The 144,179-nt window shown below is 45.0% G+C and overlaps 3 protein-coding genes across 9 annotated transcripts in view; 1 reads left to right on the forward strand and 2 right to left on the reverse strand.

Annotated features, from left to right (window-relative positions):
- The window catches only part of SENP8 (SUMO peptidase family member, NEDD8 specific), an 11,282-nt gene extending 2,215 nt beyond the window's left edge, over positions 1-9,067 (forward strand). The window contains exon 2 of the mRNA XM_079953506.1: positions 6,701-9,067. Within this exon, the coding sequence (XP_079809632.1) occupies positions 6,743-7,378 (636 nt within the window). The 5' untranslated portion in view covers positions 6,701-6,742 and the 3' untranslated portion in view covers positions 7,379-9,067. The remainder of the gene's footprint in view (positions 1-6,700) is intronic.
- Positions 9,068-18,278: 9,211 nt separating this feature from the next.
- Positions 18,279-86,870, reverse strand: GRAMD2A (GRAM domain containing 2A; the record flags this gene model as incomplete). Of its 6 annotated transcripts, XM_079953419.1 has the most annotated exons (13): positions 86,789-86,870; positions 86,386-86,500; positions 45,579-45,674; positions 43,067-43,127; positions 42,218-42,290; positions 40,842-40,945; positions 36,241-36,339; positions 32,120-32,191; positions 28,440-28,502; positions 26,880-27,036; positions 23,341-23,440; positions 23,124-23,231; positions 18,279-21,779 (listed from the first exon to the last, which is right to left on the reverse strand). In XM_079953419.1, the coding sequence occupies exons 3-13, from the start codon at positions 45,662-45,664 to the stop codon at positions 21,776-21,778; spliced, it is 927 nt and encodes a 308-aa protein (XP_079809545.1). In that variant the 5' UTR covers positions 45,665-45,674; positions 86,386-86,500; positions 86,789-86,870. The 6 variants fall into 6 exon arrangements, with proteins under 6 accessions (XP_079809545.1, XP_079809542.1, XP_079809546.1 ...); XM_079953416.1 differs by lacking the exon at positions 86,386-86,500 and having other exon boundaries at positions 86,789-86,853; XM_079953420.1 differs by lacking the exons at positions 86,386-86,500; positions 86,789-86,870 and adding an exon at positions 83,920-84,167.
- A 10,300-nt stretch (positions 86,871-97,170) lies between these two features.
- PKM (pyruvate kinase M1/2) lies at positions 97,171-118,380 on the reverse strand. 2 transcript variants are annotated; one of them, XM_079953344.1, is made up of 11 exons: positions 118,229-118,380; positions 112,856-113,016; positions 111,641-111,732; positions 108,099-108,230; positions 107,310-107,496; positions 106,764-107,034; positions 106,201-106,351; positions 105,275-105,427; positions 101,024-101,190; positions 98,917-99,098; positions 97,171-98,257 (listed from the first exon to the last, which is right to left on the reverse strand). In XM_079953344.1, the coding sequence occupies exons 2-11, from the start codon at positions 112,995-112,997 to the stop codon at positions 98,151-98,153; spliced, it is 1,584 nt and encodes a 527-aa protein (XP_079809470.1). In that variant the 5' UTR covers positions 112,998-113,016; positions 118,229-118,380; the 3' UTR covers positions 97,171-98,150. The 2 variants fall into 2 exon arrangements, with proteins under 2 accessions (XP_079809470.1, XP_079809469.1); XM_079953343.1 differs by lacking the exon at positions 101,024-101,190 and adding an exon at positions 101,715-101,881.
- Positions 118,381-144,179: the final 25,799 nt, after the last annotated feature.

A 144,179-nucleotide genomic window follows, 5' to 3' on the forward strand; every position in this document is an offset into this window, starting at 1 on the left:
AGCCATCACATTTTCAACCATCTGCAGTCTCTGAGCAGTCTTCAAGGGCAGCTCATTATGGTAGTCCAAATGAGATGCTACCAAAGTATGGCTAACTGTGGCCAGGCTGTCTCTTGTCCCCGTGGGCCATGACTGGTGTTTTCAACCCAACTTATGAAGGTACTTCATGCCACAGAATATACTTTAGTCTCCAAAGACAAAGGTAGACCTACTAACACCCTCAGACTATCAACTTGTGTTTTTTGAGGGAGTGTGGCCTGAGCATCTTTCAGAAGTATTGTAAGAGCTACCTGTTAGGAAAGAGGCCACAGCTCAATGTTTGAGACTAAGATTTGTTTGGAGAAGGTTCCAGGCTCAATTTTGGGTATCAACAATTACATTTCTACCTTGCCATCATGTGGGAAACTTGCTGGGCCTAAAAAAAGCCCCTGGCATGCTTTCCCCCTTGCTAATTGTAGGCTCCATTTCCTCTCCGTTCTATAGCATATACCATATGCTTTGTCACATCTCCCAGGAAACTGAGTTGGTGTTTAACAAGGATTTTCTTTAGATGTGGGATTTATATGGTGAGTCACTGTCAAGAGGTTTCAAGTAACAGCTAATAGAACGAGCAGTGCTTCTTTGCTTTTGGGAACAAATGTATGCAAAAGACTGCCAGTTATGTGCTCTGGGAGAAAACTGAAAAGCTACTGCATTGCTGTAAACCTGAGTTTGCAGGTGTTTAAGCAAAGAACAGAATGCAGATTAATTCTGTAGCTGTGCAAGGCCTGGTGGTTAAATTTTGAAGTTTGTGGCCATTGGCCATCAGCATATATTGTGACAGCAAATTCTATAGGTTAACTATGTACCGTGTGAAGTAGTACTTGTTTTTTCTTTAACAAAAGGTACATAACACTTGATTGTAAGAAAACCTCTAAATGGTTTCCTTCCTTCCATCTGACCTGAATCTCCTACCATGAGACAGAGAAGAACTCTCTATCTACATTTTCCATACCATGCAAAATTTCACATCTCTAACATCTTTCCTCCTTTCTCACCTTTCTTCTGACCTAAAACCCCAAAAATATTCATTTCCTCATATGGGAATTGCTCCATCTCCCATTTTATCTTGGTTGCCTTTTTCTGCATCTTTCCCAGATCTACAATACCCTTTTTTGAGACGTACGGTAGTTGTATTGCATTACAATATTGGCAGTTTTGTTTTTTATTCATTTCATAATAATCCCTAGCCTGGAATTAACCTTTTTCATATCTGCTGCACACTGGTGCATTTTTTTCTTTGGACTCTCCACATGACCAAGATCCCTTTCCTGGCCAGTCATCACCAGCTCAGGCTCCATCAGCATGTATGTGAAATTGGAGCTTTTTGACCCAGTGTGTATCATTTTACACTTAACTTTATATTGAAACATATTTGCCATGTTATTGCCTATTCATCCAAATTGGAAAGATCCTTTAGGGGCAATCTGCAATCTGCAATCTCTTTTTATTTTTAAAATTCTGTTGTCAGCAAACTTGGCTACATTACTGATCATCCCTAATTCTAAGTCATTTATAAGCAAGTGTTAAAAGACAAAATCCCAGGAGTGATTCTTGTTAATTTTTAATTTGTCAATAAGGTTTAGAAGTTCATTTATTTTGTCGTCACTATTTGCCTCAGTTCTTCAGCCTCGCGTCCTGCAAAAAGTCAGTTCAGGTACAGGTATCTGCCCTTCATCCTCCACAAGATGTAGGGCAGAGGCAAATAATTCAATAATTCATTCAGGTTTTCTTCAATGTCTTTATTCTCCTTCAGCACAACTTTTAAATTCCTTTTTGTCCAGCAGTCTAACCACCTCACCAGATACAGATAGGTAGCCGTGTTGGTCTGCCATAGTCAAAACAAAATAAAAAAAATCCTTCCAGTAGCACCTTAAAGACCAACTAAGTTAGTTCTTGGTATGAGCTTTCGTGTGCATGCACACTTCTTCAGATACACTTCTTCTGAAGAAGTGGGCATGCACACGAAAGCTCATACCAAGAACTAACTTAGTTGGTCTTTAAGGTGCTACTGGAAGGAATTCAGATACACTTCTTCTGAAGAAGTGTGCATGCACACGAAAGCTCATACCAAGAACTAACTTAGTTGGTCTTTAAGGTGCTACTGGAAGGAATTTTTTTATTTTGTTTTCACCTCACCAGAGTGTTTCCTGCTTCTGTTGTATTTAACTAATTTTTATTGTTGGTCTTAATGATCTTAGCAATATATTCATCAAATTCTATTTTTGTATCCTTAATTACCTGCTTACCTTTTTGTGGGTGCATGTTTGTAGTTCAATTATTCTTCTAATTTGGGGAAGATTTCCATTTTCTGAAGGAAATCTTCTTGCCTCTAATAACTTCCTTGACTTGACTTCTTCACCACACTTGACACAGGAATAGATTATAATGGCATTTCAAGGTTACCCATACATTAGAAGAGATTGTAATCATAATCTTCTAAGATTCAATGCTGGACATTCCCTTTCAAATCGTCTTGGAAAATGGTAGATTATTTAATTGTGAAGACTGGTAAGGTTGATAATTATTTCTTGGGGACTGGCCCGAGACAACATATTTGCATCCATGGAAGACTTAATTGCTTTCATATTTCTATTTCTGGATCATCACACATTGCTCAGTGTCCCAGACACACATAGCATTGATAATGCTTTTAAAAATGTGTGTAGTTTATCTTTCATTGGTATGTAGTGGCAAGCAGGCATCTCACATCTTATTTATAATGATAGTAATAATAACAATGTCACATCTTAGATAAATGATAAGGTTTTGTATTCTATCACTTTTTAGACATTAAGTACTCTACCATTGCCATTAGATATTCCCAAAGTATTTTGTTCAAAAATCAGGCTGTGGTAGAATTAAGGGATCCTCTCCTAGTGCAGAATGCCTGGTCTCGGGGAGAATAAGAACTAAGGATTTTGAAAACTGAAAGCTTGTCTTGACAGTTGCACTTATGGCTGCAATTAGGAAACAACCTCTTTTGTGAAATGGGTTGTTTGTTCAGCTTTCTTTAGAACAGGGGTTCTCAAGCTGTAGTTTGTAAACCACCAGTGGTCCACGAGCTCCACGCAGGTGGTCTGCAGGAGTGGAGGGGGCGGGGACGACAGCTAGATGTCAATAAGTTAGCCAGCATCTGAACACATTAGCTATTTCTTGCCTTGGCCCTGTCTTTCCATCGGTCAGTACTAAACCCCAGCGTTAAGTGAAGTCATGTGATTTGAACCACCTGTGGAATCCCTGGTGGCTAAGGGTGCAACAGGGTTTCTGCTGATGATTTTGAGTAGCTGTGCACAGCTACAGTGCGATCAAGTTGGTGTAAGAGCTCCTGTGGAGAGGCACAAGAAGAATTTTGCAGGATTAACTCTCAGCCATCTGCCTGAGACCTTTAACCCACGTGGTACTTGGACTTTCAGTGGAACCCATATCCCCACCTGCAAAGAGAGTTAAAGAACAGTGAGGTCAGCACCCTTTCTCTGAGATTGCTTTGGGTTGTTTTTCACCTGTGAATATATGCACTCAGCATTAAGAAAGATGATTGAGTAATCCACCAAGATCCTCCACAATTTTCAAGTGGTTGGGAGGGGGGAATTGAGAATAGATAGCCTTGTGAATTGAGAATAGATAGCCTTCCATAAGGCACAGCAGTTCAGGACTCCAGCAGTAGTTTCCAGTATTATCTGCTAGCAAACTCTGAGGATTACTCATGTATTAAAAGATGTTTTGCAGCCAAAGGATGATTCCATAAACATCAGAACCAGCCCTGCCTTTTTTCTTATTTTGAATCTCAAGGATGATTAAGAATAGAGCTGGCTGAGTGACAAGTTGTGTTAGGTAACTGTAACTGCTCCCCTTATATTTTATTATTATATGTTTGATAACGCTCAACTGGAATGATCAGTGCCTTGTGCATTGGTTGGTAAGACATTTCATTTTGACAAACGTGGAAAATTCTAGACACTTAAAAGAGTAAAAAAAAAAATCTGGTTCCCTGGAGATCTTCCCTCCCACTGGTATATGCATCCAGTATGTTTCATGTACGGTATATCACTTTAGTTTCCTTGTTCAGATCTTAAAAGGATATTGCTTAATTTTTGACCTAACAAAGCTTGACAAGGTTCACTGGTTCATCTGAAGAATTAGTGCGTAAATTTGACTTTTCTTTGTCCCATAATCATTTATACTGCAGTTAGAAGCGTCCCACTTCCTTTCTGATGAGTAAATAAACCAGCACATTTGATTTCATTCCTGCAGAATTGGGTGGGTGCTCCCTGGTTTGCACTGAGTCATGCCAGAGGGACAATGTTTGCAGTGCACAGGCTGTGCTTTCAGAAGGCTGGACCAGATCCTGGGTGATAAAGAATTGATATTTACAGAACATGAAGTCTCAAATAATTTCACGGCTACATTAATTTCACCAGTAAGCCCTGCTGAACTCTACAAGTCTCTGATTTCAGGGCTAATTTGGGGCTGATTAGTACTGGTAATTAAAAATATGCTCTCAAGTCCAGTTGATGTTAGACCACCTGTCATGGAGCACCCTGCATATCAGATTATTGTTTCCTACCTGGCTTCTCCTTACACTTCCTATTGCACTCTTGCCAACCTTCCTCATAACGAGAGCACTCCAGAATCCCTTCCAGTTTATCTGGAAAGACAGTTCACTTTAGAGAAGCAGCATGGGCATGTTGGATGCCGAAGTTAATACGGAACTAGAAGTTATACTGGATACAGGACAGTTGCTAAAAACTGCAGCCACGTGTCCTGCACTCCTTCGGTACATTCACACATGGCAGCATGCCACCATTTCCTCATTCCTGCACCACACAACTGGCAGCTTTGGCAGGAACTGAAGAAATGGAGGAAAGGTATCTGTAAGCGTGCATAAATGTTCTTGAGAGAAGACTCTGCATGGGGCTGTCATTTTCAGCAGCAGCCCCATGCCTGGCATAATGTCTAGTTGCAGCCTGAAGGCAAATCTTGAAAAAGTCTATTGAATAGAAGAGAAGGCGGTTGTGGAATTTTTCTCTCCTGCTGCCTAGTGGGTTTGTTAGAAGAAAGGCGGAAAGTTCTCTGGAATTGTTTTTAAATAAACCATGCATCATAAGTCCATCACTTGCTAGGGTGTATTCTATAGTGCCATGAGCTGTCCTCTTGTGTTTTAAAAATAATTTTGGATATTTAAAGGAGCCATCTTAATGATCAACTAAGTAGATCATTTAAGCAAGCTTTGGTATTTGAATCAGTGTGTCATCAACTATATCATATCTTACTTCAGATCTAGCTGGTAAATTATGCCATAAAACTACTTACTTTAAAGTGGTTTGATACCTGTGACTTTTCCCCTGCTTTTGCCTTTTTGTCCATCTAGAGGAAGTGTACAGGTAGTGTCTCTGGTACTAGGCACAAAACATATACAGCCTTGCAGATTCTAGTATTGGCTTAAAAATAGAAGCTGCACCTCATCCCCTCCCGTGGACTGTAATGGGTTGTTACTGTTTATAGTGGTGTATTGTGGTACCTTACATAGTTCAGTAAAGATAAAGGAACCCTGACAGTTAAGTCCAGTTGCAAACGACTCTGGGGTTATGGCGCTCATCTCGCTTTAAAGGCCGAGAGAACCGGCGTTTGTCTGCTTCTGCAGACACTTTTTCTGGGTCATGTGGCTAGCATGACTAAGCCGCTTCTTGTGAAACCAGAGCAGCACACAGAAACGCCGTTTACCTTCCTGCCGGAGCAGTACCTATTTATCTACTTGCACTTTGACGTGCTTTTGAACTGCTAGGTTGGCAGGAGCTGGGACTGAGCAACGGGAGCTCACCCCGTCACGGGGATTCGAACCGTCGACCTTCCGATCGGCAAGCCCAAGGCTCAGTGGTTTAGACCACATCACCACCCATGCCCCTACATAGTTTTACATGGCCTTATTTGCAATACTTAGACTTGTTTCTTTGGTCTGTTATTCTGGTATGTATTTTATTTAAGTTTATATTCCTCCTTTCCTCCAAAGAGTCTTAAGTGATATACATGTCCTTTTCTATCCTCACTACAACCCTGCAAGTTAGATTAGGCTGAAATATGGCAACTGTAGGTGAACCTGTCCCTTTTATTTTGGTTGTAGCTGAACAAATTGGTTCTCCTGTTTATGTTTATCAGTTACAAGCATCCACAAAAATGATGGTTGGGGAAAGAATCCCTGGTCTTTTAATAAGAAGAATGCCTAACTGCACATATCCAGTCCCACTTAAGCAGAAGTTTAGAGAAGGCAAGAAACAGCAGAGTCTTGTGCTGTTTGTTCCTTCTCTGTACTCCAGTACAATACCCTCAAGCTCTCTAGCAAGCTCCCAGAATTTGAGAGAGGGACAGGATCTTCCCTCACCTATGCTCAGGTTTGAGTATGAAAAGGATTCTTCTCCCACTGTTTCTTACCTTTTCCCTAATTCAGGGAGACTAAATGCTGTTTCTTCCTCTTCTGCATGTGCCAGAAAACTTGGGGGGGGGGGGAGGAGTTTGGTGGCGATCATAATCACGTAGGGAGGCTAAGACAACCCTCAGCAGGTTAACTGGCACAATTCCACGACTGAGTTGGTCATCTTCAGCAATGAGAAAAGCCCAACCTATTTTAATAGTAATCTGTTCTTTTCACCCTTGATTATTTTAGGCGTTGGTATTTCTCTGGCCGCCGTGAGTCTGCCTGGATAGAATGGACCCTGTTGTCCTAAGTTACATGGACAGTTTGCTGAGACAATCAGATGTCTTGTTGCTGGATCCTCCCTGCTGGCTCAACGACCACATCATCGGGTTTGCCTTTGAGTACTTTGCCAGCGACCAGTTCCAAGACTTCTCCGATCAAGTGTGCTTCGTTGGCCCCGAGGTGGCTCAGTTCATCAAGTGCACAAGCAGCCAAGAGGAGCTGGCCCTATTTCTTGAGCCTTTGAACCTCCTCCACAAGAAAATAGTGTTCCTGGCCATCAACGACAACTCCAGCCAGGCTGCTGGCGGCACACACTGGAGCCTACTAGTTTACTTCCAAGACAAAAACCGCTTTGCTCACTATGATTCCCACACCAGGAGCAACTCTGCCCATGCCAGACGGGTAGCAGGGAATTTGGAGGTCTTTCTCGGCAAGAAAGGCAAAGTTGCCTTTGTAGAGGAGAAGGCCCCTGCCCAACAGAATAGCTATGACTGTGGGATGTACGTAATCTGTAACACAGAAGCTCTGTGTCAGGAATTTTTCCGGGGACAGCAGGAGCCAGTGCTTCAGCTCCTTACTCCCTCCTACATAACAGGCAAGAGAGAAGAATGGAAGGAACTCATTGCTAAGCTGTCCCAGAAGTGACCTGCCAATCTCCAATTATTGTTGTTCTTGTCTTGCTCTCAGTGCCTGAGGGGAGGGAAGCTTGTACATAGGGTTTTCCCAACAGAAAGAATGTATTTACCTCTGTGTTTCTGCACTGCCTTATTCTGCTGCTGATCAGAATAGAGCTGAGTCGTAGGAAAGTTACATGTCTTCCCTGAAGTGTTGGGCAGTTCTGGCTTTGGCCATTTATCCCACCCCCTTCCAATATCCCAAAAAATTCTCACAACACCCAAATTCTTTGTGTGTGATCAATTTTCAGTGATGTCAGTGACATTGTATATTTCTGCCTTTATTCAATTGTTTCAGCCATCTTTCAAAACTCATGCAGAAACCATCAGAAGTCAGATAAGATGTTATAATGGTACCAGCCATCTTGTTTCAGAACTCCCCAAAATATTGTTCCTGCTTTTCTGAATAAGGATTGTTGCATCAAATGTTTTGGCTACCTTGAGAAAACTGTACACATCAGTATGATGACAAAAAAATTCTATATTGTAAACCTTGCTGGCAAGAAATACGGTAGTTTCTGCTGTTCAGTTTCTAGCAGTTTTTCCTGCATCACTTTGATGTGTTTTAGCTGGACTTAGTTCCTAGAACTAAGGATTTCTGGATACACTTATGAAAACAGGAGGGCATGAGAGCAATTTTGTATTTATTAGGGGCATGGATTGGCTTTGATTTCCACTACAACAGCAAGTGCACAGCAACTTGCTTCATTCTGCTCTATGCCTTGTGGGGAGTAAGTTGGGAATCTGCAACTTAGAAAAGCAGCATACTGGTAACAAAAGGAAGCAATGGATTCATTAGTCCTCTTGATGTGTCTCCTGCTTGCAGCTACTCTTCACCAGTAACAATAAGTGGGGTGGTAGGGGAACTATCCTCAGCTGCATATGAAACTCTTCTCTTGCTGGGTAACACTGGATTGCTTCCTTCTGTGAAACATGCAGCTTTGCTTAAAAAAAGTAAGTGGGCCCTATCCTGTTGGATAGCATACCCTGGTGGGTGGTGGAGCCCAAATGGCTGTATCCTTTGTTTTTCCTGCTAGCTTTTAATTTATTTTGCTATTTACCAAGGAATGATGCCTTAGCCGCACGTCCTATTTCCTAATGCTGCACAAGGAAACACAGCAAACAGGTTCTTCAATTATTCAAGTGTGTGATGGCACTGTTGGGGCAGAAAAGCTTTAATCATTTTTTCATTGCACATGTGTAGAGAGGAGGCCTGATGACTTTTACTCTGTTTGGGAAAATCTGCAGCCAAAAATAAAGAGAACTGTCACTTCAAAGAGTTGTGTTCGGGTTTATCATGGGGGCGTTTGTTCTCGTAGCTCCCTTAAATAAGCAAGGGATGTGTAGGATACATACATAACAGGAGGGAGGAGGAAGGTCTTGGAGCAAGCATCCCTAGAACAACTGCTCTGTGCATACCTGCTGTCAACCTGCTGTTGTGCCTGGCTAGAACAAAGTCATTAGACTCGAGCCCCTTCCATTTGTTTCTTGTTACCCCAAAAGAAAAGGAGCCTATCTAGATGCCTGTCAAAATATTTGTGAAATGGTAGTGTAACATAAAAAACTGAATCACAGTGAAAGCAAAGAGTATGATTCATTTTTGCAGTAGGGAGGATGTTCAGAACAAATTAAGACTTAATAAAAGTTTAATAAATAGCTATATGTTCCTCCACATGTCTGCTTTCTGCTTTGATTCCAGTTGCTGCTAATGGAATTATTTGGGATTGAAGAAGGGGCAGCAGGAGTTTAGCATCTAGGAAGGTAAGTACAGGTGATGGTGGTGGGATAAAACTTTCACAAGAAATAGCCAAGAAAGGTTTAGGTGACTTTGAGCTGTTTGTTTAGAAATGCTTGACGCTGCAGGACATGATCCTGAGCATTGGGGAAGGTTCTTTTTCTCCCATCTCTCCCTTCATACTACAGAACACTAGGAAACTTGCAGTGTGGTCCTATGCACATTCGCTCAGAAGTAGTTCTCACCATATTTGATGGAACTCTCTCCAAGGTAAATATGCCTAGAGAGGTTTAGTACAGTAGCCTTCAGGTGAAACTACTTCTCTTTATATATGGAGAAAAGCAAACAATTTCAAAATAGCAAGGGCGTCAACCAGTAGAAAGAGAAAGACAAACACTTTTTGTAAGATGGGAGCTGCTTATATACTGTTTGTCAGATAAGCCACAAAGGTTGGTGTGATGTGTGGGTGGGGAGAGAGGGAAGCAGCGGTGTATCCAGTTAAGATTGCTCACTGCTTGCCATATGATGCCTTGCCAGTGGGAGCCTTCAGTGTTCAGAACTTAACCGTTTAAACAGATCAACAATGGAAAAAGTTGCTCAGGGAGGTTGTGGAAACGCTCAAAGAGGCTGCTAGAAAGGGAAGGTGTGAAAGCACCTCTCACATGTTTTAGACATGCAGCTGGCTTAAGGACTGTATATAGATATGGAAGGTATGAGCAATAATCTCCAAATTGAAACAGGAAGCCTGTATTCTGCTGCTCAAGGTACCCATCTAATCTGGCTGTGTGCTACAGCCAGCCCTGTTTTGATAAAGGATAAACTTAGCTGACTAGTTCGTTGGGTTGCACCCAATTTGGTAGGTGTTCAAAAAACTTACATGCCTCCTCTCTAAAGAGTGACATAATGGGAAAAAACATCTTTTCAAAGAACCTTTAATTTGAAAATCCCAAATTGTCTGTAGTTGGTATCTCATAGCAACCGTTATATGTGGCATGTGTCCTAAATACAGAAGAGGCAGTTTCAGTGTGCATGAAGTGTGGAATGAGTTGTTTTCCCACGTTTTTTAAAAAAATCTTGCAGAGCAGCTTTTCAGGAAACTGGAGAAAGACTTCTTGCACAGGGGAATAGAGGAAAAGCTAAGGCTTTCTACCAACGTAAGTGAAACAACTTTGCTGTTTGGGAGTGTCAAAATCCCACTTGGCTTTCCAGCCGATATCTTGGCAAAACCTCTGGAGGCTTTCTGCTGACCTCTGATCTACACACCTTTCTTCCTCTGGAGTGGGACAGGGGGTTAGGCATACCAGCAGGCTTATCTTTCAAAGTGTCATGTTGATCGTGGAAAAATTTCACCCAGGAAACTGCTCAACCACTTTTCTTAACCCTTAGCCTATTCCACTTTTCATGAATGGATTGTTAAAGCCCAGTCTGTAAACACTGTAATCCATGCATTGTGTTTTTGATAGCCTTAAAAATCTATAGCATACTCGCAGTGCCAGAAAAACCTGCTGGACAGCTACTGGAGCTAAGGCCAAAGGCCTGCTCTTTTCTGGGTGCAGCCAGGGCCATCTCTAATGGAATATTGATGTAACAGCTGGGGAGAGGGAAAAGGATGGGCAGGAGCCTAACCATTGTGTTTCCTCCATTGAGAGGAAGGGCTGTGTTTTAATTAGATACTTATGTGGATTTTTATGTTGCTCTTAGTGCAAAAAAATTCAAGGCTGTACGCCTGGTCCCCCCTGCCCCCGCCCTCCACTTTTTCTTACAATAACCCTGTGAAGTAGATCAGGCCGAGATCAGGTAGGGACAGACCCAGGTTCAGCCAGTGAGCTGCACGAGTGAGCAGGGAGTGCACCCACACAACACCAGCTCTTAATCTGGTTTACTGATTAAGCCAGAGGTCTGCTCCACTAACCTCTTGCCCTGACTTGGTCACAGCAACTTTTTGAAATGGTAAAAGTGGATAGTTGTGCCCTCTAACCAAACGGTACGGAAGATCATAGAGGAGTTGGCTACAGCTGTTGTTATCTGTGCACCTATCATACATGCTGACAATCTCAGGCGAAGTTCATAGATGTACAAAAACATTATTGCTTGCCTTTTGAGAACGTCTGTCAAGTCTCATTTAGATATCTTCACAATTCCTTATTTACATATGGATGTTTTGTGCATGTGCTGGTTCAAATACATCAAGGACCTTTCGTGCTTTGCAGGATATGGAGAAGGACCACAATTCAGTGGTCAAGGACACACACTGCATGCAGAAAGTGAGTCTCCAGGTTGACAGGAGATGGGACAGGTTCTGGAAAGCCAGATCTCATCACAGTGGGCAATACCTGGAGAAACAATCGTGACTTGGTATAACTCAGCAGCTGCCTCTGATCTGTGTATAACCCCGTTTTGGTAGGACAGGGTAGCTAAAGCAGCTAGAGCTGGAAAAGCCACAAAGAGGCTAAAGCACTTTTGCAGGCTGCGTGAAAAAGATACAAACCAAACTTATATTTCCCTGTGCTATTTGGACAATTTCTCACCACTACAGAAGACTTAACTATATGGAGAAGCTGGGGTGGTGGCAGGCTTGGGATAGGATGACACAGCCTCCATGCCAAAGAAGGCATTCATAATGAAGTGGGAAGTTATCACTTGCAGGAGACGGAGGGCAGGATCCAGAGAGAGAGTTGGGGGGGGAGAGGGTAGAATCAGTGGGTAGCATTTTATAGATCTTGCTTATTTCATTGAAGCCCACCCAATTCCCACCCCCTCCACATGTGTTTTTATTGTTTGTAGTTACTGCAAAGATAGTCGCTGCTGAATAAGCTGGGTGAGGTTGCAAAGTGTGTCTCATTGGCACTGCAGAAGCACAGCTCCTTCAGGAGAAAACCAGGGGCAGCTCAAATGGGACATGTTCTCCAGTTGTCACACTAGCAAGCTACCTTTCTCTACTTTCCACAACTGCTAATTCTTTAGGTAAACTGGACAGCAGAATGGAAACAACAAAGAAACAGCGTCTAGGCTGGGGAAGATAGCCAGCTGTGATGTTCCCCCTTCAGGGTATCTCCCCCCCCCCTTTTGCATGCACATGGAGGATTTTACTGCCCTCTTGTGTACATAAGAATGATAAAACACTTCCATTTAAGCATTTACTGCTGAACACCTCTAAGGAAAATAAACGGCTTGCAGTGGTCCCAATGCTTTCCTTTGGAAGTATCCTGATGTAGTCATTGACAGCAGCAAAAAGAACCAGCACATAGTGTGCTGTGGAAAAGGTAGAGAAGTCTCTGGATAGACGGACAGGCAGGCTCATACTGGTGCTGGAGCGGCAAACATTCATGCTTAATGATGAGCCTTTTTATTAGCCCAGACCTTTCAGAATGAATACTTAAACAATTTTGTTCACTGATGCTGGAGATTTTCTGCTGCACTAGTTTTCTTCCACTTTATTATTGTTCAGGTGGAGCTTTAATGGTTTATTTTAATTAATGCTGATGTCCCCACATTTGTTACTTTGAAATGTTGTAGCACAGCTTTTGAACTGTAGGGCCAGAGATTCCCCACGTTGCAAGGGCTGCAGCAGATTTAGTGTTAGATTTGTAATCATGAGAAAGCTCGTAATTATAATTGGCAGGCATACATTTTCACCCTGAAATCTACCCTCTCTGCAGTTCATTCTAACCGTGCTAAATCTAAATTTGCTTGCACACGGCAGCATAGTTGGTGTGTGGTGAAATGAGGCATAAGACATAAAGAGAGGGGGAAATGGGGCAGGGAAAGAGATGAGTCTTAGCAGTACCTAAAGCATTATATGATAGAGCACACTTGTTTCTTAAAATCCTTCCTGGTCTGTCTGCTGTTCTCGCCTTTAAATGTCACATAAGCTGAAGAATACGCAATGGATGGAGCCAGTACATCAAGCTTTTGCGCCAAGGCATCAGTGGCAGCTGGGCAGGGTATTTAAATCAGAAAAACAGCACAGTAGAGGAAGCATTAAACACCTTCTCTCCCTCTACCCCAACTTTTCAGCGGAGATGCTAAGGGGCTGAAGCTGGGAGTGGGACATTCTGCAAGCAAAATAGCTGCCCTTGCACTGAGCTAGAGCCTCTTGCCATTATCTACCCCAGAAAAGCAGCTGTCTTTATGACATACATACACCAAATATCCCCATGCCCAGATCAGTTCTGTTTTCCTTTTTATCTGCATTAGGCACATAGGAGCCAGCCTTATAGTAGGCCAAGAAAATTATCTGTCTAGCTCAGTAGTACAGTACTCTGACTGGCTTCAGCTGCCTAGAGTTTCAGGGCCCGGTCTTTCCCTGCATCTGCTACCTGATACATTTACTCTCGTTTCCACTTTCCTTCATTTAGGTTACTTTTCTGGTTTTAAAAAGGGTGCACACAGCTTTTGTGCTGTTTTTTTTGCTGTAGCATTTGGTAGTGGGGGAGGCAAGTCTCCCAATGCTTCTGAGATTTTAGCACCTCAGAATGCAGATGCAGTAAAGGGGGGTGGGTCTTAAGGGTAAGCGGTAAGAGGCATTTTAAGCTGACTGCCTTTCCAGGGAGTGTTTTGTGCATGGGAGCTTTCGAACTGAGATTTAAAAGGTGTTGTACAGACCCTGGGAAGAGAGCTGAAGCCTGAAAAATAGCAATTGGTTGTATCCAGCTAAGTTCTACTCAGACACATGGAACTGGATGGACCCAAATTAGTCGTGCCCATTAATTGTAATTGGTCTTCTCTGAGTATGAAAAACCTTGGATACAACTCAGTGTTAGCATTGTGCGCTATCAACATTTTAACATGGCACTCCTCAAAACCAAAAACACGGACAGTGGTTTGTCAGGGAAGGAAAATGAGAAATCAACAATGGTCCCTGATATTTAGTAACAATCAGAGAGGTTTCCCCCCCCCCTACCTCATGCTTTAAGCACCAAAGCCCTTGCTTTGCAGAATCCTGTTGAATTGCCGCAAAGTCTTCGAGGCAAGAAGGGACTGCAGGAGATTAGGATGTGTATCATTCACACATGAGATGGTAGCATCCAGCATTATTAACCTTAGTTTGTACAGCATAAGTGTTGCAGCACAGTGAAAAAACAGCTGCTTGTTTGGCTCTAGCATTTTAAGAAAAATGTTGAGTTTTTATTTGAAACAGTATTACACCCTACAGGAAGCAAGTGCAATCTATTCCCAGTGGCGTAGCGTGGGGGGTGCAGGGGGGGCCGGCCGCACCGGGCGCAACATCTGGGGGTTAGGGGGCGCAAATCCACGGGTTAGGGGGTGCAAATTACTTGCCTTGCCCCGGGTGCTGACAGCCCACTCTACACCACTGTCTATTACCCCTGGAAATGCCCCGTAGCCAACACACAAAGTGGCACAGGTCAGGAACTTTGGAGGGACACGGCTGGTTCATAAGCATCCTGAGAAAACAAGCAGCAGGTCTTCTTCTTCTTCTTCTGAAGCCCAGGGGTGACTCCTTCTCTTAACTGCCAGGCTCTGCTATATTAGACAGTAAATGGTTGTGGGAAGCAAGAGACACAGGGGAGCTTCTAGACCCTTTAAGCATGACAAATGCTGGGCAACATCTGGAGTTGTAACCGTGCTGAAAGGCAACAGAAGATTTAACTGAAGAGTAGCCAGAATGTTGATGGACCATTGGCCACCCTAGCTGGGGCTGATGGGAGCTCATGTCCAACAAACACCAGGACAGGCACAGGTTCCCCGCTCACCCCTATGTAAGTGATACACAGCCAAGTCCTTACATTTGGCTGGATCCTCTCACAAATGCAGTCTTCCTTTGAAAGAACGAGTAAACAGCAGAGTGACAGTTCTAATCTCTGCAATTGCTGCCACAGACTATGTAGTGATTAAACTAGAATAAGAGGATTATGGAAGTATTTCTGTGAACAAACATGGAAATACTTGGGGGAGAGGGGGGAGAGATTCCCATGCTGCCCTTTATAGTGGAGGACATTCATCTCCCTGGCACTGAATAATCTGGAGGAAACCTTCTCCACTTCAAACATAAGCCTGGAAGGGGACTCTACAATTCTATGAAATATTGCTAAGTGCCCTGAGGCCTTTCTCAGCTCCACCATCCAGGCAAGCCCCTCCCCACCCACCGCCCCAGCAAGGCAGATGTTACCAGGTTGTAATTTCACAAACAGGGGAGCTTTTCAGTCAGAATGGGGTCAGAAAGCTCAGCAGCTGCTTGGCACTGAACTAGCAGGAGGAGAGGATGCTGTTAATCTGTCCTCGTTGCAATTGCGGAATCTCAGAAGTCGTAACCTACAGTTCTCCCCCAGCAAAAACCAAGCTGATTAAGCCACAAGGCCAAGGCCTGGGGGTTTGGTGCAGACAAATCAGGAAATGCCCAGATGGCAGCTTTCCTGTTTGGCGGGGGAGCACCAGACCGGCCCCCCCAAACGTCCTCAGGAGAATCAGTCAGCTTAGGAATCAGTCAGCTCTGTCGTAGTCCTCACTAGAAGTTGGTCACATGGGCTAGCTTCTCCTAGGCTTGTAGCTTGGCAAAGGACCCATCTCAGATTCTTGCAGAAGGTTGTCATATGTCAAGCCAGTGTACGTCTACTCTTAAGACAGAGACAGGGAACCTGCAGCCTTCTAGGTGTTGGACTCCCAACTCTCATCACACCTGGCTACTGGCCATGCTGTCTGGGGTTGATGGAGTCCAGTAACCTCTGGAGGGCCACGGTTTCTCAACTGTTCCCGTTGTTCACATTTTTCTTCTGCAGAACATAATTGCTGCATCCTAAGCATGCAAAGGGACGCGGGTGGCGCTGGGGGTTAAACCACAGAGCCTAGGACTTGCCAATCAAAAGGTCACGGTTCGAATCCCTGCGACGGGGTGAGCTCCTGTTGCTCGGTCCCTGCTCCTGCCAACCTAGCAGTTCGAAAGCACGTCAAAGTGCAAGTAGATAAATAGGTACCGCTCCAGCGGGAAGGTAAACGGCGTTTCCATGTGCTGCTCTGGTTTGCCAGAAGCGGCTTAGTCATGCTGGCTACATGACCTGGAAGCTGTATGCCAGCTCCCTCAGCCAATAAAGCGAGATGAGTGCCACAACCCCAGAGTCGGCCACGACTGGACCTAATGGTCAGGGTCCCTTTACCTTTTAAGCATGCAAAGAAATGGAGGGGCAAAGGGACCTGTGGATCACCAGGCTGGAAGGCAAAGCAATTTCAGCTATCAGATTCAGTTTAAAAAACAAAAAACACTGCCTGCATTTTAATATTTGGCAACCCAAAACTTTGCTGAAGCACTGCAGACATTTGAGGACATCAATACTTTTAAAGATATTGGTGAGGTGGTTTACCCTACACTGCCAAGTTGCAGCATGGCATCTGGGAGTCAAGGTTGGACGAGACAACACCTTTATCCTTCAGGAGAATCACACTGGAGAGTCAGCCTCTGTTGCAAAAATGCCTCAGCAGCACACTGTGCAAGAGGCAGAGGTAGGAGTATTCAGTGTCAAACTTGCATTGCTGCGAAAGCCAGCGCTGCCACAATTCCCAGCAGCATTCATTCTGCCCTACATCCGAAATACTTTGCCCAAATATGCATAGCTTGTAGTGGCAGACTGCTAGGCATGTGTCCCATTCAAGCATAGCTGATCCGTGATGCCTCTGCCTCGATGGGAACGTGGCACATGCGAAAAAGGATTTACAAAACACCAAAGGACTGTTTCTCCTGGCCTTGGGTGGCAGAGGTTCCTGGCTCGTCCCCACAAGAGAATCTCAACACTTCAGCTCTCAACAGCTGAAATGTGAACTCCTGAACTCCTGACAGCTGTGTGTTCAAGCCGTTAAAATGGAATTAGCTGCATGCACACAGGCTTGGGAAACCAACACAGACCTTTGACTGTACATTTCCCTCCTGCCTTAGCAAAAGCAGTGCCATGATCACAGCTCTGCAAATGGCAGCTGAAATCAGGAAAGCCTAACTCCTGTGCTCTTCCAGGATGTGGAACCTGTGGCCCTCCAGATGGGACTGGACGTCAGCTTCCAGCCACCAATATCCACTGGTGAGGGAGAACGGGACTTGTAGGTGCAACATGTCTGCTCTGTGACAACCAAGCAGATGTCTGTTCCTTGCCTAGAGCAATTCCGTGCCTCTGGGATCAATTCAGATAATTCAACCTTTTGAGCATTTCTCAGCAGCCTTGCTTTTTCCATTAACAGGTGGATTCAGGTTATGGCTGGTGCCATGACGGACATCTGGGCCTGCAACTCTGTGAATAAGCTAGTCAACAGTAGAAGCTGGCCCAGAGTAAGATCACATTATCTTTTGTGATCAACTCAGAAATCGGGGCTGTGGATGTATGGGCAAATCAGAGTCACATTGTGCTGCCAGGTGAATTTTGCCAGACACCTTCAAGCTTTGTTCTATGTGCCCGGATACTGCCGAAAAACTCCCTATTTTCTTGCAGGGCCAAATCAGACAGCGTAGGCAGGCTTGCAGGTGCTTCCAGATCTTGCTCTTTTGCAGGTGGGATTAAATCACATGCCAGGAAATTCTGGTTATGTGATTCAAGTGGGTTTGGCAATCTTGTGCAACACACCTACTAACAAAACAAAACAACACTTTTTTCTTTTTTTGCTGTAAAGGAAAGTGACTCAAAAAGGCACAAAGTGTGTGGAATGGCAATTGCTTGATGCGACTCGTGGCATCACCTTCTCCACACGCGAATCAGAATGAATGCTCAATAAATGGCCGGGGTGTACCCTGCCGACTTTGTGCAAACAAATAAGGATTGATGATAAATAAACGAGTTGTCTGCAACTGAAGTAACTTGTGTAACATGGGGTACTTTTTTAAAGCAGGAAAAGCTGCTGTGTCGAAGGGTAAAAGAAACAGGAGGAGGTGTGCGTGTGTATGTGCTTAACACTTTCATTGCTGACCAAGGATCTGTTCTTCAGATGTTCAACTCCCATCATCCCTTGCTGGCAGAGGCTTATGGGAGCTGCAGTTCCAACAATACCTAGAGAGCCACATATTCCCTCCCACTGCCTTAATGAGAATTCCCAGGGGATTAAAGAGGCTCCAAGCTCTCCTGTGCCTCTGCTGGTGTTTATGTCCTCCCACAACTATGAACACATGTCACTTACAGGACAACAAAGCCAGAAAACAACAAGCTTGTAGGATATTTGTGCAATTGTTCTGAACTTTAGAAAAGGAAAGGACAAGGAAAAATAGAATCGTTGCTTACACTGAATAACACTAATGATAATACTTAGTATTTATAGAGCGCTTTTTCAAAGCGCTTTACATTACCTTGAAACCCTTACAACATCCCTGTAAGGTAGGCCAGTACTGTTATTCCCAAAATTAGAGAAAAGAAAGAGGGCTCCCAAGAACTGAGAGACAGCAGCTCACCAAAGGCCAACCAGCAATTTCATAGCTCAGCTGAGATTTGAACTGGGGCCTTCTGGCTCATAGCTCATGCTCTGAACCATTATGCTCGAGCACAGACTTGCAGGAAGTGATAGAAAATGCAGCGCACAACCGCCTTGCTAGAAATCGGGTTTTCTTGGCACTTCCTGGGCTTGCTCCACCTGCCCCTCAGACCCTGGACACACAAACACACCTTGTGGTGCCCACTGCCGAGAGCACTAGGACCCCACAGCCAAGACAACTCTCCAGTAATCAGCACAAATATTACATTTACCTCCCACAAGATGGGAGATCTGATTAAAAAGAAGAGGAACACCTGAGACGTTATTGCTAAGAAAGAAGCCAACTGGCTGTCCAGCAGCCCAGTAAACTTCTGGCACTGGGAGCAGGGAAAGAAGAGGAGAACACAGACGGGGTGTGCTTCTTCGGAACGACATGCCACAGCCAGACCTGCTGGGCCTCCTGAACCCTCCATTCTTGCTCATTCAAGCAGTCCTGGAGCTGCAGAAATTACAATACCTGCCCTGGCCCCCCACCAAAAAAATCCCTAGCCATCAGGTCAGCACTGTATGAAAGCTTCCATTTCCCACAGACACACTCACGAGAATACATACAACAGTGTCACCCCAGGGCATTCTGGGAAATTTCGACAGCATCTTCCAGAGGCTCTGTCACTGATCCAAGCACTGCCACAGCCAGATAAACCCACTCAGGCCCTTTACATCCGCACCACGCATGTAAAGCACTTTAATACTACTTTATAGGATTCCTCCCCAAAGGAACATGGGAACTGGGGTTGGTTAAGGGTGCTGAGAGTTGTCGGGAGACCCCTGTTCCCCTCACAGAGTTCCAATTACCCAGAATTCCTAGGGGAAAGGGATTGTTAAACAGCTCTTAAGAACAGTAACTCTATAAGAAGAAGGAGGGGCCTTAGTCCTATTCTAGTGCTCGAACTACAGTTCCCAGGATTCTTTGGGGGAAGCCACAACTGCTATCATAGTTCTGAAAAGATTTTGGTGCGGATGTGGCCTAAGACTGCCAGTAGTCCCCCTCTCAGATGTGGGGGGCTCCCATCAGAATGCAGCCCCTTCAAACCTGGAACAGTCCCTAGGTATAAGAACATGTTCCTTTAATGCAGTGCTTTTCAAACTGTGTGCTGAGGGACCCAGGCGTTCCCTCAATAAGAAGATCAAGCGTGGCTAGAGGACGGCCTTCCTTTCCCTGCAGGTTGCTGGCACGTGGGTGCAATTTCCTGGTGCAATTCCAAGATGTTGCTATCTGAAGCGAAGCACCAAACACAAAGGGCTAACACGCCCCCCTGCCTCCATCTACCCCACCCCCATCTAAATTCTGCCCCCTCCCCAAGCAGCTCCTCTGGCTTGCTGCACAGTTGCCACACACAGCCCTGAGACCAGGACATGTCACCCGAGATGACTTTATACCCAGGAACATGCGCTGAAATCTTTACACGACACTCAAAGTGGTCCTCTGGAAGCTGAGAAGGAACGTTCCCAGCAGGCCAGACCACAAGGAAAGGGTTCCCAGAAAGCAGGAAGTTTGAAAAGCAACGCCCTTAAACCCCAAGAGGGTCCCAGATCCCTTAACGTCCCACAGGCAGGGCCCACATCCTCCTGAAAGGGGCCATTCCCAAAGTGGTCTGCTTGCTCTGTATTCAAAGGCCACACACTAGCTCACACACTTGTTCATTCATTCAGTCAGTCTGTGCTGGAGAGGCGTTTTTCATGTGGCCTCAAGTCCACCTTGGAGAACTTTGCTTGCGAAGACAACCAGCTTCTTCAGCATAGTCCTCACTCCCACAGGCCAGGATCCTGGCTTCTCGGTGATCCAGTGGGGCTTCTCACAGTTACCCTCTCCCCCTGCCTCCAATCACAGCCCAAGTCATCTATACAAGCCATTCAAGGCTTCCATGGCTAGGGATGCAGATGGCTGACTCCAAGCCTGCATATGAATTGGCCTCTCAAGGGCTTGGGGTTCAGAGAGCTGCCTTGTGTTGTTGTGCTGCAGAAAGATGGAAGGCGGCACGGCCTTGGCTCCACCTGCTTCAGAGGAGAGAAATGGCGCATCTGCAAAGGGCCAAAAACCTCCCCAATGACAAAGAAATGGAGCGATCAGCTTGCTTTACCCGAGCCAAGCCCCCGGTCTCTGCTTCCTCATGTCAGTGCCAAGCTGCAAAGCCCTTGGGTTAAGTGGGGCAGACCCACGTAAAGTGCTTCGAGGGCCACACACACCACTAAATCATGTCTGTCCCCAGAAAGTGCACTCTTTCCATGAGTGTTCAGGGCCTGCCTGGCAGTTCACAGGGTCCCTTAGCTGAACATTGCTGCAGCGGTTATTTTGCAGGGCCACAAGAATTGCTCCAGCAGCATTCCCTGTACAACAGGAATCCTGTTAGTGCAAGAAGATGGATTCTAATGGAGATGATTTCACTGCCCTGGGCAAAGGATACTTCCGTCTTCCTTCCAAGGCAGAGCTTTTCGCTGCAGCAAAAAAAATCCATCACCAACTTTCTCCTGCTGCCTCTTTCCTCCAGGGGAAAGAAAGCAGTGAGAACTAGCAGCAGTCCAGAGTCCTCCTAGAAGAGAACCCAGCTACTTCTTCAGACCTTGCTAGGATGCATCAGGATGCGAAAGAGGACCAGCCACAACAGTTAGCTGGTGGTAACAGTCAGCCCTTCTGGAGCAAAGCCCCGGGAAGACATTGCAGTTTTGAAATATAAAGGGGAGCCTCAGAGGAAGCCCTGCAGTTCCAAATTTTCTTGCCGCTCTAGAGAGCAAGCTACCCAATGTCTTCAGTGGCTGAAGAGCCTTTGGAAGGTATGGCCAGAGACACCATCAATGGAGACACTATTGCACTGGCAACCCTTGGCAACTCTCACAAGCACCACTGCTGCCCATGTACAGCCAGTTTGGCAGCTGCACGGTCCCCTCTAGATGTTGCTGGACTCCTGCCAACAGCCAGGGACGATGGACGTCATCGCCCAACAACATTTGGAAGCTGCTGCATTGGCTACTGTTGGCCAAGCATCCCAATGGGTTGCTGACGGCAAGAAAGCACTTCTAAATTTCGCCACTGGAAGAGGAGCTTTGGTCCAGGAGGAGCACAGAGCATGGGGCTCATTTGCTCTGGCTTCACAGCAGTTGTGTTATCTCCTTGGACGCAGCGCAGATCTATGTTTGCGGGCGCTGTTTTCTCCATTGTTGTCTTTATTGAGCCCACAGTCACCTGTCAGAAACAGACAAAGAGGCTATTGTTAGCAGGCTCTGAACCAATCCCATGGGAAACCTGACTTCCCCACAAATGGCAAGAGAACTTCTCCTGATTTAATGCAGCTCCTTGTTTGTGTGTGTTCAGGGCCGGCCCTAATATTAGGCAGAGTGAAGTGTCTGCTTAATGAAGCTGATGCGAGCCACCATGAAAAGGCATCAAGCTGTTAGTTACTTAATTTTTTACTATTGCATTTTTACTGCTACGAAGAAGGAAGAGGTGCCTTCAGTTATTTGTACACCGTCCTTCATTTCAAAGCAAAATCAAGGTGGTTTGCAAGACCACAAGACAACAGCAATATCTAAAAGGTACCAACTTGGCTGGCCTTGAGTTCTCTGCACCTTAACTCGGGAGTGGGAACAGGGGAGATATGTCACAATTTGCTGCTCCACCTCTGCAGCAAAAATATTTTGGACCAGTCCGGCATGGACGCACGTGCATTAAAAGAAAGTTCCAGGGTTAATGACTCAAGTCAAAGGACCTTTTAAAGGCAATTAATGATATACATTTAAGGGAACTAAAGCTCACTTGGGGGGAGAGAGGGAAATTCCAGTAATCATCTCAACTCAGTACAATTCAAGTCTTTGTCCATGCCGAACATCTGTGCTCCCACCTCGAGGAATAGGATACCACCCACATCCCAGTCCATAAAAGGAAACAAGTCCAGATGCAGAATTGCCTTTTGGCAGTGGCAGGAGCAGGAATCAAGTAAACATTCATTGAAATGTGCACAATTTATTCCAGCCAGGAACTGGGATATTCTAACTGGAGAACTGGGATTTTGAGAAGCAGTCTAAGCAGAAGAACAGAATCATAGAATTGTAGAGTTGGAAGGGACTGCGAGGGCCATATAGTCCAACGCACTACAATGCAGGGATCGTTTGCCCAACATGGGGCTTCCACAAGTCACCAACTATTAGTAGTAGTAGTAGTAGTAACACTGGCCACAGGCCATGCTTTGCTACCACTAAAGCTGGTGTCAATTGGCCCTTTAAAAAGAGAGACGTTCACAAGCTACATTAAGCAATGCTTATAGCAGAAATAGAAAGCCTGTGGGGCCCTCGAGACCTGTCGCTGGACTTCATCTCCCCTCATCCCTGACCACTGGCCATGCATGATGGCAGCTGAAGTCCAAAAGCATCCAGACCACCCCTGCAGGGTCCCCATCCCTTCCTCATGTGGCGACCAAGAGCATCTTTCAGTATTGGCATAATGAGAACAGAAAGTTATCCATCCCATCTTCCAGACCCCGAGAAAGGGCTCCTCTGCAGACACTCGCTGGGCTTCGGAAGGCTTTCCTACCTCCGGGGCACACGTGAGAGATAGTCCCGGTTCAAAGAGCAGAGCTGCTGCTCCAGGCGGAAGATGCGAAAAGCCAGGTAGGAGGAAGAGACCACCAGGAGGCAGATCCTGAGGAAGCAGAGACAAAACGGAGAGGCACCATTGAGCTCAGAGTCAGAAAACCAACCCGAAGATAGGATAGGAATTGGGGGGGTGGGGGGAATGCCGGCAGGCTTACAAGACAATGAAGATTTTCAGCAGCTGATAATCAGATGGCCTCAACTCTGCTTGGTAGCTCTGCTCCACCTCCAACTCCTCTTCAGTGTTTATTGCACTTTCTGGAATAATAATAAAAAGGCATCAGGCACTCGAATATTAAAACTATATATAATGCAAACACACACACACACACACAGGGTGAGATCCACTGCAACGTGAGTGGGCATCTGCTAGCACAGTGCTGGGGAAAATTTTAGCTCTCCAGGTTGTTGGACTACAATTCCCATCAGCCCCAGCAAGCATGGCCTATGGCCCGGTATGATGTGAGTTGTAGTTCAGCAACATCTGATGCAGGGACAGGGCAAAAACTCACCATCTCTGCCCTAGCCCAACAGAGCTATTCTCTCCAAACTTTATGCCTTCTATGCCCCTGCAACATCTGGTTTGGAAGGTTAGGAGACACTTGAGATCTGGGGAAATATTTTTGTTGAAGAGTAAGGTAAAAGGTAAAGGACCCCTAGACGGTTACGTCCAGTCAAAAGCGATTATGGGGTTGTGGCACTCATCTCCAAAAGCGATTATGGGGTTGTGGCGCTCATCTCCAAAAGCGATTATGGGGTTGTGGCGCTCATCTCACTTTCAGACCGAGGGAGTCGGCGTTTGTCCATAGACAGCTTTCTGGGTCATGTGGCCAGCAAGACTAAGCCGCTTCTGGTGCAATAGGACACCATGACAGAAACCAGAGTGCATGGAAATGCCATTTACTTTCCCACCACAGCAGTACCTATTTATCTACTTGCACTGGTGTGCTTTCGAAGAGAGGTTTCTTTTCAGAATTTTTTTTTTTTAACTGTAGCCAAATGAAATCGCAAGTAGTCCACCAGTGGGCTAGTTTCACACACGCATGGAAGTGTGTGGAGGTTCACCAAATTAAAGATTGGGTAAAACAGCGGTTAGAATACCCATCGCATGGTTTTGGTTACACATTGAGCAATACAGAAGGTAGAGATGAATTAGATTAAATCCTATCTTTCAGACAGGAATTTGTTTATATATGCAGGACCAGAATATTTAAAAGCCAATCAAAATGTGCTAGCAAATATTTGAATTTTCGTTGCCGCAGCACACCTCCTTCAACAAGCAGTTAATACTGCCTTGCTGCTTGCCTTTGAACGACACGGACACAGGACAAAAATATTTTAGAGATGAAATTTAAAAAGCTACCTATAACAATGAAAGGGGGTTGCATAAAATTGGGCCCACAATACTAAGTGGCACAGCTCCTGGTGGATCCAAGTGGTGCATTTGCAGCTCAGCTGCACACAATTGAGAACACAGCACAGAGACGTAAAGCCGACTATTGCATTTGCACCTGGGTAGAAACTCCTATTTGCGACTGGTGCTTCTGCCCTGGTGGAAAAGGCTGCTTTGTGGGCTACCCAACAACTAATAACAACAACAACAACAACAACAACAACAATATTTATACCCTTCCGCCCCTGCCAGAGCCATAGCTGTCAACTTACAGATTTGAAAATAAGGGACCAGCAGCCTTGAAAATAAGGGATCAGCAGCCAAAATAAGGGATCAACCATTACTTTGATAAAATACATATTTTGTTGCGTGCAAATGGCTTTAGATACCTATTAGGTCCATAAATTACCATATAGCATATATTCAACACAAAAAAACAGCAACAATTTGTTGTTGACAAAGCACAGCTGGACATAGAAAGGGCCCCATCACCTTCAGTAGCTTATTTAAGGGACATCATCAATAAGGGACAGCAGCGGGACATGGCCCTGGGATAAGGGACTGTCCCACCAAATAAGGGACGCTTGACAGCTATGGCCAGAGCCGGGCTCAGGGTGACTAACACCAGTAAAATTACAATAGAAACATAATGGGGGGGGGAGAGATGGTAGCCACCCCTACTACTGGGCAAAGGTCACTGGGACTTCAGAAAGCGCAAGTAAGGCCCACATGAAGGCTTTATGTTTTTGGATAGCAACAACCCGCCATCTAAAACAAAGTTTTGTACAAGAATTCTGAGAAGGAAATGGTGTTTGTTTGCATCCATGTGGCCGCTGACGGGATGAACTGCCCCAGGCGTCTGAAGCGAAATGGAAAAGAAGAGCATGAACAAAGAGCATGGCCATCTGTGCACAGCCGACACATGGATGCACTCATGAGGGACGTGATGGGGCGGCTGGCATGACAGAGATTACATGGGGCAATTGAGACGCAGCTTATGTCCTTGGGACAGCTGAACAGTTGGTGCTGCTGCCAAGACAGCTGTTAGATCAGGCAGGGCAGAGGAAGCTCTGCCTGAGAGTCCACAGATTGTTCCCTATTGAAGGAGAATTACATGAAGATGATGTACAGATGGTACACAACACCAGTGCAGTTAGGGGAAATGTACAAAACTAGTTCAAATATATGTTGGAAGTGTAAGGAAAAGGAGGGGACATTTTATCTTATGTGGTGGGATTTTAAGGTAATTAAAAAATTTTGGGAAATGATATACAACAAATTGAAGAAAATGTTCCATTTAACATTTGTTAATAAACCCAAGGCATTTTTGTTGGGGATTGTAGGGAAAGGCCTGCCAAAAAAGTTGAAGAACATTTTCATGTATGCGACAATGGCCGCAAGAGTTCTGGTAGCACAAGGATGGAAGACTGAAGAAACCCCAGCTAAAGAATCATGGCAAGAAAAATTGATGGACTATGCAGAATTGGCAAAACTGACATATAAGCTACGGGACAAGGATAACTGTGACTTTAAGGATGAATGGGAACCTTTTACAAAGTATTTGAAGACGCAACAAAGTGAACTGGACTCCTTGGCAGGTTTTGAATAAACATTCACCAACCTTTTATTGATAATAATCAGCTAAATAGTTTGAGGATCTATACAACTGTGTAACATGCAGAAAAGGGGACGCAGGTGGCGCTGTGGGTTAAAGCCTCAGCGCCTAGGGCTTGCCGATCGAAAGGTCGGCGGTTCGAATCCCCGCGGTGGGGTGCGCTCCCGCTGCTCGGTCCCAGCGCCTGCCAACCTAGCAGTTCGAAAGCACCTCCGGGTGCAAGTAGATAAATAGGGACCGCTTACCAGCGGGAAGGTAAACGGCGTTTCCGTGTGCGGCTCTGGCTCGCCAGAGCAGCGATGTCACGCTGGCCACGTGACCCGGAAGTGTCTCCGGACAGCGCTGGCCCCTGGCCTCTTAAGTGAGATGGGCGCACAACCCCAGAGTCTGTCAAGACTGGCCCGTACGGGCAGGGGTACCTTTACCTTTACCTTTAACATGCAGAAAACAGCATTCTTAGAGAAAGCAAAGACTGGAACTGAGGGAAGTCGGGGGGGCGGTGGGTTTTGTGTGGGAGGGTGGGGGGAGGGAGGAAAAATGGGGGGGGGGAAACAAGGATGGTATGTTTTTGGATAATATGTCTTGTTATAATTTTGAATAAAAAAAATAAAAAAGAGAGTCCACAGGTGCCAGACAAAAAACATGCAGCGGCACCAAGGGCCTTTTCCCAGCCTCCTGCTGCCCCGTACCTGAGACTAGGGGCTCCTCCGAGTTACAAGAGCTCTCCTTTGTGCTGAGGCTGCTGATAGAAGCCCGGTGGATGCACTGGAAGCCTGCATCTGGGAGCGCCAGGGACAACGAAGCCGACGAGCCCTTCCTCCACTTCACTTCTGGGACAATCACCTCCTGTAGAAGGCATGGAAAGCAGGTTAGGTGGCTGCAGGAAGGAGCCACGATCTTTCACTTCAGTGTCAACCTACAGGCAGAGCTAACACAGCAAGAGGTTTGTCAACAAAGGCTGCTAGGCTAGTTCTTCCCAGTGCAACACTGCCCCCTCCTGGACATTGCGAGCCTTCTCCTTGGGGAGAAGTCATCGCTCAGTGGCAGAGCACCAGTTTTGCATGCAGATAGTCCCAAATTCAATCCCTTAAAGAAGGTGCCCTTCAGTACTTTGAGGCAATGCAGTTAGCCAACCATTGTCCTGGCTTTAGTAGTTATCATTTATGCCAATAAACGTGGTTCAGAGATAGCAGCAGTCGGCAGGCTCACCTGTGCACAACAAGCATGCTGCATGTTGGGTTGCAGCCAACTAAAATTCTACTCAAAGGAGACCCAATGAAATCAATAGGTTTATGTTAATTATGCCCGTTTATTTCAATGATTCTACGCCGAGTAATACTAATGCTGGATACAACTCAGTATATTTAACTTAGCATTGCATTGGATACAACTCATAACATATATATACAGCATACCCAGACAGTATGGGTCATAATCCCATGCTGGTCCTACTTAAGAGTAGACCCATTGAAATTAATGGATCTAAGATAGGCTTGTTCACTAACTTTAGCGGGTCTATTCTGAATAGGACTAGCACTGAATACCATCCTAAGTATTCTTAGTATATATCGTGGTATGGTATGGTCTGGACCTAGGTAAAGGTAGAGCAGGGGTAGGCAACCTAAGGCCCGTGGGCCGGATGCGGCCCAATCGCCTTTTCAATCCAGCCCACGGACGGTCCGGGAATCAGTGTGATTTTACATGAGTAGAATGTGTCCTTATATCTGAAATGCATCTCTGGGTTATTTGTGGGGCCTGCCTGGTGTTTTTACATGAGTAAAATGAGTGCTTTTATTTAAAATGCATCTCTGGGTTACTTATGGGGCATAGGAATTCGTTCATTCCCCTCCCAAAAAAATAGTCTGGCCCCCCACATGGCCTGAGGGACTGTGGACCAGCCCACAGCGGAAAAAGGTTGCTGGCCCCTGAGGTAGAGGATCCCTGGACAGTTAAGTCCAATCAAAGGCGACTATGGGGTGCAGAGCTCATCTCGCTTTCAGACTGAGGGAGCCGGCGTTTGTCCACAGACAGCTTTCCAGGTCATGTGGCCAGCAGGACTAAACCGTTTGTGGTGCAACGGATCACTGTGACGGAAGCCAGAGCGCATGGAAAAGCCGTTTACCTTCCCACTGTAGTGGTACCTATTTATCTACTTGCACTGGCATGCTTTCGAACTGGTTGGTTGGCAGGAGCTGGGACAGAGCAACGGGAGCTCATCACCGTAGTGGGGAGTCAAGAGAACATCTTACCAGTGAAACCGTGTCAGGCTCTTCAGTCAGTTCCTTCAAGCTCAGGCTCTTTTTGCTTGAGACCTGCAGAGAGATTGAGGCATTAACAGATGAGTTTCTCTACGGAGGCACCACTCACTTTAAGGGTCTCCGGAAGGATGTGCAAACGAACCGAAGGGCAGTTTCTCGTGGGTTGGATCCTGAAGCTTCAACCACTCCCTCTGCCCCCAAGAGCTGACTGAGCAGCCTGTATTGCATCACCAGTTCTCAGGGACTGTAAGACTCTTGTCATGACCTAACCCCACATACCGTATTTTTTGCTCTATAAGACTCACTTTTTCCCTCCTAAAAAGTAAGGGGAAATGTGTGTGTGCGTCTTATGGAGCGAATGCAGGCTGCGCAGCTATCCCAGAAGCCAGAACAGAAGAGGGATTGCTGCTTTCGCTGCACAGCGATCCCTCTTGCTGTTCTGGCTTCTGGGATTCAGAATATTTTTTTTCTTGTTTTCCTCCTCCAAAAACTAGATGCGCCTTATGGTCTGGTGCGTCTTATAGAGCGAAAAATACGGTATCTCTCTTAAGACTCGTAGCATTTTAACTATTAGCCACATTGGGAAAATACCAGCATCGTTCCCCTTCTGCACCCAAGGCTGTGCTGCACCTACAGACTATATAGTGTATGTAATAAATCTGGCCCAGAAAGCAGTGCAAGTAACACTGCTAGTTCTCTAGCTGCAATGATAAACCTTGACATCACCTTTCTCATTATTGCCCTTCTTTTCAAAATTAGTAGCCAGGGACAACTGATCCAGATCAGGACCAGAGAGAGGGAGGGAGGGTTGACTTTTCCCTCTGTCCTATTTCCCTGCCCAAAATCACCCCCCTCTCAAAGCTGCCATTCCACACATGCACCAGATGAAACCACCTCAAATACTGATTTAATTCCCAGGCGTATCACTGAGTAGGACCGGTAACTTCAGAACGGGTCTGTCTAGCTTAAACGAGGGGCACAAACTATTTCATGGCACAGTATCTAGCAGGCTTAACAAAAGTCCTCGTTGTTTCTTAAGAGAAAGTCATGGAAAGTTGCCTTTGTTTTGAGTTATACTTTTTTTGTATTTTAACTGGTCTTTGTATTATTGCACCAAAAATCCAATAAAAAATAATTGAAAGAAAGCCATGCTGAGCTCCTGAACTGAGAGGTCCATAGCTCAGTGGCAGAGCACATGCAGCTCCAGGAGTGGGGGAAACCTCAGCAAGGTGACTTAATGTGGCCCTCCAGGCCTCTCCAGGTGGCCCTCAGGGCTCTCCTCGGATCACAAACACCCTTCGCCGGCCACACCTCTCCGCAGCACCCTTAGCAAACTATAGCTCCCAAGATTCTGGGGGGGGGGGGAGTCATGTGCTTTAAATGGGTGGTGTGGTCCGGTGGTTTGACTGTTGTAAACAAAATAATAAATTTAAGGTCTTATATATATATAATAAATGTTCGTAAATGTACCAACCAAGCACAAACATAGATATGTGGACCACATGTCTGGAGCAGCACAGGAAGACCGTCCTGAAACCATTTTGACTCCCAAACTGACCAAATGTTTTCTCTGCAAGGAGGGAGGGCAGGAATTGGGTAATCACCATTTCAAAGGAATGGGCAGGCTACCAGGAACGGCAATCAGATAAGGCATTATCAGATAACTTGGCAGACAGGAAAAATAACAACATTCAAATTTCTGTTGTAGACCACCTTTTCCGTGATGAAGGTATGATGTTTGTGGGGGGTGGTCTTGGGTTACACCCCTTCTGTGATGTATGTATGATGTATGGAGGGGTGGTCTTGAGCTCCAGGGCAGGGAATTAAAAATGTCTATATAAGGGCAGACACACCTTGGTTCTGGGTCCTCCTCCGTCCTCCTGCATGTGAGGGGAGCACCCTGTTGCAACACCTTTAATAAAGATCAGGCTTACTAGCTGCTTTGCTTCTCAATATTCTCTGGTTGGCCTCTGTTATTTTCTCCTACCAATAAGGAACCCACGTAAGGATTCTATACGGGCTCTTGGATACCCCATAAGGGAAAAGGGGCAGATTTTGTTTACAACTTGACAATTCCATGCACTCACATGGCCATCAAGGGCAAAGTTGGAAAAGTAATATTTGTCCTTCAGAAGGCATTTTAAAGTGTCTCCCGTGCATTCTGTCACCCAGCTAGCATGCTTTTGTAGTCATGAAAGGCCTGGCTGTATTTCAAGAAAACCTGAAAACAAAAGCCTCATCCAGACAAACAAAAGGAGAGTTTTTCCTGAACAAAAACACCCTAGGACTGCTTGGGAGGAGCAAGGGGCGAGGGGCTGATCCTAAGATACCAGTAAGGCGATCTGCTCCTCTGCCACAACACCCGCCAGAAATAGATCCAGCTGAAGCTTGTGACAAGAGTTATCTAATTCACGTCCTATGACTACCGATTGTGAAGTGAGGAAATGGCAGAGTGCCCGTTTGAGAGACAGGCCGGCTAAGAAGCAAGGAGGGAAAGACAAAATGTTAGCCAAGTGCCCCCCTCTCTTTCTGCCGGCCGAGCAAGGAACGAAATGTACTGCAGACAAATCAGACAGACTTTTAGAGCGTTAATTGCCTAGTTACCTACCGAAAGCAGACCTTCAGGCCAGTGCAACCCAAACACTGGGTTGTTAAGGCATCCCACAAGATGCCATCGCCACCAACTCCTGATTCTCTCTCGAGATTACAGGACTCTGTGTGTTCTTCTCTGGGCATCGTGAGAGGGAAGTGGGGGAAGAGTCTTGGGATAAAACCTGAGTTTTAAAATAGTTGTTTTTGCTTCTGCAAAGTGATCCCCACTTACTTTTTACCCAGGATGGAGAGAGATAGCTGCCTCGTACGCACGGGGCTCACAATTGCAAACTTACGAGGAGTGGCAAATAGACAAAAGCAGCCTTTAGTTGGCCCTTCAAATCTTTGTTGGACTCCCAGCAACCCCCCCATTCAGTGTGGATAATGGTTAGGGATAATGGGAGGTGTCCTGTGGCAGCAGGTCTCCCAGCTCTGCTTTAACTGATTAAGTGCCATGCTTTCAAAGCTAGCCCTTCTATTAGAGAGACGCAACTCACCTTGGGCAACAGTTTTGGGGAAGCCTTTAATGAGGAAAATCATGTCTAAGATTTTTTTTTAAATCCCATGGATATAATGACTGCAAAAGGGCTACATGCAGTAAGTGATCCCAACTGAGTAATCTTTTTTTATTTTCAAACCCTGTAACTTTTTGAATCCTATATAACATTTATAACAAAACATTGATTTTGTTTTTTAAGTTTTTGTAAAATTGTTGCTTGCAAAACCAAACTAACAACAATACCACAATTCAGAATATACAGTAACTCTGTAAATCCAAAACCATCAAATAACAGAAATGGTTTTTGGGTTTTTTAAGGTATGGTATAATAAGAAGGGTTTTGCCTGGCAACGGAATGGATAGCAGGGAGAGATTTCCATACTTGGGGGTGCCACCACCAAGAAAACCCTCTCCCTTCTTGTTGCCACCAACCTCTCAGGACACCCAATGACCATCGCAATGGACAGACTTTTAAAAGCAAGCTCCTCCATAACCTGGATCTTTTGACCATTTGCTGAGATCAGCTGACCAATTCTTTTAAGTGATACCATGAGGGCCGTCAGGGAGGGAGTGGACGTACCTGCAAGTGGGTGCAGACTCTTCGCAGCACATCGTACACACTGTCTCTAGAGATCAGGGACACGAAGATGTACTGGAAACAAAACAAAAATCAGGAGCAGTGAATAATCATGGTGCAAGCAGCAAAGTTTGAAGCACGGCAGCTGGCCAGGCTGATTCAGCATTTGCACATTTAAAGACACACACACAAACACACACACACACACACACACACACGGATATTAACATGCCCCCTTCAGAGGGCACTTGCAAAGAACTGGTAAGCCTGCAAGCTTCAGAGGCTTCATAGAACCTTTTATACAGGTCATATCCACCACAAACATTTCAAGCGCTATGATATCACTTTGACCTGTCGTGGCTTCCCCCACAGAATCCTGGAAGGTGTAGTTTGTTAAGGATGCTGAGAATTGTTAGGGGACTCCCTAGTCCCCTTGCATACCTACAATTCCCAGAGTGCCTTAATAACCAATCCCTCTTCCCAAAGAATTCTGGGAATGATTTCTCACTGAGTCCTAACAACTCCCAGCACCCTTAACAAACTACACTTCCCAGGATTCTCTGGGGGAAAGCCATGACAGGTTAAAGCAAACTAAGGCCCGAGGGCTGGATCTGGCCCAGTTGCCTTCTAAATCTGGCATGCAGACAGTCGGGGAATCAGTGTGTTTTTACATGAGTAGAATGTGTGCTTTTATTTAAAATGCATCTCTGGGTTATTTGTGGGGCATAGGAATTCGTTCATTTCCCCCCCTTCAAAATATAGCCCGGCCCCCCAGAAGGTCTGAGGGGCAGTGGACTGGCCCCTGCTAAAAAAGTTTGCTGACCCCTGGGCTAAAGGTTGCCATAGCGCTCTGATGGAGAGAATATCTTATTTATTCTATTTTTAATGGTGCCTTTCGCACAGGGAGCTCAGGGAACATGCTCCCCTCTATTTTATCCTCACAACAACCCAAGTAGCAATAGGCCCATGACTACCTGCCACTTTCGTCACCTACCCCCAAGGGACCGTTGTAACCAGCTGCCCTACAAGGACATTACCAGGGCTCACTGAGCCTGCGATTGGACTCTTTACATTACATTACACCAGGCCTCCTAGGGCCTCTTTCTGAAATGCCAGCAGCCCGTCCGCAATGGGTGGCTTGAAATGGAAGCCACGCATGCATCTGGAAGAGTTTCATGGGTTTCAGTTTTGGAAAACCCATCAGGCGGCTGCCAAAATAGCAAAAGTTCATTTAGCCGTGGTGAACATGCCTAGTTCGAAAAACCACATTCCATCCACCCCTGCTCTTCTAGGGTTTCAACCAGAGGCGTAGCCTTCATTTCCTGTGCTCAAGTTTCTGTGCAATTTTATGGACATTGTTCCATGTTATTTATTCTGAATCGTAAGCTGTTGCCACAAAACATAACTTTTTCTTAATCGAAAGGCAGGGTTAGAATGTTTTAAAACCAGGGATGGGGAACCTGTGTCCCATGAGATGTTGTATGGCAGGCATGGGGAACCTCTGATGCTCCAGATGTAGGTGGACTACAACTCCCATGAACCTCAGAAAGCACAGACAGTTCAGGAACATTTGGAGGAATAAGGTTCCCTGCCCTAGTCGGAGTACTACAGTTCCCCAAATCCCTGATGCTGGCAGGGGCTGGTGGGCATTGGGAGTCCCAAGCCTGTTTTAAACGAATAAATATTGTGAGCGCCTGCTCTCACCGGAGAAGCACGCCACATTTGTAGTAGTTCCATCTGCCTTTCCCCCTGCCCTCTGTGCTCTGAGCACCCTTCTGAAGAACAGCTAAAAGAGCTGGGCATGTTTAGCCTGGAGAAGAGGAGGTTAAGAGGGGATATGATAGCCATGTTCAAATATATAAAAGGATGTCACATAGAGGAGGGAGAAAGGTTGTTTTCTGCTGCTCCAGAGAAGCGGACACGGATCAATGGTTCCAAACTACAAGAAGGAAGATTCCACCTAAACATTAGGAAGAACTTCCTGACAGTAAGAGCTGTTCGACAGTGGAATTTGCTGCCAAGGAGTGTGGTGGAGTCTCCTTCTTTGGAGGTCTTTAAGCAGAGGCTTGACAACCATATGTCAGGAGTGCTCTGATGGTGTTTCCTGCTTGGCAGGGGGTTGGACTCGATGGCCCTTGTGGTCTCTTCCAACGCTATGATTCTATGATTCTCACACACACCCTGTCCAAGAAAAGGTGGCAAACTAGTACCACACTTGGCCAGAGGGAGCAGGTGGGTACATTGCGCATGAACAGGCTGAAGACGGGAGCTCCAGCTTCAGCTTTCTCATCTCAAACAAGATATCAACTGAACTCAACATGGCACAAGATTTGAGGAAGCATCGATAGCAAGGCGATGTAAGGAGGACCATCCGCCTTCAAGAGGGTGTGCTAGCAGAACCAAAGGTGAGGAAACAGTGACCGCAGAAGTGCTGGCAATTCTTTCATGTGGGGCAGGGATAGGTAGGCTGTGGCCCTTCCAGAAGCTGGATTACAGCTCGATTCATCCTTGGGCAGTTGGGCCATGCTGCTTGGGGCTGATGAGTCAACATCCAGGGAGCCACAGGTTCTCCATCCCCGATGTGACACAAGGAGTAAAGGGCACTAGATAATAATTAACAACGCAGCAGGTTTTTACACACAAACAAAAAACATATACAGTATAAGTACTGAGTGGGAAATCATTGCCTCCAGACCTAAATGCCAAGGACATGAAGTGGGGGGGAATTGCATGACACATCTAAGGCGAACAGATTTATTTGCATCATAAGCTTTCACCAGCAAAAGTCAATGGGTGCCTCAAGTGCACTAGAACCTGCTAGCCGCTGACGTGGAGCCTACTAGACTCTGCTGAAACAACCAGCAACTTCCCGTTCCTTTCCGAGTTGACGTAACCCATGAAGAGGGCAAGCTGGGACTGAACCCAACATCATAAAGGGACACGATTCGCACTGGAGGAGTTCTGAAGGGCTGGCTGATCTGTGGCCTTCCAGAGGTTGTTGGACTACTGTCAGGGACTCAGCGGGAGCGCAGGGAGGAGAGGAGATGGAGAGCGAGGGGGAGCAATCCGAGGGCAGCGTAGGAGAATATGACAGCAGCCCGATAGATTCCATGAGCCTCTCCAGCGAATCGGAAGATTCACAGAAGGGGGCGCCGATGGGCAGGGCAAGGGGCGACCCAAGGGGGACACCCCAGAAGCAAGGGGCCAGCGGGGACTCCCAGAGCAGCAGTTGGAAATCAGGACCAGCTTCCCCACCAGAGCGTAGTGGGGGGGAGGAGTCCCAGGTGTCAGAGCCCACATATGCACCACCAGCGAGAGAAGATGAGTCAGGGTTGACCACGCCTCCATCGGAGAGCGAGTTAACGGTCAAGAGGAAAGTTGCAGGCTGGGCGCGCGCGCCAAGTTCAAAGGTACAGGCGAGCGGCACAGAAGGTAGCCCGGATAGGGAACCAGGTCCTAAAGCCCGCCGGAAGGAGGGGCAAGAATCGTCAGGGTCAGCGTCAGAGGAGTCCAGGAAGGATGAAACCCTAGCGGGCAGGAGGGCCCAGAGGAGAAAGGAAGAGGTGGAGCAAGGCTAGAGTCTTAAACTGGTGTGGAAGGGAAGGAGACTCAGACGGGACTTCGCCGGTCTAAGGTCGAGACGTAGAGCTGCACGCTGCGGCTTTAAAATGGAAACTGAACCTCAATAAAGACTTTTGTACATAACTAGAGCCTAGCGTTGGTCCTCTGTGAGCTGGGACCTGGAGGCAGCTCTGACAACTACGATTCCCATCATCCCTAGCTGTCGGTCATGAAGGCTGGGTCTGATAGGTGCTGGAACACAACAATGCCTGGAATGCCACAAGCTCCCACTCCTTAGGCCAGTTTCTGTCAAGGGCCATATTCCCTTGGGAGTAACCTATCAGAAGCTGCAGGCCTGGAGTGGGCGGGGCCATAAGGCAACTCCGTACATTCCTAGGTGCAGATTACATGGATATCTGCACATGGGCATTTAATGTCCTTGACCCCCCACCCCCAAATACAGCAGATTTATTGCTGTAGAGGCTAAAAGGCCAAGTATTTATAGGTGAAAATGTTCACAGCTTTGACCTCAAATAGTACAGATTTTTGCCTGCGTCTCTTACCTTTCGGCTGGCATTGGTGGTGATAGCGAGTCCATTTGGCAACAGGCGAGCTGTTTTGTGCTTTTTTATCAGCTGGACAGAGACAACAGGAATGACAACCTGAAACGGAGAAGAATGGATGTAGTTTGTGCGTGAGCCAAGAGCTGAAGTCATGGGATCGCACACAATAACTCCCTGGGTCATTAATTTCTGGTTGCAGAATCATCACCCAAGTCCTAACCATATTCAGTCTGCGAACAAGCCACATAGATTTCGACAAGAGGAGGCTTGCGCAACTGGAATTAAGACCCCACTTGCACTATGCATTTAAAGCCGTTTCCTGTCACTTTCCTAGCATCACAGAACTGTAGAGTTTGAAGGGACATCTAGTCATCTAGTCTAACCCCCTGCAAGGCAGGAATCTCAACTAAAGCACCCACGACAGATGCCATCCAACTTCTTCTAAGGGAGTTCATTCCACTGTCAAACAGCTCCTGCCATCCAAAAGTTTTTAAGTATTTGTGGCTTCTCCCAAAGAATCCTGGGAACTGTGGTTTGTTCAGGGTGCTGAGAGTTGTGAGGAGACCCCTCAGAGAACAACAATTCCCAGAGTTCCCTGGGAAGAGGGAGTGGCTGTTAAAACCAGTATGGGAATTGTAGCTTTGTTGAAGGGAATATGGGGGTCGCCTAACAACTCCGGGCACCTTTAAAAAACCACCCATCAAATGCTTGCAAGCAGAAAAGTCTGTCTACTTGCTTCTTTAACCTTTTTGGCCAGTCAAACATTGGTGTTTAAAAACAACAACAACCCACCAGTAGCTTTTCCTACCCACATTCTGCTCACTGTCAACAAAGGCTGGAAATACTTAGGCTGTGAACAGATGAAGCAGAAGGCACTGCAGAGGCTGAAATGAAGCATCAGATAATTGCTCTTGCCTGCAGTACACGTTTTCTGCCCCATCATGGGCTCTGATGAAATCGGTTATGCAACTTCTTATAGTAATTCCAAGCTGGAGGAAAAGACCATAGCTCAGTGGCAGAGCAGGCAGAAGGCCCCCATTTCAGGAAGAACTGAGAAAGGCTCCTTTCCCAAAATTTGCACAGCTGCTGCAGATGTAGATGACCCAGAGCTAGATAGATCAATAGTCTGACACAGTGCAGAGGCAGATTGCTATGTATCCTGGGGGGAAACCAAGAATTCCTATAAATAAGCATGTGCTGGATGCCAGGTTTCATGGCAGGGCCAGTTGTTGTTGTTGTTGTTGTTGTTGTTGTTGTTGTTGTTGTTGTTGTTGTCTCCAAAGAAGAAGAAGAGGAGTTTGGATTTGATATCCCGCATTTCACTCCCTTTATGGAGTCTTAAAGCGGCTAACATTCTCCTTTCCCTTCCTCCCCCACAACAAACACTCTGTGAGGTGAGTGGGGCTGAGAGACTTCAGAGAAGTGTGACTGGCCCAAGGTCACCCAGCAGCTGCATGTGGAGGAGCGGGGAAGTGAACCCGGTTCACCAGATTACGAGACTACCGCTCTTAACCACCACACCACACTGGTACAAATTTCAAATGCTCTGTAATGGTGTAATTTCCAGACCATTGCGTTTGAGAAGAATTAGGACAGTGACCACAAATGAAGCTGCTGGGGACCCACAGCAGAAGCCCTGGCAGGCAAAGGGCCCCAGCAGGCACTGCTGTTGTCAGGGTGCCCCTTGCAGCAGCCTGAGGGTGCAGGGCAGTGACACATCAGCCCCAGGGAAACGGCTGAGATTAGAACAAGAAAGGGGCCAAGTCTTTCCCAGGGCAAGGTTCCCTCTCTCCTCTGTTGGGCTTGTACGGCTGTCATTATGCTGGGTGCTGGGTCAGAGCAAGCGCCACAGATGCAGTAAAGGAGGGACTGGCATGAAGCAAATGTACCCAGCCTTTGACATAAAACAAAAGGCCTAGGAAGACTCTCAAATGTCATGGGCAAGCTGGATCCAGAGGAGTGGTGGGAGGCACTAGCTGGGGAACCCCCAGGGGAAGAAGCTCGGAGACAGGGGATTGGTGGTGGGACGACAAATGTATGGTCAGAGGGAGAAGACTGGAAGAAGGAGGTGTCAGAAGCTGAAGAGGAAACAGGGTTTAGTGAGCAGGAAGAGGCTGTGGCAGAGAGCGGTGCAGAATCAGAGGCAAGAGAGGAGTGGGGCCAAGAGACAGAGATGAGACAGGCTGCTGAAGAAGCCAGGGAGTCTCCCCCTCCTGCTGTGACCAGCTCCCTTTCCCCCTGGTCTCCCAGAACACACAGAGGAATGAAGAGGGAGGAGCAACGAGAAATAAGATGATGGAGCCTTAGGTTGCTGGGGGAGGAACCAGGGGAGGAGCCTTAGAGAGCGGTGGGAAGGTGGGGACTTTCAGGCCTCACAACTGCCTCATTGGGACAAGACCTCCTGGGAAGAGCTGGTGTGATCACTAGGCCTGTGCTGTTTGGGTTTCTTCTAATAAGGAGTTAACTTCACTGACTCCAGTGTTGTTGTTTTTATTGCTGAGCTATTCCTGACTCTGGCTCCTGACATCAAGGCAGCAAAGCCATCTCCTTTACTTAGTGCCTAGCACAAGAGGGAGAAAGAAGAACATGCCACAGATTGTGGACATGACCCTCAATCTAAGGAAAATAAACAGTCGGAGGGAAAAGTTCAAGGCTGCAGTTAGATAAATTGCAATGTAACGACAGAAGAGTCCTGCTAAATGGGCTGAACGTTGTGGAGTTCGAAGAAGCCTTCTTCCTGAGCAATGTTTATTTAAATAGGTAGCGCTCAGGATATAAATAATTCAGCTGTTCAGCACCATTTTAAGGAAGTCTGTTCTAAATATGGACGAGCGTTACCCATCAACGGCAGTGTTTACCAGATAACCCCAGAACTGTAAATCAAGGAAAGCAGCAGGAATTCTCCACCGTTATCAGATTCAGCTATGGTTTCTCTTATGCCACAGACACAGGCCTTGCCTCCAAAGCAGCTTGCTTTGAGGATTTAAAACAAAACAAAACATGACTGGCAGAATCCGGGACCAAGGAGAAGAGTTGGTGGAAGAAGATTGGAAAAAAATTAAAGTTTATCTTTAAAAATATTGCAAAATTAAGGATTGCTAGAAAGATGTTGGGAAAAGAAAATTATGTGGTTTTAGCAGAAAAGACATAAAGGATTGAGTAAAAATGAATTGGTGAAAGAGAGAATGTAAAATTATAGTATATTAAGACAAATTATTAAGATAAAAATAAGGTTGGAAGGATTTGCTGAAATATCAAATTGAATTAGAATACAAAAATGGGAGGTGTGAGGAGGTCAAGGAAATAAGTGAATGTAAGCAAGTGATGTATAGGTTTGACTTGTTCTTTATCCTTTTTTCTTTTTTCTGTTTTTTGATGGTGTATTGTTTCTTCTGTTTTTTTCCTTTATTTTGACTGTTATTTAATCTTTAAAACTTTAATAAAAAATTATTTAAAAAAAACAAACAAAACAAAACAAAACAAAAAAGCAACATTTGTTTCCATAAGATGTCCTTGCACCTTAGAAAGCTGGGTTCAACCATTTTGCTTGTCCCCCTCGCCATGGCGAGCGGGGAGTCAGGCTCAGGTGAGTGAGATCCCAAATCTGGAGCTATAGGCAGAGGCAAGCTGGTGTGCATCCCAAAAGCCAACCTCAGCTCAGGTCTTCAGGTAGCAGAGGTAGCCTCTAGCAACCCAAGTGGTGTTCTGAGCTCGGAGCAGAGACAGAGTTGGGTCTCCTGTCTGAATTAAGGAAGCCAAGGAACAGGATTGCCTCTAGGGCCAAGCCCAAGGGGCACTCCAAGTTCAGAGCACCTGTCAAACATAGAGGCAGAACAAGTCTCTACCCCCAAACCATGAGGGGTCAAGGGCCTGTATCTAAGGGGCGGGCAGTGGAAGTGGGAATGTAAACATTTGGCAAACATCGCACCCTGGGACCTTAGACTGAATGTGCTGCAAAGATAATAATATTCAAAGGAAGATAATATTCAACTCTTCCAGCACTCTAGGTTTGAGACAGCATGAAGATTATGAAAGACTGCACACGTGAAAATGGATTTTGTATTTATAAGAGATGACAGAGCTGCTGTCTGTGAGGAGGAATATATGGCTGCTGTAAGAATGGACAATGACACGTAATGACTGAAATGGAAATTAAAGTTGAGAAGATGTGGCTACATGAGGAAGAAATGAACATATGTTTGCAACAGAAGCGGGAAACCTGATTTTAAGAAATTGTTTTAAATTAAAGTAATTCAGATGGATTTGTAGTAATTTCGAAAACTATCAAAAATAAATATATATTTTGAAAAAGGCTTCCCCCCACCCTGCAGCCAGCAGCTCCAAGTATAGCTCTGGAAAGAGAATCAGATTTCCCCCGGAACTTGTGCTACATTTGAGATTCTGCAGTTGAGACGCAACACTTGGAGAAGGCACGTCCAATGCTGCAATCAATGTTTGACTGGCCAACAGGTTTGAAAAAGCAAGTAGGCAGGCTTTCCTGTGCTCAAGCATTTAGTGGGTGGTTTTCATTACTGTCGCCACTTCATTTGATCTCCATCAAACACGCTCCTCTTTTAGTCTGCTAATGTTTACTGACTCACCTTGATATCCTTCCCAAAAAGGTTTGCATAGAAACAGAGCCAGTTTGGGGAGATGTAGAGGCGGCCTTGGATGAGAATGTCTCTCTGGAGAGCACAGGAGCAGACTGCAAAGAGAAAAGGCATCGTGTGAAAGGGTGTGCTGGTCCTGTTTTGCGGGGGGGGGGGGAGGAACATCACCTCCCAAAGTAGTTTGCCCCCAGTCAAGATTCAATGTACCCTGCTGGTGGCAGCGGCTGTACATAAACGAAAGAAGATCCGGAATATACCACTGGGGTTACAAATAAAATACAGTGGTACCTCTGGTTAAGTACTTAATTCGTTCCAGAGGTCCGTTCTTAACCTGAAACTGTTCTTAACCTGAAGCACCACTTTAGCTAATGGGGCCTGCCACGCTGCAGCCGCGCGATTTCTGTCCTCATCCTGAAGCAAAGTTCTTAACCCGAGGTACTATTTCTGGGTTGGCGGAGTCTGTAACCTGAAGTGTATGTAACCTGAAGCGTATGTAACCCAAGGTACCACTGTAAAAGGCACAATGGAAGGGAACTTGAAACTTGCCTACTACTTTATGATGTTCTGTTAGTTCTAAGGAAGGTGTTGTTATTATTCTACAGGAGGCAGGAATCAGATCTTTATCTTTCCCCACCACTGCAGATTTAATCTGACAGGTGGGTGGTGTCACGATGACATCAGGAGACTGATAGGTGGGTGGCCCCACCCGGTGGTCAAAAGCTCCCCCATGGGGCAGAGTCTGCTTCACCATCTCATTCCCCCAAGGGAACTTGCTGGAAAAGCAGCACCCCACCAGCTGTTCCCACCCAGTGACACCAGCTGAGTGGAAGGTGGGTGTGGTTGGGAGGAAATGGCCTCAACGGTCAGCTTGGACTTCCTGATGGGTCAAGACTGGCCCACAAACCAAAGTTTCCTCACCCCTGTTATTTGGAACTTTGGAACTTCTTTCTCACCCACAAGGCAAATTGAGGTTCTCCCCCTGCACCAATGGGGACAAATGATGGGCAAAGCTGGCAACCACAAGCCCCCATTCCAAGATCCAGGTCCATGTTGCTCCTGCAATTTACTTTTCAAAAAGCATTCGAGCGACTACTAATTACATTTATTGCGTCACATCAAGTTTGGCCTTCAGAAAACCAGGTGGATTGACACTCTGGGCTAAGGTTGCCCTCTAGGAGGGGGCTTCAGCCAGAATACAGCCAGCTGATTTCGCCGGCCAATGGCCGACGAGCCTGTTTTAAAAACCAGGCCTCTGGCTGTTGAGGGCCTCATCCAGAAATGAACCGCCAGGCCAGAGCAGCCAGCCTCCAATACTACCTCCAACTCTACGATTCGCTTCCTCCCTTTAAGCAATGTTTACCACTCACCTTTCAGCACACTCTCCTCGGTAGGGATGTCCTTGAACAACTTGTGGTACTGAGAGTTGTATTTATTTGGAGGCTAGACAAAAAAAACAACAACAGACATAAAAAAGAGCTCAGGATATCAAAGAGGTCACGCCCGAGTGTACTGGTAGCAGGCAGATACTGGGCAAAATAGTCTGACCACAGGTTTTCCATTCTTGCAGCCTTTTCACTTAAATCCTCATCATCATGTCCTCCTCCTCACAGGACCCATTATGAAGAGCTCAGAAAAGTGACAAAGAACACACTGTTCGGATAGTAAAGTGTTGGGAAGTAAAACCCATTAGCCTACTACAGAAAGGTAACAATGACATTTGTTGCTCCGCCTCCATTTGTCTCTGGCCCGCCCACACTGACATGTGGCCCTCAGCAGGTTGCCCAGAAGGGAATGTGGCCCCTGGGCTGGAAAACGTTCCTGCTTTATATGGAAATATGAGTATTCCTGTGCTGTCTGCTCGAAGCTTGTTTCCTTCTGCAATGCCTAACAATTATTTAGACACCTCCCCGCCCCCCACCATGGGGCACCTGAAGAGAGAAGTCGATGACAATAGCAATAAAAACATGCATGCAGAGAGCCCATAAAGGGTAAATACTGTATCTAGCAGGTGTCACTAGGCCAGAGTTCCTGTGAAGTTTAAGCTAAGAGCAGAAGGTGGAGCAGCAGGACCAGGAGGCAAGAGGCAGCTTTCAGTCCAGCAGGGAGGAAAGATTACAATGGGAAAGCAAGCAGAATCCGGCCAGACGGTTTGCCCCTGACCAAGGGCAGTGGCTGCAGAGTCCTGGAAACCAGCACCCTGCCCCTCCCCGACTCACCGTGACTTCGTTGCGGCATTTCTTTAACTCCTCCTCCTTGATGGCATCACTCAGGTGCAGGCTGTAAGACAAAGGGAGATTCCACGGATGGGCACCCCGACGGCCATACTCTCACAAAAACACCCTGCACTTTTATCAAGATCCCGCTCAAAACTCAATTAGGCTGGTGGCGGTTGTCAAGAGGGCATTCTGGGGTCTGCAAACATAATCAACTTACAGTGGTACCTCGGGTTACATACGCTTCAGGTTACATACGCTTCAGGTTACACACTCCGCTAACCTAGAAATAGTGCTTCAGGTTAAGAACTTGGCTTCAGGATAAGAACAGAAATCGGGCTCCGGCGGCACGGCGGCAGTGGGAGGCCCCATTAGCTAAAGTGGTGCTTCAGGTTAAGAACAGTTTCAGGTTAAGTACGGACCTCCGGAACGAATTAAGTACTTAACCCGAGGTAGCACTGTACTGAGGTCTGCCAAATTAGAGGTCTTGGTTCTTTTAAGACAGGCTTTAAAAGACCTGCACTTTCAGGACAGGTTTCTGATGTTCAGTTTACCTAATCGATTCTTTTGGCTGCTGTTCCGTCTTTCTGCTTTCCATTCCTTTTTATGCTGCATTTTGTTCTGTTTGACCGTATCGTGCTGAAAAGGCAGGTTATTAATTCTGCCCCCCTAACCCTTACTGTAAAAGATTAGCACACTAGTCCTACGTTCTACCGGCAAGAAAGAATCGGGTTCCGCGTAGACAATGGAATCTTCCTCCCAAAAGTAAAGTCACGTTTGAAGTTGCAAGGACATGACCCTCGTGAGAAATGACTAACAGGTTATCTGTATGTTTCCTGTTAGTCATATCTCATGAGGGCTGTGTCCTTTTCCACGTCAAACAAAATAGCAAGCCACTAAGAATTTGTAGGAAAATTTAAAAAGCGGCATGAAGATGTTGTGACACACATGCATCCACGAAGATCCTTCTCCTCTTCGTAGTTACATTTGCCCCAGATAGCATTTTAAACTTCAGATTTGCATGGTTGGGTAGTTCCCAAGCTCCACCAGCTTCACTGGACCAGAAACAGATGAGAGAGATGCTGGAGCCTTGTTTGTACAGGATATTAATGGGGCCACATAACTCTCGCAAGGAAGGCAGAGATCTCTGACCCCTAACTTACATTCCACTTACTTCAGGACAGGTACACACTCCCCCTTCCTCTTCCTTCTTTAGCATGGGTATGTGGAAGATTGCTGCGCCTACTCTCCAGGCATTTGGGTAGCTAGAGATCCATTTTAGATCTAAGGTGTGTACAGTGGTGCCTCGCAAGACGAAATTAATCCGTTCCGTGAGGCTCTTCGTATAGCGATTTTTTCGTCTTGCGAAGCAAGCCCATTGACAGCTTAGCGGATTAGCGCTATTAGCGGTTTAGCGGCTTTTAGCGATCAGCTGTTAAGCGGCTTATCAGCGGATCAGCTGATAAGCGGCTTAGCGGCTTAGGAAAAGGGGGAAAGGGGGGGGGGAAACCCGCAGGAACTCGCAAGACATTTTCGTCTTGCGAAGCAAGCCCATAGGGAAATTCGTTTTGCGAAGCGCCTCCAAAACGGAAAACCCTTTCGTCTAGCGGGTTTTCCCTCTTGAGAGGCGTTCGTCTTGCGGGGCACCACTGTATGTACTGTGTATGACTCCCTGCTTCTTTATGTGCAACCAGGCTGTCAAAAAGCAGCATCTGTGTACACTGCCTCCTTTATTTCATGTAACAAACCAACCGTTCTTTCTTTCCTGGTGCGTGAACTCCTTGTTTACTCATGACAAGGTCATGAGTAAAAACACCCATTAGTAAGGAATGCGCATTTTGACTCCAGCAAAAGATCCTAAATCTCTAGGATGTGTGCATAGGGAACATGTGGGTGGTGGACACACAGGATGTGGGTCCAGACATACACCTTGTGAACAGTGGCCAGCGACAGCCCTATATTCTGTATTGGCTCTACAGAGGCTCCCCTCCCAGGGCTGACCAATTTTGGTGGCAGGGCAGAATGGTAATGAAGCATGGGGAAGGAGGATTAATTTCTCCTTCCCTATGTGCCACGGTCCTGATCCTGTGCTGCCTCCCTGTAGCTGCTCTTTAGACAGGAAAAACGAAACACAACATTTATACAAAAGCTAAGCACCCAATCGCATTTGTGCAATTAACGTTACACTTATTTCGGCCCTTTGTGTTGACTTCTTACAGCTGAAGTGTCATCCTAAGCATACACTTGAATGGGGCTCTCTCCCAAATAAGAGCACATCAGATTGACGCCTAATGTCAACTGAGCCCAGTTTACAAACACCCAGATGGTAGCTATTAGATATGATCCCAGCAGAAAGGGAAGGGAAAGCAATGTGGGGTGTGTGGGTGTGTGGGTGTGGGTGCGTGTGTGTGTGTGTGTGTGTGTGTGTGAGAGAGAGAGAGAGAGAGAGAGAGAGAGAGAGAGAGAGTCCCTCTAAAAAGCAAAGCAAAACGTAAATAAATGAAACCACACTCACCTGCCATTTGGAGAATCCAAGCTCTTTTCCTTGTGTAATGCCTCCAGTTTGTCCAGGCTGTGCATGAGCCCTGCTTTCTCATGCATTGGTTTCGTGCTGCAGAAAAAGAAGGGGAGGGAGACACAGAATAATACAGGTTGTATCCCAAGCGAAAAAGCAGCCATTAGGTGGTGATCGTAGCACATAACACAGGACACAGCCAAGCCACTATCCCGTCCAGCTCATAAGAGTCTAGGCAGACGGATGGCAGCTGTCCAGTTTCAGGCGGGGGTCTTTCCCAGACCCACCTGGGAACAGAGGCCTGGGACACATTCTGCATGCCAAGCAGATGCACGACCACTAGGGCCTAGATCCCTAGATCTTGACAGAAAGCAAGGTTACAAAATGCTCCGGCTGGAAGCCCATGTTATGTTCAGTGACACAAAACCTGCCAAGAGTTACTAAGTGTGCAGTGTACACACACGCCTGCAATTCTCACATGCAATCCAGACACTCAGTTCTAGGGATCGTTTGATGTTGGGACCTGGAGGTACCCCAAGAGTTAACACAAACAAAAGAAATAAATCAGAAGGGAAATCTATTCTTTCCAAGGTGAATCCACTTGCTGTTTCAAAGGGGAATTGGCATATCTAACAAAAAACAAAACCTAAACAAAATCAATAAATAGCACACTAATACTAGGCTGAGTTTAAGTCATTACAAGCGTTGTTCTTGAAGCGTACCTGGGAGATTAAGATGTGGTCAGGGAAGCAGGGGGAGAGATGTTGGCTGAATGAGGTGAAGGAATATAGGAATAGGGGAAGCTGCCTTATACAGTGGTACCTCTGGATGCGAACGGGATCACTTCCGGAGCCCCATTCGCATCCTGAAGCGAACGTAAGACACAACTGCGCGACCATGTGTTCGTGGGTCACGTTTCGCCGCTTTCGCACATGCGCATGACGTCATTTTGAGCATCTGCACATGCGTGAGCGGCGAAACCCGGAAGTAACGCTCTCCGTTACTTCTGGGTCCCTGCGGAGCGCAACCCGAAAATATTTAAGCTGAAGCGTATTCATCCCGAGGTATGACTGTACCAAGTCAGACCATTGCTCCACCTAGTTCAGTATTGTATACACGGACTGGCAGCATCTCTCCAGGGTTTCAGGAAGGAGTCTCTTCCAGCCCTACCTGGAGATTGTCGGGGATTGGACCTGGGACCTTCTGTATGCAAAGCAGATGATCTGCCCCTCAGCTACAGGGAATAAGGGTCTTCCTGTTGCCTATGAAAGAAAGCTACTTGTCTTGGGAGAGGGAATCTCCCTCACCTCACCTCTTCTCCCCCCCCCCCCAGCCACACACACATGCCACCTGTAGACACACCTCCACCTTACACAAGCAAAATGGGAGTTGGATCATGTACCTAAAAATGTACCAGCCACTAAGGCAAAGACTTGTTTGGAAAGAGTGCAAAACCCTACAGGCACACCGAGAGTCAGGTGTGCCTGATATCCAATATTCCCTCAATAACTATTCCAAGGATTTGTGCAACTTGAGATTTGTGGCACAAAACTTTGGCATAGGTATGGGAATGTGATTGTGGCTAACAGTTCTGGATGCAGCCCCCTGGCGGGCCACACGGTAATACCACTTCAAAAGTCATGGCTTTCCCCCAAAGAATCCTGGGCACTGTAGTTAAAGATGCTGAGAGTTATTAGGAGACCCCTATCCAGCCGCCTGCAACAGAACTACAATTCCCAGGCTGGGAATCCCTCTTCCCAGGGCACTCTGGGAAATGTAGCTCTGTGACGGGAATAGGGGGTCGCCTAACAACTTTCAGCAAACCATGGTTCCCAGGATTCATTGAGGGACGTCATGACTGCCCAAGTGGAATAGTATCATTTTGTAATGTTTGGTGTCGATGTGGTCACGCCACGCTTCGTTGCAAACCAGGGCTGGCAGCTCGAAAAGGCCCTAAGATCTTGAAACAAGAAGAAATTCCGACGAAAGAAGAATGGCAGACGAAATTAATGGACTATGCAGAACTGGACAAAATGACAGGAAGGATTCGAAACCTGCGTGACCAGAGATTTACAGAAGATTGGAAGTAGTATATGAATTATTTGAAGAGCAACTGTAATCAACAAATTACGCTAGTAGGACTACAAGAAGTTTTGTAAGGAGAAATATAGGAAGTGTTACAAAGTAGAAAAACATAGAGATATTGGTTATGAGTTTGAAATGTAATAGGGAAGATAAGAAATGCATACTGAGAGATTGGATTGGAAAATTTTCAGACAGGATTGATGGAAGTCAAAAATTTGAATAAGATGTAAAAGTATGTTTAATTGCTGCTGAAAATGATATGTTTAAAAAAAACTAATAAAAAATGATATATTTATAAAAAAGAAAAAAAAGGCCCTAAGATCTTGAAACCACACCACAGTGATCAGGTATAGAGGGAGGCGAGAGAGCCACTGGGCTTTGGCGATTTATCCTGTTACACAGCTGCTTAAATCCTGGAGTAACAGTGCTGCTGCTGCCTGCATCTCTTTATGTCTCTCGCAATAGGCTGGATTATCAGTTAACCAGGTCAGCAAGAGGCTTTTGGAAAACCCAAAGCAAACAGCAGTTGGGCCAAAAGGTTATCCCACTGGAGAGACTAGCAAGGCTGCCTTGAAAGAGCGGCAACTCACACTCTGCAAGAGGGGAAGGAATTGCCCAAAATAGACAAACCATTCAAGATAAGAGAGGCTAAACGGTGAAGAGGGCCCCAGAAAACCAAACAGCCTGCAGTAGGAGCCAGGCATGGTGCCAGGGAGAGCTGTTCCGTGTAGCAAAGTGCCACACACTCAAAGAGCTTTTGTCTTGTGTTTGAGACCCAGGAAAAATTTCCAAGGAGCAAAACGGGGAGATAGGAAGGTGGACTCTACTGCCCATGGTCCATGACGAGCAGAGTCAGACAGGCAATCCTGAAGGTGGTTCCCACTTCCTTATCTGCCCCCAACTCAGCTTTGTTCCAAAAATCAGAAAACTTTAAAAATATGTATATGGGGAATTTTTTTCAGTTCAGGGGCCACATTCCATCTAGGCCATGGATAGGCAAACTAAGGACTGGGGGCCGGATCCGGCCCAATCGCCTTCTAAATCCGGCCCGCAGATGGTCTGGGAATCAGCGTGTTTTTACATAAGTAGAATGTATGCTTTTATTTAAAATGCATCTCTGGGTTATCTGTGGGGCATAGGAATTCGTTCATTCCCCCCCCCAATATAGTCCGGCCCCCCACAAGGTCTGAGGGACAGTGGACCGGCTCCCTGCTGAAAACGTTTGCTGGCCCCTGATCTAGGCTCTCTGTCAGCCCCTATCGGCATTCCTGCTGCACATTCTGTACCCACTGAAGTTTCCGAACCGTCTTCAGAAAAGCACAAGTCTGAGCAGGTTTTTCATTTGCCTCACCATTTTCCCCAAGAAAATCTGCTCTTTGTTGCTGATTCAGAGCAAACGTCAATCCATAAAAACCTGATTCAGAGGGAACATCAGGTTTCCCTGGGGGAAAGTGGCAGAAGCAGAAGAATGGATAAGGCCTTCCCCAAGAGAGGGCTGTAGCTGGTAAGCCAGCGAAGCTGGTAAAAAGTCTTCCTGGCCACTCCATCCAAGTGCCTCTCCATCAAGAGCAGCGAATCCGGGAAGACTAACTTCCAGGCTGCACACCTGACTCTTCATCCCCATCTAAGACAAGTTGCAAGCTACAAGTCCCCTCAAACATGACCTGCAGTCAATAAACCAGCAATCCCTTTCCCTTTCGGTGTGTGCAACACCTCTGAGGACACAACCCACCTACATTGGTACCTTGGGTCTCAAACACCTTGGTACTCAAACGCTTTGGTTCCCAAACGCCAAAAACCCGCAAGTAAGTGTTCCGGTTTTCGACCATTTTTCGGAAGCTGAACATCCAATGCGGCTGTCGGCTATTGTTTCCGGGGCGCCTGCACCAATCAGTGCCTTGGTTTTTGAACATTTTGGAAGTCAAACAGACTTCTGGAACAGATTAAGTTTGGCGCTTTTGTTTTTGCTATTTATTTTGCATTTTTTGTTTTTGAGGTTTTTTCGGTTGATTTGTTTTTGTGACTGTGTGGAACCCAGCTCAGCTACTGATTGATTGATTGATTGATTGATTGACCTATTGTGTGACTGTGGAAATGGATAAAAGCTCCCCCCCCCCCATCCAAACAATGACTATCATCAGTGCAGGTAAGAAAAAAAATATTTTTAATTTTTATCATCTACAATACTGCCTTATTTATTTTATAGTACAGTACATTGATTATTGCTTTCATTTTATGGATCAATGGTCTTGTTAAATAGTAAAATCCATGTTAAGTTGCTGTTTTAGCGGTTGTTTTTAAAAGTCTGGAACGGATTAATCCGTTTTGCATTACTTTCTATGGGAAAGCACGTCTTGGTTTTGGAACGCTTTGGTTTTGGAACGGCCTTCCAGAACAGATTAAGTTTGAGAATCAAGGTACCACTGTACTTGGATTGTTAAACTCTTACACACTAAACAGGTTTTCATCAAGGGAAGTGGAGGACCTATTTCTTTCCCCCAAGTCTACCTTTTATCTGCAACCATTGTGGCAGTGCAAATACAAGTGTTAGGTTATAAACAGATTTAAGATAAGAGATAAAGGTTTTAAAAGGTGCAAACTTCTGTCCTTGCTTCCGCTTTTTCCAAACTGCAGACTGCTTCCTGGGTAATCAGCACTCCATCACCTTGCAACATTTGGAAATCAAATTCTGGATCTCCCAGGGTTTTAGTTTTTTCATCTCCCCCCACTGCCTATCCAATTTTGGAATGAAAAATCACATGGCTAACCCAGCACGATGCAAAGATGGCCATAAAGGAGTCAAACAAAACGAAGGAGCAGGTATAAACTAGAACAAGGTTATAAACTAGAACAAAGGAGAGTCAGGTAAAGTTAACGGAGCTCAGAATAAAAGCCTGCTGGAAAAGAAAACTCTTTTCACTTGGCAGTAGGAGAAGATCAGAGAAGGAGACACACAGGTGTCCTGTGGCAGGGGGTTCCAAAGGCCAGGAACCACACAAACTCACACACACTCATTGTAGCTGGTGGCAGAACCCACAGGTTTCCACAGATGACATCACTGACAAGGTAGGATTATAGAGGCATTTAGGGGGTAGAAGTTTTTAACGTTTGATGTTATATTATGTTTTTGTGTGTGTTGGAAGCTGTCCAGAGTGGCTGGGGCAACCCAATCAGATGGGTGGGGTATAAATACTACTACTACTACTACTATAATTATTATTACTATTATTATTATTATTATTATTATTATTATTATTTGGCATGCCCAACAAGAAGTGCCCTACCCAACCCCGTCAAAAGCTTAGCTGCTGCTTTTTGTTCTGGCAAGCTTTAAAACTTGTTTATTTTAAAGAAAGAGTACGGATTTTACACACATGCACACCCCAGCATGCCAGAGCATATCACGAGGTCTGAGGGAGTTTCCACTGACGCAAATAGGATATCGTTTCACAGAAGCAGGGAACTGATTTCTGTGTTAACACAGAAAAGATTATGTAGGCCCTGGTCCTAAAACAGCGCTTTTCGTTTCTTTTTCATTCATATCGAGCCATCAGTGTGCATGGCACTTTAAATCCCCAGGTCCACTTTCTCTCCTCTCCTCTTGTGATTTCCCTTGCGTTGAATTTCAGACTATAAGCACCTAGAGAGCCACAGACATATGTTCTTACAATCCCAAAGTGCAAAAGGACAAAGCTCTACCTCAAGAGTTTACAATCTGGGGCAGAGTGCTCCAACATGAAGGGCCACATGCGGCCCCTCAGGGCCTTTTCTGGCAGCTCTAGCCAACTTTTGATGCCCCCCCCCCAAACCTGGGCTGGGTTTGGCAAGCAGGACTGAGGGCTCTGACAGGGTCCTAGAGTCCTCCTGTCTCCTTCTCAAAGCCTCCTTCGTACTTTCTCAATTTTTGGAAGGAGGTGGGACAGCTCTAGGACCCTGTCAGAGCCTTGCTTTGTGAAGGCAGAAGGAGGGCTGGGGTGGGGGCTTCAATTTTTTGTCTCCCCCCCCCCAATGCACAAGGCAGTGTGCGGCCCACGGGTTCCATGCCAAAGTACAGTGGTACCTCTGGTTAAGAACTTAATTCGTTCCGGAGGTTCTACATTTCATCACCTGTATCCAAACAAATCTCATCCTGAGACCCTGGAGAACTATAACTCCTCAGGACAGAAAGTGCTAGGCAAGGTGGAACAGTGGTCAGACTGCAAATGAGGTAGCTTCCATTCTCTCCAACATTCTCCAATGAAAATAGGGATGTCCCATTCCATTATTATTATTATTATTATTATTATTATTATTATTATTTTATTATTTTACCATGCCCATCTGACTTGGTTGTCCCAGCCCCTCGGGGCAGCTTCCAACATATATAAAAACATAATAAAACATTATGTTCCCTTGCTGCAAGAAGTGAGGTTACAGGGAACCAGGCAGAGGGCCTTCTCGGTAGTGGCGCCTCCCCTGTGGAACGCCCTCCCAGCAGATGTCAAGGAAATAAACAACTATTTTAGTTTTAAAAGACAACTGAAGGCAGCCCTGTTAAGGGAAGTTTTTAATGTCTGACACTGTACAGTGGTACCTCGGGTTAAGAACTTAATTCGTTCCAGAGGTCCGTCCTTAACCTGAAACTGTTCTTAACCTGAGGTACCACTTTAGCTAATGGGGACTCCTGCTGCCACCGCGCGATTTCTGTCCTCATCCTGAAGCAAAGTTCTTAACCTGAGGTACCGTATTTTTCTCTCTGTAAGATACACATAGGGACGCAGGTGGCGCTGTGGGTTAAAGCCTCAGCGCCTAGGACTTGCCGATCGAAAGGTTGGCGGTTCGAATCCCTGCGGCGGGGTGCACTCCCGCTGCTCGGTCCCAGCGCCTGCCAACCTAGCAGTTCGAAAGCACCTCCGGGTGCAAGTAGATAAATAGGGACCGCTTACCAGCGGGAAGGTAAACGGCGTTTCCGTGTGTGGCTCTAGCTCTGGCTCTGGCTCTGGCCAGAGCAGCGATGTCACGCTGGCCACGTGACCCGGAAGTGTCTCCGGACAGCGCTGGCCCCTGGCCTCTTAAGTGAGATGGGCGCACAACCCCAGAGTCTGTCAAGACTGGCCCGTACGGGCAGGGGTACCTTTACCTTTACCTTTAAGACACACTTTTCCCCTCCTGAAAAGTAAGGGGAAATGTGTGTGTGTCTTATGGAGCGAATGCAGGCTGCGAGGCTATCCCAGAAGCCAGAACAGCGAGAGGGGGCGCTGCGCAGTGTTCCCTCTCGTTGTTCTAGCCTCTGCCTTAGTGTCGCGAAGCCTCCGCTGGGCAGCAGGGAGCCTTCATCCCGCTGCCCTGGGGAGGCTGCGCACGGCTATCCCTGGCTTTTGTGGGAGGTGGGGGAAGGGACAGAGTGCGTGGCTCTGTCCCTTCCCCCACCTAAGCCCCCAAGAGCCGCGCTCCCTTTAAAGAGCAAATAGCTCTTGCGGGAGGTGGGGGGAAAGCCAGGAGGCTTGCTTTCGTTGAAGCCAGGAGGGCAAGAGGCATCAGTGCGCACCGATCCTGCTTGCTGTCCTGGCTTCAGGGATAGCCGCGCAAAGCCTCCTGAGCGAAGATGGAGAAGCCCTCCCTCTTCGCTCAGGAGGCTTTGCATTGCTTTCTTATTTCTTGTTTTCCTCCCCTAAAAACTAGATGCGTCTTATGGTCCGGTGCGTGTAATAGAGCAAAAAATACAGTACTATTTCTTGGTTAGTGGAGTCTGTAACCCGAAGCGTCTGTAACCTGAAGCGTCTGTAACCCAAGGTACCACTGTACTCTTATGGCCCATTTGAGATGAAAATTTGGACCACCCTGATTAGGGGAACTAAAGCACATGCAGGGGTCAAGCAAGGAAGTGATGTGCTGTGGTTTCAGTTGCACATGCTTAAGATTGGGAAGGGCCATGTAGCTCAATGGCAGAGTACTTGCTGCACATGCAGAAGATCCTGGGTTCCACTGCCAGCATCTGCATGCCAGGCTAGGAGCATTCCCTGTTTCACTCCTGGGGAGCCACTGCCAGTCAGTGGAAACCAAGAATTGCCAACCCAGTGCCTGCAGGTGCCAAATTTGTGGTTGTCATACTTTGGGGGAAATGACAAACCTAGACAGCATCTTAAAAAGCAGAGACATCACCTTGCCAACAAAGGTCCGTATAGTTAAAGCTATAGTTTTCCCAGTAGTGATGTATGGAAGTGAGAGCTGGACCATAAAGAAGGCTGATCGCCGAAGAATGGATGCTTTTGAATTATGGTGCTGGAGGAGACTCTTGAGAGTCCCATGGACTGCAAGAAGATCAAACCTATCCATTCTTAAGGAAATCAGTCCTGAGTGCTCACTGGAAGGACAGATCCTGAAGCTGAGGCTCCAATACTTTGGCCACCTCATGAGAAGAGAAGACTCCCTGGAAAAGACCCTGATGTTGGGAAAGATGGAGGGCACAAGGAGAAGGGGACGACAGAGGATGAGATGGTTGGACAGTGTTCTCAAAGCTACTAACATGAGTTTGACCAAACTGCAGAAGGCAGTGGAAGACAGGAGTGCCTGGCGTGCTCTGGTCCATGGGGTCACGCAGAGTTGGACATGACTAAACAACTAAACAACAACAATACTTTGGGGGGGGGTTTCAGGGGGGGATTTGTGGGGAGGGGTTGAAATAGCAGGCCCTCATCTGTGGAGAGTCTTGTCGCTCGGCAGTCACCTTGTGTTATTCCACACCCGCTCACAGCAGCCATGTTGTGATTAATATCCACAGCACTTCCTCAAAATTCAAAGTGTACCTGCTGGTCTAAAAAGGCTGGCGACCCCTCAGTGCAGACCAACAGTCTGAATAAAGCAAGCTTAGTCACAAGCAGAATTACAGCGTAGATCAGGCATAGGCAAACTCGGCCCTCCATATGTTTTGGGACTACAACTCCCATCATCCCTAGCTAACAGGACCAGTGGTCAGGGATAATGGGAGTTGTAGTCCCAAAAACATCTGGAGGGCTGAGTTTGCCTATGCCTGGTGTAGTTGCTTAGGAGAAGCTTGGAAGAAGTATGCCATCACAAAAGCAATCCCAAGCACCTGGGGTATACAGCATCAAACTGCTGGATTTCAACCCGTCCTGCAGCTCACAAGGCAGAAGAAGAGCCTTTCTCCCTTTCAAAAAACAAAGAGCGCTGACTAATATGATCCCCATAACGTGGGAGCTGCTTCCAGTTGGTTCCCACGCAATGCTTCAGGGTAGGAAGATGTTGCATGGGTCAAACTGTTGTACCCTAGAAAATTACTGCCCCTATTTTGCTTCCGAGGGGGAGAGTTTAAGGGGCGCCTTCTTTAACATCTCTAGAAGCTAAGAGACCTGAATGGCTGCATGTTCACCTCTAGCGCATGCATGCACATGAACTGCAAGTCACTGTCCCTGCCATTCCAAGCTGCTCTGGGTGTTAACAATTCATAGGGGCAATTGTGGTATATTCTAGTATATCTTTAACCCAAGAAATACACACACCTTTATTTATTCCTTTTATTTTATAGGAAAATTATGGTTTGCTAGTACATCTTTAACCCAACCAACAGACACACCTTTCTTTTGTCCTTGATCAGAAGTGGGTTGCAAGCCTCTTCCTACAGATACTCAGCAAGTCCCATTCAGTTCAATGGCGTTTGCTCCTAGCTATGTAGATATAGCTAAGTTGATCCTTTTTATGGGTAAAGTTTTATTTATTTATTTATTTTAAAATGTACTCAGGTGAGTGTAAATGAAAAGTGGTTGATGGTAATTTTGAGCAGAAGAGGCGGGAGGGGAGTGGTGGGTTGTGGAGCAGCATAGCTGTCAACATTTCCCTTTTTTTAAGGAAATTCCCTTATTCCAAATAGGATTCCTTGCAAGAAAAGGGAAAAGTTGACAGCTATGCGGAGCAGGGGAGGTGTCAACCTTTGCCTTGCTGACTGTTTCTGTGTTCAAAAACTCCCTCCACCCACCGACCCCTGAAGCTCCAGAATCACATTTACAACTATAAATACATATATTTGCATTTTGAACTGAGTAAGAACTAGTGAGGAAATACTTCCACTTCTCCTTCACAGATACAAGCTAAGTAGTTCATCTGCTTGGTCAGTACTATACCCTACAGATGTAGGATCTCAGTCGCAGGGGCCAAAAGTTCCCCCTAATCTCCCTATTTCCCCAGGCCAGTATTTTCACCTGGCTAGAATGTCTCTCATGATGCTTCTTGCTTGGCTGGACTGAAGACAGAGAGGGGTCATGTGTGTGTCTGTGCAGAAACTAGCCTATATTCAACAAAGCTAAAATTCACTCTCATTACTCTGCCAACTTTGCTCTACGGCCCCACGCGCCACTGGCTTGCGGCCCTCAGAAAGTTGCCCAGGAAGGAAGGCGGTCAGTGTGCTGGCAGTGTGTCCCACTGCCATTATGCACAACTGTGAGCAACTTCTCGCAGGTCCTTGGGCTGTCTAGGTTCAAAATTATTCTCTTTCGTGTCTGCACTCATGCAAACATGCATGCATGCACACACACACAGATAGCAGAACGGTGATCATAGAGCAAGCTTTTGGGGGGCAGACACCCACCCCATCCACCCCAACTCAGGAGAATGAGCAGCGAGGCTCCAAATGCAACAGCAGCAGGACTGAGCTGACCCCATTCTGAATCAAGTGAAGAAATAAACTTTGCCATCTAACAGGGCGGTCCCCAAAATTACAATTACCACAGAGCCTAGGTCTTGCCGATCAGAAGGTTGGTGGTTCGAATCCCCGTGACGGGGTGAGCTCCTGTTGCTCAGTCCCTGCTCCTGCCAACCTAGCAGTTTGAAAGCACGTTAAAGTGCAAGTAGATAAATAGGTACCACTCTGGCAGGAAGGTATATGGCGTTTCCGTGCGCTGTTCTGGTTCACCAGCTCCCTCGGCCAATAAAGCGAGATGAGCGCCGCAACCCCAGAGTCGGCCACGACTGGACCTAATGGTCAGGGGTCCCTTTACCTTACCTACACACACCCCAGTTAGTAGATGGAGATAGTAAATGTTGCTGAATATGCAAGATCAGATGCATCGTGAACTAAATAATTCTATTAAATATTTATTTTTAAAGCGAGAAACCTGCTATGGCCGATTTACTAATACATATTGCTTCAGAGGAAACCAGCTCAGTTTAAATCACTTTTACAGCTACATCACACCAGTATGCAAATTATTGGGGTTCTAGCAGTTCCATTCTCAATCCCCAAATATGAAACGAATCAGGTAGGAACTGCTAGAAAGGGGAAGAGGCTTGCAGTGCAGTCCTATACAGGTCTACTCCGAAGGACACCTTGCTGAGTTCAATGGAATCTACTCCCAAGTAAGTAGGTTGAGGACTGCAGCCTTATCCCATGGAATAAAGGTCAGGATTAGGAGCACTGGAAACAAGACATAAGATATCACAAAGTCAGTGCCCTTATTAGGTGCATTGACTGTTTTTAATTTTTAATTTAATTTATATTTTGTTTGTTTTCATTTGAAACACTTAATTTTTTAAAAAAAATCTAAATGAAGTTCCAAAGTGCAATAAAATAAAACTATTCCCAGTTGTGGAACAAACATTAGTAGTGCAAATTTTGCTGGTTGAAGCCATCATGTAGGAACATATGGGGCAAGGCAATCCTTTAAGTAAACTTAAAGGGTTTTATTTACCAATAATAAAACCTTTATAGTCCAATACCTGTCCTGGTAACAAAATGGCAGCCAGCGCAGATGTTTGAGCAGAGGTGCAATACGCCGACAGGACCTCACTCTGGTCAGCAACCGTGCTGCAGAATTCTGCACTAACTACCATTTCCACAGAATCCACAGAAGTGCATTTCAGTAAGCCAGTCTTGAAGTTCCCAACATCTGCACTGCTGTGGCCAAAATCTCCCAGGTGGCCTGACTAGCCAAAGCTGGCAAAAGAAAAGAAGGCAGGGAACGGGAAGGGGCAGAGGCCGGCAAAGCTATTTTAAGTATTTTCAGGTACAAAGCATGTGAGCGGACTGACGCAACTGCAGATCCTTAGGTGATATCTAAGCAATAATAAAAATAGATTAAAAACCTCTAGGGACAGTGGCCAACTCTTCTATTGATTTACTTCCAGCCGCTGCTGAAAACCATGGCTCCTATTGTCGAGGGGGGAGTGAGCAACAATACACAGCAGCAGTACTGTTCTCTGAACGTGGCACATGGGGGCACTTAGGGGGAGCCCACAATTGATCTCAGGGTTTGCAACAGGGCATAGCGGAGGAGGCAGCCCTTAAGGGGGAAAGGAGGCAGAGCATGGCACTGTAGCTAAAGGTTAGTTTTGCACAAACTTATAACAGATCTCTTAGCCTAACCTACTTTGCAGGGTTGTGCTGAGGCTAGAACAGCGCTCTCTGTACACCTTGGATGAGATGCAGGAAATAAATAAGGCATGCTGATAACACGAAGGTTGCAGGTTCGATCCCCGTAAGGGACAGCTGCATGCCTTGCAGGGGTTGGACTAGATCCGGGGTCAACAAGCTTTTTCAGCAGGAGGCCGGTCCACTGTGCCTCAGACCTTGTGGGAGGCCGGGCTATATTTTTTTTTTGGGGGGGGGATGAACGAATTCCTATGCCCCACAAAAAACCCAGAGATGCATTTTAAATAAAAGGACACTTTCTACTCATGTAAAAACACGCTGATTCCCAAACCGTCCGTGGGCCAGATTTAGAAGGCGATTGGGCCAGATCCGGCCCCCAGGCCTTAAGTTTGCCTACCCATGGACTATGATCCACAGCGTCCCTTTCAACTCTATGACTTTATGAGATATATTGGGCTTAGGCTGTATATATCCACCTTGCTATTGGGATAGGGGCATAGCTCAGCAGCAGAGTGCCTGCTTTGCATGCAGAACGACCCAGCTTCAGTCCCTGGCAGCTGCCTGTCAGTGTAGACAATACTCAGAGAGATGCAGCCATGGTCTGCCTCAGTACAAGACAGCTCTCCCGCATTCCTATGTTGCTGAGACATTGGAAGCTGCTTTATAGCAAGTCAGACGATGTGCCCACCTAGCCCAGTGCTGTCTGCTCTGGCTGGCAGCTGCTCTCCAAGTTCCTGGGCAGAGAACGGTCCTTCCCATCACCTGCTCCCTGGTTATCTTAACTGGAGATACCTGGGATTAAAACTGGGGCCTCCTCCAGGCAGAGCACGTACTCTGCCACTAAGCTGAAAGAAAGATAAAATCTTGCAAGGCAGCAGCAAAAAGCCATAATGAAGTTTGTAGATGCTGAAAAGCTTGCCCTGTATAACCTCCTTGAATTGTCCTCATATGATACATTCATCCCAATACTTCTTTTCTTATCACCTTCTCTTTCTCTCTCTCAATTTCTCTTTTTGTCGAACTTCTAACTAGGTCAAGTACATAGAAGGGAGTGAGGGAATGTTTTAGCCAAGATTACTATATATTCTTTCAGCAGGTTAATACTGAACCAGAGCTTCCATTCCAGAGGAGAAATGATGGGCCGCACATACACACACACACATCTAGACTAATCACAGATTGACTTTCATCCTGCGAATTTAATTAACCAGGTAGTGTCTTGTTGTATGAATTAGCACTTTGTCTAATAAATAAAGGAAGACAATGAAAGGTGGCATAGAGGTGAGGTAGAGAGACTGATTTAGGTATCTTGCTTTAAAAATAAAAACCATCTAGCAAACTCATTCTCCAAGATTTCATCCTTCAAAAGCAAGATGGCATCATTCATATGTAAGGGATCTGTATCGGCAGGTTTGAAGAAACCCAAACGTTTTCAGAAGTACACAAATAAAATACTTGGTGGCACAATAACTGGGGACACTAAAACAGTCCAGTTAAGGCATGAAAAGGCGGATTCTGGGTGGAATCGGGAACAGGAGTTCTCCATGCTACAACATTTTGTCGCAGCTACCAATTTTTTCTTTTGGTCAGGCATAACCCACAGTAAAAGGCCAGAGCTGCAATGTCCAACAAGGTAGGAAGGTGGCACCATTGAGCACACAAAACAGAGAGCTTGAGTGGGGACATTCTGAAGAACCCAACCTGCTGTACTTATTGGCATGAGAATCAAGCACAGCCAAGCAACATTTTAAAAGTGAAGCTTTAGCACACCCTTGATAAGTGTGGCTCAGCAGAGCAGAAGGTTTCCTACAGGTCCTCCTCTTTGTCCTTCACTGCTTCATCTATCATCATTACTTCCCACTTTCCCCCACAACTCACAACATCCATGTTTAGGCAATCAAATATTGGCTCTGACAAACTGAAATGTGCATGAGCTTCAGGCACCTGCACAAAGGCACTTTGCGCAACTGAGCGAAACAAGCAAGATCGTTGCTGTTAACCGTACCTTCCCATTCCAACCAAATTGTGACACTGTGGTTGAAAGTTGGCTTCTGCATCCTGGCTTGCTTGGAAGCCGTTAACTTTGGTTCCTTAGTTTGGACACAATGGGGAAGCGATGGCTAACTGTGACTTCCTGGCTTGTTCGCTCGTGCGGAAGGAGAACAAAACAGCCCCACGCAGGCAAATATGGGGAGCCTAGGAAGCTGTCTTCTACAGAAACAGAACCAATGGCCCATCTCGGTTAAGTCTTGCCTAGATGAACGGGAAACAGCTCTCCAGGATTTCAGACAGGGCTTTCTCCCAGCCCTACCTGAAGATGGATGAAGATGGAACCTGGGTCTTTCTACATGCAAAGAAGATGCTCTACCCCTGAGTCAAATTACTTCCTCCAAAAGGCCTGAAGCTCAAGCCCAGAGGCTGTCTCGCCAGAGTTGTGCATGCTCTAGTTATCTCCCACTTGGACTACTGCAATGCACTCTCTACGTGGGGCTACCTTTGAAGGTGACTTGGAAACTGCAACTAATCCAGAATGTGGCAGCTAGACTGGTGACTGGGAGTGGCTGCCGAGACCATATAACACCAGTCCTGAAAGACCTACATTGGCTCCCAGTACGTTTCCAAGCACAAGTCAAAGTGTTGGTGCTGACCTTGAAAGACCTCAACGGCCTCAGCCCAGTAGACCTGAAGGAGCGTCTCTGCCCCCATGACTGAGATCCAGCGCCGAGGGCCTTCTGGTGGTTCCTTCACTGCGAGAAGTGAGGTTACAGGGAACCAGGAAGAAGGCCTTCTCGGTAGTGGCGCCCGCCCTGTGGAACGCCCTCCTACCAGATGTCAAAGAGAAAAATAACTACCAAACTTTTAGAAGACATCTGAAGGCAGGCCTGTTTAGGGAAGTTTTTAATGTTTGATCGCTTTATTATTATTATTATTATTATTATTATTATTATTATTATTCTGTTGGGAGCCACCCAGAGTGGCTGGAGAAACCAAGCCAGATGGGCAGGGTATAAATAATAAATTATTATTATTATTATTAAGCATCACTCAGCCTCCTTCTCAGCCAGTGCACATTGTGATGGCCACGGCTGCTTCCATCCCAGGCACATGGCACCCAGGACCAAGACACCACGAGCAGCAGATGCAATAACCAGGTTTGGAGACTTGGACCAGCGAATCATGGTTTAACTCAGCAACATGCCACCTTGATTTCCACAAACTGCACTGTTTCAAAGCCAGGGCAATGCAATGCAAGATACTTCTCTATCAAGAACAATCTGAAAAGAGGTTTGTAAGAGAGAGAGAAAGAGAGAGAGAGAGAAATCTTTTGATCTCAAGCATGCCGCTGTTTTCTTGGAAATCTTGGAGCTATTTCTGGGTCAGCTTTGTTGCTACTTTTAGCCATTCCCAGGGCCAAGGCAGCAAGAGGAGTTCAGCTCGTCCTGGAGATGTTGAGACTGGGAAAGGAATGCACCAACTGGACTCGCTTCATCCGCCCTGCCAGGATATGGCCCCGGGGATCAAAAGGACAGCACTTCAGAGACTTTGGGTAGAAGTAGGGAAAGGGGGAGGAAGTCCATAGGCATGAACAGTACAAATCCCCAAGCGGCTATGAGGCTAGGTGTGGTAGTTGAACTCAAGATGTTGCTGAACCATCATCCCTGGTCATTGACCATGTTTGCTAGAGCTGATGGGAGCTGTCTAGTTCAGCCACACTGGGAGGGTCAAAGGTTCACCATACCTGTCCTAGGCAAACATCCGAGCAAGGCGTTTTAGCAACTGGGGAAGCAGGCAGTCTCTCCAGAAGGTCCAGAGACATGCTGCCCTTCTCTCATTCATGTAAGCATGAAATCACGGCTTCCAGGCCATGGTGTTGAGATGGGACTTGTGCTACAAACAAGGGCAGGCTTTCCGCATCTCACTATAGTAGGGTGAACCATTCATACATTACGCAAGAAGTACTAACAAGAAGATGTGTGAAATGCCTAGTTTCCTCCCCATTACCACCATCCAAACGCTTCCTCCATGAAGCCTCTCTCCCCAATGGCACAGATGTTTGCATAGCTTATCAGAGAACACCTGAGTTACTGCTGTTTACAGGAACAAGGCCACGGTGGTGGGAAAGCAGGTGATGGGAAGTTCACTCTATTAGGCATTGGTGTCTCCACCTAGAAGCTAGCTGGGGCACATCAGATCCAATCCAACAGAATTGCAGAGTTGGAAGGGACCACAAGGGTCATCCAGGCCAACCCTCTGCGATGCATGGGGCTCAAACCCACGACCCAACATGGGGCTCAAACCCACGACCGTGAGATTAAGCGTTTCATGCTCTACTGACTGAGCTAACATGTTCCAACACCTTAAGTAGAAAGCAAAAGGAAGAGATAGCAAGTATGGGTGCTGAGGCCCAGCTGCCCATGGATGAAGTGCGCCAATACCAGACTGAGGTTGAAAGTCAGAGAGGAACATAGAAAGCTGCCTTATGCTGAGTCAGGCCACTGGTCCATCTAGCTCAGCCTTTCTCAACGTGTGGGTCCCCAGATGTTGTTGAACTACAACTCCCATCACCCCTAGCTAGCAAGGCCAGAGCTCAGGGATGATGGGAGTTGTAGTCCAACAACATCTGGAGACCCACAGGTTGAGAACCACTGATCTAGCTCATTATTTCTTCAACAGGGGTCGGCAACCTAATGCCCATGGGCCACAAGCGGCCCACGGGGGTCATTTAACTGGCCCACAAGCCGCCCCCAAACCGAGCCACCTGCTCAGCTAGTCCCCATGTGCTGCGCTAAACCGGCGTGGAGCGGCATGGGGACTCGCTTCTGCGGTGCTGGAAATCGCATCTGCACATGCGCAGGTGCCAAAAATCGTGTCTGCATGGACACAGATGCCGAAAATCACGTCTGCGCAGATGTGGGAAATTGTGGGCGGGCGCGCGATCCAGCCCACGGAAGGATCTCCGCTGGAGTGAACTGGCCCAGGCGAGGTAAACCTTGCCAACCTGGTCTACACTAGTTTCAGGAAGGAGACACCAGGAGGTGTTATGTGTCAAAGCTGGGGCCTTCTGCATGCAGAGCAGGTGCTATGGACCTCTGTGCCTGAGATCCTACGGCACAGATGAGCTGCCTGTGGTCCACATAGGCCTCCAGTGCATGCCACTATGGGTGCCCAAGCTGTCTCCACACACACACTGGTTGCATTTTGTTGCCTGGTGCTGTGGCTGTTCCCTTGCAGTTGAACAGGTAGAGGCAGCCCTGCCGGTCAGAGCAGGCAAGCCTGGACAAATGGCAGCTTAACTATGGACAAAACGGACAGAATTCTGTGGATAAATAGCAGCTGGCTATGGTCTTTCTTGAGCCACAAAGCTGTTGGGCAACTCACCTTGACCTTCACCTAACCAGCCTTACAGGGTCATTGCGAGGACAGAATTGAAGAAAGATAGGAGTCCTTAGGAACTGTGTGTGTGTGCGTGCGCGCACACGCACACACACACACATTAAAGAACAACACATGACCTTGTGAGGTAGGAAGGAAAGACGGAATTGGCTTCAGAGGGGGAAAGTCAACCTCTTGTGTAGCCTGACTGTTGCATTTATTTTGGGATGTTATGTTTGGCACTCCAGCGTTGGCACAGGAATGTGTTTCCAGGGGACGGACATTGTTGAGAGCGAGAGCACCACGCAACGGGGCCACTCCACCCCTTGGGTTATAATCCATTTAAGTGCAGCCACTTCCTGGTGCTTTGTTTTTTTAAAAAAGAACAAAGGCATTCAACTTCACTGATTAAGCAATGGCCCACACCATCTAACGGTCATTTTACTTTCTGTTTTCTCTTCTCTGCACTTGGGAGAGCATTGCAAAATTTCAACCGTTTCCTTTAGGCACTCTGAACGTGGGACTGGTGCAATAATACACTTCCTTTTGGCGTGTGCTTCTCGTTCTTTGGAACTTGACACACCTACTTACCTTTTCTCCAAACTTTCCCGGCATTTTCTAAGCTTTAAAGCTCTTTGTCCAAGCACTCCTCCTCCTCCTCCTCCTCCTCTTCTTCTTGCTATTTGTTGTGCTTCAGCTTTAAAGAGCAGATTTTTGCAGGGGGGGAAGCGCTTGGACATAGAGCTTTAAATTGAGGACCTCTGCCTGAAAAGTGTGGAACAAAAGGTAAGGGCGTATTATCCTAAGGGTCTGTCAGGGTGTAAATACTCCATGAACCAGTCTTCTCCTTGTATCGCTCTATGAAGCACAGGCACATCACTGGTGTTATATAAACAAGAAATACTATTAAGAACGGCCTTTATTTTTTGCACACTGTGCCAGTAACTCCTAGCTTGGGAGTGTAGTCAGATGAAAGTGAAGGAAGGCGAACAGGCTGAAGTTGAACCCAGACAAGACGGGGGAGATGCTAGGGATGGGAGCAGCTTTAGACATCACTGGTTGCCAACTTGTTTCTGGCTCCAATTCAATTCGCTTTAATGTTTAAAGCCCCAGATTTCCAAAAGTCTGCTTTCTTCCCTAAATAGCCTCTGGAGTTGAGATCAGAGACAGGCCCTCTTAGTAATTCCACCACCCTCAGAAGTTATGCGTAGTGATGGTTCAGGAGAGGACTTTCTCTGTGGCAGCCCCTAAGCTAAAAATTCCTTCCTGAACAAAGGTGTATATAGCACCATTATTATTTAGCTTTTGCCCCATATACATACAGTGGTACCTCGAGTTACATACGCTTCAGGTTACAGACTCCGCTAACCCAGAAATAGTACCTCGGGTTAAGAACTTTGCTTCAGGATGAGAACAGAAATTGTGCTCTGGCGGCGCGGCAGCAGCAGGAGGCCCCATTAGCTAAAGTGGTGCTTCAGGTTAAGAACAGTTTCAGGTTAAGAACGGACTTCCAGAACGAATTAAGTACTTAACCCGAGGTACCACTGTGTGTATATATATATATATATATATACACACACACACACACATATACACACACAATCTAGGACCCAGGTGGCACCTTAAACCTGGGTTATGGTCATCACAATGGAATGTCTAGGTGGCTTTTTCCAATGAAGATGATGATGATGATGATTTCATTTCTATACCACTTTATGTTATTTATATTTTAAATAACAAATCTCAACGCAGTTTACAACATGTTAAAACATCAAGTAAAACAATCTAGAATAAAACAAATTCAAGCTTCACGGAAAATATTTCAGGTCCTTCTCTGACATTTTGCTTTCCCCAGTCCCCTGCCTGGCATCTAGAGATCTCCACTTGTTTACAATTGGACCCACCCCAGTTGCAAAATGTGCCTGGCTATTTTCTATCTCTGCCTCCACTAATACTTTGACATGCAGTGGCATAGCGTGGGTTGCCAGTGCCTGGGACCATGTGGAGGGGAGGGAGGAAAAGGATGGAGTACACATGTGCATTCAACTGCCTAATGGCATCCATAACAACCAGGAGATCACAGCTGCAGTGATAAGAAAATAAGAGCTGTTCTGTTGTCTGGAGAGGTTACTTCTTGGTTTGCATGCAGAAGCCATTTTCAATGGAGCCCAGTGCCAGAAGTGCGCAGCTGTATTGAGGCAGCACCAGGTGTTGAAATTTTGCATCCCCTAACAATTTTGCATCTGGGGCAACCACCCCTATACCCCCACCACCATGCTATGCCACTGCTGATATGGTTGCAGGTCCTTCTCAGGCCAATACATCTGCTCAACAGCTCACCCCAACTCCACAAATCTTACAGACTAACATCACAGAAATAAAGACAAGATTTGGAGTTGTGAACCTCGCAGTTCCTCTGCTTTCAAAGTGCCAAGTTGACCCTCTAAGCCATCCTGAAGCCCCAACCCACAAAGCAGCAACTGCCCAGGTCTGCTTAGGCAAAGACACACATACACACACATCCCTTAAGTGGATTTTCTGCCTCAAACAGACAAGGCAGAGATTTGCTCAGGCATACTTTAAGCTAGGATTTCTCAAGAGCGGATAAAGAGAAGGATTTGCCTGTCTGGGCAAAGGCTGGATTCCACAGCTATAAAGCAGGGAAGGGAAGAGGCAGTGTATTGAGGAGGGTTCAGGATCCATCCTTCACCTTACATACTCTCATTCAGAACAGAGGCCCATTGAGCAACCCCAAGGCAAAATGAAGCCTCAACATCCACACACACAAAGAGAGAAGCACACACATGAGCTGGCTAGCCTAGCAGTATCTCCCCAAGGGCTAATACACAAATTATGCACAAAACCACAAGAGGCAGATATACAAGAGTCAATCTGAGTTGCGTACACACTTTATGGCACATTTGAGGCATGCACGCACACACACACACACACAGAGAGAGACACACACAGAATGCTAGGCACTGTTGATTGCTAAGGTTGGCCAGAAGTGATAAACTACAGCTCTTTGAGGGAAAGAATGTGCTTCAAAGGTACAGCATGTATGCAGCCTAAAATTAGCTTTCATGGTGGCTAAATGTCTAATATGCTTCAATACTGGAAGGAGAGGTCCACTCCTCCCACCCCACAGTCACACAATGGACAGAAGACATGACTTGATGGGCAGCTTATGAGAAGGTGATCTTCCATAAGCACAAGGAAGATGGGGGTCTCTCTGCTGCATGAACTCCATGTACTGATTTATTTGCTTGTACGTCTGAGCACTGGGTGGGTCAGGGACCACCCGCTCTTCTGCCACCCAATCCCCCTTAAATGTACTTATAGAATGTATTGTTTTGATTTATTGTGGTTTGTTTTGTATTGTTTGACTGTTCTTGGATTTGCATCTTTTTGGAAAAATCAATTTTAAAAACTATTTTTTTAAAAAAACTAAGTTTTGGACATACAATCCTGCATGCAAATAATAATAAGAATAATACTAACATTGTGTGCATGAGTATTATTTTCCTTAGAAGCTGCCAACATGCCCATCTTCAGCTGGGGGCTGCCCTCGTTCATTCAGTTCTCCCTCCAGCGCCTTCTGAAATCCAAATCCCTCCTGCTCTCCAGCTAACTCCCCTTCTCCCTACTACAGACGTTTTCTTTAGTGGCGCTTTCCAAGCAGTTTGCCTTACCTGCCCAGAGAAGAGACATTCTCCATGGCGCCTCCTTTCTTGCCGGACTCAGCTGCTGAAGGCTGCCGTTGTGTCGGCAAGCAACGGCAAGTATACAAGCTCTGAATCAGGAAGCTGGCAACTTTTAAAAAGGAGCATTCCCGGCAGGTCAACCTCAAGACCCACAGCCTTTGGGTGATCTCCTTAAGCTGCTCACCGGCAGACAGAAGTATGCCCTCTCCAACATGTGCAAGGCAGGGCACTGACAGAAGGACGCCAAGAGCTCAGGAACACGAAGCACCTGCTGGTCTATAGGTATCAAGAGCCAGGGGAGAAAAGGGTGCCCTCCATATGTTTTGAGATCCAATACCCATCTTCATGGGACACGGGTGGCGCTGTGGTCTAAACCACTGAGCCTAGGGCTTGCTGATCAGGAGGTTAGCAGTTCGAATTCCCACGACGGGGTGAGCTCCTGTTGTTCAGTCCCTGCTCCTGCCCACCTAGCAATTCAAAAGCACGTCAAAGTGCAAGTAGATAAATAGGTACCGCTCTGGCAGGAAGGTGAACGGCGTTTCCGTGTGCTGCTCTGGTTCGCCAGAGGCGGCTTAGTCATGCTGGCCACATGACCCAGACGATGTCTGCGGACAAACGTTGTAAAGCGAGATGAGCGCCGCAACCCCAGAGTTGGTCATGGCTGGACCTAACTGTCAGGGGTACCTTTACCCATCTTCACAGACCATTAAAAGCCTTAAACAGCCTGTATACTTGAAGGAGCATCTCCAACCCCAGCGTTCAGCGCAGACACTGAGGTCCAGCTCCAAGGGTCTTCTGGCAGTTCCCTCATTGCAAGAAGTGAAACTGCAGGAAGCCAGGCAGATGGCCTTCTTGGCAGTGGCACCTGCCCCGTGGAACGCCCTCCCAGCAGATGTCAAAGAGTTAAACAACTATATAACTTTTCATAGACATTTGAAGACAGTTCTGTATAGTGAGGTTTTTTAATGTTTGATATTTTGGGCAGCTTCCAACACATATAAAATTTCAAAATATAAATAAAATCATTTATAAATTTTAAAAATCCAATAGAAATTTTAAAATAGAAAATAAAACCAGCTATCTTGAAACACTTATACTTACTAAAATCATGTGTTAAAATTGCATGTCGGGATAGACTTGCTGGAAGAAAAAGGGTTTTAGCAAGCACTGAAAGCAATACAGTGACGGCGATTGCCTAATATAAATGGGCAGGGAGGTCCATAGTGTAGGTGTCTGCACACTAAAGGTTGACTCCTTGCAAGCGTGAGATGCACATTAGGCGGCACCTGTGAAAGTGGCAGTGAGACAGATTCCACACTTGTTCCAAAGCGCTGATCATCCTGCCAGCCAAGAACCTCCTGAGAAAGTTGCTTCCAAAGCCCTGCACACCTAACACGTGTCAATCTGAGCACAGTGTGCTGTAAAGAGGTGTACGCGTCTGGCTATATAGGGCAAATATCAAGTATAACTTCTATCAGGCTTAAATCCAGATGGCTGCCAACAATCCGCCACCTTGGCACGCTAGAGAGAAAAGCAAAGAGCCTTAATCTGATCACCAGGCAATCTGATTAAGGCAGTGGGCAGAGATGGAGAGGCACGCCTTGTTCCTGTACCAATATGACAATTTGATATGTACATCTGAACAAAGAATCCATTGAGATCTCCCTGGTGGAAAAGGTTAGCATGGATAATGAATCGTAAGAGTAAAAGCACACATTGCATTTATGCAGGATTTTCCATGACAGCTCAAACGGCCTCATGTCCAGTTTCTCAGGAATCCATTAACAACAGCCTACAAAGGCAGTCCAGCATCGTTATCCTCATTTTACAGAGCAGGGCCTGAGAACGTGACAATGGTGACTTGCCTAGGACTACCTAGTGAAGGAGCTGTGAACCTGCGGCCTTCCAGATTGCTGAACCAATTGTGGTGGTATTGGAATGCATAGACCGAAACAGCCAGAAAGGTTGGGTTGCTAGAGGTATCCAGGGTGGTGGGAGTTGTAGTCCACAAGATCAGAGAATACCATGTTGACTACCCTGGGCTAGAGAACCAAACTAGGACTAGGGAGACTTGGGTTCAAATCCCTGATCAGCTGGCAGTGGGGAGAATATCATCATTTCTCTATCCAACCTATGCCATAAAGATAAAAAAGAGGGAGAACCACAACCTGAGTTCCTCAAAGGAAGGCTGGAGGTAGAGTAACAATACACCAACAACAAAAGGTGCCCCCATGCTAGCTAGTCAGACCACCAGTCACTGCCCAATAGCAGCCCTCCCTAGCCCCCCCTCCCATGGCCTCGGCCCAGTATAGAAGAAGAAGAAGAAGAAGAAGAAGAAGAAGGAGGAGGAGGAGGAGGAGGAGGAGGAGGAGGAGGAGGAGTTTAGATTTTGATATCCCGCTTTATCACTACCCGAAGGAGTCTCAAAGCGGCTAACATTCTCCTTTCCCTTCCTCCCCCACAACAAACACTCTGTGAGGTGAGTGAGGCTGAGAGACTTCAGAGAAGTGTGACTGGCCCAAGGTCACCCAGCAGCTGCATGTGGAGGAGTGGGGAAGTGAACCCGGTTCACCAGATTACGGGTCTACCGCTCTTAACCACTACACCACACTGGGTCCGAAGGAGTGTTTCCACCCTAATCGTTCAGCCTGGACTCTGAGGTCCAGCTCCGAGGGCCTTCTGGCAGTTCCCTCACTGCGAGAAGCCAAGTTACAGGGAACCAGGGAGAGGGCCTTCTGGGTAGTGGCGCCTGCCCTACGGAACGCTCTCCCATCAGATGTCAAGGAAATAAACAACTATCTGACTTTTAGAAGACATCTGAAGGCAGCCCTGTTTTGGGAAGTTTTCAATGTCTGATGTTTTATTGTATTTTTAATATTTTGTTGGAAGCCGCCCAGAGTGGCAGGGGAGACCCAGTCAGATGGGCTGGGTATAAATAATAAATTATTATTATTCCTAACCTGCAAGAATTCAAACAATCCTTGAAAGTGCCATACCATTGGCCGCCACATCACAAGTCATATTCTACAACAGTTCTTCAAAGGGCCAGCCCTACCATTAAGCCAAGTGACAATAGATGATGCACGTTGGGGAAAAGTGATTAGGTGCTGGATAACAGATCTGTGGGCCAATGGCGGATTGCCATGCACCCTCTATCTACCAGGGGTCAGCAAACTTTTTCAACAGGGGGCCGGTCCACTGTCCCTCACGCCTTGTGGGGGGCCAGACTATATTTTGAAAAAATAATAATGAACAAATTCCTATGCCCCACAAATAACCCAGAGATGCATTTTAAATAAAAGCACCCATTCTACTCATGTAAAAACACGCTGATTCCCGGACCGTCCACGGGCCGGACTGAGAAGCCGATTGGGCCGGATCCGGCCCCCGGGCCTTAGTTTGCCTACCCATGATCTAAGCCAGCCAGTTGCTGTCACATATGGCGAAGGATGCCGTTCCGGTGAAAGGGTGAAGCTTCAGAGTTATGAGAAACTAAAGCCTAAGGTTCGAGATTGGTTGCATTATCATCAGATTAATGAGACATTTAAACAGGACAGAAAAATAGGATTTCAGAAAGAGAAGTCAAAACTAGAAACAGAACTGTTGGAACCCAATACTAAGAACTTATCAAAAATGTATAACTTGCTGTTGAAATGGAATACACAGGATGAAATGGTGAAATCAGCTATGATTAAATGGGCACAAGATATCGGTCATGATATTATGTTTGCTGACTGGGAACAGTTATGGACCACCGGTATCAAATTTACTGCATGTAATGCTTTAAAAGAAAATATTATGAAAATGATCTATCGGTGGTACATGACCCCAGTCAAGCTTGCAAAAATTTACCATTTGCCTAATAATAAATGTTGGAAATGTAATGAGACTGAAGGCACCTTCTACCATCTTTGGTGGACCTGCCCAAGGGTTAAAGCTTTCTGGGAAATGATCTATAATGAAATTAAGAAGGTCCTTAAGTGGACTTTTCCTAAGAAACCAGAGGCTTTCCTTTTGGGCATGGTTGGCCAAGTGGTGTTAAAGAAGGATAGGATTTTTTTTATGTACGCCACTACAGCAGCAAGAATTCTACTGGCAAAGTATTGGAAGACGCAAGAACTACCTACTCTGGAAGAATGGCAAACAAAGGTGATTGACTTTATGGGACTGGCCGAGATGACGGGCAGAATCCGTGACCAGGGGAAAGAGACAGTGGAAGAGGACTGGAAGAAATTTAAAATATATCTTAAGAATAATTGTAAAATTGATGAATGTTAAGATGTCAGGGGGTAAGAGGTAAAGAAATTGCAGCAGTAATCAAAAAAAACTAAATGAACTTTTATGAAAGGGATTTAAGATAATGGACCTAAGGGTTGCTAAAGAATCAATAAACAAGGATGCAGGGATGGGGAGGTATGGGGAAGTCAAAAGAAAGAAGGGTATGAAACGATTAGTTGGAAATTCTGTTGATTTGTGTTGCTTTTGTTATCTGCTTGAAAAAAGAATAAAAATTATTATAAAAAAAAAAAGGATGCCGTTCCATCCCCAGCACTGAAGGAAGACGCTTTGCTTTCTTCTCCTTAAAATCTAGAGCCTATTCATTGCACTGAACGTTTTCCTGGCTCCTTATATTTTTAGAAACGGTTAAACAAGAACAAGACTCCATTCACTTTGGATGGTCCTGAGGTAAGTCCACAGGACACAGAAGATTCATTTCTCCCTTCCCAGGCAGTAAGCCAGTGAAGAGGGAGGGAGTCAACGCTGGATCTCTAGCCAAGTAAAATCAGCACACAGATTGCCTGGGTTTGGGGCGGTATCCTCATCCAGCAGCTCCCACTGAATCTCTTTTGGGTACTTCCATTTAGCCAAAATTAGCCAAGGAATAGCCCAACCCAAGGCCACATTTTAAATTTTTTTTAAAAACCCAGCAACAACAGCACAAAACCTTACACATTCAAAAACAACAACACGAAGCAGAGAGAGCCTTGACCTTTTGCTATCCCTCACCACAAGCCCATGCTGGCTGGGGCTGATGAAATCCTGCAACATATGGAGGGCCAAAAGCCACTCATTTCTATCCTAAAAGCTACTTTAAGGCTGCCTCATTTTGAGCTATCTGAATACTTACACAAACAAGTTTTAAACGTGGCATTAGATGCACAGGAAACCACTTTTTGATCAAACTGCAAATCCATCTGCCCGCTTTTGCCCTCATTTCAAATCCCAAGCGCTTTTCTAAAAGCACTTATTTGTATTACTTTTTTTAATTGTACATGCTGTAATCAACAACATTGTGTGTATATGTGTACACACACACACACACACACACACACACACGGTATGGAGTACAGCACGGACTTGCCCTTTAGTACCTTTTCAATGTGACACTTTTCCACAGTCCATCACCTTTTGCAGCAAAACTCGATTCTCTATGCTGGCAACCCTTCGCTTTATGCTTCCAGATGGCCCATTTCTAGCTTCCTGCCTAGATGCTTCAGCATACGAACTTTGCCCAGTCATGCCGTGCATTTACCATCCAGGACCACTTCTTCTCACACTAACACCAGGAGGATATTTCCGTTGTCAGGTCCAATGTTTTTTTTTATTATTAACTGCTTGGAGGAGGGCATGGGGAGGGATGCTTAACAAATTAGCATAGGAGGGGACCAAAGTTTAAAACCCTCTTGACAGGCTGAGACACCAGGCTGAAAAAAACCAACGTGTGATATTCTTTTTTTATGTTTTACAAATGTAATTCCAGTGTTGATTTTGCCTCTGTCTTCTCCCAAAAGGAGAGCAATGCTCAACCTGACGTAAATGACATAAGAAGGGAGCTGCAGCCCAAGATAGAAAAAGAGGTGGTAAGGGAACAACTGGCTTCTATAAATTAAATCAAATCTCCAGGGTCTGATGAGCTGCACCCAAGGGTACTAAAGGAGCTTGCAAATATAAGCTCAGAGCCTCTGCCTATGATCTTGGAGAATTCTTGGAGAACAGAGGAGGTCCCTACAGACTGGAGGTGGGCAAATGTTGTACCCATCTTCAAAAAGGGGGGCAGGGAATAAGACCCAGGAAACTATCAACTAGTGAACTTGCCATTGATAGGGACAAATATAAGATTCTGCTTTTAGGCAGGAAGAATATAAGATGGTGGACACCTGGCTTACTAGTAGTACAGTGGCACCTCCAGTTGCGGATATAGTAATTCTAATAATAATTTATTATTTATACTCCGCCCATCTGGCTGGGCAGCTTCCAAAAAAATATTAAAATACTGTAATACATCAAACATTAAAAGCTTCCCTAAGCAGGGCTGCCTTCAGATGTCTTCTAAAAGTCTGGTAGTTGTTATTTTCTTTGACATCTGGTGGGAGGGCATTCCACAGGGATGGGATCCGTTCCGGTCAGATCCCAAGGTTTTCGCAACCGGAGAGACCGCTTCTGCACATGCGCGCGTGGCAGAAACCCAGAAATATACTTCCGGGTTTGCCACTCACGTATCCCGAAGTTTACGTAACCGAAGGGATACGAAAGTGGAGGTACGACTGTACATGTGAAAAGGAGGGTTTTAGTGGATCACAAGCTTAACATGAGTCAACAGTGTGATGAAGCAGCAAAAAAGCTAATGCTATTCTAGGCTGCATCAACAGACGTCTAGTATCCAGATCAAGGGAAGTAATAGTACTACTCTATTCTGCCTTGGTCAGGCCACACCTGAAATACTGTGTCCAGTTCTGGACAGCACAATTTAAGAAGGACGTTGACAAGCCGAAATGCAGAGGGCAACCAAGATGATCAAAAATGTTGCAGGATGAGGGATGCAGTTTGGCCTAACTGTAAGTGGAAAGGATCTAGTAACTTTTTATTGGGTTTTATAAACAAAGACCATAGGAATAATAAATAAACACTGAAATCTCACATCAGTTGTACATAACAAAAATAGCATAATGAATTTTCAGCAATATCTACAACATATGGTGCATTATTAGTGGTCAATGTATAGGTTCTTGGTTTGTCATTTGATTTAAACAAAAACAAAGGGGAAACAGGATAGAACAGAATTAACAGATAATATTCAAAATTGCATAGCTAAATGCCCAGTTGCATAGCTAAATGCCCTTGTGATTGTGCTTAGATTAAGTATGAACAATAGTCACTTTTCCTCTTATGTTACTAAGGAAACAATATACAGGAAACTCCCATTTTGCACACGTTCAAAGAACGCACAGCCGTGCATGCGCACATCACCGCAACCCGGAAGTGGCTGGGAAAGGGGGCAGGGCGAGGGCGTAAGAGGGCGGAGTCGGTTTATATGCGTGTGGGTCAGGAACTCAACTCCCGTGCAAAACGGTCATTGCTTGTAAAGTGTTGGTGTATTGATGAACATGGAAGCGGGGTTCAAATATAATAATTTATGTTTAAATGTAATTTAGATCAACCAGACTGAGCCAAATGTGGGAGGCAGGGGGTTGTTCATTTTTTGGAGTACTGGCATATGTTATGCTATTAAATCACACAGGGGTAAAGCCATCTTTCTTGATCTGTTCACGTGTCAACCACACTTTATTTGTTAATCTCTCCAGGAGGGCTGTTTCCCAAACTGTTTTGTGTCAGTTGTCGATGGCTGTGCCAGAAAGGCATTTCCAGTACAGTATCTGGTTATGTTGGGTCTTGTCATTTGTAATAAATGGCTTATTAACTCTTTATTATGGGAATCCAGATTGTTGTCTAGAAATATATTTAATAAAGCTTATTCTGGTTAGATTTTCCAGTTGTTGTTCTTGTTATTTTATTAATTTCTTTTGGATTCCAGAATCCAAAACTATTGGATTCCAGAAAGGCTGTCCAGGTGGTCGTAGGTGATTCCAAGCTGAACATGAGCCAGAGGTACCTGCATTCTAGCCACAAGAGGCAGCCTCCGAGCCACCCAGAACAACACAAAATAACATAATGTATTTTTAAAAATGCATAACAATTACAAGAATGACTCGCTCATTCTTTGCTTTGAGAGCATCCCTGTGACCTCTGTGCTCAGATTTCCCATTCTGCCAAGCAAAGCTGGTTTTCATTTTCAAAAACTGGCAAAAACATTTCACCACGCACAAAACCCTGTAACACTAAAACAGTAGCAATTTAATGCCATCGGCCCCCCAAACACAACGCGAAATCAAGGGTGATGTGGTTACATAAACACATCAGAGGCACACCAAGGCTTAAAACTAAGGCCGATATATTTTTCCCGTTTTTAGAACACCAAGTTCATCCTGATTAGGAGGCCAACAGCTGTTGGCCTCATTCCGCAAAAGGCTGCCGGCTGACTGGCTGAGCCCTCGAAATATACCCATCCTCGTCGCTGCATCTTGCCTGCAAGAATTTCAGAACCGATTCACAGATGGCCCCCTCCCACAGGGAGATGAAGATGCACAACTCACTTCCCAAATCTGAAGGACCACCTGCTCCCACAGGAACCTACCTACCCGTATCTTAAGTTGGGTATTAGGGGCTGTGATCTAGGTCGGCTCAGAGGTTTGGACTAGGAGTGTTAGCTAGCAGGGAGATGGCTTTCCTTGTGGCAATGTCCACTTGTGGAAATTCCCTTTCCACAGCAAGCCTCCTGGCGCCCACTTTATGAGCATTTAGGACCTGGGTTTTTAAAAAAAAAAACCAGTTACCCACAGACAGTGCTATTTTTCTAGAAAAAAAAGAGGTGCCAAAACTCACCATGAGCACCTCCCTTTTCATCTCATAATGGCAATGGCACCCAGCTAAGAGGTGCTGGAATGGAGTTCCAGGGAGTTCTGGCTGGGAAAAAAGCCCTGCCCACAAATTCAGTGGTATTAGGATTACGTTGCTAGTGGGGGGTTTTGGTGACCATTTCTCATTTGCAGGTGGGAGATGAGCACTCATGCATGGCTGTTATCTTCTGGGAGGGCCCATTCAGAGATGGCGAACCAGTGGCCCTCCAGATTCCCATCAGCCCCAGGGTCAAGTCTGAGGGGAGTTTTAGTCCAGCTGCATCTGAACAGCCATGGCCTAGGCAGACTTTTGGGGTGGATCCAGCAGGGCAGCTGTTAAGGTTGTAATTAATTTAGTTTTTGATTATATATTTATTTATATACCCCCTGACGGGACTCAAGACAGCTTATAAGAACCAGGGGAAACAAGCATTAATAAACAATTAAAAATTGATAAAATTAAAATTATATACATATATAAAGTCTATGAAAACCAAGAATCCCAATAAAAACAGAACGGCACCAGCCAGTGTTAGTAACTCAGATATACAATCTAATTGCCAAATGGCACCTTAAGCCTGGGTTATGGTAGTCACAACGGAATGTCTAAGTGCCTTTTTTCCAACAATAATGTTGTTGTTGTTGTTGTTGTCGTTGTGTTTTCATTTCTATACCACTTTATATTTTAAAGAACAGATCTTAAAGTGGTTTACAACACACTGAAACATCAAATAAAACCATCCAGAATAAATCAGAGTCAAGCTTCAAGGAAAATATTCCAGATCCTTCTCGAAAGGACATTTTGCTTTCCCCAGCCGCCAGCCTGGCATCCAGAGATCTCCACGTAGTCGCAGTTGGACCTGCGCCAGTCACAAAGTGCGCCTGGCTATTTTCTATCGCTGAAAACCTCAGTCAGCATGGCCAACCATCTGGTGTGATGCAGTCCAGCAACCACGGGTTAGGTAAAGGTAAAAGGACCCCTGACCATTAGGTCCAGTCATGACTGACTCTGGGGCTGCAGCGCTCATCTCGCTTTATTGGCCGAGGGAACCGGCGTACAGCTTCCGGGTCATGTGGCCAGCATGACTAAGCCACTTCTGGCGAACCAGAGCAACAAACAGAAACACCGTTTACCTTCCCGCCAGAGTGGTACCTATTTTTCTACTTGCACTTTGACATGCTTTTGAACTGCTAGGTGGGCAGGAGCAGGGACCGAGCAACAGGAGGTCATCCCATCATGGGGATTCGAACCGCCGAGCTTCTGATAGGCAAGTTCTAGGCTCTGTGGTTTCACCCACAGCGCCACCCGTGTCCCTAACCACAGGTTAGCCACCCATAGAAAATGAATGTGGGAAGCAGCACCTCATCAGAGAACCATCCTCCCTGGCTTCTCCGAGAACATAGCAAGGCGGCTTATGCAAGTGACCTGCCCGACAGAGTCCCAGTCAAGCTGTAGGCAGCCCGTCACGTTGCTGCATGTTGAGTCAAACTCCCAGGAGAGGTTTGCTGGAGAATGCCCACGCCAGGTCCCGAGAGTTTCGCACAGCCAGCCTGAATTTCCAAGACACAGCCCTCATTCAGCAGTGACCTCATTTCCTTGCTCTAGATGGGTACGGCTGCATTGCCCCAGCCTGCATTCCAGTGGAAATTGTTTGCGTGCAGATTCGGAGAAATGCTACGCTGCTCTACAGCCGGAGGCGGGGGACGGACACACACAGACACACGCAGCAAGCAAGGGCATCCTTTGTTGGCGAAATCATGCTCAGAACGAGGGCAGTGAAGACTTGACAAGTCACACTGCGCTCCACCTTAAAGCACGGCAAATATGAAATAACTGAAATGCTAAAGGCAGCTTTTTGAGTCATATTTATTCACAGGGAGTTGGGGGGGTTGCAGGGGGTGAGGCTGTACTAGCAAGGAAGAAAAAGGCTAAGCAAAGTCCCTTTTTGTAGGGATCTGAGGAAGACAAGAAAAATATTATACAGCAAATGGGTCTGCAACAAAATGCCATGAGTCTGTGCAGGGTGCCAGCCAGCCAATGAATACTAACTGTTCTCAGGATATTCCCAGTTCATTCCTGTTTTCTCTCCCCACCCCAAATCTCTGTCTGTATTCCAGCTTACTGAGCATGCTCTGTTCTTACCAGGCAATAATAATAATAATAATAATAATAATAATAATAATAATAATAAATTATTATTATTTATATCCCACCCTCCCCAGCCGAAGCCGGGCTCAGAGCGGCTAACAACAGTAAAATAATACAGCATTCTAAAAACAATTCATTATAAAATCAGTTCAAATCAAATTGATGGCAACCATTGGGCTAGAGTTCTGTGAAGAATTATCAAAGGAGGGGGTCAGGCTGTGCCTTGGCCAAAGGCCTGGTGGAACAGCTCTGTCTTGCAGGCCCTGCAGAAAGATGTCAAGTCCTGCAGGGCCCTAGTCTCTTGTGACAGAGCGTTCCACCAGATCGGAGCCACAGCCCCAATATCTGACCACCCCTGTGTTATACCATACTCTCCCCAATGCTGAGGTGAAAAAACAGGGTACACGTCTTCTGGGGCAACGCTTGTGCACAAGTCACATGACCCACATGAGATCACAGCCCCAAAAGGTGTGTTTTCTTCAGGGCACTCAAAAATGTGCATTTTGGGTCACCACCTGAGATTGCAGCCCTGAAAATTGCACTTTTACGGTGTGAGATGGCATGAGGTCATGGCGCCCAAAATGGCCGCCGTGCTCTCACACAAAAAACCCTGGAATGTCCTGGTTTTATCAGGACAGTTGAGGGGTATGTTGTACTGCTGCAAATGTTGGGCTCCCCTGTGCTTGCTTACACCTTCCTCATTTTGGCAACACAGAGGTTCACACTCAAATAATGAGTCCAATATTAATTGAACTCATAGGAGGGGTAGTCAATGTGGTCCCCTCAAGATGTTATTGGACTACAACCCCTATCAGCCCCAGCTATGGCTGGGGATGATGGGACTTGTAGTCCAAGTATATTTGGATGGCATTATGTTGGCCACCTCTAGTATATCACATCTTCTCCATTAGCCCCCCCCCCAATTATGGGTGCTTAAATTTTTTCCCCTTCAGCCCTCACTTCTGCCTCCTCCTAAACAGCCAGATATTAATAAAATAAGAATATATTTCTGTAGGTGCCACTGCAATCTCTGAGTTGTGAGAGATTCCAGGGATTCCAGGCACTTACCCAGGGCTCGTGTTTTCTTTGGAAATGAGGCACAGTGGAAACTGTGCTATCATTATGATATATGGTTTATTTACACACATATACAACCTGAGCCAGTGATGGAAGGGCTGCCAGCATTACACTCCAAAAAGTCTTGCTTCTCCCATAGCTCTGACTCTGCTCAGCTTGCTGCATTTAAGACATCCACTTTTCTCTCCAGCTTGCTGATGCTTACAGCCTGCAACTATTTTTCCTCCAGCTCACATCATCCCCAACTGCAATCCCAAGACTCAACTCTGCTTTGTCTCTAACTATCTCTCCCTTGAAGGAGGGGCTCAGACCCATCTACTGGCACAGAGTATTTGCTTTGTTAATCGCCCATTACCTTCCTTTTGTTCTGCGTAATGGCTCTTCTCCCAGGCAATTTCTTGAACGGGAAACTGGTTTCACCTGTATTTTAACACTAAATCCAGCACCTGGCAGCCCATTTTAATACTCCAACCACTGATTAAACTCCATCACCCACTAGACCCAGGAATTTTGGGGGAGGATCTAGCACCGGCACCAATATTTCTTCCGGCAATCTTAATTCCGGCTAGGGATTCATCCAGCCCAGCCTTTCGCATGATGAATTCTGCATATAAGTTAAATAAGCAGGGAGACAAAATGCAGCCTTGTCGTACTCCTTTCCCAATTTTGAACCAATCAGTTGTTCCATATCCAGTTCTAACTGTAGCTTATGTGAGACAAGAAGCTACAGTTAGAACTGGATATGGAACAGCTGATTGGTTCAAAATTGGGAAAGGAGTACGACAAGGCTGCATTTTGTCTCCCTGCTTATTTAACTTATATGCAGAATTCATCATGCGAAAGGCTGGGCTGGATGAATCCCTAGCCGGAATTAAGATTGCCGGAAGAAATATCAACAACCTCAAATATGCAGATGACACAACCTTGATGGCAGAAAGTGAGGAGGAATTAAAGAACCTTTTATTGAGGGTGAAAGAGGAGAGTGCAAAATATGGTCTGAAGCTCAACATCAAAAAAACGAAGATCATGGCTACTGGTCCCATCACCTCCTGGCAAATAGAAGGGGAAGAAATGGAGGCAGTGAGAGATTTTACTTTCTTGGGCTCCATGATCACTGCAGATGGTGACAGCAGCCACGAAATTAAAAGACGCCTGCTTCTTGGGAGAAGGGCAATGACAGGCCTAGACAGCATCTTGAGAAGTAGAGACATCACCTTGCCATCAAAGGTCTGTATAGTTAAAGCTATGGTTTTCCCAGTAGTGATGTATGGAAGTGAGAGCTGGACCATAAAGAAGGCTGATCGCCGAAGAATTGATGCTTTTGAATTATGGTGCTGGAGGAGACTCTTGAGAGTCCCATGGACTGCAAGAAGATCAAACCTCTCCATTCTGAAGGAAATCAGCCCTGAGTGCTCACTGGAAGGACAGATTGTGAAGCTGAGGCTCCAGTACTTTGGCCACCTCATGAGAAGAGAAGACTCCCTGGAGAAGACCCTGATGTTGGGAAAGATGGAAGGCACAAGGAGAAGGGGGCGACAGAGGACGAGATGGTTGGATAGTGTTTTCGAGGTTACCAGCATGAGTCTGACCAAGCTGCGGGAGGCAGTGGAAGACAGGAGTGCCTGGTGTGCTCTGGTCCATGGGGTCACGAAGAGTCGGACACGACTAAACGACTAAACAACATCTAGCACCCAGGAGTTTTATCCTTTTTCCTTCAGCCTTCACTTCTGTCTTCTCCTAACAGTCACAGATTAATAAAATAAGAATACACTTCGCCAAGGCCCCCCTAGTGAATACCTTCCCCCTAAAACTACCAAGAACACAGAATACAGCAATTGCTTTGAAATAAGGACTTTACCTTTGGCAAAGCATGTCTTACATCAATAGGATATAGCAATAGCTACAAGTACTGTATGGGCAATATTCATCCTGCTTTCTAGGCAGCGTACAGACTGTTACTTCTATGGAGCAATGGGACTGAGTTCTTCTTTAGCTGTTACCATGCCAAAGGCATAACCCTCACTACACAAAACATAAGAGGGGGAAAGACAGAGCCTCACAACAGTGGCTGAATGTTCCTTGGGATTTCCTAATTACAACTGCTGCTCTTAGCCACTTTCATAAACAGTGATGAAATAACCTGAACCAGATGGGCAAGCAACTTCTGATCTAATCAATTTAACTCCTAATGATTATTTCTATTTATTTCTTAGTCCTTGGACAGCAGTGCATTCCTGCAAGGTGTTGCTAGGTTCATTTTTCTAATGCACCACACAAGAACTTCAATGTCCACCCTTCTGGGTGTTTTTAAAAAACCAAATTTCTCTAGGAACTAGAAATTATATGGAGACGGCAGAAGAGGGCCTCCATCATGGGTATAATGCCTGACAACCACAATGCTCACACAAAAATGTGAATGTCTCTTGCTGCTGTACTCAGGTCACCTCTGAGAGCTCGTTTTGGTTTTCCTCAGGTACGTCTTGGAAGTGCAACAGAAACCTGCCAAACTGGTTCGACCAAAGAACTTGGTGGGATCTTAAAAAATGAGCGCATATGAAGGATAGCTGTACAGGGTTGGCAGCAGCTGGTCTAGGGAAGGTCGGAGCAAGCTGCTCATGACTGGGACCTTCCAAAGTTGACTGGGTTGTGTGTGCAGAGGGAGTGGCAGTGGGAAGCTGCAGCTGCGATGCATCACAGATGGTTCCCCACCTCAACTTTGCATGCAGAAGGCGCTAGGTTCAATCCTTGGGATCCCCAGTTAAGGCTAATAAATAAATCTGGTGTGTGTGTGTGTGTGTGCGCGCGCGCGCATGTGTGTGTGTAGTTAAATCATTTATTTTTATCCACCCTGTTATATGCAATGTTATAAACTCAGATATATAAGCCAGGTGACAAATGGCACCTTCAATCTAGGTTACGGTCACCACAAAGAAATGGCTATTCGCCAGGTGATCGTGCTAGGCGGTCTCATCCAATGCTACAATTCTACGATTCTACAATTCTCAACTACACCGCTTGACTTGTAGCTTGTTCCTAGAACCATTCACTTGTCCCAGGATGCAAGAAGGAGGAACACACACAGGGGAAACTGAAGTGATATTAAAGGTAAAGGTAAAGGTACCCCTGCCCGTACGGGCCAGTCTTGACAGACTCTGGGGTTGTGCGCCCATCTCACTTAAGAGGCCAGGGGCCAGCGCTGTCTGGAGACACTTCCGGGTCACGTGGCCAGCGTGACATTGCCGCTCTGGCCAGAGCCAGAGCCAGAGCCGCACACGGAAACGCTGTTTACCTTCCCGCTGGTAAGCGGTCCCTATTTATCTACTTGCACCCGGAGGTGCTTTCGAACTGCTAGGTTGGCAGGCGCTGGGACCGAGCAGCGGGAGCGCACCCCGCCGCAGGGATTCGAACCGCCGACCTTTCGACTGGCAAGTTCTAGGCGCTGAGGCTTTAACCCACAGCGCCACCTGCGATATTACTGATGGACTAATGCAAAGGTTTTTAAACTGTGGTCACCAATCCAGTGCCCAGAAATCTCCAGGTAGCTGCAACTGGACCCACGCCAGAAGCAAAACACACCTGGCGTCTGGGGAACTTCAAACACTGGTCATATGTTCTCAAAAAGCGATCACTATAGTCTTCCATGGACGGATCCCAAGCTATTCATCCACCGCACACACGTGCTAGCAGCAACGATAAACATTTGGGAGGAGGTGGCCACATTCAAGAAGAATCTGGGGTCATTTAAGACAAGACATTGATCAGAATTGATGCAGGCAAACGTCATAGCCGGTACATACTCAGGTTAGAAACACAGGAAGCTGCCTTGTAGCATCGGCCGATCCAATTCAGTATCATCTGTTTTAAAGCTCATCTGCCCAGAATTTGGGAGAGAAGTTTTTCCGAGCCTTAATTGGAGACCAAGCGCAAGGAACTTCTTCAGGCACAGCATGTGGCTCCAGTACTCTACAATAGTCCTTCCACAAACCTAGATCTCCAAATATTCTAGGGGGTTTACCAGCAATTTGCCAGCTGGCCAAGCAAAACAATCAAATTTTCTAAGACAATACCCACCAGACTGGCATCCAAGAATCAAATCAACCTGGGAAATTGAGACCTACTGTCGTTGTTTTAGCACTGGGGGTGGAGGCATTGCCCACCTACAGAGAGCAATTAAATCCCACCTCCAAGCCTCTGTTACTTTGCCTTGCCACCATCAAAAGCAGCTTCTGGACACAGATCCAGAGACAAAGCTACATTCAGCCGAGAGCCAAGTGGACAAGATGTTTGGAAACATACAGTCCTTTGGGAGAGCTGCAGCCACCCTGCATAGCTTTCCCTCCAAACTTCAAGGTCACGCAATGCCCCGGTTTCTCATATCCCAGCATATGTCACAGGGGAAAAAGAAAGCAGTGGGGTGGGGGAAGAGCGAAACACCAAAAATAATTAGCATGCCCAAGTGTAGCAAAAGACAGCACAGCAAAAGGAAAGAAAAGGAGGGGAGGTGGAGGGAAATCAGACATTCTGTCCTCACTGGCAGAGATAGATGTGTAATAGTGCAAAGCAAACAATGCCGGGCCTGTTAGAGCAGAGAACGGCAGGCCTCCCAGACGGTCTCATCCACGCAATCCCACCCAGGGCAGGGGGAAGAATTTCCAGAATCATGCCATAAAGAGCTTCGTCAGCTGGCAGCCCCAGGGACCTGGCAAATCTAACCTGCAGATGACCCAAAGGAGAGGCAAATCAAAAGGGAACGGGGGGGGGGGGGGGGCAGAGGGTGAGGGGGCAGCACAGGCTCCCCAAGCACCAGCTGAAGTGAGAGCATAACTGCACTCCCTGAAATAAAAGTTGTCTAACTCACCAGACACAGGCTTACAAAACTTCCACTTGGGAATCATTAACATACAGAAGCCCGCATGTGTCTGCTGCAAAACACGCCTCACTCGTCTCCCGTGACCTTCCCTGTTGGGCTCTAGGGAATCAGAAACGGCAGAAGCTTCCTCGTCAGTTTAGTTCTTCAACTCAGCAGCAACAAAGCCAGGATTGTGTATGGAGAAATGGCAAGCCACCACGGCTTCCAAATCTGACACTCAACCTCTCCCTGCCCAACACAGCCGTATGATGCAATTTTAGCAACTGGGACGTGTGTCTCTGGACAGCAGACATCACTCTTAAACCTGGAGGGGAGTTGAGCATTGACAGGAAGCATCAAGGCTTTAATTCCAGAGTTAAAATAAACTTTTTAGCAATAGATCAAGCATCCGAAAAGGCCACCAGATCCAAATATTTTTAGAAGTGTTCCTTGCTACCTTGCAGAAGCACCCAGGTCCAGACATCATCAGCTCATCTCCAAAAACTGAACTCATTCTTGCAGCCTGTTCATCCTCATAATGCCGTAGCTTTGTAAGAGTGAAAAGGGTTAGGATCCAGCCTTACGCTTTGATTATTATTTACAATATTTCTGACTCACCCCTTATCATTCATGACCCCAGGACAACCACAAACAAACATTCCATGTCACAAAAGCAACGGAGCGGATAACATATCATAATCAGAATACACCAAACATTAAGAATCTTTAAGACTGCAGCATAGCTCCTAACTTCTATCACAAGGCTGGCTGAATTAAGGTAAAAGGTAAAGGTACCCCTGCCCGTACGGGCCAGTCTTGACAGACTCTGGCATTGTGCGCCCATCTCACTCAAGAGGCCGGGGGCCAGCGCTGTCCGGAGACACTTCCGGGTCACGTGGCCAGCGTGACATTGCTGCTCTGGCGAGCCAGAGCCGCACACGGAAACGCCGTTTACCTTCCCGCTGGTAAGCGGTCCCTATTTATCTACTTGCACCCGGAGGTGCTTTCGAACTGCTAGGTTGGCAGGCGCTGGGACCGAGCAGCGGGAGTGCACCCCGCCGCAGGGATTCGAACCGCCGACCTTTCGATCGGCAAGTCCTAGGCGCTGAAGCTTTAACCCACAATTAGCATCCTCCAAAAGCTTGAGTAGATAGATCCACCTTAAGTTGGTGCCAAAAGAAAAAGAATCAGCAACAACCGTACCACTGAAAAGAATGAACCCTGTAAACATGGTGCCAACACAGAGAAGGCCTTTGAGAATTGTGCCTGAATTGACTGGCTCACCAATTGAGTGACATCAAGCAAGTACGTAGTCTCTCAACTATAATTCTCTCATCAGCAAAACAGTTTTTTTGTTTATTTATTTTAACTATTCTACTACACCAGGTATTGCAAACAAATGTTCCCAAACCCCCAAGGGATAATTTCTGAAACATCCTGCTGCAATTTAATCAGCTTTCACACTCACTCTGGCAGTAATCAGCACAATAACCTTATTTATTAAATTGCATTTCGGTCCCATCTTTCCTCCCAAGAGGTCAGGGCAATGTATGTAGTCGTTCCCACTCTAAACCCATGTGCATTTTACCATCACAACAACCTTGTGAGGTAGGTTAGGATACGATCAGCCTACAGAGTGGGCTTCACAAATGACTGAAATGAAGTGGGTGGGACCTGCGTCTCCCTCGTCACTACACCACACAGGCCTTCTTCAGAATAAGGCTAAGGAACCCACAGGCCTCCACGTGTCGCTAGACAACAACTCTCATTATTCTTGATTGTCAACAACATCCAGAGTGCCACAGTTTTCCCCATCCTGGCTTGAGAGAGGAAAACCTGCTATAGCAGCAGCTGGGATCCCATTGGCAAGGGGGAATTATCCTGTGCTGTAGGAGTTAAGACTGGGCAACATTGCCCCTTCAGACTCTGGCTGCCATCAGGGAGATACACCAAGTCTATCTGTTACCAGGCTCAATCCCCCACAAGATGCTGCCACAGCCTTAGTCATGCAGATGAAACTTCAGCGACTGTACTTGGTGGTGCCATCAAGGCAGGACTTTAGGGCAGAAGTACAAGGGCCCCACGCAGCAGAATGAGCAAATGGGATCCACCTGTTATAATTATTAACTACACACCCTTCGCAATTAGTTGAGATTCCTGCATGGCGAGGGGGTTGGACTAGATGACCCTAGGGACCCCCTTTACGACTCTACAATTCCATCATGATTCCTAAGGTCTCAGGGCTGGTTAGCAAGGGGAAATCACAATATGTAAAGGCATTTTAAAGCGGCTTGCAGTCAGGAAAAGCAACGCAGCAGCGATTCTGGGCGGCTTGTCACAGTTTCAACGACCATCTAAAGCAGCCCCCGTTTCCCCCCTCGGCCCCCAAGGCCAGCCCAGGGTCTCAAACGCCGGTTTGGCACCGGCCCGCGCCTCCCCCCCCCCCCGACCCCCGTCAGGCGTGGCGCCCCTTACCCTTTCCTCGAGGGGCTGCCCTGGCCCAAAAGGTTCCAGACGACGGCATAAGCCAAGGCGCCAGCGAAGCTCCCCGCCTCTATCCCACCAGCGCTCAGATCCAGGAGAGACGAGCCTGGAGGGAAACCGTTTGCGCTGATCAGAACGAGAGCGAAGGCAGGAGCCGCCGGGTCCCGCTCTCTCCCCAGGCCGACCCTCGGCACGTCGAAGGCGCGGGGAAAGGGCTGCTGCTCCCCCGGCTCCCGAGCCCCAGGCGGGCAGCAGCAGGACAGGGAGCCCCCCGCCCGCCTGCCCGAGGCGCGTCCCAGCCGAGGAGCCTCTTTCCCCGCTCCCGGGTCCCAGCCACGCATCCCTCCCGCGTTCCCACGTGCAGTCTGACACGGGGATGATGTAACCCGCATACCTGCCCGGCGGCCCCTCGCGATCCCCCCTCCGCGGAGCCGTCATTCCCGGCAGCTCGCGATCGCCCGGCACAGGCCACGCCCACTCGCCAGCCTATTGGCGGCAGCGGCGGCGGCGGCCGCGGGGCCCTCCCTCCCCGAGTGCGCGCGCTATCCCAACCTCGCGCTCTCATTGGCTTGTTCGCTGACCTTCCACGCGAAGTCCCTCCTCCCGGGTTTGGGCGGGTTGCGCAGCGGCGGCAGTGTCGCTTCTTAAAGGGGACGCGTCCTGTGCTAGACGGGGCGGAGATCTTTCCGGTGATAAGGGAATGTGGGGTTGGTGGCGTGTTGTCGGTTTGCGCTCCAGATGAGACATTCTGGTAGCAGCATCTTTATGCAGTTCGGTGGGATCCACTCCTGTGTGAGTGTGCAAAAGATTGCAGCCCTGCAGCCTGAGCCTTTTGAGGTTTACTCGGAAGTAAGTCCGAGCGCAGTGGGACTTGCTTCCTAGCAAAGGAAGCATGCATAGGAGTATTGATTGCCCTGCTGCCGCAACCCGGCTTGTGCACGTTTACTAAATGGCCCGGAAAAACGTGGGTTCCCTTGGCCAGTAAAGCGAGATGAGCGCCACAACCCCAGAGTGGTTCGCGACTGGACTTGACTGTCAGGGGTCCTTTAAAGGTAAAGGTAAAGGCACCCCTGCCCGTACGGGCCAGTCTTGACAGACTCTGGGGTTGTGCGCCCATCTCACTTAAGAGGCCAGGGGCCAGCGCTGTCCGGAGACACTTCCGGGTCACGTGGCCAGCGTGACATCACTGCTCTGGCCAGAGCCAGAGCCAGAGCCGCACACGGAAACGCCGTTTACCTTCCCACTAGTAAGTGGTCCCTATTTATCTACTTGCACCCGGAGGTGCTTTCGAACTGCTAGGTTGGCAGGCGCTGGGACCGAGCAGCGGGAGCGCACCCCACCGCAGGGATTCGAACCGCCGACCTTTCGATCGGCAAGCCCTAGGCGCTGAGGCTTTAACCCACAGCGTCACCTGCGCCACCTGCGTTCCCACTGGTAAGCGGTCCCTATTTATCTACTTGCACCCGGAGGTGCTTTCGAACTGCTAGGTTGGCAGGCGCTGGGACCGAGCAGCGGGAGCGCACCCCGCCGCAGGGATTCGAACCGCCGACCTTTCGATCGGCAAGCCCTAGGCGCTGAGGCTTTAACCCACAGCGCCACCTGCGTCCCACCAGGGGTCCTTTACCTTTACCTTTAAGTACTTTAGGTAAAGGTAAAGGGACCCCTGACCATTAGGTCCAGGGCGCTCATCTCGCTTTATTGGCCGAGGGAGCCAGCGTACAGCTTCCGGGTCATGTGGCCAGCATGACTAAGCCGCTTCTGGCGAACCAGAGCAGTGCACAGAAACGCCATTTACCTTCCCACTGGAGCGGTACCTATTTATCTACTTGCACTTTGACGTGCTTTTGAACTGCTAGGTTGGCAGGAGCAGGGACCGAGCAATGGGCGCTCACCCCGTCGCGGGGATTCGAACCACCGACCTTCTGATTGGCAAGTCCTAGGCTCTGTGGTTTAACCCACAGCGCCAGTTAAATGGGGGTTATTCCCCATTGAAAAACAATGAAAAATCACGTGACACCATAAAGACTGACATGAACCTTTGGGGACTAAAGTCCACTGCAACAGAAGAGCAATCCTCATATGAATATATTTATAGTATATACATGCACATGGGTGTAAAAGAAAACAGTGTGCAAGTTAGATGTTAAAGGGTGCCGATATGGAAAAAGGACAGTTTCTCATCACATCCACACGGCTGACCCCAAGAATCCTGGGAGCTGTAGTTTGGTAAGGGTGCTGGGAATTACAGCTCCGAGAAGGGTTCGCTATAGTTCCCATGGTTGTTTGCGGGGGAGCCATGTGCTTTCCATGTGGTGTGGTGGGGACCATTCAGTGGCCTCCCTCAACTGTCCAACCTGGCAGCTGCCATTTCATCAGCAGAGAAGGTTCTGCTGAGGAACCAGCTACATGTGGCTCCTCCCATCCTTGAACTGTTTCTGTTCCAATGTGCACTGCACTGCAAATCCTGCACAAGGGAGTTGATGACCTCAGAGACCGCCTTCCATGATTCCACTGACGCCTGCAACCACGTCACAACATGCTCCATTTATTAATTCAAAGTAGGTCAGAGTTGAGTGAGTTGACTACACACCTAGATAGCTCAGTCACAGAGCATGAGACTCTTAATCTCAGTGTTGGGCTGAAGATTCCCACATTACAGGAAGTTAGACTAGATGACTCGTGGTCCCTTCCAGCTCTGAGTGTTGCCCATTCTGCAGCTTGCATTAAATAAGGTCAAGGCATAATGTTATAAAGGAGTATTTAAAGATGGATTGTTAACAGGTGAGAGTGTAAAGTTATAATATATTAAGATAAATTATTAAGATAAAAAGCAAAAATGGAAAGGATTTGCTGAAATAACTAATTGAACTAGAATACAAAAAAGGGAGGTGCGAGGAGGTCAGGGAAACAAGTAAATGAAAGTCAAGACATAGAAAGGTTGATTTGTTTTTAATTGTTCTTACTTTTTCGTATTTTGTATTTTTTGCTTCTTTTTCTTTTCTTCTTTTATTCTTGTAACTTTTTTGAAACTTTAATAAATATTATTATTATTTTTAAAAAAAGGTCAAGGCAATCTCCTCGCTGTCTCCAAGCGTTGCCATGAGTTCCTTGGATAATCATTCCTACCTTCTAGTATGTGCTGATACCAACCAGTACTCCCACAAAGCCAGCGCCGCGCGGTGGAGAGACTTTCTTGTTCCTTCAGCCTGTCATTATGTTATTTATTTCCATTCATTAAAACAAACAAAGCACTCAGCCTTGTTGCTCTGGGCATCTGCCACGTAAATGAACTTTCGCAATCCGGCACTGCTAAGCCCACTCTGGCACAAACTGGGAAAACACACACAGAGGCACTAAAACAACATCGGCTCAATCAAAGGCACCCAGGAGGAGACCTGAGATCCTGGAAGCTCTTTCCCTTCACTCTTTCCTGCATTTACGACCACAGGGCAGCACCACCCCATGAACTGGTGGTAAGTTAGAAGACAGGCAGATGGGGGCTGTCTGACAGCAGACTGTTTTTGGTGGGACAGTGCCCCATTAGTCCTTAATGGACCAGCCTCCACACCTGGGAACTATAGTTTCCCCCTCACAGAGGCGCAATTCTCAGCACCCTTAAACTACAGTTCCCATAATTCGTGATTGTGTGCTTTAAATTCTATCCCCTCTCTGGGAACTATAACATGGAGGTGGATGGGAACAAAACTAGAATTGGTTGGGTCTGCCAGATTTGGCTCTGGCGCCACCTGCTGTTGGTCTCCTTGCATTCCGCCCTACCAACAGCCGCCACTGGCAGATTGTTCTCTTGCAGTGAAGGCTTCCCACCTAAGGGAAAGACATATAGAATACATTTCAGTCAAGTGTGGCGGAGATTCTCGGGGTATAAATTCATTCTCTCATTAATTTCCCCAATTTATTTATGTTTGTTTATTAGTTTGGTTTTACAATTTTTTAAAAAATGAAATACTTTTTTTGGTAACTGTTTTTATATTTTATTTTCTGGTATACACAAAGCAATAGCAACAACAATTAATAGAAAAGATCAAAGGAAGAAAGGAAAGGAAGGATGTGAGGAGAGAGGACGGAGTGGTAGCATTCAAAGAACAGCATTATTCAGCGGTACCTCGGGTTAAGAACTTAATTTGTTCTGGAGGTCTGTTCTTAAACTGAAACTGTTCTTAACCTGAAGCACCACTTTAGCTAATGGGGCCTCTTGCTGCCGCTGCGCCGCTGCTGCACGATTTCTGTTCTCATCCTGAAGCAAAGTTCTTAACCCGAAGTAATATTTCTGGGTTAGCAGAGTCTGTAACCTGAAGCGTACGTAACCTGAAGCGTATGTAACCCGAGATACCACTGTAGTTCTAGACAATTGTCCCTCAAAATCATATTATCCAATGTTGTTTCACCATAGGAATCCATGAGAAGGGGGTGAGTGGCAATCATATTCCTTAACTTTAACGTATTCAATAAATGGATGCCAAACTTCAAAAAAGTTGTCCCTTTTTTAGATTGCATAGGGTTTGGGTGTGTTGTTAAATTTTCCATTAAAGCATAGGTCCAGACCTAGAGAGATGAATAGTCTTGCTAATCTCCAGCCGCAGGCTTCCAATAGTTGGCAAAATAAAACATTTCTTGAGTATACTTTTGATTAAATATCTCCTTTTTTTGTTATTTAATATTGTCAATGGACTAGCTCAATAAATTAGATGCTACTCTAAAAAATAATTAATTTTGAAATGTCCAGGAGTATTAAAATGGTATTTACTTGGCAATGAAAAGATCAGCATGTAGATACCAAGCTGCCCCCCAAATCAATAAAAATCAATAAACAAAGCAAACTGAGGTTTTGCCCCCCCCCCCAAAAAAAAGGCCTCCCCCCCAAATCCTGGCTACACCCATGCCTAAGGCCATCACTGTATCAAACGGCAGTAAATTCTGGACATCAACGTCACCTTGTGAGCTTTCCCTAACCCTTTTGGTCTTCTCTGCAGGTGAGACTATTCTCTAATGAGAACTTGCAGGAGCTTAACCAGGCCTCACTAACTGTCATTAGGTTTGCCGGGTCACAAGTATCCCAAACCTTGAGTTTTCGGGGCCCAATCCTGATGTTACGGACGCAGAGGAATGGTGAGAGGAACCAGCTGGGGAACCCCCAAGAGAAGACTGGCTCAGAGCTCAGGGACTGATGGTGGGACAACCATGAGGGGTCAGAGGGAGAAGACTAGGAAGAGGAGGTGTCGGAAGCTGAGGAGTTAAGGGTTTAGTGAGAAGGGAGAGTCTGCAGCAGGGAGTTTAGTGCACCTCATTCTTCTGGCACAGCTGAGATCATTGTTGCTGTTACAAGGCCAGACTGCAGCATTGCCGGAAACTCTAAAGCAGACACCTGCCTCATTAACAGATCCCCAGGGAAGTTCCTCCAGCTCCCCATGGCTCATCCAGCCTCCTCCTGCACAACAAATGATGCTCTAACAAGCCTCAGGACGCAGGGCCAGCTCCAATTGCTCCAGTACTTCTGACAGGAATCTGCCTTCTCCTTCACGTTTCCCTCCTTTAATGTAACCCAAAGCAACAAAAGGGTAGACTCTACCATTTGCTAATCTCCCAGGAAAAGTAAAGTGATTTCAGAGAAATTGGGGGGCGCATATGAGGATGTGAAGGGCATCCAGAATAAAATCACACTAAACATAATGGAACTTGCAAATTACAATACTGATGGCATCTCCTATAACACAAGGAGGTTGTCAGGTTAACAATCAATTAGAGCCTATATGATTCCTAAAGCCCCAAAAGGTGTGTTACTTGAATGTTTAAAGTGTATTATAACCATTTTTAAATGGCTGTTAACTTTTTAATTGCTGCAAAAATGTCAAAATATTATTATTGGGAGGGGGAATGTAAGATGGGATGTTGTACATATGTGGGTATTTGCTTGTTAATAATATGCTGGTTATAAATTGCTACATCAAATCTGGAACTTTTACGTTGAAATCAACAGGGTACCAGGAAAATACATTGTGTGAAAATACAATGGAATATATGAGGGCTCTGTATCCTTTCTCTCACAAAAGGCAGCTGAACAACGGGAAAGAAATTTGAGCAGAGCACTGAGGGTTAAAGCTGTGGTTTAAAACAAAGTTTGAGTACAGAAAGGAGTTGGGAAAGGCAATAGGTACAACCTTTTCGTGTTGTACCTATCTCTGTTTTTTCTCCCTTTAAAAAATAAAAATAACCCTCCCTTCCCAATCAATTCAAATCTCCCCCACTACTTTCCATTGAAGGGCCCTTCCCTTCCATGTCATGGCCACTGCTCTTCTTTAACCTGCCATCTCTTTTCCTCCAACCGTGTCTTCACTCAGATCCAGGGTTGTGATTGATGGTGAGGTGCTACAGTTCCTTCAGTGGAGATTGTGCTCTTGACTTCATGCAAATCCAGGATTGTAACGTGGCATTATAGATTCTCCATTGCAGCTTGTGTGATGACAGCCTTACTATATATATATATATATATATATATGAAGACGAATTGACAACTGAGCTAGTTCTAGTCAAATAAGCTACTGTGGAAAACTGATATATTGGAAGCAAAGCCTAGGATGATGGAAATCTGGTAACTGCTTGCCTTGTTCTGCTAATATTGGTGGCACCTGACAAATAATATCACAGAACCTTTGACTGCATTAAGTCCTGGCCACAAAGCTATCCAGAACTTACAGTAGAGATTCAGGATAAACACTTGAAGCCAGAGATTGAATACATTATTCCCTCTGAATATCCCAAGTCTCTTACGTGCCAGACTGCAAATGCACACTGCCCTTATGGGACCAGATGGAAGGTTTTCACATTGAGAGAACCACATGTGCCACCCTGGTGCATTTGCAAAGGGGGACAAGCACACTGTGAAAGGCTGATAAGCAAATCAGACCAGATTTCCACAGACCAGGACTGAAGAGCTGCTAATGCAAAAGCTAATATCCATAACTTAGCTGCTCACCCGGCCCCCCTCAGTAATATCTTTGGGTTAGTCAAATGAGAAGACAGGTCTAAGGAACCAACCAATTATAGTGATACCTCGGGTTACAGATGCTTCAGGTTACGCAATTTCGGGTTGTGCACCGCGTTGAACCCAGAAGTACCGGAACAGGATACTTCTGTGTTTCGGCGCTTGTGCATGTGCAGAAGCACTAAATTGCACTTTGTACATGTGCAGAAGTGCCAAATTGCAACCCACGTGTGCGTAGACGCGGCGCTGCGGGTTGCGAACGTGCCTCTCGCACAGATCATGTTTGCAACCCGAGGTTCCACTGCAGTTACTTCATCCCAGTCTCTCTAGGTGTGACCATAAACCTGCACAGGACCTGGGGGAACCTAGCCTGTTAGGTTTAGGTTTACACACTGTGTCTTAGAGGCTAAAGAGTTCTGGAGAACACAAAAGCTTGCTCACTTTTTAATAATAATAATAATAATAATAATAATAATAATAATAATATCATCCTGGCTGGCCAGAAGTGGGAAAAGGTATCCCCAATAAGCATCACTTGAACACAATTTTTTCTTATCCCTATTCTGATCTAATTCCACAGCAGAGAAATCATCCTGAATGAGCTCATAGTATAAAATAAGATTACAGTAAAAAGGCAAAGAACCCCTGGATGGTTAAGTCCAGTCAAATCTATGGGGTGCATTGCTCATCTCTGCTGAGGAAGCCAGCATTTGACTGCAGACAGCTTTTCCAGGTTATGTGGCCAGCAGGACTAAACAACTTCTAGTGCAACAGGACACACACAGTGATGGGAAGCCACAGCACACGGAATGTTTACCTTCCTGCTACAGCGGTAGATCTATTTATCTACTTGTGCTGGCATGCTTTCCAACTGCTAAATTGGCAGGAGCTGGGACAGAGCAAAGGAAGCTCACCCCATCGCAGAGATTCGAACTGGCGACAGCACCACCCGCATTCAAGTCTCCTGCCTTAATACAACCCCTCAGAGGCTTAGGACTGTCACCTATTCAGGTGTTGTAACTGACTAAAACAGGCACATAAAGGGAGGCGGGCCATGGATCTGTCAACTTGACAAGCCTCTCAGACCAGTCAAATAAGACTTTTGACATGACTGTGCCTTTGCAGGAGCAGTGCAGATTGTTCCTCCTATCATCAGTTTAGCTAAACAGGAGCAGCTTGATTCATAAACAAGCCAGTCTTCTGCACAACTTGCCATTCAGCTAGGTCGCAAAAGGACAGTTCTTTGGAGTCGTTTTGTTTTGTTTTCTCTAGGGGAAAAAGTTCTGTCAAGGTCACCTAACCAGTGCTTTTACCTTTGGAGTCTGATTTGATTATTCTGCATATGTTGATGCATCAGTAATTTGCCAGTTATAAAAAAAAAAAAGTTCAGTTCTGAATCTAGGCCATCCTTTCTGAATCCAAGCCTCCTTTTGCAGAAAAATATTTACTAGGAATTCTGGAGAAAGCTCCCCCTCTAGTGGATGATTTAGTAAGTGCACTCAGTGAAATACAAAAATTCCTAACAGTGACAATGTAGTGTCTAGACTGCTTCCAGCTTAACTGTAAAATGGCTTGAGGATTAAGGAAATTTGGGGCGGGACACTATATAAAATCTGCACCCACTAGCAGTACTAGAGGCTTTGCATTCAAAGCGGCAGGAATTTCAGAGAAGGGCTATAGCTCAGTGGTTCAAGAACTGCAGGTAACACTCCCTTTCTGAAATCCTGGGCTTCCTAGGTTCTAACACGAGTAGGCAAACTAAGGCCCGGGGGCTGGATCCGGGAATCCATGCATTTTTACGAGTAGAATGTGTGCTTTTATTTAAAATGCATTTCTAGGTCATTTGTTGGACATAGGGATTTGTGTTTTTTTCCCTTCGAAATATAGTCCGGCCCCCCACAAGGTCTGAGGGACAGTGGACCAGCCCCCTGCTGAAAACGTTTGCTGACCATTCTAACAGGATGGGCATTTGGGCCCCCTTCATTTATTATAGGTAACTAGGGACAGTAAAAACAAAATAAAAAAAATTCCTTCCAGTAGCACCTTAAAGACCAACTAAGTTAGTTCTTGGTATGAGCTTTCATGTGCATGCACACTTCTTCAGATACACTGAAGTATCTTTAGATACACTGGTGTATCTGAAGAAGTGTGCATGCACACGAAAGCTCATACCAAGAACTAACTTAGTTGGTCTTTAAGGTGCTACTGGAAGGAATTTTTTTATTTTGTTTTGACTATGGCAGACCAACACGGCTACCTATCTGTAATAGGGACAGTAAGCTTATTGAAAAAGTTCCCAGAGGCCAGTTCTTGAAGACGCTTATTTGTATGGAAAAAATAGCTCTCAAATTCAGTGCAAAAGCACTTGGTCCTATCATGGATCATGTGTTGAATGTAAAAACACTTGTATTATGGGTGGCAAAGGGATTGTATTAAAATTAGCACAATAACTTTATTCTCTCCCAGTAGTTTTAAAGGTGCAATTCAATAAACAGTTCACTAGCTTCACAGACTTATTTTGCTACCATGTGCATTCGCTGCTAGGCTGAGCGGACGAAAGAAAGCCCTGCTGTGTCTCTGGTCTCTTTGAGGCTTCCTCCACTGTCACTGAAGTCCTTTACGGTCTCCTTGGTCTCCTCACCATTTCCTGGCTTGAATTTATTTCCCAGCACCAGACCTATACACAACCACACAAGAGTTGATCCATGTGTTTAGTGGGGAGATGTCTGTACAGGGGCACAGACATTTGCTAGCACTCCAGCCCAGCTGAAACACTAAAAAATTATACATTCAATTTTTACTTTCAATGAATTTCTTACTCAACTTTTATTGGCTTCCAGACAAGCCTTTTGTGTGAAGTAGTATATAAATATAATTAACTGTTAAGGAAATACTAAGAATTATACATTTGGTACAAAGCTTTAGATCCCCTTGAAGGGGGCAGCAAAAAGCCATTGAACAGCCAGTACTCTCTAGGACATGGCAATGTAGACTAAACAATGTGTTCATGGAAAATCATAGAATCATAGAGTTAGGAGAGACCACAAGGGCCATCGAGTCCAACCCCCTGCCAAGCAGGAAACACCATCAGAGCACTCCTGACATATGGTTGTCAAGCCTCTGCTTAAAGACCTCCAAAGAAGGAGACTCCACCACACTCCTTGGCAGCAAATTCCACTGTCGAACAGCTCTTACTGTCAGGAAGTTCTTCCTAATGTTTAGGTGGAATCTTCTTTCTTGTAGTTTGGAACCATTGCTCCGTGTCCGCTTCTCTGGAGCAGCAGAAAACAACCTTTCTCCCTCCTCTATGTGACATCCTTTTATATATTTGAACATGGCTATCATATCACCCCTTAACCTCCTCTTCTCCAGGCTGCACAGGATATCAAAGCACAGCAGTGTGTGCAAAGATTTTTGTCTCCAATAGAGGTTTGGAAACATCTGCAGCTGTTTTCAATGTCCTATTGTTCTATTGGATTGGACAGACTTAATCATGAGCAGCCAACCTGTGTCCCTTCATATGCTGAACTCAAAACCCTGGTCAGTATAGCCATCCTAGGATGGGAGGAGTTGTCCAAACATGTGGAAGGCCACCTTTGCTGTAATGTGCATCTGTCACGAGGCCTTATAAGAAGCTATGATTCTCAGGCACCTTGGTGATAATCCAGATTGAAAGAACAGCAGCTATTTTTTCTAAACACCAGTGTTTCAGGGCATCAGGAGATAGGCAAGTTGAAAAGAACCATTAAACCAGAAAAACAGAATACACAGATAGGTATGTGAGCTCTGCTTTATTGATGTACAAAGTTGTACTCTACAACCCGATACACCTGTTACAGTAGGTAAATCATCCTGATTTATAGAGGATAGTGCTCAGGAAACACGACTCAACTTGAACACAAAACACAACACTGCAACAGGCGCACAAGCAGCTTGAGATGTGGGGAGTGCATCAGGTGAATTTTTTACTGCACTGCTCAGCCCTTTAAAGTTCCATACACAAAATATGCCATTTTTAGTTTTTATATCAATCCTGAAGCAATCTGTACCTGAGTAGACTCTGGGAGCAAAAGAACCCTGTAGACACTCATTTCCATTGCTATTCTCTAGCTGTGCTGGCAATAAGATACAGCAATCAATTTTTAAAACCAGGTTTTCTGGAACTTCAAGGGACTAGCATGTGATGTTTTCGGTCACTACCTACTGGAGTGTACAGTTAAGATATCCAAGTGATTGTGTTGTAGAGTTCCGGTTACAGTGTACCAAAAACCCCTGTATACCCCACAGGGACACAGCAAGACTAGAGATGTTACAGAAAGGAGAGCTATGTCGGTCTATGTAGATCCTAATCCGGAGTGTTTGCATGGAGACCTGACAGTACAGAACTACAGAAAAGGGACTTGGCAGGTATTGCCACTGCATAAAATGCCTTACTAGCTGGATGAAGGTCCTCCTGTTTCTTTGGACTCCAGAGAGCCGAAGAAGAAACACCGGGCAGCCCAAGTTGCCACACTAGACAATTTTACGCTGGTTCCCAACAAATAAGGCAGGAGAGTTTGGGGAGGGGTTCTAATTATCAGAGAACTATTTCAAGTATTTCTAGACTTAGTCTCTCTTCCCCCAATTACTGCACTTGGTGGTTTTTGGCAGCCTCTATCCATTCTACAGGCAAAGACAATATTGCAAGCAATTTGCTGATCTAATGCAAGGGGAAGGTGGTGAGACAAAAGGAGGGTTGAGATTGCTGGGTCTGATTTTATGGAACTGGCACAACACGCATGGTGTTGGTATAGCCGGAACCAGGACGCCATCCAGTAAGTACTATGACTAGATCACCAGTCTTGAAGAATCCACGAGCTTTACCTGGAAAGAAAAAGAAAGCAGTGAGAAAATGGGTCCTAAAACATATAAATTATAGAACTGCATAGCAATGGTTTTGGTAACACCTAACAACCCATTCTGAAACTAGTTAAAGCTATAATAGCTTCAACTGTAGCCTAAAATTTCATGTAAATGTAAAGGTAAAGGGACCGCTGACCATTAGGTCCAGTCGTGACAGACTCTGGGGTTGCGCGCTCATCTTGCTCTATAGGCCGAGGGAACCAGCGTTTGTCCGCAGACAGCTTCCGGGTTATGTGGCCAGCATGACTAAGCCGCTTCTGGCAAACCAGAGCAGCACACGGAAACGCCGTTTTACCTTCCCGCCAGAGCAGTACCCATTTACTTGCACTTTGACGTGCTTTCAAACTGCTAGGTTGGCATGAGCAGGGACCGAACAACGGGATCTCACCCCGTCGCTGGGATTCGAACCACCGACCTTCTGATCGGCAAGTCCTAGGCTCTGTGGTTTAACCCACAGCGCCACCCGCATCCCTAAAATCTTATGTAAGATTGTTCTAATACACCAAACTGTCAAATATTGGTTCAAAACTCTGGGATATTTCCAGCTGCCAGATAAAATTACTGTATGATTTTTTGAAGCTTCCAGAGAGAGCAAAGGATACCAACATTTACTAACTTACCAACTTTCATGCCCACATTAACTCTGAGGTCAACATCCTCAGCCCAGGCATCATGGGTTGGCTCTTTGCACAGCACAGGGAAAATACCACGGTACAGATGGGCCTGGCGCGCGGCCTGAGCATTACGGGTCACAGCAATGATGGGAGCACGTGGGCGGTACCTTGACACCAGGTGAGCAGATCTACAAAGGAGAACATGTGGCAGGTTCAACTGTCTTCTCATCTAGATCACTGGGATATGCTATTTCAGTGTGTACAATGAATCCAGGGTACAAAGGAGTCAAGGCAGCTTCCAAGCAGAGACTTAATATACCAACTTTTGATGTCTACATCACACTAGTCTCCAGATTATATGGTATTATACTCCTCAAGTTCTGGATATATGGAAATATCCCCCGACAATATTTAGCAAGTATAATCTAGCACTGTAGCCTCCTGACAAATGCTGTTATAATAAAAAGGATGCATTTGCCTTTTCAGCACAGTAAACAAACTCGTTAAGTCAGTAGCAAACAGGAAGCTCATTCAATTCTCCAGACATTTTAGCCAAAAAAAAACACCCCAGTGCTTTATTTGCTCCCTCCTGGGTGACAAAAGCAGCCGTGAAGAAGGCAACTTTGTAAATTTTCTCAGTTCTTCTAAGAGCTCAGTGTGCTACTTGCTAAGGGATCATCATTTTGAACAGAACAGGGACCATGTAGTAAATGCTTGAAAGAGGGAAGAAATGTAACTAAACCACCACACTACTCAGAAATGGAGTAAGAAGTACTACTGCTTTTAGTTTAGAAAGCTACCAAAAGGTTGTATCCCAAGATTAAGATGTGTACATTATGGTTTCAGCAGGCCCCATATTCTCATTGCTGCACCATGACTAATAAATCTAACCAGAAAAACTGTCATAGACCTTTTTCAGTTTGTTGCTTTACAAAAATTCAACTATTTGATATTCACAAATGCAAACTTAACAGTATTGGAAACCTTTAAGTTGCTCAAGGAGTCCACAGCAGTAGTATTAGAAGGAAAGTCTAATTTAGCTCTGGATTTTGTTTCAAGTTCAGATTTCTTCAGAAAGGTCAGGCATGAGGCCAGGAAGAACCCTTTACAAACAAGTAATAATATTAAGGGTACAGCTCAGAGCATGTCTGCACCATAGCTTAAAACCTCCACCCAATTTCAAGGAGAATCTGTGCAGAAATATCACTGCAGCACCATCTACAATGACCTATCATGGTGTGCACTTTGTTTCCCCTTACGCACCCTATAATTACAAGAACTAAATATATGAAACGTGCAAAGCAATGTCTTCCTTGAGCAACCTAGTATTTCTGTGCAGTTGTTACTCCTTACACAATTTGGCATGAGAACTCTGCACTGATCCTAGCTTCAATTAATGTAGATATTACTGGTCTGATAAATGGCCACGTACATTTACAATACAATTCCTGTATGTTGATAAACAAAACTGAACTCAAGTGAAAGTCTCATGCTGTCTGGTTCAGTTACAGAACATTCAGGCAGCCAGGCACTGAGGAACCTTATATTTAAAGGCAAAACAGAAGCTAATTAGTATAGCACAAAGCCTTTGAACTGCACGATGACAAGACAACCGATTCAATATGTGTCAAAAATATAGAATTAGTGCCAAACCCACATTAATGGGGCATACATATATTTCCCCACCCATTTTCCTTTGTGCCAGAGAAATTCTAGTACAGTAAAGCCCACAACTTACAGGCTGGTTAGTTTTACATATAATTTGAGGTTTGCACTTTGATTTTGTTCTTGTTTTTACAATCTTGTTTCAGTATTAACTGCTCTCGCAGTAGAGTGAATCTGGGTGTTGCTTTTATAGTTTTTCCTATAAAAGTTATTTTAAATTAATTGATTTAAGTTATCTTGAGACTTCCTTTGGAGAGACAATATAAAAACGTTTAATGTGCAATTAACTACTCACGTACGGGTAAATCCAAGTAAGTAGCAATGTAACAGACACTCCTCCACACAGACAATGAAAAATACAGTATTTGATTGAGACAGATGTTCATGTTGTGTGTTACTTAAACACGTGAAGTCCATGTGACTTCTGCCAGAACCTTCCACCTCCTACCTTCCAGACTTGGTGAGTACGATAATGGCCCCACTGCAACACTTGAAGGAAGCTTCAACAGCGCCAACAGCGGCAGCTTCAGTGGGATCCCGATTCAGCGGGGCCAGCCGTCGGAGCTCTTCAAACAATTGCCTGTGAAAGATGGCTGCCTCTGCTTCGCGAGCAATCTATAAGAGCAACACGCGTTCGGAAGACAACATTCACATCTGTCATCACCAGCGGCATGAGTGAAGGTGGGGTCTGGACTTGGCAGAGTGCTTATAGCCGCAAACCCAAATGAGCATCTAGTAATGCGATTGATGGGGAACTTCAGCCAAGAATACTGTTTGTGCACCATCAACAAAAGCAAAATTAGCACATGCTATTTGGACTGCACCCACTGGGCACACACATTTCCCTTCTGAAGACAACATCTGCCATGTCGCCCCCACTCCATTCTGCCAAAATCGTTACACTCATCCATGCACAACTGCCAGTCACTCTTGCTCTGCTTCTACCTACCTCAAATCCTGCTTTGATAGAAAGATGAAGGCAGACTGATGGTGTGGTTTTGGAAGAATGCCGTATGAGGAACAGGTTTTATCAAGTATAGGTTTGAAGCAGCTGCTTGCTTTTAAAACCTCTAGCCACTGTAGAATGAATTATGAGTTACCTTACAAATCCTAGATGTGTACCTAACTCTGAACCCTACCTGCCAGACTCTGTCAAAACTATCACAGCTGGAGCTAAGCACTTAAAAGAGGCCTCCACAGCGCCTACAGCCATGGCATCAAGAGGGTCCCTGTTGTTAGCAGTGAGGCGGAAAAGTTCTTCAAACAGCTGGCGGTGATAGATTGCAGCCTCAGCCTCGCGAGCAATCTGTAGGCCAGAGTAAGAGGGAGGGAAGAAAAAAAAGAGGAGCGACACAGAAAGGAAAGAAATTCACCAGAGTGATATGATAAAAGTTAATCTGCAAGGAGAGTTAATTGCTTATTTGTCAGTCATGCAAGATTAAAGGCGGGATGGTGCAACTACCTGGTTTTCAAAGTTCAAATAATCACTAGAGCCATAATTTGGACATGATACAGGCCTAATGTAAGATAACCACAGATTAGTGGTCATCAGGAAAAAGCCCTTAAGCATCCTGCCTCATAATTTAAACTTGTTTCTTTATTCTGTCAAGCAGAGAAAGAAGACAGAAGCCCCCAACTGTTAAGACCATGACTTCAAAGTTCTGCTTCTGCAGGTCTGAGCACTGTTAAGATTATAGAAACAGAATCACTACATCAATTAATTGGGTCAAAGTTTATAATCCTCAGTTTTTGGTAGCTAATGCCTCTATTAAGGCACTTCTATGGTTTGACTCCAGACAGCTTCATTCTTTTACTGCACCACCCTACCCTTTAGTTAGAAATAAAATCTCTCACATTTGGCAATACAAGTCTCATGTATAATCGAATAAGTGTTAGCTGGAAGGCAACATGTAGGATAATTGCTAATGTCCAGGTTATTGGCTTATATGCTCCACATTGGGTTCAGATGGAACTTCTTGGGATTGAAAACAGTGTACAATCTTATGTACACTTACTCAGGAATACCACTGAATTCAATGTGCTTTCTACCAGCATATACTGGTTTACGCTGTCATATTTCAATAGAGGGGGCTACATGTGTCCTTACCAGCCAGAGACTTGCATAGCATTTTTAAAGCATGCAGACAGGTCTATGCAAGAATTACTGCATCTAGACAGTCTAGATAAGATCAGATGGAGTTAAGAGCATGGCATATTAAGGATACTTTCCTAGGACCACCTGTGCAAGAAGTGCAGTTTATTCCCATTCAACTCCCATTAGGCAGTATTAGGCATATTTTATAGAAGAGCAGTAGGTGAACATGAAAGAAAGTACAAAGCCAGAGAACCCATCATTATTTAGATGACCAGAATCAACAGAATACTCAAGTGTTGCATAGCTGCAGCGTGTTACTTGGGATCTTATGCAGTGTGGCACAACAGTAAGCCCTGGCTTTCATAGATGAAATGGTAAACCCAGGTCTTCAGCAGATGGAGGCTCACATGATTGAATGCTCCTCCATACGGAAGAAAAATTCATCCCACGTGGAAAACTGGCATGTTGGTGAAAATTGTTCTAGGTACAGTCCAGGAACAGGTTTACAACCCCATCTGTAAGAACTATATCTCAGACACATACCAAGCACTAAAAACAAGGAGCAACACATCTTGAACAAGATTCTGGGTTAGCAGTTATGTTATGTTAGATGCTTTGCACAACACAAAGCTGACTGATCTTTCTTCCCCCTCCTCTTATTTCCTATTTAAAGTATCGCTTATTTTTTCCGCAGAAGGGCATCTATGTCAACATTTATATGTCCAACATAATGGGAATCAAGGAAGAAGTTTGTTTGCACTAAACTTTGATTTAAAATCCCCCAGAATACTTAAGAATGTCATTAGGGTAACATAAAAAGGCAAAACTGCTTTGAGAAGGCCAAGAACGACCCAATAGTAAATCCATTTCAGCGTGTACTGGCTGAATCTTGCATGGAACACTCTTACAACCTTGTTGTACATTTCTCAAATGACGTTTAAAATCTAGCTTATAATTGGGAGGGGGTTAAGTTATAGAATTATATGCGTGTGCTCTTAAAAGTAAGGCATTCTTTACATCTATTAATTGCGTGTATTAGTTTTTCAAGTAGCAGGGACAGGGTCTTGAACTTAACTTCTGATCTTTTCAATGTTCCAGGTTCAACTTCCAGGTATCCCATTTTTCTTAGCTACTTCAGAAGAATGCATCAAGAACTACAGTCAGCCAGGGATCCTGCATGCACTAATATGGTGGTGAGCTCCATTATGAAAATTAAAGAAGAACATTTGAACTCCACAGGAAGGTTTATCTAGGCATTTTGAAGACACTTTAATACGTAATTTTTGTAGCTGTTAAACAGCACTGACGAAACCCCATTTTTTCAGACAGTCATGCTTCAAGCAAATAGCAAGGTATGAGTACAATGGCAAGATACCAAAGGCCAGTAAAGTCAATCCTTTCAATGAAAGGGAGTTCAAAATGGCTAGAAATCAGGCTGCATTACAACACAACCATGCTTATCTGCCACCAGCTCACAGGAACTGGTTCCCTCAACTGCTTGACAGTATGGACCAGGTTACATAAGGATGAGTCCAAGCAAAGAGGTAGTTAGCATACTATTATGTGAGAGTTGTTTGGAGTAAGCTAGCTAACCTGAACTGCAGCTCTCAAACTAGTAGGTTATCAAGGCTGTAATTCACAGCAGACCGTCAACACAATCAGTACTTTAATTCTGGCATGAAGTGCCATGTTGTCAATGAGAAACTGGAGATTACCAAAAGCAGAGCAGAGAGTTTTCTGGCAGTTTAAACATGTAAAAAGTGTCAGTCATGCACTTAAAAAAAAAAAAAATAAACGCTGTTCCAAGGGCACAACCGTTGTGCACAAAACAATTGTGCCAACCCCAAAGGTGAATTACAGAGTGTGAATCAGATGTTCTTTTCCCTCCAGGATGAGATTGGGAGTGGGCCTTGGGCTCACACTCTTTCCCCCATGCCACTTACAGAACTTAAAATATAGACTGGTCCCCAATTCACAAGTTCTCTTACCTATGAGGAGTGAAACGGAGAACATACTCCAGGCCCACTCCTGATTTGTCTCGGCTTTGATTTAATATCTGTATTCTGCTTTTCCAACAACAAATGTTGAACTCAAAGCAGCTCACAACAATCACAGTAGCATTAAAAAAAACAAGCATTGCAATCACTATAATATCTAACACAGCAGCATATAAATAAATCAAACAACAAATTCATCAAAACAATACAATTCAATAATTGGAATCCCAGATACAGTATCTGAAGTTGTCTCAAAATATAATTACACTAAGTTGGACAATTTCAGACACTTAAGGCTGTCAAAACTAATCGCTACAGTTCAGAATTTGTTCCACTTGCCTTTGCATAAAAGTTTTATACTTGCAGCCAGTGCAAGAAAGCACTTTGTGTTTCACTGCCATTAAAGAAGTCTATGGCAGCCTGAGGGACCTATGGCATATAGCAAGCTATAGTGAGAAAACAGCCACGTCATATATAACACATTAAGCTAGCCACCAGACCTGGATGGTATTTGAGCAGATGGGAAATTGGGTAACAGGGAATAAGCTGTGCTAATATTTCTAGGTATACAGGTACTGTCTTTTAACATTGAATGGTTATCACTTACAAGATGCTGCATGCGGACAGCCTCCAGAGGGTAGTCTCCTTTGGCAGTCTCTCCAGAAAGCATGATACAGTCAGCTCCATCCAGGACAGCGTTAGCTACATCGCTCCCTTCTGCACGTGTTGGCCGTGGTTTCTTAATCATGCTCTCCAACATCTAATGAGACAAGGTGAAGTTAATAGGTTTCACTGCAAGATCTTATTTACCTAAAACTTGAAATGCTTTGTTTCTGTACTGTTCATCAAGGCAGAATCCTTGGTAACCATGCCGGCATTATAAAATCCAGAGGTTAAAGACATGTTAAGAAATTAAAAGTAACTGCAATCTTATTTGCACAATGAAGAATAAACTCCTTGAGACTTGCTTCCAATGAAAGCACCACAGGAACATGCTCTCTTGCTTGCAATTATTTCAGTATCCAAACTCACATTAGTTCGTAGTATTCATATACACTCTATACAAGAACAATTTCTATGATGTTTAATCACAGAATGTGCTGTAACAAAAATGCAAACCTATCAAATATCGATTCTGCTTGCTCAAAGACTTGTCAAAATGATGTGTTATGTTTCCTAAACCACACATTTAAGTTTTTTTCAACTAACTTGTTCAAAACCAGCAGGGGAAAACAATGGTGAACTATGTAATTTATTTAGTACTTGTAACTACTCCAATTACTATAGCCTCCAATTACTATAGACTGTTGCAGTACCCGTAAGAATTCTGATTAAGATTTTCAAGAAGCTTTCTTCAAACAGTGTTGGATCCAATCAGAGATGTGGAATCGACCTTAGCATTTTAGACTAACATTTTCCATGTTTACTGATTGCAACAGAAGGTATCATTTAATAGCATAAAATAATTCAGATTTCAGATAGCCCATATGTGTAGGAAAGACAAGCCTTCAGAGTCAACTTTTCTTCGAGTACCTGAGTAGCACAGATGATTGGCTTGCCAGCCCTGTTGCATCGACCAATCATCATTTTCTGGGCAAGGAAGACTTTTTCAGCAGGAATCTCAATACCAAGATCACCACGAGCTACCATGATGCCATCACTAGCTTCCATGATCTCATCAAACCTGAAATGCACAAAAGACAAAATTATTTCTTGTGAAAGTGATACTGAATGCGGGTGCAAGGGGTCAGAGTCAAACTGCTTATCTACCTTATATGGAGTTTCCAGAATACTGTAGCACACCAAAACCACACATTGTCCCAGATATCAAGAGAAAGAAGTCACTGACAAGCCCACTTCCAGAGAATTAACTGCCACCTTGTATTTGAGCACACAAGGAGGATGCTTCTAAGCACTGAATTTCACAATCTGCATCCTTCATAGCGTACTGTCAACATTCAACAGCAAGTACAGAGCTACTGACCCATTTTAGGAGGTGCAACCTGGCATGCAGGTCACTTTTCAAGAAACATATCTAACTCCAAGGAAAGTCACGTGTCAAAATGGATTTGTTACAAATTTAATAACCAACTTACCTACGTACACCCTCATGGTTTTCTATCTTGCTAATGATCTTGATATTCTTTCCCTTTTCTCCCAGCACCTTCCTGACAGCATGAACATCGGCTGCCTTTCGGATGAAGGAAGCAAACACCATGTCTACATCCTGCTCCACACCAAATTTTAGATCCTGGATGTCCTTCTCAGAAACAGCAGGAAGGTCTACTGCAGCACCTGGCAGATTTACACCTTTCTTGCTGCCTAGTAGCCCACCATTTTCAACTTCAGTGATGACAAAATCAGCACCTGCACAGAGTTCCAAGAATCAGCATTATAACTCAAAATAAGCTCATTTCCACAATAATTATCCCCTTGTGTCCACAATAATTGTGCCCAATTTCTTTCCTAATCTGTCAAGATGCAGACAGCTGGTTTCTTTGTATCAGTTTCTAATATGCTGAAAGCAATTACGTTTATGCAGTTTCTAAATACCACACTGTTATAGCAAGTAGCATCACCACATAAATATGTATTCCTATTTAAGGTATGGCCACAATAACAGGAATGCCTTCCGAACACACCTTTCTCCTTAACTTTCAGGGAAATGAGTCCATCATCCACATAGATCTTGCTGCCAACATCAACAACTTTGGTGAGATTTTTGTAGTCCACCCAAAGTGTGTTCTCATCGCACTTCTCCATAAAGGCATTGTCCAGGGTCATTTTCAAAGTTGCACCTTTCTTAAGCTCCACTTCTGCTGTACCACTCTGGAAGGACAAACAACGTTTACTGGCATTGCCAGAGGATATCCCCTTCCTTCAGAATTAAGCCATCCTGACTGCTGCCACAGTCTAAATGCAACAAGTGCAGAAGAGGCTAACCCTACTAGGATAACCCTATAATTCCCTCAATTTTCAACGATAATCTCAGAACAAGTACTGAAACCAGGCATTGTACATCCGGAAGCGGAAACATGAAGCTAAAGGGCAGAAAACGATCCTCAATTAAGTTTCCCTTCTTCCACCAAGACTTAGGTAGATTGAATGCCCCCTGGCAGATGACTCTTGTTGGATTTGTGGGGAAGACTACATCCTGGCCTGATTTGGAATGAACAACTTTGTGTTCTAAATACAGTTGTGTTATGGTTTTAGATGGGTCAGAAATGAACTGTTCTATTCTCCTTTGACTACCAGTGTTTGATTGGTACCCCAGACTACAGATCCTTGCATGGAGCAGCAGACTGCACAATACTATAAGAAACTGCAGCATTGTCATCTGGGAGTCTATTACTGATGTTTATTGGAAGGGAGTGATCTTATCTGTTACAATGAGTAATAAGACAAAGAACAAAACAGTGTGACACGCTTACCCCCTTGATGAGTCCAGTGCGAATTTCAGGTCCCTTAGTATCCAGTGCAACAGCAACAGGTCTGTACGAAATAGGATCAGAAGCAAAGCTCTCAGTAGCTTCTCGAACGTTCTTGATTGTTCCTGCATGGTACTAATACAGAAGATACAATGGTTACAGAACAGAAATAATCACTTACCTTGACACAGAGCTGGCTGCCTTAGGTCTGGCTAACTAGATGCAATGGACACTACAATTTGTTTTGCCTGGGCTCTGTCTAGAAGCTGGACAATTATATATATTCATTATTAATACATCCTATAACTTTTACTGCCATCTTGTCAAATATGATGAAGAACAGTTTCTAGCACAGGTAAATATGGCCTAAGACTTCCACATTTTATTTTGAAAACTTAACACAATATAGGAGATTCTCAACTTTTACAAGTGTTACATTCCAAGGATAGTGCATAAACCAAAACTGTGTATAGTTAAAACACATTGGATTTAAAGGCAGGTGGGACTGCCAAAGTCTCTCCCCCTTTCCATTTTTTACCCTTAAGTTGCTAAGTGCTTAAAAGCTGAATGCACACAAGTTAAAATGCAAGTTGCGAGTTACAAACTCAGTTTATTTCATCCATTGCTCAATGACAGCAATGTATATCAGAGACAGATACAGCCAACTGCAAATGAAGTTAGGTGTATGCTGGTCTATGACTGTAATAAAGATCGGACTGATTGATTGAAGTTAGGTGGTAACCAAGCTCTCATCTTCATCTAGCACCAGAATTATCAGTTCCACAGGGCTCTGCTGAAAAGAGCCTTCACCTCTAGTCAAAGTCAGATTAGCTGAATCCTCACTAACAGATAGGTTTCACTTCACAGATTAGCCTATGAAAACTGTTTGCTTATCTTGATCAAACAGCAATAGAAGACAGGCAAAGTTTGCAATCAAGGTTATGTAAACTTTTACTGTTACAGCTATTAAAAGAAAGCAGCAAGGTACCATGCCATGCCAAATATTAAGTTTCTGCAGGAAGAAACAGGAGAAGTGGCTAACTAGCTCATTTGATCACCATACAGAACAGCAGTTTAACTAATCAGCATTAACATAGGTTCAGAAATTAAGTACTGTAATTGCATTAACAGTGGGACATTAGGATCCCAGGTGAAACTTTAGTAAGAAGACAGTAGTGTGTTTGCTCCTGAACCCAGTTTTCAGCTACCACTGCTGAGTAGCTCTTTGAAAACAAAGAGTTCAAGAAACTAGTTGCAGTTCAGCTACATATGGTCTTGGAGGATGCTGATTATTTAGACCCATTACACTCTGGGTTCAGATCAGGTTTGGGGATTGAATCTCACTCTGTTGCCAGATGGGTGCCTTTCATGAAAGGTAGTGTGATCTGCTACTCTTGCTTGCTTTTCACAGCAGCTTTTGATACCATCAACCATGGCATCCTCCACAACAGTCTCCATTGCTTGGGAGGCACTGTGTTAGCTGAAGGCCTGGTGTCAGAGCATTTGGTGATTGTTTCTGACTCCCAGACAGTAGTCCTGTGGGCTGCCACAGTGAACCATCTTGTTCCCAACATTCTTTAATATCTATGTAAAGCAAGTGGGAACAGGATTAGGGGATTTGGAGCATGGTACCATCAATATGCTGGTGATAGCCAGCTTTATTTCTGTTAATAGGTACTTAGATGAGGGAACTCCTTCCTCCACTTTTATTATTGGAGATCTAAGTGGCCTCAGTGGTTAGCAGTATTTTTTGCAGCTTTAGGTCATGTGGCAACTACAACTGTTGCTGGAACAGGATAGCCTAGTTACAGTGACACATGCACTGATAACCTCGAGACTGGACTACTGCAATACACTCCAAGGTGGGGCTGCCTTCAAGGCTGGTATGGAAGCTGCGTGGTACAAAATGCAGCAGCTAGATTACCAAGTGAAGCATCCTACCATGCACATATAACACCTGTGCTAGAGATTGAACTGATCGTGACCCTGCTAGCAAGCAAAGTCTAAGGTTTTGTCATTAATTCATAAAACCCTAAACTACTTAAGACCAGGCAATCTGAAAGAACACCTTCTCCCATATAGACCTGCTCATTCACCAAGAACTTGAGAAGTGAACCTATTGGGTGAGTCTTGCAGAATTGTGAGGTGCAAGGCAGCCTTCTCCAAAGTGGCCCACTTTGTGAAATGATTCCCCCACTTAAGATACGGCACACACCTACTGTGGTGAGCTTCCACTGCCTGTTAAAAGCATACCCATTTTATTTTAAAATGAAGACTGGTATAGAAATTAAATAATAATACCACCAATAAGACTTATGTGCACATACTGCAGTAGTGTGGTCTAGGAGTGTTGATATATTTTATGCACATTCAGCATGATGCCTTTTAAGGAGAAGACCAATAGAAGAGGCCAAAACACTTTCGTAGCTAACATAACTTTGCAAGCTGCTGCCCAGATTGCAGCTTGACCTTTCAAAGAGTTAACAGCAGCCAGCCCAAAGGCATTCAGGTGGCCTTTTAGGAAAGTTGCAGTTGGGAATGGGAGCCTGAGAGCCTCCCATCCTGTAGCAATAGTGAGAAGGCTGCTTTATTTATAGAAGGGGGGTTGCCTTCTACTACAAGTTACTTGCAAGTCTTGTGACCTTAAGCACTCTGGTTTTAAAGTGCCAAAATCCTAACAACATAATTCTATTCCCAAATCTTACTTTGCAAGCCTTGCAGACATGCTGTATCTTACCCGACTGGCAACTCCATTTCAGTCATATCTAACTGGCTCCCTGCAGATCTCATAATTTTGCAGGGAAATAACTAGAACATATACTAAAAAGTAATGTTGGTTAAATTTTCTTAATATACGTACTGCTATAATCTTAATAAAAGAGCAGCAACTTCAAATGACACTGTACCTGAGCAGACCCCATGAACCAGAGCATAGCAGTTTCATTTAACCACTCCTAACAGGAGGAGATGTTTGTGGCTACAAGGGTGAACATGTTTCAAGATCTTGTTTGGAAGTCAGGCATGCATCAGCAGTATCTGGTAACAGAGGAGTGACCTTTAACAGGTGAACTTTCAGTGAATACTGAAATGGACACGCTGTACTTGTAACAGGCATCTTTTTTTGAGATCCACAGCCTCTGACATTTGCTCTGTCTCCGAAGTCTGCACAGTGGCTGCATGGACACAGTTCCATATTCAAGATGGCCATGATCTTCTTGGAGAAACTATTTTGTTAACTCATTTCATCATTTTGCTTTCCAGCTACATGCAGTTTTAACTGTTCATTTAAGGTATGGACTACTACATTTATCTGAAAGTAGAAAACCAACAAGAAAATGTATTTTTTACCAGCCTTTTAACAAGGACTCAGTAGCACTTTTAGATATACAAACCTCTTAGCATCAATATTTGTTGGAATGCTTGATTTAAAGTGTGTGTGTTTTTAACAGCAGACTGGATAGCCCCAAGGTAAAACATAGGATTGATCTAATGAGAACAGTTCTTTCTCAAGTGAGTGCAATATTTGCCCTCAAATCTGCTCTTACCTCATGGGTTCCATGAGAGAAGTTGAGACGAGCAACATTCATTCCAGATTTAATCATTTCTTTTAGCATTTCCACTGACCGAGAAGCCGGGCCTAGAGATTTGAAAATGAAGTTTCTTTAGCATATGCCAGTTAATAGTTACAAGTCTACGGGTGGTAGTCAACTAAGTCATACTTAGAGCGGATCCACTGAAATCATTGCTAACAGAGTATTAAAGTCCAGAGCTACTTAAGACTCTAAGATTCTACTACTCTACGCCTTTGTCTTCTTATCTGCAAAATAACTGTTTAAGCTATTATTAAACAATATTAGGCTAGAAATGCGCATTTAAGTCTTTAAAACATTTAAAAACCTATGTTTAGCCTTCTAGCTAGTATAACATGAAGAGGGGCACACAGCCAAAATGAACAAGTTTATTGAGAAAGCCTCTCAACTATTAAAATATTCATAGCAGCCATAAAATGTTTATTATTTGTTCTTTGCTCCCCTTGGCTCCTTTGGGAGGAAGAGTGGGATATAAATGTAATAAGTAAGTTGTCCACAGCATACAAGGTTTTACTTCCTTACTCTTGTGCAGGGCAAAGGTGAAGCTGTTCAAACACAGCCAAGTACCTGACTAACTCCCATCTTCTAGTTTGCTAGCTACATTCATTACTTTTTCACTTCTCACTAATATTGCTAGAAGAAATACACATAAATTATCTATTGGAAAATATGCTCGTTTTTATAACAGCGGTTATTGTGGTTGTTGTTACTTGCCTTCCATACATATCTTGAGATTATATACAAGATATAATAAAAACAACTAATATGAAGATCTATTTGTACAGTGGTACCTTGGGTTACAGATGCTTCAGGTTAGTGATTTCGCGTTGCGCACCGCACCGAACCTGGAAGTACCAGAACGGGTTACTTCTGGGTTTCGGCACTCGCAGACACACTAAATCACGCTTTGCGCATGCACAGAAGACCAAATCGCAACCCGCGCGTGTGTAGACGCGGTGCTGTGGGTTGCGAATGTGCTTCCCACACGGATCACATTTGCAACCTGAGGTTCCACTGTATTCCAATACTTATCTGAAAGCTTCTTTCAAAACTTTACTCAGGCAGGCAATTGACTTAGCTGATATGTAGAGTAGGCTAGTAAAAACAGTAAGATGGCAGAGCAAATAGTGTTCAAATTTTATGTTAAATTTGTGATTGAACTCCACTTACCAATTGTGCAGATAATGCCAGTGTTTCTTGCAGTGATTGGGGGAGAGTCAATGTCCAGACGGCACAAGTGTTCCAGGAATGTGTCGGCCATGGCAGCATGCAACTGCTGGGTCTGGATGAAAGCATCGTGTTGTTTTGACATGGCTGCTGAGATTTGGTATCTAAAAAAAGAAATAAAGGAAATACATCTGCTTGACCTTGCAGCAATCAATTGAACATGTTTCCCATTTAATACATTCCTGGGATGTAGCCATGCAGAAGAGATTCCTACATGATAGGTTGAAGCCCTTCATTGCAAATTGATTAACTCCAAGGTAAATATTTCAGCCCATGCTCAGATTGGCAAAAGAGACAGACTGCCATGAAGGAACAGGCTGAGGTCTGTCCCAGCCAGCAAATCAACTTACTCCTATGCAGTTTTGAGTATATATAAACCGCACATATGCACAGCATTGCATTAATGAGTGCTCAACCAAGGAGGGAGCAACTTGAGTGTTTGCTGCTCCTTATTCTAATAAAAGGGGCACATTATTGCATACACTTATTTAACTAATGTTTAGGAACTGCCAAACATATAATGGATTAATCTAAATAGAAGTTTAAAACTAAACCAGTAAACCTGAACTAAGTAGACTTACACTTAATACTGCACTTTGGCAGCCAGCCTATATAAGTAACTTGCAACTTACACACATTTAACTTGTGTGCATAGCTAGCTATCCAGAAAAAAAGACCTACCACTGAACTCAATGTGTTTTGACTATACAAGATATTGGCTTCACATGCTATCCCTGGAACAAATGGTTGTCACTAGAAATGTGTTCTTAATATTGTGCTCAACAAGCTACAATGCAAGCACTTCTGATTTATACTAATTATTCTCAAAGAGTAAAACCTTTTCCCCTTTTTGTTGCATAGTTATTCCCAGCAGCTTTAGGCTATGTGCATTAGCTCCACCCTTTCTGGTTAGGACCTCTGTAGTACGTGCAGCTTCTCTCGTAGTCAGAGCTTTAACTCATCCAATTCAGATTCAGCTTATTGCAAGCATCATTCTCCCTTCTCATCCCTTACCTTCCCTTTGAATAAGCCAATTCTCAGAGGAAATACAAGCTCTAGCCTCAGTGAAGATGCTGACTCACTTTCAAATTAACTGAAGTATGCTGGGGGGGGGAGAGAGAGACAGGAAATAGCTGCTGCAGTGATGCAGACCAATGTCTTCCCAGCACAGGAAGATTCTTATGCAACCAGGTTCATATTTATACAACCTTTTGCAAATATCTATTTAAAATGGCACTCTTTCAGCTTAAGCTTGCCCCAAATTAGTCTAGCTTAGCATTTCTCTTATGGGGTAAACTACCATCCAGAAACTATCATCTCGTTTCTGGGGAGGCCACCTCCTACTCCAATTACATCTCTTTGTAGGTCCGTAAAGACAGTTTACACTGGGCTTCAAAAAACTTCGGCACAACACTGCAATGGGAAACAGTATTAAGAAACTTGGGACTCTTACTCTCCATTTACTGCCACATTTGGTACTGCTCCACTTTTTCAATACATGACACAAAACTAATGAATTGTTTTTTACATTTTTTTTCTTTTCATATCTTATTTTACCTTGTGCCCTTTTAATTTTATACTTTTAATTTTTCAATAAAGAAATATAAAAGTTTGCACCTTCCCATACATTAGTAAACATATTATGCTGGCCTAACTACAAAACCATTATATAATATTTGAGGGTAGAACAAGCATTCCTCTGAAAATTAGGAAGGTGGTCCTAGTATAGTATGTTTACTAAATCCAGACATTAAAGCAGTCATTTGTACAAGGAATGTAACATGCTGCCTATCAATTACAATGTATGTTACAATTAGACATAAGGTAACATTATAAAAACAACAAAGACTTTAACAGTAATCTCCTGAATCCACGTTTTCTTTTCTTGCCAAGTAGCAGGAGACTATTGTTTTAAAGTGAACAGGATAATCAAATCAATGTATCCAAGAAATTTGACAGCTACGTATTGGGATTTGCCTGGACCTCAAAAAAATTATATGCCACTCCAGAGTTATGTCACCCCAACTCATAATAGGTCTTTTAAGCACTCTTCATTATTGCAGACTGAGGTGACCCCCCCCCATCACGTCTATCACCTAATTTAGAGAATCTAATTCTTAAATTCTTATCTTATAACATTTTATCTACCAAAAACTTAGTGGAATAAGCAGTATATAAATGCTTCCCTATAATCTGTACAAGACAGTAGCCTGACTGCGTTAGCACATACCAATAGTTATATCATTTTAAATACTCTGATCCAACCAGGTTACCTGTAGTCTACAACTCTTAAGGTGATGGATTTCAATTTAGTGCAGATCAATTTTAAATGGAGGATCACATGGGCCCTCAACACAAAACAGAACAGATGAACAAGCAGGCAGGGCAATATAATCTAATATAACCTCACTAACAAAGAAAGGTTTATTTATGTGATAAGCTTTAAACCTAAGTATATTGTGAGCTGTTAGTGAGAACAGATAAGACTGGGATATCCCAGGGCAAGTGGTTTTAAACATTTTAGCCCCATGCTATTCTTTTTGCAAAAAGGTGGATCATCATTATTTTAAGAACACATGCACTATTCACTAAAATATGTCTTTATCTAAAATATGCCTTTATCTAATCTCTATCAACTTCCAACATAATTTTTAAACTACCACTTCACTAGAATGTACTGCTTTAATAGTCTTCATTTTCAGAAAGGAAAGACTACTTTGCTGACCAAGTGAAATGAATGAATTTATTCCCAGTCAAAAGTGTAAGCCCTCAGCTAAATTTAGACACATTGGTTGGGCCCTCTTTGGCTGCATCATTTGCCTGAAGCTTTCTTGCGCACAGACACAGTAGTGGTGATAGGCTGTTACTACAGTCTCATTCAAATCCTACGTGCTAGAAGTCACAGAATACTGCAGCAAGCAAACAGCATCATGGAAAAGCTGAGTTCTTAATATGTCTGATTAAACATCTATAGACATATTTGAATAAAACAATTATAAACATATATAAAGCTACTGTCATTAATTCTGTTCCCTGAAAAGCTAAGCTGATTCCATATATGAGCATTTCCAGTTTAAGTCATTTCCTGGTTGAAAAGATTTGCACCAACTGCATGTGTTCCAACTGGCCTTGGCAATGTAAGATGACTCAGCTACAGAGATTTCAAATAAATTATAGCCAAATAAAAGGGCTACGGCACCCTATTTTGCATGCCAAAGCTTCTCCCCTCCGAACATGTTTGTACATGATGGCAACAAATGTCAAGGGAAAGCTGCTACAGGTTAGACACAGGTTTGTACTACTTTATGATACAGAGAGAACATGTTAAACTGAAATAAATGGTTGTCCCCCTAGCTGTTTTATCTAAAAGTATTTCCAGCAGGCAGGCAGAATAGAAATAAGAAGCTAGTTACTTAAATTTCCATTAACTGTGCTAATCGCTCAGTCATTTCCTTCTTCCAGTAAATGGAAATTACATCACATCTGTAAAAAAGCCCTCGGGTTGAGCAGTTGAGCAGCTAGTAATGACTCCTCCCCTTCTAAATTTTCATGTCTCAGAAAAATGGGAAGCAATCTCATTTCACATCAAGATTTGGAGATACTGCTTCGAAGCACCACCGAACCTCTGCCTGAAGTATGGCTACTAAACAAATGAATACCTGCTGTTAGCAGCCAATTTGTGGACCCCTGTACAGAATACCATATAAAGAACCTATTTCTGGTGCGGCAGCAGTACTGTGACTACTGGACAGCTTCCTACCCTGTAATGGTTCAGACAACCTTACCTATGTGAAACAGTTTCTCTACAACTTCTGTGCCTATTATTTTCATTCAGCACTATTTTTTGTTCTGAGAAATATTGATCACAAGCTGCAATTATTCATTGCCCACCAAACCAGTATGAAGGTGAAACTTGCTTCCAGATAAAAAAAACTGATATGCTATGGTTCCTTAGTTATGCCTCTTCCAAAAACCACCCCAGTATTGTCACAAAAGCAACAATAGGTGCAGGCAACCACACTGATGGAATCTCTTAGTATTTGTTCCTACTCTCGCAAGCGTGAAATGTTTGGCCTGCACAGAGCTGCTGCTGCAATAGCCAAGGTCACCCTAGAGAAACGCCTCATGGTAGACTGTGCTCCCAAGGAAGCCTTGCCTTCTCTGCACTCACTCTAAGGCATGCGGGAGTTAAAATACCACCTTAGGCAACTAGAGAAAAGCATCCTTACTCGAGAAGGTCAGAATAAGGCTGCAAATGCTACGCATGCTTTTTTTTTTTTTTTAATGAGTAAGCACCATGCGGCGTTGGTCCTTCTCAAGGGCTGATCCATTTTAAAACGCGGGTAACCCGGGTCCATTAATTTCAACGGACCTTTTCTGCATACAACTTAGGTTACAACCTACTGTGATTTAGCGGCATAAACCTGCGTGGTACTGGGGTTAGATCCGGGAGGAAAGCAAAGAAATAGCAAGCTCCGACTGCCTTATCGGTGCGACCCGATAGCGCTCATGAAACCAGGCCCTTGGCAATATGATAGCCTGCCCGGCCACAATTGGCACGCGGGGAAACTCGAGACCTCCCGCTTCCACCAGCAGAGAGGGAGGCGCGGCGGGGGGGGGGGTGGCGGGTGGAATCCGCGGCGCTCAAGGATGCGCAGAGGCGGCTTTCAGGGAGGAGGGGGTGGAAAGAGAAAGAGAGAGCGTGGAAAAAGAACGAGGAAGTAAATCAAAGGGGGTAGGAAGAGCGTGGAGATGGGAGATGGAGGAAGCCATGATGGGCACCTCGAAAAAGTGCGCTCCCGCCTGCGCAGCAAAACCCCCCCACCCCACCCCACGTGCGTGCTTCCTGGCCCTCTCTCCTCCCCCTCCCTCTCCGCGTTTCTATGGAGACGGAAAGGGGGGGCACACCTCGGCGCCTCAGGAGCTCCCCCTCATTTCCTGGGGTCTCCTCCAGACAGTTAGGCCGCGCGCCAGGCCGTTACCTAACCGCCCTCAGCCCCGCGCCCTCGGGGGGGGTGAGGAGAATGCTCGCAAGCCCAATAATGCTTTTCTTTTTTTTGGGGAAGGGGGAAGTATATATTATACGGCTTTAGGTTTTTATTTTATATATATAAAAAAAACGACGTTAAATTGCCTTGAGTGAGGTGGCTCTAAAGATGGAGAATATGTCGTAGGTGAATAAAAGCGGGGCAAAGAAGGAAGTGAGGCGCTGAGGAGAAGTTAAGAGAGGCAAGGCTCTTCCTCACGCCTCTACAGGAGCTACGTGCAGCGGCTGATGGATAAGCCGCCCCGCCCTACCCATCTCACCAGCCTTACCTGCCCGGCTATCAAACGTCAGTCACCTCGGAGAGTCTCGACCTCTCTGAACAGCCGAGCTGCCGGTAACGGCGTTTAAGGTAGTTGTGGGCAAGGGCACATCACCGCCCCCAAGATCCTTCCGCCAGACGTCAGTCCTCCTTCGCCCTCCAATCCCGCGTAAAGATTCCGTAGTAGGCGGGACACTTGGACTTTTTTTTTTCGCCGTTTGGCGGACTCATAAGATGCAGCGTAGCTGGAATCGGCCGACGAGAGAAAGTAACGGACCAATGGGGTAACGGCCAGCCGTCGGGCACGCGGGCCCTGAATGACAACGGCAGCGGCCGTTAAAGGGGATGAAGCGGCTCTTAAAGGGGACGTGATAAAGGCCTGCCGTGGGAGTTGCCTCCGAGGAAAAACACGAGCCAGATTGTCGTGCTGCAACCCATCAATTATATACAGTGGTACCTCGGGTTACATACGCTTCAGGTTACAGACTCCACTAGTCCAAAAATAGTGCTTCAGGTTAAGAACTTTGCTTCAGGGTGAGAACAGCAATCGTGCTCCGGCGGCACCGCGGCAGCGGGAGGCCCCATTAGCTAAAGTGGTGCTTCAGGTTAAGAACAGTTTCAGGTTAAGAACGAACCTCCGGAACGAATTAAGTACTTAACCCGAGGTACCACTGTAGTTACTTCAGTTGCTGGCACCTCGCTTTTCTTTGTAAATATAATTTCAAACGGGGGGTGGGTGGAGAGGACCTGTGTGGAGTACCCGATGCAATCAAGGATAAAGTTGTTCAGCTCCGCAGCAATGTTGTTGTTGTCGTTTAGTCGTGTCCGACTCTTCGTGACCCCATGGACCAGAGCACGCCAGGCACTTCTGTCTTCCACTGCCTCCCGCACTTTGATCAAACTCATGCTGGTAGCTTCGAGAACACTATCCAGCCATCTCATCCTCTGTCATCCCCTTCTCCTTGTGCCCTCCATCTTTCCCAACATCAGGGTCTTTTCCAGGGAGTCTTCTCTTCTCATGAGGTGGCCAAAGTATTGGAGCCTCAGCTTCAGGATCTGTCCTTCCAGTGAGCACTCAGGACTGATTTCCTTCAGAATGGAGAGGTTTGTTCTTCTTGCAGTCCATGGGACTCTCAAGAGTCTCCTCCAGCACCATAATTCAAAAGCATCAATTCTTCGGCGATCAGCCTTCTTTATGGTCCAGCTCTCACTTCCATACATCACTACTGGGAAAACCATAGCTTTTACTATACAGACCTTTGTTGGCAAGGTGATGTCTCTGCTTTTTAAGATGCTGTCTAGGTTTGTCATTGCTTTTCTCCCAAGAAGCAGGCGTCTTTTAATTTCGTGACTGCTGTCACAATCTGCAGTGATCATGGAGCCCAAGAAAGTAAAATCTCTCACTGCCTCCATTTCTTCCCCTTCTATTTGCCAGGAGGTGATGGGACCAGTGGCCATGATTGCAGCAGTACCAGCCGAGGTGACCAATGCAACCTTGAAGCCATGTATTGTGGACCATCCCCAGTTAACGTGGCCTGCAGATGTGGGCAGGAAACTTGCAGTGGTGTTTCATTAGATCCTTGTCCACCCTGCCTTATTAAAGCTGGCCAGGGTAGGGGCGACTGAATGGGTCAGAGGTGTGGTAAATGCATTTTTGCACAATGGACATTTTTGCACTGTCCTCAAAAAGGAAGTGGTGTGTCCACTTCTCAAAAAACCCACCCTAGACCCAACAGAGTAACTACAGACTGGTCACCATCACCTCTTTCTTGGCAAAGGTGGTAGAGAGGGTGGTTGTGGAGCAACTGCAGACCTGAGACTGAGCAGCAGTTCACAAACTTTTTTTCTCTGGGCCACACTTTCAGGATTTTTTAAATGATAAGAAATACATTCGAAAACAAACAACTCCCAGCAGTACCGGTACTTGATTTATAACATAGAACACAACTCCTTTATAATATGAACAAGGGACAGCCAGAAAACATAAAATAATGCAGCTACATAAAAGCTTGAATCATTCCCAAAACATAATGATAAAGGAGTCTCTTACATATGTATCTTAAGTATGCATACAAAATCAGAGGTGTGAACTTGCTTTTGCCAGGTTTTACATCAGGCACTTGCTCTGGGAGACTATGCTTGCCCATAGGGGAACATAGGATAGAACAGGCTTCCTCAACCTTGGCCCTTCAGATGTTTTGAGACTACAATTCCTGTCATCCCTGACCACTGGTCCTGCTAGCTAGGGATCATGGGAGTTGTAGGCCAAAAACTTCTGGAGGGTCGAGGTTGAGGAAGCCTGGGATAGAACTTCTCTCTGGATAGTCTTCTGTCCATTGAGATATGACAGAGACCTGCTATCTGCATTTTCTGGAAACAATTGAAGACTTTTTTTCTGACAGGCTTTCCCATGATGGATGGATAGGTCTGTACTATGGGTGTCTGCTTTGCATTGTTTTTAAATTCATTTTGTGCTGTTTTAAACTTTTTTTAGCTGCTTCTGTTTTTTTTTTTTCACATCACCTTAAAACATGTATGTGGAAGGCAATGAATAAAGAACCATAATAATATCCAGTATCTGCTATCAACCCAATCACTCACATGGTTTGTGAAAGCAGGATTTATAGTGGGCACCAGAGTCTTCCTAGGGATAGATGGTGCATTTGTAGATGATGCATGCAAACAATGGCAAGTATTTTCTGAAGCGCCACATCTCCCATGTTCACTATTGGTGAGTCTTCACCACCTGTTGCCCATAACTGTCAACAATAACAAAAAGCCCAACCCCATTCAGGGCAAACTGAAAGAGTTGTGGTTCTGCCTAATCTACTGGTGGATGGCATGTGAAGAAGTATGGTTGTTAATGCAGAGCTAAACATAGCTCTGAATGAGATTGGTACAGCCTATTATGATCCCAGGCCTGCTGTTGTCCACTTCCTTTCAACCAGAGACAGGAGGCCTGTTGCAGAGATTTATGCTTGAGTGGGATTTTGTCAAACAAACAAACAAACAAACAAACAAACAAACAAACCGCCTTTTGGAGTTGTGGAGGTGTTTTTGTTGTTATTGTTAAGTTTTAAATGCCAAGTTTCTTCAAATAGTAAGCATTTACTATTAAAATAATTGTGAGCGTAAAATTATTAAAAATGCTCTTTCACATGTTCTTAATGCGGCCTTTTGAGTTCCTAGAAAACTCCTTAAAAACAATTGCCACGTGCTTCATCATGCACATGAAGTGTTATCCTCAGTTGCAGGCATGTGTGTGTGTGTGTGTGTAATTGTAAACAGTGAGGTAAGAATGAAATGAAATGCAGAAAAGTACAGACAGTGGTCAGAGTTAACTGGGTAATCGTGAAAAAAATACTGTAGTTGTTGATAACTAAAGTCTACACCAGTGTTTCCCAACCTTTTTTGGGCAAAGGCACACTTGTTTCATGAAAAAAATCTCGAGGCACACCACCATTAGAAAATGTTAAAAAAATTAACTCTGTGCCTATATTGACTATATATAAAGTAACTCTCTTTAATAGGAATCAAATAAACACAAAGAAAGTATTTTATAATTACTTTATTATGAAATAGTAAGTAAACAGAAATATGAAAAATTATAAAATACTTTATTCAGTGCGTAACCTGGGCCTGTTTGGCTGAACACAAAGCTGATATTCTGGCTGGAATCGAAGAAAGACACACACGTAGCTCTTCGTCAACAGCTCTCAGTCTCTCTCTGTATTTAGTTTTTATAGCAATCATGCTTGAAAAGCTCAACTCACAGAGACATGTAGTGGAAAATGGGAGCAATGTCAAAATAGCTTTGTTTGCCAGAAGGGGGAACTCCTTGGCAGTTTCCAACCAAAAACTGTCCAAAGGTAGATCAGCAAATCTTAGCTTGAAACCACGATTTTGTCTCAGTTCAGTTAGTTCCTCCTGCTCCTGTAAAGTCATGTCCTTTCCACCAACTGATGCTGAGCTATAAGGGTCCCTAACCCAGTCAAGGCATTCAGTGGAGACTGAAGAGAAATAAAATGACAACTTCCCCTCGAGAGTTTTTAAATGTTTACCTATTATCTCACACAGTGCAGCAGTGTGAACACCTTGCCATTGCTTGGTGAGTGTGAACATTTCAAGATTGCCACTTTCCACGTGTTGATGCCAGAGTTGCACCTTTGAACGGAATCCATTTATTTTATCTGTACTTGTAAGCAGGTTTTCATTTCGGCCTTGCATTCGTGTGTTCAGTTCATTCAGATGATGAAATATATCTGCCAGGTATGCCAGCCTTGCACACCACTCATCACTTGCAAGCAGCTTTGCGTAATCTGACCTCTCATTTGTCAGAAACACTTTAAGTTCCTCCCGCAGCTCATACACACGAACCAAGACCTTGCCACACGACAACCACCGGACCTCCATATGAAACAGCAAGGTTTTATGCTTCGCTCCCATCTCCTCACACAAAGCTGCAAATATGCGACTTTTCACGGGTCGTGACTTTACAAAGTTTACCATGCGCACAACATCATCCAACACATGAACTAGGTCTGCTGGTAAAGTCTTGGCTACGAGGGCCTCACGGTGCAAAAAACAATGCGTAACAATCACATCTGGATTTCTTTCCTTCACTCTGCTTACAAAGCCTTTGGTGTGCCCGACCATGGCTGCAGCTCCATCGGTGCAGACACTTGTGCAGTTTTCCCACTTAAGTCCTCCTTGTTCAAGGTATTCTGATGTGACCCGAAAAATTTCTTCTCCTGTTGCTTTTTCTGGCAATGCCTTGCAGAAAAAGAAGTTTTCTCTAATTGCATCACCATCAACAAAACGCACATTGGCCAAGAGTTGAGCATGTCCACTGATATCAGTAGACTCGTCAAGTTGTAATGCAAATTTCTCACTGCTATGGATCTTTTCCAAAACCACACTTTCAATGTCTGCAGACATGTCATTAATACGTCTGGAAATTGTGTTGTTTGAGAGAGGGACTTTGGCTATTTCCTTAGCTGCTTCAGGTCCGAGCATCTCCTCTACAATAGCTTTGCAGGCGGGAAGTATTAATGTCTCTGCCACAGTGTGCGACTTTTTTGACTTGGCTATAAGTTCAGCAACGTGATAGCTAGCTTTAAGACTTCTTTCATTTACCTTTGAGGTTTGTCTCATGAAAGTTGCCTGTTTCTCCGTGTTTTCACGCAGGCGAACAAAATAGTCCGCATTCTTGTTTTGAAGCAAAGGGTGTTTCGTTTGGAGATGGCGTTTAAGTTTGCTTGGGACCATAGCACTGTTAGCTAGCTTTTCACCACACACCACGCACAGTGGAGTTGGTTGGTTTGCATCTCCGGTGAAAGTAAATCCAAATGAAATATAGCTTTCGTTATATTGCCTTGTGCCAGAGAATTTGCTTGAGCTAACCATCTTTGCTTTCTTTTCATGCCCACTCATACTTGGGCTCTCATCTGGCTCCAAATTTTGTTCAGAGTCCAGTTCTTTTCTTTTCAAAAACTTTTCCATCACTGCAGTATCCGGCCATCCAATTGCCACTGACAAACGGATACAGACCCCTTTTTTTTACAGCACAGCTCGCACAAATGTACACGGAACACCCTTTTCGAATTAAAACACACAGTCTCACGAGAGCAAGGAGCAGCGATTTTATATTTTACGAAAAGAAGTCGCTAGTCCTCATGGTGACAGGGTGGAAAATATTTAAAAGCAGAACCACCTTGAGGAAGGTGGAGCCATATCACATCCGGGCAGGAGGCCTAAATTGGTGGAACGCTCAGGCCCCGCTTATTCAAAGAGGACACCAGGCAACGTCTCAGGGTATTAAGAACCCTGAGCTAGATTAATGTCCCCAAACGTCATGGTTTGTGCCAACCTACTGACACTCCACAAAGCTTCTTAACCATGTTCGTATGAAAAAAAGATGGGGTGCTGCGGCTCTCCCAACCCACTAACTACCAGCACGCTTCAACACAATGCCACGCGCGGCAAGAGCCCAGGCTTTCTGATCCAAGCCGCTTTCCGTAGTGCTTCCGGGCAAAGCCGAGCACATGCTACGAAGCGCCCACACGTGTACGAAAAGTCCTGGCTCAGCCGCGAGTTGGCGCAGGCAGATGCCGTCCTGGAGGCAAAAGCCGTCACGTGGCGTAGAGACCGGCGCGTAGGTCCGGGCTCGCGCCTTGCGTGGGTGGGGCGATAAAGCGGCCAATGGCGAAGGAGGATAACCTGTACCCGATGTGGCTGAGGGGATTTTCTTCCTCCCTCCTTTAAATTTGGAACGTACGGCGCGCGCTCCCTTCACGCCTAGGGGGATTCCCCCCTCCCCTTCCCGCTCTCTCTCTCTCTCTCCCTCCCTCCTTTTCTCCACCCACACGCCTCCCTTTACGGCTGCTCTGCGCGTGCGCGTTGCTGCGACGCTCTTCCAGTCTTTCCCTGCACCGTGGGAGGTAAGTGCTGGCTCCTGACGCGGGTGCGTGCGGCGCCCCCTCCCCCCCGACCGCCTTCCTCCCACGGCACACCAGGCAACGTCTCGCGGCACACTAGTGTGCCGCGGAACACCAGTTGGGAAACACTGGTCTACACCACTTTAAAGGTGTTAGTGTAATTCTTTGTGCTCTAAAGTAAGACTTATTGAATTCAATTGGGCTTACTCCCAGGAAGGTGAATTTGCAGACTTAATATTTAAGGCACTACAAGATTCTTTTGGGCTATTATCCACTGGTTCCTCAGCCCTAGCTAATAGCCATTATCACATCTTGTGACAGCTAATTCTATGCATTTGTTATGCACCTCACACTTTTTGTTCCCTGCCCTGAATCTCCTGCAAACCAGCTACTTGGATAATCCTTCCCACTAAAGATGTTGGTGTGAAGGCACTTACCTTTTGGAATGCCTTCTTTTTGCATATCAGACAGGTACTTTGACCATTGTCTTTTCACACACCTGCTAAAGACTTTCCTCTTTCAACAATCCTTATTAATATCTTTGTCCCTGTTGGCATCTGTCTTGAATTGATTTTATTTTATTGTGCAAGATGGATATACTACTGGATTGTAATAAAGCCTTAAAGTCGTTTACAAAAGGAATAGAGCACTAAAATCATCAGTAAGAGCAACAACTATAAAGCATTCAAAAATAATTAGAATCAATGATAAACTAAAAACCAGATGAAAACACATGTTAACATTCTACTTGTCTGGATAGGCTATATATTTTTAAATGTTTTTAGCAGATCCTCAAAAGTGTACAGTGAAGGCATCTATCTACCTGATGCCAATACGCAGGGAATACCAATGTTTGGGCACTGCTACACTGAAATATCAATTTCTTACAAACGCAGAATGAGTATTTTGTGGCATCTATAACAGTGCCAGCTCCAGTGGGCACTGTAGTCCTGTGGGCATATATGGAGTAAGGCAATCTCACAGGTAAATTGGTCCCAAGCTTTTAAAGCCTTCATATAATAAACAGTAACACCATGAACTTGGCCTAGCAGCAGAACAGCAACCCGTACAGGACTCTCGAGCAGCAGTAGACAGGGTTTTGCTTCCATCAGCAATCGGGCAGCAGCATCCTGCACTAACTGCAGCTTCCAGATCAAGTGCAAAGGGAGCCCCTCATAGAGGACAGTAATCCTGTCTTGAAGTAACCAGTGCATGAACTACCAAGTTTTCCTGGTTGAGGAACAATCGTAGTTGTTGCCCCAGTCTCAACTGGTAAAAGTCAATTCTAACCACTGAAATGGCCTGGCCCTCCGGTCTGGAGCCAAGACTGCAAACCTGCTCCTTCAGGGGAGGTACAAGTGCCCATTTTCTCAAACATGGGAAACTCTCACACAGAGTGCTTCTCTGTCTTGCTAGGAATAAACAGGTATCCAGTAGCATACTGCTTCACCCCATATTTCCATTATTGCCACCCATGAAAAATTAGGCCAGAGGCCTCTGGTTGCCCTCCCTTACTATACACAAGTGGCGCTGTGGTCTAAACCACTGAGCCTCTTGGGCTTGCTGATCAGAAGGTCGGCAGTTCGAATCCCCGCAACAGAATGAGCTCCCATTTCTGTCCCAGCTCCTGCCAACCTAGCAGTTCAAAAGCACACCAGTGCAAGTAGATAAATAGGTACCGCTGTGGCGGGAAGGTAAACAGTGTTTCCATGGACCCTGACTTATGTCACGGTGTCCCATTGCTCCAGAATCAGTTTAGTCCTCCTGGCCACATGACCCGGAAAGCTGTCTGTGGACAAACGCTGGGTTCCTTGGCCTGAAAAGCAAGATGAACGCCACTACCCCATAGTCGCCTTTGACTGGACTTAGCCATCCAGAGGTCCTTTACCTTTACCTTATAAGCCGTTGTTGTTGTTGTTTAGAGGGTGGAACCCGTTTTAGATTATATAGTGTCGGGGATTTTAAGCATCTTACAAATAACAACAGAACAATCCTGACAGAAACAGACAACTTGGGTTAGTATCATATCCGTATGTTCTGTCCCTGGCTGCACTGCCTCCTGCATCTGCTAAGGCCAGACTCCCCGCAGCAGGAGCAGTTTCAGATGGCAGAGATAAGCAGCTGCTAAATCCATGGGCCAGCAAAATGTCAACTCCAGAATAGTAATCCATGGGCAAAGGGAAGTGGCACTGCTATGGGTGCCGGGGGTGAGGGGGTGGAAAGGAGAATCATCTGTCAGGAGTTGGGAGATAAATCAGGTGGCTCTCCTTAGCAAGGAGCTGCTTACCATATGGAGCAGCTGGGTAGCCCCAGAGTTTCTAAAGAAGGAAATTGTGTCTGCTTCCTTCCTTGTGCTCACCTGCCTCCATGTACAGATTGGTGCACAGAGGTTTAAGGTGCACAGAGGTGGCAGTATCATATATTTATTCTAAACAAAATAAAAAAATTCAGATTCAGAAGGCTTTTTATCACAGGACAAGGAATCAGCCCTCGACAACTTAACCGGCAGAAAGAGATCTTTTTGAAAAAATCCCTAAGCCCCGCGGTCACAATTTCATCAAAAATCTGATTTCGGCAATTCACTCAAAAATGGTGCCAAACGTTTGCAGATGCTCCCCTGAAAGGTGTGGTGGTCGAAACAGAAGGCTTTTTATCACAGGACAAGAAATCAGACCTCGACAACTTAACCGGAAGAAAAAGATTTTTTTGAAAAAATCCCTAAGCCCCGGGGTCACAATTTCATCAAAAATCTGACTTTCGGCAATTCACTCAAAAATGGTGACAAACGTTTGCAATTGCTCCCCTGAAAGGTTTGGCGGTCTAAACAGAAGGCTTTTTATCACAGGAATAGAAATCAGCCCTCGACAACTTAACCGGCAGAAAAAGATTTTTTTGAAAAAATCCCTAAGCCCCGGGGTCACAATTTCATAAAAAATCTGACTTTCGGTAATTCACTCAAAAATGGTGACAAAGGGTTACAATTGCTCCCCTAAAAGGTTTGGCGGTCGAAACAGAAGGCTTTTTATCACAGGAATAGAAATCAGCCCTCGACAACTTAACCGGCAGAAAAAGATTTTTTTGAAAAAATCCCTAAGCCCCGGGGTCACAATTTCATCAAAAATCTGACTTTCGGCAATTCACTCAAAAATGGTGCCAAACGGTCGCAATTGCTCCCCTGAAAAGTTTGGCGGTCGAAACAGAAGGCTTTCAATCACAGGACAAGCAATCAGCCCTCAACAACTTAACAGGCAGAAAAAGATTTTTTTGAAAAAATCCCTAAGCCCCGGGGTCACAATTTCATCAAAAATCTGACTTTCGGCAACTCACTCAAAAATGGTGCCAAACGGTTGCAATTGCTCCCCTGAAAGGTTTGGCGGTCGAAACAGAAGGCTTTTTATCACAGGACAAGAAATCAGCCCTCCACAACTTAACCGGCAGAAAAATATTTTTTTGAAAAAATCCCTAAGCCCCGGGGTCACAATTTCATCAAAAGTCTGATTTTCGGCAATTCACTCAAAAATGGTGCCAAACGGTTGCAAATGCTCCCCTAAAAGGTTTGGCGGTCGAAACAGAAGGCTTTTTATCACAGGATAAGAAATCAGCCCTTGACAACTTAACCGGCAGAAAACGATCTTTTTGAAAAAATCCCTAAGCCCCGCGGTCACAATTTCATCAAAAATCTGACTTTCGGCAATTCACTCAAAAATGGTGCCAAACGTTTGCAGATGCTCCCCTGAAAGGTGTGGTGGTCGAAACAGAAGGCTTTTTATCACAGGACAAGAAATCAGACCTCGACAACTTAACCGGAAGAAAAAGATTTTTTTGAAAAAATCCCTAAGCCCCGGGGTCACAATTTCATCAAAAATCTGACTTTCGGCAATTCACTCAAAAATGGTGACAAACGTTTGCAATTGCTCCCCTGAAAGGTTTGGCGGTCTAAACAGAAGGCTTTTTATCACAGGAATAGAAATCAGCCCTCGACAACTTAACCGGCAGAAAAAGATTTTTTTGAAAAAATCCCTAACCCCCGGGGTCACAATTTCATCAAAAATCTGACTTTCGGCAACTCACTCAAAAATGGTGCCAAACGGTTGCAATTGCTCCCTTGAAAGGTTTGGCGGTCGAAACAGAAGGCTTTTTATCACAGGAATAGAAATCAGCCCTCGACAACTTAACCGGCAGAAAAAGATTTTTTTGAAAAAATCCCTAAGCCCCGGGGTCACAATTTCATCAAAAATCTGACTTTCGGTAATTCACTCAAAAATGGTGCCAAACGGTCGCAATTGCTCCCCTGAAAAGTTTGGCGGTCGAAACAGAAGGCTTTCAATCACAGGACAAGCAATCAGCCCTCAACAACTTAACAGGCAGAAAAAGATTTTTTTGAAAAAATCCCTAAGCCCCGGGGTCACAATTTCATCAAAAATCTGACTTTCGGCAATTCACTCAAAAATGGTGACAATGGGTTGCAATTGCTCCCCTGAAAGGTTTGGCGGTCGAAACAGAAGGCTTTTTATCACAGGACAAGGAATCAGCCCTCGACAACTCAACCGGCAGAAAAAGATTTTTTTGAAAAAATCCCTAACCCCCGGGGTCACAATTTCATCAAAAATCTGACTTTCGGCAACTCACTCAAAAATGGTGCCAAACGGTTGCAATTGCTCCCTTGAAAGGTTTGGCGGTCGAAACAGAAGGCTTTTTATCACAGGAATAGAAATCAGCCCTCGACAACTTAACCGGCAGAAAAAGATTTTTTTGAAAAAATCCCTAAGCCCCGGGGTCACAATTTCATCAAAAATCTGACTTTCGGCAATTCACTCAAAAATGGTGCCAAACTGTTGCAATTGCTCCCCTGAAAGGTTTGGCGGTCGAAACAGAAGGCTTTTTATCACAGGACAAGCAATCAGCCCTCGACAACTTAACCGGCAGAGAAAGGTTTTTTTGAAAAAATCCCTAAGCCCCGGGGTCACAATTTCATCAAAAATCTGTTTTTCGGCAATTCACTCAAAAATGGTGACAAACGGTTGCAATTGCTCCCCTGAAATGTTTGGCGGTCGAAACAGAAGGCTTTTTATCACAGGACAAGGAATCAGCCCTCGACAACTTAACCGGCAGAAAAAGATTTTTTTGAAAAAATCCCTAAGCCCCGGGGTCACAATTTCATCAAAAATCTGACTTTAGGCAACTCACTCAAAAATGGTGCCAAACGGTTGCAATTGCTGCCCTGAAAGGTTTGGCGGTCGAAACAGAAGTCTTTTTATCACAGGACAAGAAATCAGCCCTCCACAACTTAACCGACAGAAAAAGATTTTTTTGAAAAAAACCCTAAGCCCCGGGGTCACAATTTCATCAAAAATCTGACTTTAGGCAATTCACTCAAAAATGGTGACAAAGGGTTGCAATTGCTCCCCTGAAAGGTTTGGCGGTCGAAACAGAAGGCTTTTTATCACAGGACAAGGAATCAGCCCTCGACAACTTAACCGGCAGAAAGAGATCTTTTTGAAAAAATCCCTAAGCCCCGCGGTCACAATTTCATCAAAAATCTGACTTTCGGCAATTCACTCAAAAATGGTGCCAAACGTTTGCAGATGCTCCCCTGAAAGGTGTGGTGGTCGAAACAGAAGGCTTTTTATCACAGGACAAGAAATCAGACCTCGACAACTTAACCGGAAGAAAAAGATTTTTTTGAAAAAATCCCTAAGCCCCGGGGTCACAATTTCATCAAAAATCTGACTTTCGGCAATTCACTCAAAAATGGTGACAAACGTTTGCAATTGCTCCCCTGAAAGGTTTGGCGGTCTAAACAGAAGGCTTTTTATCACAGGAATAGAAATCAGCCCTCGACAACTTAACCGGCAGAAAAAGATTTTTTTGAAAAAATCCCTAACCCCCGGGGTCACAATTTCATCAAAAATCTGACTTTCGGCAACTCACTCAAAAATGGTGCCAAACGGTTGCAATTGCTCCCTTGAAAGGTTTGGCGGTCGAAACAGAAGGCTTTTTATCACAGGACAAGAAATCAGCCCTCCACAACTTAACCGGCAGAAAAAGATTTTTTTGAAAAAATCCCTAAGCCCCGGGGTCACAATTTCATCAAAAATCTGACTTTCGGCAATTCACTCAAAAATGGTGACAAACGTTTGCAATTGCTCCCCTGAAAGGTTTGGCGGTCTAAACAGAAGGCTTTTTATCACAGGAATAGAAATCAGCCCTCGACAACATAACCGGCAGAAAAAGATTTTTTTGAAAAAATCCCTAACCCCCGGGGTCACAATTTCATCAAAGATCTGACTTTCGGCAACTCACTCAAAAATGGTGCCAAACGGTTGCAATTGCTCCCTTGAAAGGTTTGGCGGTCGAAACAGAAGGCTTTTTATCACAGGACAAGAAATCAGCCCTCCACAACTTAACCGGCAGAAAAAGATTTTTTTGAAAAAATCCCTAAGCCCCGGGGTCACAATTTCATCAAAAATCTGACTTTCGGCAATTCACTCAAAAATGGTGCCAAACGGTTGCAATTGCTCCTCTGAAATGTTTGGCGGTCGAAACAGAAGGCTTTCAATCACAGGACAAGCAATCAGCCCTCAACAACTTAACCGGCAGAAAAATATTTTTTTGAAAAAATCCCTAAGCCCCGGGGTCACAATTTCATCAAAAATCTGACTTTCGGCAATTCACTCAAAAATGGTGACAATGGGTTGCAATTGCTCCCCTGAAAGGTTTGGCGGTCGAAACAGAAGGCTTTTTATCACAGGACAAGGAATCAGCCCTCGACAACTTAACCGGCAGAAAGCCGCGGTCACAATTTCATCAAAAATCTGACATTCGGCAATTCACTCAAAAATGGTGCCAAACGTTTGCAGATGCTCCCCTGAAAGGTGTGGTGGTCGAAACAGAAGGCTTTTTATCACAGGACAAGAAATCAGACCTCGACAACTTAACCGGAAGAAAAAGATTTTTTTGAAAAAATCCCTAAGCCCCGGGGTCACAATTTCATCAAAAATCTGACTTTCGGCAATTCACTCAAAAATGGTGACAAACGTTTGCAATTGCTCCCCTGAAAGGTTTGGCGGTCTAAACAGAAGGCTTTTTATCACAGGAATAGAAATCAGCCCTCGACAACTTAACCAGCAGAAAAAGATTTTTTTGAAAAAATCCCTAACCCCCGGGGTCACAATTTCATCAAAAATCTGACTTTCGGCAACTCACTCAAAAATGGTGCCAAACGGTTGCAATTGCTGCCCTGAAAGGTTTGGCGGTCGAAACAGAAGTCTTTTTATCACAGGACAAGAAATCAGCCCTCCACAACTTAACCGACAGAAAAAGATTTTTTTGAAAAAATCCCTAAGCCCCGGGGTCACAATTTCATCAAAAATCTGACTTTAGGCAATTCACTCAAAAATGGTGACAAAGGGTTGCAATTGCTCCCCTGAAAGGTTTGGCGGTCGAAACAGAAGGCTTTTTATCACAGGACAAGGAATCAGCCCTCGACAACTTAACCGGCAGAAAGAGATCTTTTTGAAAAAATCCCTAAGCCCCGCGGTCACAATTTCATCAAAAATCTGACTTTCGGCAATTCACTCAAAAATGGTGCCAAACGTTTGCAGATGCTCCCCTGAAAGGTGTGGTGGTCGAAACAGAAGGCTTTTTATCACAGGACAAGAAATCAGACCTCGACAACTTAACCGGAAGAAAAAGATTTTTTTGAAAAAATCCCTAAGCCCCGGCGTCACAATTTCATCAAAAATCTGACTTTCGGCAATTCACTCAAAAATGGTGACAAACGTTTGCAATTGCTCCCCTGAAAGGTTTGGCGGTCTAAACAGAAGGCTTTTTATCACAGGAATAGAAATCAGCCCTCGACAACTTAACCGGCAGAAAAAGATTTTTTTGAAAAAATCCCTAACCCCCGGGGTCACAATTTCATCAAAAATCTGACTTTCGGCAACTCACTCAAAAATGGTGCCAAACGGTTGCAATTGCTCCCTTGAAAGGTTTGGCGGTCGAAACAGAAGGCTTTTTATCACAGGACAAGAAATCAGCCCTCCACAACTTAACCGGCAGAAAAAGATTTTTTTGAAAAAATCCCTAAGCCCCGGGGTCACAATTTCATCAAAAATCTGACTTTCGGCAATTCACTCAAAAATGGTGCCAAACGGTTGCAATTGCTCCTCTGAAATGTTTGGCGGTCGAAACAGAAGGCTTTCAATCACAGGACAAGCAATCAGCCCTCAACAACTTAACCGGCAGAAAAATATTTTTTTGAAAAAATCCCTAAGCCCCGGGGTCACAATTTCATCAAAAATCTGACTTTCGGCAATTCACTCAAAAATGGTGACAATGGGTTGCAATTGCTCCCCTGAAAGGTTTGGCGGTCGAAACAGAAGGCTTTTTATCACAGGACAAGGAATCAGCCCTCGACAACTTAACCGGCAGAAAGCCGCGGTCACAATTTCATCAAAAATCTGACTTTCGGCAATTCACTCAAAAATGGTGCCAAACGTTTGCAGATGCTCCCCTGAAAGGTGTGGTGGTCGAAACAGAAGGCTTTTTATCACAGGACAAGAAATCAGACCTCGACAACTTAACCGGAAGAAAAAGATTTTTTTGAAAAAATCCCTAAGCCCCGGGGTCACAATTTCATCAAAAATCTGACTTTCGGCAATTCACTCAAAAATGGTGACAAACGTTTGCAATTGCTCCCCTGAAAGGTTTGGCGGTCTAAACAGAAGGCTTTTTATCACAGGAATAGAAATCAGCCCTCGACAACTTAACCGGCAGAAAAAGATTTTTTTGAAAAAATCCCTAAGCCCCGGGGTCACAATTTCATCAAAAATCTGACTTTCGGCAATTCACTCAAAAATGGTGCCAAACGGTTGCAATTGCTGCCCTGAAAGGTTTGGCGGTCGAAACAGAAGTCTTTTTATCACAGGACAAGAAATCAGCCCTCCACAACTTAACCGACAGAAAAAGATTTTTTTGAAAAAAACCCTAAGCCCCGGGGTCACAATTTCATCAAAAATCTGACTTTAGGCAATTCACTCAAAAATGGTGACAAAGGGTTGCAATTGCTCCCCTGAAATGTTTGGCGGTCGAAACAGAAGGCTTTTTATCACAGGACAAGGAATCAGCCCTCGACAACTTAACCGGCAGAAAGAGATCTTTTTGAAAAAATCCCTAAGCCCCGCGGTCACAATTTCATCAAAAATCTGACTTTCGGCAATTCACTCAAAAATGGTGCCAAACGTTTGCAGATGCTCCCCTGAAAGGTGTGGTGGTCGAAACAGAAGGCTTTTTATCACAGGACAAGAAATCAGACCTCGACAACTTAACCGGAAGAAAAAGATTTTTTTGAAAAAATCCCTAAGCCCCGGGGTCACAATTTCATCAAAAATCTGACTTTCGGCAATTCACTCAAAAATGGTGACAAACGTTTGCAATTGCTCCCCTGAAATGTTTGGCGGTCTAAACAGAAGGCTTTTTATCACAGGAATAGAAATCCGCCCTCGACAACTTAACCGGCAGAAAAAGATTTTTTTGAAAAAATCCCTAAGCCCCGGGGTCACAATTTCATCAAAAATCTGACTTTAGGCAATTCACTCAAAAATGGTGCCAAACGGTCGCAATTGCTCCCCTGAAAAGTTTGGCGGTCGAAACAGAAGGCTTTCAATCACAGGACAAGCAATCAGCCCTCAACAACTTAACAGGCAGAAAAAGATTTTTTTGAAAAAATCCCTAAGCCCCGGGGTCACAATTTCATCAAAAATCTGACTTTTGGCAACTCACTCAAAAATGGTGCCAAACGGTTGCAATTGCTCCCCTGAAAGGTTTGGCGGTCGAAACAGAAGGCTTTTTATCACAGGACAAGAAATCAGCCCTCCACAACTTAACCGGCAGAAAAATATTTTTTTGAAAAAATCCCTAAGCCCCGGGGTCACAATTTCATCAAAAGTCTGATTTTCGGCAATTCACTCAAAAATGGTGCCAAACGGTTGCAAATGCTCCCCTAAAAGGTTTGGCGGTCGAAACAGAAGGCTTTTTATCACAGGATAAGAAATCAGCCCTTGACAACTTAACCGGCAGAAAACGATCTTTTTGAAAAAATCCCTAAGCCCCGCGGTCACAATTTCATCAAAAATCTGACTTTCGGCAATTCACTCAAAAATGGTGCCAAACGTTTGCAGATGCTCCCCTGAAAGGTGTGGTGGTCGAAACAGAAGGCTTTTTATCACAGGACAAGAAATCAGCCCTCCACAACTTAACCGGCAGAAAAATATTTTTTTGAAAAAATCCCTAAGCCCCGGGGTCACAATTTCATCAAAAGTCTGATTTTCGGCAATTCACTCAAAAATGGTGCCAAACGGTTGCAAATGCTCCCCTAAAAGGTTTGGCGGTCTAAACAGAAGGCTTTTTATCACAGGAATAGAAATCAGCCCTCGACAACTTAACCGGCAGAAAAAGATTTTTTTGAAAAAATCCCTAACCCCCGGGGTCACAATTTCATCAAAAATCTGACTTTCGGCAACTCACTCAAAAATGGTGCCAAACGGTTGCAATTGCTCCCTTGAAAGGTTTGGCGGTCGAAACAGAAGGCTTTTTATCACAGGAATAGAAATCAGCCCTCGACAACTTAACCGGCAGAAAAAGATTTTTTTGAAAAAATCCCTAAGCCCCGGGGTCACAATTTCATCAAAAATCTGACTTTCGGTAATTCACTCAAAAATGGTGCCAAACGGTCGCAATTGCTCCCCTGAAAAGTTTGGCGGTCGAAACAGAAGGCTTTCAATCACAGGACAAGCAATCAGCCCTCAACAACTTAACAGGCAGAAAAAGATTTTTTTGAAAAAATCCCTAAGCCCCGGGGTCACAATTTCATCAAAAATCTGACTTTCGGCAATTCACTCAAAAATGGTGACAATGGGTTGCAATTGCTCCCCTGAAAGGTTTGGCGGTCGAAACAGAAGGCTTTTTATCACAGGACAAGGAATCAGCCCTCGACAACTCAACCGGCAGAAAAAGATTTTTTTGAAAAAATCCCTAACCCCCGGGGTCACAATTTCATCAAAAATCTGACTTTCGGCAACTCACTCAAAAATGGTGCCAAACGGTTGCAATTGCTCCCTTGAAAGGTTTGGCGGTCGAAACAGAAGGCTTTTTATCACAGGAATAGAAATCAGCCCTCGACAACTTAACCGGCAGAAAAAGATTTTTTTGAAAAAATCCCTAAGCCCCGGGGTCACAATTTCATCAAAAATCTGACTTTCGGCAATTCACTCAAAAATGGTGCCAAACTGTTGCAATTGCTCCCCTGAAAGGTTTGGCGGTCGAAACAGAAGGCTTTTTATCACAGGACAAGCAATCAGCCCTCGACAACTTAACCGGCAGAGAAAGGTTTTTTTGAAAAAATCCCTAAGCCCCGGGGTCACAATTTCATCAAAAATCTGTTTTTCGGCAATTCACTCAAAAATGGTGACAAACGGTTGCAATTGCTCCCCTGAAATGTTTGGCGGTCGAAACAGAAGGCTTTTTATCACAGGACAAGGAATCAGCCCTCGACAACTTAACCGGCAGAAAAAGATTTTTTTGAAAAAATCCCTAAGCCCCGGGGTCACAATTTCATCAAAAATCTGACTTTAGGCAACTCACTCAAAAATTGTGCCAAACGGTTGCAATTGCTGCCCTGAAAGGTTTGGCGGTCGAAACAGAAGTCTTTTTATCACAGGACAAGAAATCAGCCCTCCACAACTTAACCGACAGAAAAAGATTTTTTTGAAAAAAACCCTAAGCCCCGGGGTCACAATTTCATCAAAAATCTGACTTTAGGCAATTCACTCAAAAATGGTGACAAAGGGTTGCAATTGCTCCCCTGAAAGGTTTGGCGGTCGAAACAGAAGGCTTTTTATCACAGGACAAGGAATCAGCCCTCGACAACTTAACCGGCAGAAAGAGATCTTTTTGAAAAAATCCCTAAGCCCCGCGGTCACAATTTCATCAAAAATCTGACTTTCGGCAATTCACTCAAAAATGGTGCCAAACGTTTGCAGATGCTCCCCTGAAAGGTGTGGTGGTCGAAACAGAAGGCTTTTTATCACAGGACAAGAAATCAGACCTCGACAACTTAACCGGAAGAAAAAGATTTTTTTGAAAAAATCCCTAAGCCCCGGGGTCACAATTTCATCAAAAATCTGACTTTCGGCAATTCACTCAAAAATGGTGACAAACGTTTGCAATTGCTCCCCTGAAAGGTTTGGCGGTCTAAACAGAAGGCTTTTTATCACAGGAATAGAAATCAGCCCTCGACAACTTAACCGGCAGAAAAAGATTTTTTTGAAAAAATCCCTAACCCCCGGGGTCACAATTTCATCAAAAATCTGACTTTCGGCAACTCACTCAAAAATGGTGCCAAACGGTTGCAATTGCTCCCTTGAAAGGTTTGGCGGTCGAAACAGAAGGCTTTTTATCACAGGACAAGAAATCAGCCCTCCACAACTTAACCGGCAGAAAAAGATTTTTTTGAAAAAATCCCTAAGCCCCGGGGTCACAATTTCATCAAAAATCTGACTTTCGGCAATTCACTCAAAAATGGTGACAAACGTTTGCAATTGCTCCCCTGAAAGGTTTGGCGGTCTAAACAGAAGGCTTTTTATCACAGGAATAGAAATCAGCCCTCGACAACATAACCGGCAGAAAAAGATTTTTTTGAAAAAATCCCTAACCCCCGGGGTCACAATTTCATCAAAGATCTGACTTTCGGCAACTCACTCAAAAATGGTGCCAAACGGTTGCAATTGCTCCCTTGAAAGGTTTGGCGGTCGAAACAGAAGGCTTTTTATCACAGGACAAGAAATCAGCCCTCCACAACTTAACCGGCAGAAAAAGATTTTTTTGAAAAAATCCCTAAGCCCCGGGGTCACAATTTCATCAAAAATCTGACTTTCGGCAATTCACTCAAAAATGGTGCCAAACGGTTGCAATTGCTCCTCTGAAATGTTTGGCGGTCGAAACAGAAGGCTTTCAATCACAGGACAAGCAATCAGCCCTCAACAACTTAACCGGCAGAAAAATATTTTTTTGAAAAAATCCCTAAGCCCCGGGGTCACAATTTCATCAAAAATCTGACTTTCGGCAATTCACTCAAAAATGGTGACAATGGGTTGCAATTGCTCCCCTGAAAGGTTTGGCGGTCGAAACAGAAGGCTTTTTATCACAGGACAAGGAATCAGCCCTCGACAACTTAACCGGCAGAAAGCCGCGGTCACAATTTCATCAAAAATCTGACATTCGGCAATTCACTCAAAAATGGTGCCAAACGTTTGCAGATGCTCCCCTGAAAGGTGTGGTGGTCGAAACAGAAGGCTTTTTATCACAGGACAAGAAATCAGACCTCGACAACTTAACCGGAAGAAAAAGATTTTTTTGAAAAAATCCCTAAGCCCCGGGGTCACAATTTCATCAAAAATCTGACTTTCGGCAATTCACTCAAAAATGGTGACAAACGTTTGCAATTGCTCCCCTGAAAGGTTTGGCGGTCTAAACAGAAGGCTTTTTATCACAGGAATAGAAATCAGCCCTCGACAACTTAACCAGCAGAAAAAGATTTTTTTGAAAAAATCCCTAACCCCCGGGGTCACAATTTCATCAAAAATCTGACTTTCGGCAACTCACTCAAAAATGGTGCCAAACGGTTGCAATTGCTGCCCTGAAAGGTTTGGCGGTCGAAACAGAAGGCTTTTTATCACAGGACAAGAAATCAGCCCTCCACAACTTAACCGACAGAAAAAGATTTTTTTGAAAAAATCCCTAAGCCCCGGGGTCACAATTTCATCAAAAATCTGACTTTAGGCAATTCACTCAAAAATGGTGACAAAGGGTTGCAATTGCTCCCCTGAAAGGTTTGGCGGTCGAAACAGAAGGCTTTTTATCACAGGACAAGGAATCAGCCCTCGACAACTTAACCGGCAGAAAGAGATCTTTTTGAAAAAATCCCTAAGCCCCGCGGTCACAATTTCATCAAAAATCTGACTTTCGGCAATTCACTCAAAAATGGTGCCAAACGTTTGCAGATGCTCCCCTGAAAGGTGTGGTGGTCGAAACAGAAGGCTTTTTATCACAGGACAAGAAATCAGACCTCGACAACTTAACCGGAAGAAAAAGATTTTTTTGAAAAAATCCCTAAGCCCCGGCGTCACAATTTCATCAAAAATCTGACTTTCGGCAATTCACTCAAAAATGGTGACAAACGTTTGCAATTGCTCCCCTGAAAGGTTTGGCGGTCTAAACAGAAGGCTTTTTATCACAGGAATAGAAATCAGCCCTCGACAACTTAACCGGCAGAAAAAGATTTTTTTGAAAAAATCCCTAACCCCCGGGGTCACAATTTCATCAAAAATCTGACTTTCGGCAACTCACTCAAAAATGGTGCCAAACGGTTGCAATTGCTCCCTTGAAAGGTTTGGCGGTCGAAACAGAAGGCTTTTTATCACAGGACAAGAAATCAGCCCTCCACAACTTAACCGGCAGAAAAAGATTTTTTTGAAAAAATCCCTAAGCCCCGGGGTCACAATTTCATCAAAAATCTGACTTTCGGCAATTCACTCAAAAATGGTGCCAAACGGTTGCAATTGCTCCTCTGAAATGTTTGGCGGTCGAAACAGAAGGCTTTCAATCACAGGACAAGCAATCAGCCCTCAACAACTTAACCGGCAGAAAAATATTTTTTTGAAAAAATCCCTAAGCCCCGGGGTCACAATTTCATCAAAAATCTGACTTTCGGCAATTCACTCAAAAATGGTGACAATGGGTTGCAATTGCTCCCCTGAAAGGTTTGGCGGTCGAAACAGAAGGCTTTTTATCACAGGACAAGGAATCAGCCCTCGACAACTTAACCGGCAGAAAGCCGCGGTCACAATTTCATCAAAAATCTGACTTTCGGCAATTCACTCAAAAATGGTGCCAAACGTTTGCAGATGCTCCCCTGAAAGGTGTGGTGGTCGAAACAGAAGGCTTTTTATCACAGGACAAGAAATCAGACCTCGACAACTTAACCGGAAGAAAAAGATTTTTTTGAAAAAATCCCTAAGCCCCGGGGTCACAATTTCATCAAAAATCTGACTTTCGGCAATTCACTCAAAAATGGTGACAAACGTTTGCAATTGCTCCCCTGAAAGGTTTGGCGGTCTAAACAGAAGGCTTTTTATCACAGGAATAGAAATCAGCCCTCGACAACTTAACCGGCAGAAAAAGATTTTTTTGAAAAAATCCCTAACCCCCGGGGTCACAATTTCATCAAAAATCTGACTTTCGGCAACTCACTCAAAAATGGTGCCAAACGGTTGCAATTGCTCCCTTGAAAGGTTTGGCGGTCGAAACAGAAGGCTTTTTATCACAGGAATAGAAATCAGCCCTCGACAACTTAACCGGCAGAAAAAGATTTTTTTGAAAAAATCCCTAAGCCCCGGGGTCACAATTTCATCAAAAATCTGACTTTCGGCAATTCACTCAAAAATGGTGCCAAACGGTTGCAATTGCTGCCCTGAAAGGTTTGGCGGTCGAAACAGAAGTCTTTTTATCACAGGACAAGAAATCAGCCCTCCACAACTTAACCGACAGAAAAAGATTTTTTTGAAAAAAACCCTAAGCCCCGGGGTCACAATTTCATCAAAAATCTGACTTTAGGCAATTCACTCAAAAATGGTGACAAAGGGTTGCAATTGCTCCCCTGAAAGGTTTGGCGGTCGAAACAGAAGGCTTTTTATCACAGGACAAGGAATCAGCCCTCGACAACTTAACCGGCAGAAAGAGATCTTTTTGAAAAAATCCCTAAGCCCCGCGGTCACAATTTCATCAAAAATCTGACTTTCGGCAATTCACTCAAAAATGGTGCCAAACGTTTGCAGATGCTCCCCTGAAAGGTGTGGTGGTCGAAACAGAAGGCTTTTTATCACAGGACAAGAAATCAGACCTCGACAACTTAACCGGAAGAAAAAGATTTTTTTGAAAAAATCCCTAAGCCCCGGGGTCACAATTTCATCAAAAATCTGACTTTCGGCAATTCACTCAAAAATGGTGACAAACGTTTGCAATTGCTCCCCTGAAAGGTTTGGCGGTCTAAACAGAAGGCTTTTTATCACAGGAATAGAAATCAGCCCTCGACAACTTAACCGGCAGAAAAAGATTTTTTTGAAAAAATCCCTAACCCCCGGGGTCACAATTTCATCAAAAATCTGACTTTCGGCAACTCACTCAAAAATGGTGCCAAACGGTTGCAATTGCTCCCTTGAAAGGTTTGGCGGTCGAAACAGAAGGCTTTTTATCACAGGACAAGAAATCAGCCCTCCACAACTTAACCGGCAGAAAAAGATTTTTTTGAAAAAATCCCTAAGCCCCGGGGTCACAATTTCATCAAAAATCTGACTTTCGGCAATTCACTCAAAAATGGTGCCAAACGGTTGCAATTGCTCCTCTGAAATGTTTGGCGGTCGAAACAGAAGGCTTTCAATCACAGGACAAGCAATCAGCCCTCAACAACTTAACCGGCAGAAAAATATTTTTTTGAAAAAATCCCTAAGCCCCGGGGTCACAATTTCATCAAAAATCTGACTTTCGGCAATTCACTCAAAAATGGTGACAATGGGTTGCAATTGCTCCCCTGAAAGGTTTGGCGGTCGAAACAGAAGGCTTTTTATCACAGGACAAGGAATCAGCCCTCGACAACTTAACCGGCAGAAAGCCGCGGTCACAATTTCATCAAAAATCTGACTTTCGGCAATTCACTCAAAAATGGTGCCAAACGTTTGCAGATGCTCCCCTGAAAGGTGTGGTGGTCGAAACAGAAGGCTTTTTATCACAGGACAAGAAATCAGACCTCGACAACTTAACCGGAAGAAAAAGATTTTTTTGAAAAAATCCCTAAGCCCCGGGGTCACAATTTCATCAAAAATCTGACTTTCGGCAATTCACTCAAAAATGGTGACAAACGTTTGCAATTGCTCCCCTGAAAGGTTTGGCGGTCTAAACAGAAGGCTTTTTATCACAGGAATAGAAATCCGCCCTCGACAACTTAACCGGCAGAAAAAGATTTTTTTGAAAAAATCCCTAAGCCCCGGGGTCACAATTTCATCAAAAATCTGACTTTCGGCAATTCACTCAAAAATGGTGACAATGGGTTGCAATTGCTCCCCTGAAAGGTTTGGCGGTCGAAACAGAAGGCTTTTTATCACAGGACAAGGAATCAGCCCTCAACAACTCAACCGGCAGAAAAAGAATTTTTTGAAAAAATCCCTAAGCCCCGGGGTCACAATTTCATCAAAAATCTGACTTTCGACAATTCACTCAAAAATGGTGCCAAACGTTTGCAAATGCTCCCCTGAGAGGTTTGGCGGTCGAAACAGAAGGCTTTTTATCACAGGACAAGAAATCAGCCCTCCACAACTTAACCGGCAGAAAAATATTTTTTTGAAAAAATCCCTAAGCCCCGGGGTCACAATTTCATCAAAAATCTGACTTTCAGCAACTCACTCAAAAATGGTGCCAAACGGTTGCAATTGCTCCCCTGAAAGGTTTGGCGGTCGAAACAGAAGGCTTTCAACCACGGGACAAGAAATCAGACCTCGACAACTTAACCGGCAGAAAAATATTTTTCTCAAAAAATTCCTAAGCCCCGGGGTCACAATTTCATCAAAAATCTGACTTTCGGCAATTCACTCAAAAATGGTGCCAAACTGTTGCAATTGCTCCCCTGAAAGGTTTGGCGGTCGAAACAGAAGGCTTTTTATCACAGGACAAGAAATCAGCCCTCCACAACTTAACCGGCAGAGAAAGGTTTTTTTGAAAAAATCCCTAAGCCCCGGGGTCACAATTTCATCAAAAATCTGACTTTAGGCAATTCACTCAAAAATGGTGCCAAACGGTTGCAATTGCTCCCCTGAAAGGTTTGGCGGTCTAAACAGAAGGCTTTTTATCACAGGAATAGAAATCAGCCCTCGACAACTTAACCGGCAGAAAAAGATTTTTTTGAAAAAATCCCTAAGCCCCGGGGTCACAATTTCATAAAAAATCTGACTTTCGGTAATTCACTCAAAAATGGTGACAAAGGGTTACAATTGCTCCCCTAAAAGGTTTGGCGGTCGAAACAGAAGGCTTTTTATCACAGGAATAGAAATCAGCCCTCGACAACTTAACCGGCAGAAAAAGATTTTTTTGAAAAAATCCCTAAGCCCCGGGGTCACAATTTCATCAAAAATCTGACTTTAGGCAATTCACTCAAAAATGGTGCCAAACGTTTGCAAATGCTCCCCTGAGAGGTTTGGCGGTCGAAACAGAAGGCTTTTTATCACAGGACAAGAAATCAGCCCTCCACAACTTAACCGGCAGAAAAATATTTTTTTGAAAAAATCCCTAAGCCCCGGGGTCACAATTTCATCAAAAATCTGACTTTCAGCAACTCACTCAAAAATGGTGCCAAACGGTTGCAATTGCTCCCCTGAAAGGTTTGGCGGTCGAAACAGAAGGCTTTCAACCACGGGACAAGAAATCAGACCTCGACAACTTAACCGGCAGAAAAATATTTTTCTCAAAAAATTCCTAAGCCCCGGGGTCACAATTTCATCAAAAATCTGACTTTCAGCAATTCACTCAAAAATGGTGCCAAACTGTTGCAATTGCTCCCCTGAAAGGTTTGGCGGTCGAAACAGAAGGCTTTTTATCACAGGACAAGAAATCAGCCCTCGACAACTTAACCGGCAGAGAAAGGTTTTTTTGAAAAAATCCCTAAGCCCCGGGGTCACAATTTCATCAAAAATCTGACTTTAGGCAATTCACTCAAAAATGGTGCCAAACGGTTGCAATTGCTCCCCTGAAAGGTTTGGCGGTCGAAACAGAAGGCTTTTTATCACAGGACAAGAAATCAGCCCTCGACAACTCAACCGGCAGAAAAAGATTTTTTTGAAAAAATCCCTAAGCCCCGGGGTCACAATTTCATCAAAAATCTGACTTTCGGCAATTCACTCAAAAATGGTGCCAAATTTTGCAAATGCTCCCCTGAGAGGTTTGGCGGTCGAAACAGAAGGCTTTTTATCACAGGACAAGAAATCAGCCCTCGACAACTTAACCGGCAGAAAAAGATTTTTTTGAAAAAATCCCTAAGCCCCGGGGTCACAATTTCATCAAAAATCTGTCTTTTGGCAACTCACTCAAAACTAGTGCCAAACGGTGGCAATTGCTCCCCTGAAAGGTTTGGCGGTCGAAACAGAAGGCTTTCAATCACAGGACAAGCAATCAGCCCTCAACAACTTAACCGGCAGAAAAATATTTTTTTGAAAAAATCCCTAAGCCCCGGGGTCACAATTTCATCAAAAATCTGACTTTAGGCTATTCACTCAAAAATGGTGCCAAACGGTTGCAATTGCTCCCCTGAAACTTTTGGCGGTCCAAACAGAGGGCTTTTTATCACAGGAGAAGTAATCAGACCTCGACAACTTAACCGGCAGAAAAAATTTTTTTTAAAAAAATCCCTATGCCCCGGGGTCA

This window comes from Podarcis cretensis, assembly GCF_951804945.1.
Source record: "Podarcis cretensis genome assembly, chromosome: 14".
NCBI lineage: Eukaryota > Metazoa > Chordata > Lepidosauria > Squamata > Lacertidae > Podarcis > Podarcis cretensis.

Bases quoted from the DNA above. Each gene is read 5' to 3' on its own strand.
- PKM (XM_079953344.1), bottom strand. From the start codon at position 112,997: ATGTCAAAACAACACGATGCTTTCATCCAGACCCAGCAGTTGCATGCT. The intron at 107,497-108,098 runs GTAAGCGTGTCA...TTGTCCTTCCAG, and splicing joins GCACTGGACTCATCAAGGGG to AGTGGTACAGCAGAAGTGGA. The intron at 99,099-101,023 runs GTAGGAGGTGGA...TCTCCTTTGTAG, and splicing joins GTACTCACCAAGTCTGGAAG to ATCTGCTCACCTGGTGTCAA.